The 139,055-nt window shown below is 46.6% G+C and overlaps 8 protein-coding genes and 1 long non-coding RNA gene across 15 annotated transcripts in view; 5 read left to right on the top strand and 4 right to left on the bottom strand.

Moving 5' to 3' along the window:
- Nucleotides 1-15,107: 15,107 nt before the first annotated feature.
- Nucleotides 15,108-16,009, top strand: LOC118260412 (uncharacterized). Its single transcript, XR_004782226.1, has 3 exons — nt 15,108-15,212; nt 15,295-15,355; nt 15,850-16,009. It is a non-coding gene; the product is annotated as an uncharacterized LOC118260412 (long non-coding RNA).
- A 5,023-nt stretch (nt 16,010-21,032) lies between these two features.
- On the bottom strand, nt 21,033-28,575 carry PNPLA1 (patatin like phospholipase domain containing 1). The gene is made up of 8 exons (XM_035570620.1): nt 28,374-28,575; nt 25,396-25,628; nt 24,271-24,336; nt 22,740-22,952; nt 22,288-22,348; nt 22,038-22,178; nt 21,635-21,734; nt 21,033-21,150 (listed from the first exon to the last, which is right to left on the bottom strand). The coding sequence occupies exons 1-8, from the start codon at nt 28,573-28,575 to the stop codon at nt 21,033-21,035; spliced, it is 1,134 nt and encodes a 377-aa protein (XP_035426513.1).
- Nucleotides 28,576-42,692: 14,117 nt separating this feature from the next.
- On the bottom strand, nt 42,693-50,212 carry ETV7 (ETS variant transcription factor 7). The gene is made up of 8 exons (XM_035570599.2): nt 50,110-50,212; nt 47,515-47,626; nt 47,096-47,260; nt 46,711-46,818; nt 45,845-46,036; nt 44,838-44,980; nt 44,384-44,484; nt 42,693-43,495 (listed from the first exon to the last, which is right to left on the bottom strand). Exons 3-8 carry the CDS (start codon nt 47,157-47,159, stop codon nt 43,384-43,386), a joined length of 720 nt encoding a protein of 239 aa, XP_035426492.1. The 5' UTR covers nt 47,160-47,260; nt 47,515-47,626; nt 50,110-50,212; the 3' UTR covers nt 42,693-43,383.
- A 752-nt stretch (nt 50,213-50,964) lies between these two features.
- On the top strand, nt 50,965-73,907 carry KCTD20 (potassium channel tetramerization domain containing 20). 5 transcript variants are annotated; one of them, XM_035570594.2, is made up of 8 exons: nt 50,965-51,026; nt 67,812-68,011; nt 68,437-68,716; nt 69,623-69,725; nt 70,270-70,390; nt 71,363-71,560; nt 72,060-72,170; nt 73,448-73,907. In XM_035570594.2, the coding sequence occupies exons 2-8, from the start codon at nt 67,861-67,863 to the stop codon at nt 73,738-73,740; spliced, it is 1,257 nt and encodes a 418-aa protein (XP_035426487.1). In that variant the 5' UTR covers nt 50,965-51,026; nt 67,812-67,860; the 3' UTR covers nt 73,741-73,907. The 5 variants fall into 5 exon arrangements, with proteins under 5 accessions (XP_035426487.1, XP_035426482.1, XP_035426484.1 ...); XM_035570589.2 differs by lacking the exon at nt 50,965-51,026 and adding an exon at nt 54,078-54,169; XM_035570591.2 differs by lacking the exon at nt 50,965-51,026 and adding an exon at nt 57,938-58,069.
- Nucleotides 73,908-79,240: 5,333 nt separating this feature from the next.
- Nucleotides 79,241-95,412, bottom strand: STK38 (serine/threonine kinase 38). Of its 2 annotated transcripts, none has more exons than XM_035570588.2 (14): nt 95,180-95,412; nt 93,576-93,708; nt 91,280-91,331; nt 91,020-91,142; nt 90,364-90,447; nt 88,357-88,480; nt 87,304-87,458; nt 86,099-86,201; nt 85,350-85,411; nt 84,642-84,759; nt 84,320-84,443; nt 83,499-83,594; nt 83,172-83,266; nt 79,241-82,540 (listed from the first exon to the last, which is right to left on the bottom strand). In XM_035570588.2, exons 1-14 carry the CDS (start codon nt 95,409-95,411, stop codon nt 82,410-82,412), a joined length of 1,632 nt encoding a protein of 543 aa, XP_035426481.2. In that variant the 5' UTR covers nt 95,412; the 3' UTR covers nt 79,241-82,409. The 2 variants fall into 2 exon arrangements, with proteins under 2 accessions (XP_035426481.2, XP_050571326.1); XM_050715369.1 differs by lacking the exon at nt 95,180-95,412 and adding an exon at nt 94,538-94,998.
- Nucleotides 95,413-96,521: 1,109 nt separating this feature from the next.
- LOC118260402 (parathyroid hormone 4-like) lies at nt 96,522-99,086 on the bottom strand. Its single transcript, XM_035570600.2, has 3 exons — nt 98,953-99,086; nt 97,606-97,910; nt 96,522-96,956 (listed from the first exon to the last, which is right to left on the bottom strand). The coding sequence occupies exons 1-3, from the start codon at nt 99,039-99,041 to the stop codon at nt 96,901-96,903; spliced, it is 450 nt and encodes a 149-aa protein (XP_035426493.1). The 5' UTR covers nt 99,042-99,086; the 3' UTR covers nt 96,522-96,900.
- An 8,012-nt stretch (nt 99,087-107,098) lies between these two features.
- SRSF3 (serine and arginine rich splicing factor 3) lies at nt 107,099-113,019 on the top strand. Its single transcript, XM_035570573.2, has 6 exons — nt 107,099-107,215; nt 108,008-108,215; nt 108,768-108,902; nt 111,059-111,097; nt 111,839-111,925; nt 112,180-113,019. The coding sequence occupies exons 2-6, from the start codon at nt 108,010-108,012 to the stop codon at nt 112,205-112,207; spliced, it is 495 nt and encodes a 164-aa protein (XP_035426466.1). The 5' UTR covers nt 107,099-107,215; nt 108,008-108,009; the 3' UTR covers nt 112,208-113,019.
- Nucleotides 113,020-124,342: 11,323 nt separating this feature from the next.
- CDKN1A (cyclin dependent kinase inhibitor 1A) lies at nt 124,343-128,695 on the top strand. Of its 2 annotated transcripts, none has more exons than XM_035570575.2 (3): nt 124,343-124,415; nt 126,392-126,802; nt 127,308-128,695. In XM_035570575.2, exons 2-3 carry the CDS (start codon nt 126,400-126,402, stop codon nt 127,355-127,357), a joined length of 453 nt encoding a protein of 150 aa, XP_035426468.1. In that variant the 5' UTR covers nt 124,343-124,415; nt 126,392-126,399; the 3' UTR covers nt 127,358-128,695. The 2 variants fall into 2 exon arrangements, with proteins under 2 accessions (XP_035426468.1, XP_035426467.1); XM_035570574.1 differs by having other exon boundaries at nt 124,398-124,559.
- Nucleotides 128,696-132,001: 3,306 nt separating this feature from the next.
- RAB44 (RAB44, member RAS oncogene family) overlaps nt 132,002-139,055 on the top strand; it is a 10,026-nt gene continuing 2,972 nt past the window's right edge. The window contains exons 1-11 of the mRNA XM_050715275.1: nt 132,002-132,187; nt 132,255-132,369; nt 132,610-132,778; nt 133,041-133,187; nt 133,525-133,615; nt 133,723-133,818; nt 134,164-134,351; nt 134,776-134,824; nt 135,078-135,172; nt 135,621-136,003; nt 137,879-138,832. Coding sequence (XP_050571232.1) covers nt 132,002-132,187; nt 132,255-132,369; nt 132,610-132,778; nt 133,041-133,187; nt 133,525-133,615; nt 133,723-133,818; nt 134,164-134,351; nt 134,776-134,824; nt 135,078-135,172; nt 135,621-136,003; nt 137,879-138,832 — 2,473 coding nt within the window. The remainder of the gene's footprint in view (nt 132,188-132,254; nt 132,370-132,609; nt 132,779-133,040; nt 133,188-133,524; nt 133,616-133,722; nt 133,819-134,163; nt 134,352-134,775; nt 134,825-135,077; nt 135,173-135,620; nt 136,004-137,878; nt 138,833-139,055) is intronic.

A 139,055-nucleotide genomic window follows, 5' to 3' on the forward strand; every position in this document is an offset into this window, starting at 1 on the left:
CCTATTAAAAATAAAAAAATAAAAAAAAAATTAAACTGGCCTGTAAATTATTGTAAATGCTCTGGCACTGATTTGGTAAAGTAGAACCACGTGAGGAAGTCCCGCCCCCAGGCCAGAGCCACTGATGGGAAAATTGGTGGCCCAGCTGCCACCAGCTCTAAATCTGCCTTTGCACTTCCCCAGGAGTCAGCCTGGCTACTGGAACACCCCAAGCAAATCCCATCTCACAAATGAGGGCTTCCGAGAGAAGGCTTTGGCTTGCAGGATATTTAGTTCACACCCAGCCCCAAAAGCCCTGATGAGCTTCCCCAACCTCACCCTGGCAGGCCATCTGCACAATGCAGAACCTGCTGGTTACACAAATATAACATCAATTTCAGGGAGGCTTCTGAGTGTAAATATCATATGAGGAATTATCACAGAATCACAGAATGTTAGGGATTGGAAGGGACCTTGAACAGTCATCTAGTCCAATCCCCCTTCCAAAGCAGAAACACCTAGATCAGGTCACACAGGAACACGTCCAGGTGGGTTTTGAATGTCTGCAGAGAAGGAGACCCCACAACCCCCCTGGGCAGCCCGTTCTGGTGTTCTGTCACCTTCACTGTGAAAAAGTTTTGTCTCATATTTAAGCAGAACCTCCTGTGTTCCAGCTTGCACCCATTGCCCCTTGTCCTATCATTGGGTGTCACCGAGAAGAGCCCGGCTCCGTCCTCCTGACACTCACCCTTTCCATATTTATAAACATTAATGAGGTCACCCCTCAGTTTTCTTCAAGCCAGAGAGACCCAACTCCCCCAGCCTTTCCTCGTGAGGGAGATGCTCCACTCCGTTAATCATCCTTGTGGCTCTGCACTGGACTCTCTCAAGCAGTCCCCTGTCCTTAATTATACACAGTATCCTTGTCTCTCACAGTATCATTCTGGACAAAATGACCACAATACCATTAGATAAAAGCGTAAGATGGGTGAACAATTGGCTGACAGGTTGGACCCAAAGGGTTCTTGTAAATGGGCTTACATCAGGATGGTGACCTGTCACTAGTGGGGTTCCCCAGGGCTCCAGTTTAGGACAAGTCCTCTTCAATATTTTCATAAATGATTTGGATGTAGGACTTGAAGGTTTTCTGAGCAAGTTTGTGGACAATACCAAATTGAGTGGAGCTGTTGAGTCCATCGAGGGTGGTGAGGCCTTGCAGAGAGATCTGGACAAATCGGAGAGCTGGACAATCACCAAAAATATGTAGTTTAATAAGAGCAAGTGCCGGATTCTGCACCTGGGAAGGGGCAACCCTGGTTATATGTACAGACTGAGGGACAAGATGCTGGGGAGCGGCCCTGCAGAGGGGGATCTGGGTGGGGGTTTTAGTTGATAGCAAGCTGAATATGAGACAGCTGTGTGCCCTGGCAGCCAGGAGGGCCAACCGTATCCTGGGGTGCATCAAGCACAGCTTCGCTAGTCGGGCAAGAGAAGTGATTGTCCCACACTGCTCTGCGCTGGTGTGGCCTCACCTCAAGTACTGCACGTGGTTTTGGGCACCACACTATAAGAAAGATATAAAACTGTCAGAGTGTCCAAAGGAGGGCAACAAAAATGGTGAAGAGTCTGGAGGGGAAGATGTAGGAGGAGTGGCTGAAGCCACTTGGTTTGTTCAGCCTGGAGAAGAGGAGACTGAGGGAAGACCTCATCGTGGTCTACAGCTTCCTCACGAGGGGCGAGGAGGGGCAGGTGCTGATCTCTTCTCTCTGGCGACCAGCGGTAGGACCCAAGGGAACAGCCTGAAGCTGCGACAGGGGTGGTTCAGGATGGATACCAGGAAAAGGTTCTTCACCAAGAGGGTGGTTGGGCACAGAACAGGCTCCCCAGGGCAGTGGTCAGGGCACAGAGCCTGCCAGAGTTCAAAAAGTGTTTGGACAATGCTCTCAGACACATGGTCTGATTTTTAGGCTGTTCTTTGGGGACCCAGGATTTGGATTCGATGATCCTCATGGGTTCCTTTCAACTCAGGATACGCTGTGATTCTATGAACAGCATGTGCAGGCTATCTGGGTCCCCATTTCTGTCTGTTCCTAAAAAGAACGCAGTGCTGCTCAGCCCTGGGCCACACCAAGCTGCAAAACCCCTTTTGGTACAATGCCTCCTGCTGCAGCACAGCCGCTGATGCTGTCCCCAGGTCCAGCTGATGCCGGTCTCACCAGGCTCCAGGGGGGTAAGATGAATCCTTGGTGCACTGGATCCATCCTTGCTCAGCTTCCCATTGTGCCAGCCTGTGACCTGGAGCTGATACTTTGCATTGGGCTCGTGTCTGGCCCTGCACTTCCCCATCCCCTCCCATGGTGAGTGAGAGGGTGCAACCAGGGGGTACAACAAAATGGGAAGCTCCTCGGGACACTCTGCCATGTACCCCTGCTGATCAGTGATGGTTTGAATGTCCCAGGACTGCAAGGCAGGATATAGCTCTGCTCCCTCTGTCACAGCATTTTCCAGGACAGTGCACTGGTGTAAACCACGGTCCCTGCTTGGGAGCTGCTGGAAGCAGGAGAAGCAGCACGTTCAGGACAAGAGGGGCTGCACTGCAGGCAAGCAAGGGAACAGCTAGCCACACTACTGTGCCCACCCATCCCTTCTCCACCATCCCGCAAACCTGAGCAAACACCCTCACATCTTCCGCAGCTTTGAGACAGAGAAGACAAACGATGTTGATTCCTAGGTCTTAGCTAGCACAATTGTATGTTAACGACCCGAAGATAAGGGAGTAAAAGACTGCATGCATAGATAATGGAACCAGCAAGAACTGGCTTGACTGCTGAAGTCTGTCAAAGACAGGAAAGGTCAGAAGATAAGCAGCGAAGAAGACTTCTGGCTTTCAACAAAAGACCACCAGAGTATCCCGGAGGACCACCCAAGGACTCCAGTACACATACGAATAGAGGCAGAACCTACTTTAATGATTCTTCGGAGACCTGGTGAATATGCAAGACACTTACAGGAAATGAAATGAATAGGTATTTGTCCCACTAATAGAAGCATACTGACAGTAACACTTGGTGCGCAAGTTAGGTGGAGCTATCCCCCTTGCGCCCGGCGTGTGTGCGCAGCGCTGAAAAAACATACCTGCTTTATAACTATTCCGAGGTTATAAAGTCTGATTTCTGCAAACCAGCTTCATTTCTCCTTCCCCTTCTCCCTCTGCTTGTATCTAGAACAAATCCCCTCTTGTGAGTGGGGATGGAACCTGGTGTCCTCCCCAGGAGACAGGGATGAGGGCAGCTGTTCCTCTGCTCACACAAAATGCACTTTTCATACCGGGGTGCTCACAGCGGGGCTGCTTTAGTTGTTTTTTCTTTCTGCTACATGTTTATGCCAGCTCTTCTGGTGAATCCACAATACACTTCTGCCTCAGAGCAGACCAGAAGGTCCCCAAGAATTTTCCATCAAAGTCGCTGTCAGGCTCCCAGAGCCACATGCGTTCCTCAGCCATTTTCTGCCCTCTTGTGAAGGTCTGCAGAAATCCAGGGCTACAGCAGCACTTGCAGCTCTTGCAAACCCACGCTCCCATGCTAGCTTGTTTCCAGGGCAGAGAGCTGAAGAGGCTGTGTCAGTTGCTAACTCACATCACTAGAGATTTCCTGAGCATGAATGAAGGGTTTCAAGGACCACTATCTCTCCTAAACAAAGAGCCTGGATACCAGTTCTGCAACAGCCTGCACTGTGCTCAACTCTATTTTATTCCATAATTGACCACTTTTTAAAGCCCTGAGCCAGGAGATTCATTCCCCCTTGCACAGCTGGCCTTGTCTGGCACAAAGCTCTCGCTCTCTCCATCTAGCCTAGCCCAGGGCTTCCCAGATATCCTGTGGGAGGAAAGGCTGATCCATCTATTGGCTATAAAGAGTCCAAATGTAGCCATGTGCTCTTCCTACCAACAGCTCCCTGGGCTCACTGGCCAGCACATTGCAGGGTTCATCCCTTCTACCTCTTTTCATGACCTTATTTTGTGTACTGCCTCCACAAGACTCTGGGATTTGGTGGTTTAACCCCAGGTTTAACCTGGAGATGTGGTTGGGAAAGAACAGGGGTGTAGTAAGCAACCTGGTCTCTGCATGTTCCTGCTTACTGAAGGTAAAACACTTTGTCCAGAAGGAGCAGGAAACTTTGGCTCTAATACACATTTTGTGCCAGGCTGGGCCACACCAGCATGGCCCAAGTTTCCATTTCAATCCCATATCTCTCACCTTGGCTTGTGTAGGAACAAAAGGGATGTGACCGATCCAGGAACGAGACAGACCATGGAGAGAAAGGGAGGTCTGGTGCCCTGCTGCACACACCCCCTTCCATCCACCTGAAACCTCGCTGCCCCACCATCTGATCTACAAGTGATTTTCTCGTTCAGAGAAAATGCTTTCTTGCACCAACCCTCTGTAAATCTGTATCTGCAACTCCTCCTGCACCTACAGCAGCACTGCCTCTGCTTTACAACAGAGGAAACTGAGGCACAGAGAGGGCTGTGACTGGAAAATACCAATCCCCATTAGAGACTACTGCATTAATCCACATGCGCCAGCTACAAAAGCCACCCTGAGGCAAACTCCGCACAGCAACTGGTATTCTCCTTCCCAAATGTGTCAGTGACAGATGCCAACAGCTCCCCAGGGCCCCCTTCATCTTCCCTGATACATTTAATGCTCTCATAGATTGTTACCAGTCCCATCAATTACTCAGCTTTGGCATGATGACGCAATATGAGACACAGCACAATCCATTGGCTTTTAAATGCCACAGACGTAAGGAGAACAAACTATTTGGTCTTCTCCAGTTATTTGTCACAGCCATAGCAATACTGTTGCTTCAAATGAAAGGTTTTATTCTGGACTGCATGATCGTATGCAATGACAATGACAACACCATGCAAAAGACTTTTTCCTTCCAAGATCCAATTTTATCACTTTTTTTTTTTTTAATCAGAGCCTTAGGCTCTGAACCACAGGTGCTGCCAAAGAGCTGCTTGTATCGACACCGGCACCATCCCAAAAAATGACAATCAGCATGATTCAGTGTGACCAGAGCCATGAGCCAGATGGCATGGCCACCCCACTCCACTCCCCGATGAACACTCATCACCTCACCGCCCAACCAGCTCTGACAAGCAAGGCAGGAGGAAGGTCAAACCATCTGCTTGTTCGGAGCTCAGTGCCATATTTTAGTGCGAAACATTTAGAGACTGGAAAGCGGATCTTAGACTTCCTCATTATGTAATTGCTTTAGTCTTGCTTCTACCCAAATTTCCATGAGCTTACAATCACTTTGAGTGATAAAGCTGAACAGCCAAAACAGGAACAGGAAAGCACCCAACACTCATGAGAAGCAGCAGGGCAGCTGTCCCTCCTGGGCTGACGCTTCCTCAGTAAAACATTACGCTACAAGACAAAGCCAGAACTGACTGTATGCCTGGCACAAGAAAAGTACCTGTTTTTCATTATTTAAGTTTCTGAAACCTCTATTGCTAAAATATTTTGAATTCTTCCTACTGTTGCCATCCCCTCCCAATGCAAAGCAGCTGGTGCCTTTCCTTACAAGCAGCTGTATTTCATAAGACTGCAATTACTGCCAAACGTTTGGGGGAACCCTGAGACACACGGGCCCATCTAGTCATGTTTATTAATTCCTCCTGCAAAGCAGGCTTCTTTTTGAAGCCAGCTCTCCCACAGACCTAAGGCTCAGCTTGAGCACTTGACCTGACCCCATGGCTGATACTGCTTAGAGCAGCACAAGTGGACATGACCTTCCAAGCTCTCCCTCATTCTGAGCTTTCCTGCTACCTAAGAAGATTGTCATGGCTGAACAGGGAACTAGCGATAGCACTACAGGGAATGGCCTCAAGTTGTGCCGGGGGAAGTTCAGGTGGGAAATGAGGAGACATTTCTTCTCAGAAAGAGTGGTCAGGCGTTGGGATGGGTTGTCCAGGGAGGTGGTGGAGTCACCGTCCCTAGGGGTGTTCAAGGAAAGGTTGGGCCTGGTGCTCAGGGACATGGTTTAGTGGGTGACATTGGTGGTGGTGGAGGGATGGCTGGAGCAGATGATCTTGGAGGGCTTTTCCAACCTTAACGATTCTGTGATTAGGTACAATTAATCCTGAGAATCGATCTCAGGCCTGCAAATCTGCTTGTTCCTTTGCCTTCAAGGCAAGCCACTACAAAATCCAGAAAGCAACTACGTGAGAAGGTGGCTTCATTCGCTGCCCAGGCCCTACAAGCCCCTTGGTGCAGCTGGGAGCCCCCAAGACCCCGCTAACGCCCCGGGCCTGCTGCAGGGCACGTCACTGCCTTCGTTTCCACGGCAACGCGCGCACCCGGCGCTGCCCCAGAGCGAGACCCGGCGCGCGGCGCCGAGCGCGTACAAGAGGCCCCGCCCCCAGCACAAGCCCCGCCCCCTCCCCGTGGCCCCGCAGGTCGCGTCGCTCCCTGACGTTCTTTCGGACGCGCCCGAGGGGGCGGGGCCTTTAGCGCTTCCTTTTGCCCTTTTCCAATATGGCGGGCACGGGCAAAATCCGCCGCACGCATGCGCAGCTCAGGCTCTTTTAAACGCGCGGGGGCGTCGCGTCCCGTCGCGCGCCGGGGCTCGCCACGGGCGTGCGTCCGGCGGCGGGGCCGAGGCGGGGCCTTCCCCCGCCGCCCGCTGTGGCACCGCGGCCCTGCGGGGCCCCTCTGCTTGGTTAAGCCGCGTTGTTTGAAGGTGCTCGGACCCTCCCCCAGGACCTGCAGGCTTCTGCACCTTTGCACTGGCAGTGCTCTGGAAATTTTAATCGGCGACATCTGACTTCCGGCGGGGCGTTTCTCTTTCCGAAATACGTTACGTGGCTGCGTGCTTGCTGCCCTGGTGGCAAGAGCTGTCCTTGCGGCCGTGGAGCGGGCACATGCGCCGGAGAGGCTGGCCGGCTGCCCCCTTTGTGCGACGGGGCCGGGGCTCTGCCCAGGTGTTCGCTCCTGCCTCGGGAAAGGGGATGGTGTAACTTGACCCTGGCGTTATGCCCTGTCTGGTGCTAAGCTGGCTTGGTGTTGTAGCAGGGTGGTCTGACAGCTCTGGTAAAGCTAAAGAGTCTCTGCTAGCCTGAAGTGGAGTAGTGTTTGCCCTAATTCCCCTTAGGCTGCCCGTAGCGATCTGCTACAAATATACCTGGGCGCTCTCCTTGAAGTCTTTGGTGAACAGCTGTGAGCAGGAAAGCGTCTACAGTAGGGAAGGCCCCGTATCACCCATGGCAGCGGGCTGTTTTGGCTACACGCATCATGGCCTTTGCCTGTAGCTGTAGGACATCTGTGAAGTCAGTGGTTTTCATCACAATCAGCACAGTTCATCTGTGCCAGCACCCCTGGCTGCTGTAGACAGTGACATCATATCATGTGCCTAGATGAGGTGCTTGTCACGTGAGCAAGGGAAGGGTTTCTGTAGCTGATGCTAAATATAGTATAGGCTGGAGTTTTGTATATGACGTTCCTGTTACAAGAAAAAAAAAAGTATGATGTGGCACCTTCTGGGAGCTGCCAAAGTCACAGAAATAACTGCGGTTTGCAGGTGAATGATTGATCTTTTTTCCTTATAATAAAGATCGTCAGTGAACTCTGGCAAAAATGTTGATCACGTCAACTCAAGTAAAATTATGTTTTTGGAAGGAAGATGAGCAGATGGGAGCGTAGTCTCTGGGGCTGGTGTTGGCCTTTTCTGGTGAGTAGGTGGTGTTTCCAGGTCGCCGCTGTGTGCTGATACAACACCTGAGCTGGCTGAGAGGTAGGCAAGGTGTATGGGGTGAGCACAGCACACTCCAGTGAACTGGGAGAAACAATATTTTCCTTCCATTGGCTGATCCAGACCACTGTGAGAGCCATGTCATTCTATCAAGCTCCTGTCGAGTGTGCTTAGCCAGGGAGGTGCCAAGGAAACTCCTTGATTAATCATTTTTACAGACTTTAGACAAAAAAAAAAAGAAAAAAGCCTTCCAGAAAGACTGTCAATTGACTTTTGTCCAGATTTATTTGGCTTTTACGTGGGAAGATTTCAACCCAAAATAAAGATATTATCTTGAATTTCTACAGTGATTCCACCCCTACCCCCTTTGCTTTTATCTCCCTTGTATCTGTTGGGAATGTCCAGTTTTCCTGTTCTGGATAGGGCAGCACCACAGATTGCTTCTGATCATTCACAGAAGCAGCAGGGCGATGAGGTTAGGCTTGTTGCGTGTGGGAAGGCAGAGCATAGACCACAGGCAAGACTAATGAATCCTTTGGTGTTGGGACAGTCTCGCTTATGTAAATGGGAATCCAAAGCAAGAATTTGTACCCTTTTGTTCCAGGAACCCTGACCAGAGGATACAGCCTAAACCAATCCCTGCTGACCCCGAGAGAGGAAACGTGCTCCAGAGAGCAAGGAGCAGTCTGTCTCTGCTCTGGAGATCTCAGAGTAGCTTTGCTTTTCTGGAAAGCCACGTGCCCTCTGCAGCTCAACATCTTGCAGTCTAAGTTCTTTTTTTCAAGTGCCTGTTGCATCAGCAGCTTCAGGGTTCAAAATGCTCCCAGATCCTCCACAGTGTTTGTCCCTTCCAGGGGTCTTCCAACTGTCGTGGGGGTTTTTAGATCAGTGATGGGCACTGCTGCAAGTATAGCTTGGTTAGGAAATTTTGGGGGGCGATTTGGCACAGCTTGTCTGAGCTCAGCCCTTCCTAACCTTTGCCTTTTGCCCTGAACATCCTGACCAGCTAAAAGCTTCATTGTCCAGGATGATGAATTTAAAGTAGCTGGACACTGCTGTCTAAGGAGAGTGAATATGTGTCATATATGGCCTACTGAAAAAACATTCAGGATACGGCTTTTCTGTTTTTTCTCAGTGGCAATGTTTCAGGACATCCAATGGTCTGTGTGGGAAGCAATGCACCTACAGCTCACAGCTAGTTAAATCCTGCAAGGTACAGCAGTACAGGCTCATCTGCTGTGCATTTAATGTATTTGACAAATCATGTGCTAATGCTTAAAGTCTGACAAACCTCACATCCGATTCAAGTGCTTCGCTGGCCCTCAGAAATGTACAGAAATTACTTCCTCAAAATCTCCTTCCTGAAATGACTTGCACATCAGAAACCATGTATGGGTTAGGAACACCACTGGATTCCCAGAACAGTGCAGCCACAAAGTTACAAGTTTTCGTTACAGAAGATCCGTGAAAGAAACATTTTGCTCTGGCTTCAGTTCCAAAACATGCCACCTTTGGGAGCCAAGATAACATCTTGGCACTCGTCAGCCTGTTCCCTGCTGTGTCCTGACTATAGGTAGGCTGTTGGGTGGGCTTCTAATTAGTTTTAACACCATAGGAAAAAATCCTACTTTGTGTATTGCCACTGTCATTCATGTCATGAATGCACGTTTATGTCTTCTCCATTTGTCTACCTGAAGAGGAGCTTCAAACTGGCACACCCTGGATGGCTGCTTTGCTCAATGCCAAGCTTGGCTTTGTCCCCAGAGCTGGGATGAAGAGGCAAAGGAGCAAGTTTCCTCTGCTAGGAGCTGTTTCTCACCCCGTGCTGAAGACATGGCATGTGCCAAGCAGTGTGAGGGCGTTTGGCCTGGTAAAATACAATGGGCCTAAAACTCAGGAAATCACACAGAGATGTACACAGTCTGCATCCTGTCCTGTTGCCAGGCAAAGAGTGGCCGTGAAGTACCTTCTGCAGTTCCACAGCAGGACTTCTCAATTACCATCAGTCATGTAACAGTAATTCTATCTGGGTCGCAGCTATTTATAGGTTACGTGGATTTCGCCTACGTTGACAGCCCCACTGATGAGGTCTGGGTACCTTGCACTCTGACACCCAGGGCTGCGTAAACAGTCTTGAATTTTTCTTTTTACTAATTCTTGCTCTTTCCAAAAGCCACCAATGACAGTCTGAGGTTCTGAAAGACAAGGAGAGGTGGTGGTACCTGCTATTGATGGAGTAAAAAGGTGGAGACTTGACTTTCCTCTACTTTTCCATTGTAAACACTGTTTACTTTGTTCTACAAGACTGGATAGAAGTTAAATGGATCTACAAGATTTCTCAATAATGCAGAAATGCAATTGAGTAAAATGTGGTCTGTGTGGCCCGATTTGTGCATTTAGCTTGTGATTTGAGCAATATACTTGTCTAGCTGTGTTTGTAAAGTAGTGTGGTAATCTGTCACATTTCTAGCTCCCTATCCATGCTGCTGACTTAGGGGAGGAGGGCTTGTACCCAGGTCTGGAAGCAATGGCAATGTTAGTGCTTTTGCAAGGCTGGAGCTATTCCCCCACCCTCCACCCTGTCCTAAAGTTGTATGTCACTTTTTCTTAATCTCAGAAGCTTTCTTCACATGGCTCACCAGTGGATTTCAAACTCCAAATCCCTCTTGCATGTGATAAACAGCACCGTCTGGAACTGACTCTTCTCATGGAGGTTACACTAAAGGGTAGACAGACAATTATTTCCCATACTTTTTTTTCTCTTTGACTAGGCGTAGAACATATTCCTGTCATCCTGAATTTTCCATTTTTCTTCACTCTTTCCCCTTTGCAGTTCAACACTGGGATCTGCAATGCTCATAAAGGTGTGTACAAGGAGCTTAGTGGCTTGGCTGCTGGGTGGAGCTGGGTGGTGACACACACAGCTCCCATGTGGAATTGAGGCTGGATTAACGCTGTGCCAATGGTGCTCAGACAGGAGTTAAGGGTTTAGTGGAGACAACAGCCCTGTTAGCACCAACATGACCAGCACAGCTGCTATGCTGACACGAGAGTTGCTTTGCAGTCCCCTTACATAGATCAGGTCTGCACCCAGACACAAAACTAAAAGTACTACATCAACACACAGCAAAAGGAAAACAAACCTCTCCTAGGTGGTTTTGGAAGCTTTTTCACAAAGACATTGGATAGATCTTCATGCATCTTGCGGAGAAACATGTCCAAATTTTGTTATTTGTTGGACAGCTGCCTCTGCTCTTGCCCAGCTTTCAGTGCTGCTTTTCCACACAGTAGTTTCCCAACATGTCACCAAGCTGCAAGACTAAGAAGGCCTTGGTGGATTATTCCTGGGTGGATAATCAATAGATCGCCATGTTTGTTGGACTTTTTCACCCTTTTTACTTTCTTATTGACTTACTGCTCTACTGAAACCTCAGCCATTTAGGAGGCAGATTAAGCCAGGACTTATTACATGTACTCTGAATTTTTACCATTTGTGAGCAAACTCAAACCCTAAAATTGTGGAACTAGGAAAACAACTTGAATTGTGATTTATTTCATAATCCAATCACCTTCTGCAAGTTCTCTACTCCATAGGACAGGGTTTGGTAACCTGTGACAAATGGGACGAGACAGTTTTGAGTAGCATCTTGCAAGACACTTGTATACCAGGGAATACTTGCTGCTTCCTACCTACCAATAGTCTGGAAACTTAGGCCAGGACCCCATGGTACCACTCATGCCATTCACCATTTTAGGGAGTCAGCTTTTCTCTCTGGAGGGCTCAGAAATGAGCCTCTGTTGACCCCCGGGCTGCTGCGCTGGAGACATGTGGCCCTCCATACTGCCTGGGGCTTTTACCCAGCAGCTCAGTGCACACCTTTCTTAGAAACATATTGCAACACAGTTCATTTATTTTAATGAGTGGCCTTAGGTATTAAAAGACATCATCACGTCACACGTTTCTGCCCACTTTTGTTGTTTCAATAGACATTTGTCTTTGAGATCTCTGTCATATATAGAGATAAAAAGACACCAAGAGTGTGGCCAGAAACAGCCAGAAACGGGAGCAGGCTGGGAACAGCCAAGCATCGTCTGGCTTTAGGAGAGACTTGTGAGCCTATCCTGTGCAGCTGCTCTCTTGTGACTTGAGCATTTTGTGTCAGAAGCGGTAATGAAGATAAAGAGAAATGAGAGAAGATCTTTCTCTTTACTGCTGAGAGGCTGCAGTTTCATGCAAGTGTATGAAGCTGGAGTGTTAAAGGCTTTGCAGGAATTGTCACCTGAGATACTGAAATCTGCATCCAAGGTCTATGGGGCATCTTCAGGATCGATTTTAGCTGCATCGGTATTGTGCGAGTGTGATATGGGTAAGGGCTATGCACTTCTCTTTATTCTCTGTGTAGAGAGATCAAATGTCTAGATATGCTGGAGCTGCAAAAGATCTTTTTTAATTGTTATCCTTAATCAGCAATTAATTCCTCAGACTTTTACAGTAGTTAATTCCTCAGAATTTTACTTTGTTTACATCTTTAAGATTGAAAGACATGGAAAAATTAACCAGCACAGAGAAAATATGCAAGGTATAGTTATCAAATAAGTCGTTGAGTCTTATTAATTTGAATTAATGATAAGTCTACCTAATATAAGAAATAAAAATGTCCTGCGTAATGTTTGGGGGTTTTGGTAGATTCATAAAACAGAAGGGAAAGAAAATATTGAATGTGGAGAGGATCAGTATTACTGTCCCATGAATTAAAAATAAATTTATAGTCACAGCTCAGAAATACACTAAGACGTAGAGCAAACAAGATTTTCTTCCATATCTCCAAATTTTATTTTAAGATGGAGGACATAGAGAGATGGGGTTAGAAAACAAAATACTTCTGCTTTTTGCAATGTTGAAGTTATTGGAAAATCTGGGTCCACACATAAGAGCTTCAGCCCTACTGAAGACAATGGCTCTTTATCAGTATTTAACAGCATGGTGAAATGCCCTTTTTCCAGGTGGAAATACACCTGAGAAAGTACATAACTAATAATTGCTTTGTCTTGGCTTTAGATGAGTTGCAGAAGCAGTTCATCAGTGGTGATATATACTGTTTCAAAGGGCTTTTATCCACTCGAGGGAAAATCCTTCACGTCCTAAAGGATGCCTTAAATAAATTTCTGCCTGTGAATGCCCACCAGCTGGTATCTGGGAAACTGCATGTTATCCTCACCCGCGTGCATGACTGGAGAAGCGTGACAGTTTCAGAGTTTGCCACAAAGGAGGACCTCATTCAGGTGAGAGCCTCCCAGGTCCCCCAGGGGAGAGAGGAGGCTGAGTGCGATTTATCTTTGCCCCGCGGGCATCCACGAGGGAAGCCTGGCTCTTTGCTGTGATTTGTCCTCACTGCCCTCTGAAGCTGTGGTGATTTTGCTCAACTGGGCAGCTGAGCTCCACCACAACCGCTGTCTCATTTCCCCTCCTCAAAGAGAAAGGGGGAGAAAATGCAATGAAAAGGGCTCAAGGATTGAGATAAGGACAGGGAGATGACTCAGCAATTATCATTACGGGCAAAACAGACTCATCATAGGGAGATTAATGTAATTTATTACCTATTACTAACAAGCTAGAGCAGTGAGAAATTAAAAACAAATTAAAAACACCTTCCCCCCATCCACTGTCTTTTATATGCTCCCCTTGAGCAGCTCAGGGGAAGGGGGCTGCGGTCAGTCCCTAGCACTTCGTTTCTGCCTCTCCTTCTTGGTCCCCCTGCTCCACGTGGGGTCCCTCCCACAGGATGCCATCCTTCCTGAACTGAGCCTGTGGGGGCTGCCCTCAGACAGCAGCTCTTCAAGAACTTCTCCCATATGGGTCCGTATCATGGGGTCCATCCCTCAGGAGCAAACTGCTCCAGCACAGGTCCAGCATAGGTGGCCGCTCCCTCCAGATCACCTGCTCCTGCATGGGCTCCTCTCCACGGGCTGCAGCGTGGAGATCTGCTCCATGTGGGACCCATGGTTGCAGGGGGACAGCCTGCTCCACCAGGGGCCTCTCCACAGGCTGCAGGGGAACTTGTGCTGTGTGCCTGGAGCACCTCCTGCCCTCCTGCTGCACTCACCTTGGTGTCTGCAGGGCTAGTTCTCACTCCTTGCTCTCCCAGATGCTGTGGTGCGGCAGGTCGTTTTTTTGTTTGGTTGGTTTTGTTTTTGTGTGTGCGTGTGTGTGTGGTTTTTTTCCCCTTCCTTAAATCTGCTCTCACAGAGGCACAAACAACATCGCTTATTGGCCTGGCTCTGGCCTGCGGGCAGGTCCCTTTGGAGCTGGCTGGAGCAGGCCCTTATCTAACATGAGACAACTTCTGGATTCTTCTCACAGAGGCCACCCCTGCAGCCCCCCACTACCAAAACCTTGCCACATAAACCCAATACAGAAACCAGACAGGGCGGCAAGCTGAAAAAAATCAAAAATGATCCCTTTTGATTCCTGGCTGAATTATATACAGGCCTGCGTACATGGGGAGCATAGTAAGGTGTTTCACAGGTTACCTTCCTCCTTCTCTGCCCCTGGCTGTGGATATCCTCTGTGGTCTGGTTTGCAACAGCCAGTGGTGCCCAGTGACCAAGCAATGGGTCCCATTTCAGTATCCACAGATGAGCCGCTGTCTCCAAAGGCAAGACATTTTCATGGCTCTTTGCCCACCAATGCACTTGTTTTCTCTCCCGTAGGCCCTGTTATGCAGCTGCTTCATCCCTTTGTGTTTTGGCTTTCTCCCTCCTCTGTACCACGGGGTGGTGAGTACTCCAGTGGTCCTGAGATCATGTCCTAGGTCAGGCCAAGGGCCCATCTTGCCTGTGTCCTTCCTCCATTGGTGGCATTAGGTGTGTTTGTACCCGTGTTTGCCACCAAAGTTGCTGAGTGCTGTGCAGAGGGAAGAGCTGAACCCAGGTGCCCCACTGCCTGACTACAGTACAGACCCAAGGGACCTCCTCACAAAAGCAGCTACCCTTAGTCTTTAGGGTTTGTGGTGTCTTTCTGCTACATTTTCCCACTAATCTGTTAAAGAATAAATGTTCAACAGGGAGACAGGATGTGGTGGTTGTAGACCTGGAGCACGTGAAAAAGACAGTGCTCAGGGCTGCTCCCTGGGAGACCTCCACAGCCCCCATCCCTCAGGCCTATTTGTGACTGGGTGGGGAAGAAACGCCATATGCACGTATGTGACACAGCTCTCCCCTCTTGGAGAAGGTGGCTCAGGGTTCCTTCTTTTCTCTCCTAGCGTTACGTTGATGGGGAACTCGGCATGTGGAAGGCCAACTTCACATCCCAGACCATGATCACCGTGTCTGCTTTCGCTGGCGAATATGACATCTGTCCCAAAGATTGCCCAGCTGCCTTCTTCAATTTCCAAATCTCTGATTGTATTTTACAGATATCAAAAAAAAACATCTACCGTTTCCTGTGTATTTTCCAGTGTCCCACAAAGCAAGTGAGCTACTTCTACAGGTACCCAGAGCCATGAGGCCCCTAGAGCTAGCTCATCTGTCCTGACTGCTACCTCCCTCCTGCAGGTTTGTGACCAGTTTTATGACGATGGCTACCGGGACACAGTCAACTTCTTAAAAAACCTGAGTAAGTGGTTGGGAATGAGGAGCAGGTAGGTCAGGTGATTCTCTTACAGTGCTGGTTTTCTGACAGAGGGTAAGGGATATGCTGCTGGCACATATAAAGTGACCGGAGGAAAGACTCCAGCATTTCTGACATTGACAGGATTACTTGAGTCCCATCCTTCTTGTGTCCAATGCTGAAGCTCCCTGTTTACTCCTTCCCCTCTGAAGGTGTTAGGTCACCTCTCTTCTTATGACATGCTGGGAATGGTAGAGTTTTCCAGGGAACAGACATGAGAAGCATGGGCTCTGGTGCCTTGTGTGATGTTAGACTTATCATCCACTGATGCACAAAGCTGATGCAAACAAAAATGTTTGGTGGTCCCTAACCCAGAAACCCAACTCAGATTAGCTATGCACTGTGGTCATCAGTCCTCTTGTTTTCCAGTTGCCTGTGGTCATGCCTCGCATTGCTGAAGTTGACCCATAACCTGTGAGAACTGTCTTCTCTTCCTCCAGGTTTATTTGGTATAAATTATCTTGCTGAGGACTTTACGCTTCCATTCGACAAGGAATTGTGTCAGAAAGGTGAAGGGACCCTGCACAGGAAGCCAGAAGCAAGAATACTTCACTCCAGGGCCACAGACCCTGAGGACATCACCAAAGAGAACATACTAAGCATCCAGACAGCACATGAAGTGGAGGAGGAAGACCCACACCACCCTTTGCAACCATCAGAAAGGTAGAGGACCAACCCTTTTTTTATCCCATCAATTTTCATTAGCTATGTGACACTTGCCCTGGTCTGAAAGGTTATTTGGGTTTTTACAGGCTCCATGAGCTGAAAACATCTGGAAAGGGAGAGATTCCCCTCAGTGGTTATTAGCAAAGCCTTGTGCTGAGCTTGTTTTGGGTGAAGTTTGAGGGCAGGTACATTTCCCCTGCTTCTCCCTGGCAGACTTCTGACAAATAGCACCTGAACTCCCAGCTGCTCACATTATCATTTCCCCCACAGATGAAGTACAGATCTTAGTCCGTGGCTAGCTCAGAAAGGCCCTTTGGAGGAGTAGCTCTTTCTTATCAGAAAGTGATTTACATTGTGAGGTAATAACTGGTTCTGCCCACACATCATTTAATTAAGGGTAAGGGAAGGAGCAGTATGTCTCAATAGTTAGGGCTGGCTTTGCTATGCCAGTCAAACCAAAATTTCTACTTAGTTATTCCAGCGTGCAAGAAAAGATTTTTAGAGCTGCAGATAAACCTCTGCCTGAGTTGGTTTTAAGCAAAATAAGCCAAGTTTAAACCCAGAACTTCTAGTTTTCTGAAATCCTGTGCAAAAATAATGCTCAATCCCACTTCAATTTTGACAGGGAAAACTGTTGAACTCTAAACATTTCAAATTCCAGTTTGTATTTTTGTTACTAGCAGAATACAATGAAGTACATGCTAGGGTGCATCATTGTTTTTCCCTTTATTATTTCTTTTGTTTTTCGGAGTCTTCCAGCATTTCCAAGTTTGTCAGTTTAGGGGAAATTACACAGCTTTTCCAACATGGTGGTGATTTAAAATGTTACCACATACACTGAAGAAAACAATGAAAAAAGATACAAATATAGTGGCTTCTACACCTAGGAGGACCACACCAGATGAGAAATACAGAGGGGGGAAACAGGGCCCTCACCATTCCATATCTAAAAATAAAACCTTGGAAAATGAATGCAAAACCTTAAATGAAAGCAAAAAAGACATTTCATTTGAAAACCAGTGTAAAGTACTGACAACTCAACCTGTGGAAAGAGACCTACTGTGAAAATGCATAATAGTTTGCATGCTTGCTTGTTTATCTCAATCAGTCTGATCTACATGTAGCTTTTGAAAGCAGCAGAGTAGGAAACAGGTTTATTTGGATGTTGGACAGGGTCTGGACAATCAGGGGTTCCTTTGTCTCTAGTTTTGAGGGTAGGAATTAAAATGAGCTTTCCCTAAGCCAGCAGCTGGGCTATAACAGTTTTCACTAACCTAAGATCACATGTGGTAGGAATCAAGACTTATTTGTTAGGCCAGATAACAACCAAGACATCAGTAAGGGCTCAGTCTCCTGGGGAGAAGTGCCTCAGATTTTTCATGGCTGGGAAGGAAAAGCCCTGATTTAGGTCAGAAAAAGGCTATTTCATTGTCTACGTGTACAACACTGTAAGGTCATTGGTGTAACTAAATAAGTAAGGGTATAAACCTGCACACAACTCTCAACTGTGCTCCTGAATAAGCCAGAATAGCTCCAAAAGGACTATTGTTCGTGTAAGGCTTGAACAGGAGCAAAGTTCAGGCTAGATTAGTGAGTTAATCACAAACATTTGCCTCTTTATCCATCTGCCCAGCAGGACATTTTGCAAGCCCTTAGTATCTAACATAGAAACCGAGTCAGTCCAAGATAAAACATCTGCAGCAAAAACCCTGAGACACAGGATAGGACACATTTGTTTTGTTTTCGCTCAGTTGCATGGATCAGGCCCCAAGACTCCCCTCCCACTGGATCTAGGGTGGGATCTAGCTTCAGAGAAAGTACCTACTGCTTGGATTGTGTCCAAACCTTCATCACAGCTACCTTGGGCTTCATATCTCTATGGGATTCAGTGTAGACTAGTCCAAGCAGCAGAACAGCAATATGGGGACATTATTTTAAGGATTTCAAAACATGCTTATCCTATTACATTGGAGATAACAGGAGGGAAGGAAGCAGCCCTATCAGGTATTTGAATCCAGTTTGTCACAGAAGGGTCAGAAGAGTCAGTCAAATTGACCAATGTGGTTTTACTCCCTTTAGGGCTTTGCCAGCTACAGAAGATTGTTCCTAATGCGTCTGCTACCTTTGACCCCAGTTTATGTTTTAAAGAGAAGCGTGCAACTTGCAACCCAGCCTGCTGACACACACCCAGATGCATTGAAGAGCACACTGGCAACAATGTCACCAGCACAGGCTGGGCCACAGCACTCTTCCTGTCCCCCCAGGCCTCATTACCCTACCTTAACAGAGCTGTTTGAGGAGAAATACATAATCTACTGCATGGTTTGAACGGGGTGCATCTGGCTTTCCCAGCTTGTATTGCCAGGGTCGAAACAAGCTCCTGCATGAGATGATTCAAAGAAATGTCAAACTTTGCCTTTGCCCCTTGCAAAGATTCCTTTGTGCCATTAGCCCCAAGCTTGTGCAGAGCAGACAGCACCAGATGTGCTTGCTTGAAAAGATGAAGGCTTAATAAAGCGTAAAGCAGCTGATATGTATGATGAGTCACTAAATACTTAGGTCCTAACACACCTCTGCAGGCTTGTGGTATGGGAGTTCTGTTTTAGGTGTTCCTTGTAGGCTGTTTTTTGTTAAAAGAAAATTCCTGAAGTTTTGCTAGCTTTGTTTGATCAAGCACCATACCACGTAACTGGGGCAGATGAGATGCACTTGGTAGTTCAAGCTATGCTCCTGTTCTGTGGCTGAGATTTGCAGACAAACTTAGTGGATTTGGATATCCAGTTCTTGTATGACAGTTTTCTTTGGGGGATTTTAATTCCCATTTGAGAGATACTGTAACTGTCTGAGGCTGACTGAAATGGCCCTATCCTGCTAAAGGGTGGTGGTACTTGCTAGAGAGACCAGGAGCCTGGTAGAAAAGCTGTTGCACAGTGGGGCTGTCTGCCTGCAAGGGAAGACAGAAGTGCAGTATAAGGTAAAGCAGATGACAGGCTGACCAGCCCTGCTCCTGCCTGAGAGTGGTGGGTGTCTCTGTCCCACCTCCACTTTGACCTGTGGCAGGGTAGATGGTCATAGTTCATGAGCTGGTTTTGAGCATCCCAGCTTTAGCTGAGGGGCTTGAGTTATATAAATCTGTCCAGTATGGAAGGGAGATAGGAACAGGTTTTGATGGATCCAACAAAAACAAGCACCAAGGTTTCTTTTAGCAAGCTCAAAGGTGCACATTGCAGAGAGAGTATTTCCAGGTCATTGATTTCAAGCAGAGATAGCAGAATGTAATTATATTAATCTTTGACTGAGCAGTCATAGTTAGCTTTGAATCTGTTTATACCAGTGCAGCTTTCAGCTATCCCACACTCAAGCCTGCAGTCCCCAGAGCTATTTGTATGAAACTTCCATCTATACTATTTCCCTTTGTGCAATTAAACAAGCTGTTTATTCAAATAAACAGCTTGTGCTGTTGTGCTGTTTACTGCCCATCAGGAACCAACAAATGCGGGAGACTTGGTTGGGGATACAGCCAATCCATCAGCATCTGATGAGCAAAAGGTGTTTGGAATAAGAGTGCTGCCATTTTTTTCTACTTACAGACGAGCAACAAGAGGTGTGTTTGCCTAGATTGTACACTGCTTGTATCAGCAAATGACAGAATGATGAAAAGAACTAATGTATTTGTGAAATGTCAGCTCTCCCTGTGTAATAGATACAGTCTCCACGACTGCAATGCTTTGAAGAAGGAGAAGGGTTAATCTTTAGGCTTCTCCATCCTTCCTTCTTAATTGATGCAAATTCAGTGTGGTCCAAAGGTGCCCCTACATCCACTGGCAGGAAAAGCAGGCCTCCAAGTGCATTTGGAGCTCAAGAATAGGTAGTTGGTAAAATAATTTCAGGAAGCTAGATAAAAATGAATTCATGCCCAGTGCTATGCTCCCTAATGCCTTCCCATCTGTGTTTCACTTTGAAAGTTTTTGACACGTTTAAAATGTAACGTTTCCTGGCAAATGCCTGTCCTGCAATCTGGATTAAAGAAGGGAGAGGGATGCTTCTGGTGGCCAGTGGCTAGGTAAAACAGTGGCTGGGTCATACATGCATGCAAGTAAAGATGCTGGATCCCTCCTGTGCAGCCTGTGGTTTGGCTGCAGATGCAGCACTGCAGTGCTTTTCCTTGGCCATCATGTTAAAGCTGGTCAGGCCTGGATGGGGAGACTGCAGCAATAACTCTAGAAACAAAATCAGCCCATTTCCCCAAGTGAAAAAGCCATTCCTGTAAAACTCCACAAAGACAGCAGCCACGCAGCCGTGTGAAATGATCTCTGGTGTCACCCACTGCTTCCTGGGATGGAAAACTACTTGGCGTTGGAAAACCCCAGGGCCCATCCGGGATGGTTACCTATGGGAACAAGTGGGTGGTTAATTGAGCCAGGGTCAGTTAACCAGTATGGACAAAAAACATAAAATAAAAAAATAAAAAACAGGGATGTCTGACATTGAAGGACTGTTTCTTGGATGAGGAATTGCACAGCAATAGCTGCCTGCAGGATAAAATCTTTCTGTGCCAGTCCCTTTCCAGCTGCCTGCAAAGTAACTTGAAAGCAGGCTTTAGATAGGCACAGCTAAAAAGTCTCTGGCAAGTTAACTGCCTTGAATACTTGACAGTTCAGTACCAAAATGCCACTTGGGATTTTGGTGGACATGCCTCACGTGTCCTCCTAGGACAGAGCCCAGCATATAAATGTTCTGGAATACATTGTCATAGGGAAGTGGCGCTAGGCTGTTTTGTAGCTTTTTTCAGATGTTACTGAATAAATAGTACAACATCCCAGGGTAAAAAATAGTTACTTTAAAGATGAAGTACCCCAGATTGGAATTTTTAGCCAAACTCAGCTTCAGTGACCCATAGGTGAGCTCCCCTGGGGTTTCCCTGCTCTGCACCCTGCCCTCCCTCTGCCCAGGCATCTCACCCCCTGGCCATGGCTCTCTTAGGCAAGCCAGGCACCACAGTTTGGAGGAGCTTCTGGAACTGTTTTGCCAGGGAGACGATGTCTTCCAGCAGCTTCCACAGCTGCTGCTTCAGCCTGCAAAAGCAAAATAAGCAGGTGGAGTTTAAGGTCTGGTAAGTACAGCAAAAGGGGGAGAGTCAACAGCAAATGCATGTGGTGATGCTTTTTCCATACCCAAGTAATCCTATGCTTGCTGCACCCACTCTCTCAGGGCTTGGCGTCAGAGAATACCAAATCTTCCTGCAGAGGAAGGAGCTGCTGCTAAGTTTACCTTGCAAAGGCAGTGGGTGTGCATCAGCTTGCCCTGGTTCATAGTAAAACAGGGACTTGCTGCCAGCGTGCACTGCCCCAGAGGCTGCTCTTGGTGTTTCCTGTAGAGCTGCCACCTGAAGGATACTACAGCCTGTTACACACCCCAGCACCAGGCTTGTAGGGGTGCCTGTCTGCCCAGAGCTAACCTGGCACTATGTCGCTTCAGCCTCTCTTGCCACTGCTGAAGGCACAACCAGTTGTTTCTCTATCAGTCTCAGCTTTGATGCCTTTATCAAGATGGTCTTACCCCTTCTTGACGAAAGCCGGCAGCTTGTATGGCTGCAACAGGACCTTTGACAGTGGATCCTGCAGTCTGAACATCTCCTGCTTCTTCCACCGAGCCAGGCCTGCTCCCATGGGTGACAACACCGAAGTAAATAAAGACCAGTCATTAGAAATAACCCAATAAAGGCAACAATTCCTCCCGTCCAGCCACTCTTGCTGCAGCTCAGTCCATATGTACTGAGCCCATGCCAGGATCCAGCTTGAGCCACTCTTACAAAGCCTCTTTGCAATGGCTACTGCAGCTATAGACGTATTTACCCTAATAAGAATCTCAGTAATGCCTTAAATATAATATTGAACCCCTTAAAGCGTTTAGTGGCCTCAGCTACCCCCAAAACCCAAGGTCAGCACCCTGAATCCTCTACCTGGAAGGAAGTGTGGCACCAGGTACTGTGGCACCCATTTGCCCAGGCTATTCAACATCCCGTTGGGCTGCGGAAAGTCGCTCTTCCCACACATGCTGGCAAAGCGGAAATTGCCGTCAACGTAGTTAAAGCCAAAGGCATCTGTGAGCCATGAAAAGAAAGGGCTGATGTTTGGCCAACCGCATTGGCTATGCGCTGCTGAGCAGGTCGTGCTTCTAGGCTGCTCTTCGGGTCCTGGGGTAATACTTACTGTTCCTGCACAGGAAAAGGGCAGTGTCCTGGTACCCTTGGGAAAAAATGTCGTTCAAGATCTGCAAAGAGAAACACTAGAGGTCACTAAAGAGCTCTCCATTCAGGAGAGAGAGGCAGAATGTATGCAAAGCTGTTTTGCTGTGGAGGGTTGGGAGTGACAATTTGGGACGGAATTTGGGTGGTTTCCAGCCACCAACACACTGGTCCTTTGCAGGCTGTCAAACAAGGCGGGACCCTATCCCAGGCTGGTCACCCATCAGCAGTGTCCACTAAAAATACACTGCAAAAGGAGTGGGGACTGCCCCAAGGCAGTCAGCGTCTGACTTCTTCCCATGAAATCCAATTAATTAATGATGGAGACTGATGTGAACCCTAAAGCTTGGGAAGGCAGATCCAGCACTAATTTGTTTTAACCAAATCAAAGGTAGGACGAGGGCCTGGTGTGCTTACCATGGTGCTAGGCGGAAAGAGGGCATAGCTGATCCTGCACAGGTTTTCTACCGAGATCTGAATGCTGCCATTAAAGATCTGGAAACAGTAGAAGATGGCGGGACAGTCCCGTGGACAGATATCGAGCTCTCCCGTGAATGGGGACACAGTGATCACGGCTTCCTCCAAGCTGGAGACAGGCTGCAGACCTGTGAATCCTCCATCAACGTATCGCTGAAGGGGAAGAGCAGAGGCAGGATTTGCTCCAAGGGTTGCTACAAAGCACGTGTGAGGGCAGCATCACCTCGCCTAGATGCCAGCATCTGCCAGCTCCTTCTGCTGGGTGCCCTGCCCGCAGCACCCAGATGGCTCCCCAGCCAGGTGCTGTATAATACACAGCACTTCTTAAAACGGAAAAATTATTATTTTAGTTCATAAAGCTTTATAAAGTTGTTAAGAAGTCATACAGGGTCATATAAATTTAAAGTCTTGAATCTCAGGTTTGGTCTTTTTCTGTTGTTACTGTGAGCCCAATCAGTAGGGTGCCCACATTTAGTAAGTGTCTGCAAATCCCTGGAGAATTACTCACTGGGCAAGGAAAATGTTATTCATTGTATTCCAAAAGGAACTGGAATTTAATGCTCAGCTTGATGGGATTTGAGGTTACAAGGACTGCAGCATATCAAATTAATATCAGTTCAGAGGAGTCTCATGGAATCATAGAAACACAAGGTTGGAAAGGACCTACAAGATCATCTAGTCCAACCGTCAAGTAGCAACATCACCAGGCTCTGGGCCCTGCACACACTGTACGCTTTGTGTAAAAGCTCTGCAGCCTGGGTCAGCTCTGGAGGCCTGGCCACAGGCAGCCATGGACACCCGAGGACTGAGCAGGGCCCATCAGTGCAGATCAACAAGAGCTGCGGAAAGGCCCTGGCTTAAAACCAACTGCAAACCAAGTATCATGGCTTCATGGGCTTTGACACACAAATGGGTCGTGATGCATTAACTGCTCTGTGGTCTGCTGCCACGCTGCATGGAGAACACGAGGTGCTGTGCTCCTCCTTCACTGAGGCTTAGCAGGAAGCCAGACCAAATCTGTTGACTTCACTGCAGTGTTTCATAGCAAATGAATGCGCACATGGTTGAGGGAGGATCCTCCCACAAACTTTTGATGTTTCATCCATGCAAGTCTGCACTTGAGTGAATGGAGACATCTGTGCTGCAGACAGATCCTGCCCGGGGTGACCGGATTGCGTGTCAAAGTCCCGAGTGTGGGCGTCCTCTCATCCCACTCTGGAGACCTGTGAGGCAAGAAGTAGTTATCCAGGCTCTGTCCATAGGCAAAGCATCAGGGGGCTCTCCAGATGGCCATTCACCCTAGATAATCATGGGATGGTATGAAGAGCATGCTAAAAGGCTTTATCATCTTCCATTAACAAAAGAAGGTGCCTAGACAGGTACTAGACAGCCTCCCTGCTGAGGGGAACATACGGTTTAAACCCAGGAACATACTGCTCCAAGCATATGTTTTCTTGAAAATATCACTCACCACACCTCGGTAGGATGGAGGGATGAACCCACAGTAGATAGGAAGAAAGCAGCTGCAGATGAGAGCCTGGGGGAGGAGACGAATTGCAGAAGTAAATGTTCTTATCAAAGTTGCCCTGAACAAAGGCTGCTCAGCTGGGTGCCTACAAATTCAGGCTTGACAAATCATCTGGAGCCGGGCTGTCAGCACCACCTGGGCTTTGCATGTGACTGTGCCCAGAAGAAATGTTTCAAGGCCAAAACATCTAATTTCAACAAAGCTTCTCTGGATAAGGGCATACCACTTCACTTCTGATTTTGTAGCTGCCAGCAACATTAAAGTTGTATATCCATATATCACTGTCCAAATGCTGCTACTAGCAGTGGCAAGGTGAAACTTTGGGGTCATTTTTCAGACTTGAGGTTTTTGGACAAAACCAAAACATCCTCACAATGCATTTTCATTCTGCTGGGTGTATAACCATTTTTTACCAATCTCATCAGCTGGGAATGAGTATCTCAGGCTCCTGGGTTCCTCTGGGGCACGCACCACAGGGTGAACACCAGCAGTTCTGCTGTCCTCTACTGGGACAAGCAAGTCCATGATCTCATGGTCAGCTTCATTAAGGTTTTACCCTGGGATTCTTTCCCTGGCAGCCAATTTGCTGGCTAATTAGCTATTTGTGGTTCAGCAACAGAGGCACTTTGTCCAGATATTTCCTCCCAGGAAAGTACTGAGGAAGTTAGAAAAATTACTGCCAACAGGACTTGGCCAAGAAGAGACCTGTTCAGGAAGCCGGGAGGTCTTGTTAGCATTAACAGCACTCTTTGCAAAAGGTCATTAGCACTTAAAGCTGACCAACATGCCAGCATCAGTTTTTTGAGGCTGGAAATAAACGTTCTTCTCTATAAGAGCATGATTTATTCCTGGCTGGCTTTGGACCTAACAGCATCCTTCTCCCTCTCCTCCCTCCCTCCAAGCCTGTTGGAGCTGATGGTGATGGGACCATGGCTTTGGCAGAGCTTCCTGACACTCTTCCTGTCTTGGGTAGAAAATAGTGCAGTTAACAGCATCGATGTTTAGGTACTTCCACCCTAAGAGGTGGGTAGAAGTCTTCCTATGGGCATCAGAGGAGGGTCCCGTTACCTGAATGAGCTCCTCCTTCGAGCTGAACTCAGAGACCATGACGTTTTGGCCGTCCACTACCCGCGTGAGTGAGATGTGCAGCCGCCCCGAAGCCACCTGGTAGGAGTCCTCTGGCAGCCTCCGCTGCAAAACAGCCCTGATATTTGCCAGCAAGCTGCACTTGGGAGAGAGAGGGCCCAGGATGGTTTTCCTGGCTTCCTTGGCAGTTGCAAAGAAAAATTCCTTTAGGTCATCTGATACGGGGCGGAGCGGGGGAGGAGGGAAAGACAGAGAAACAGTCAGTATTGCCGCTGCCCCTAGAGTTATATTTTCAATCCTATTTTTAACACTGCACACAGTTAAAGTATTTTATGGATCTGAGCACTATACCCTGGGATGACACTGCTGCTCTATCTGGGGACACGGTGATGAGGTGGAAAGAGGAACTTCACCCCCATGGTGTCCTCAAAGGACAACATGCTACTGAGCACAACCCCATTGGTGACATCCTCATGAGTGCTGAAGAGTGCCTGTCAAGGGTTAGGGACAGGCTCCAAAGTGCCCCAGAAAGGGGGAGGCAGCGCAGATGTGGGGTTGTCAGTGCCAGTGTGACTTGCACAACATATCCCTGCTCTGTGCAGGACTTTCCTGCAAGCTGGGCATCCTGTCTGCAGTGTGCTGGGCCTCCCCACCCATCTGGGCCCTGGCGACCTCCCAGCTGGTGTTAAAAGTCGTTGCAGACATTTGCACATCCCAGAAGCTGGATCAAAGGAGGAGAACTGCAGAGCCCCAGATGAGGGGGCAGCAGCCAGAGGTTTTGGAAGTAGTGGGAGGAAGAGAGTTTCAGTAAACCCAGTGGTCAGCACTGCTGGACTGATCCTTGGTCTGTTTGATGAAATGGAGAGGTTACCTGGGGGAATAGCCCACCTCAGGCAGCTAAGCTGTGGCCTTGTAAAGCTTTTCCAGCTCCCCAATCCTGCAAAGAATGATCCTTATGCCTGGGCAGGCCCACCAGGACTCTACACTAGCTTTTGTAGGGGCAGAGGTGCTGTCTTGGGAGATTGCTTTAAAAGCACAGACAGACAGACGGTGTCCTGAAGGCAACCGGAGCAACACAGGTATTAAGAGGTGTTATAACAGTTTGAGCGGATGTTTAGGCCATGTGGTGCGATGATTAACTCTCAGTGGGTTCATGTAGGGTCCTCAGGGACAATGAAAGAGCTGGAGACACCCCAGGCACTGCCTGGCTGCTCTGCTCCCTGGCAATGGGGAAAACCTGAACAACCAACCTGTGAGCTGCTGGGCAGGCAGTGATAGCTGGCTGCAGCTCCAGGGGCTCTGGCCAAGGGCATGAGGTTGGTTGGGCTGACCCCCACATGCAGTGCCATCACTGTCCCGCTGCATCAGCTTGCTGGTGACAACCGCGTGTCCAAGAGGTGACTGGTGGGATGGCAGGGGACAGCCTGGCTTGGGGAGCGCTGAGCTCCTCACCCAGCCCAGGCATGCAACTGCATCCACCCCGTGAGACACCTCTCCAGGGGCTGAGCACGCCCTTAACCCTCGTTCTGCCCCTCTTCTTGGCTAGAAACTTGGCTAGGTTTGGGCCTCATTGCATTTCCCTTATTAGAAACCCAACCAGATACATCACTACTCAAAAGATCTTTTCTTCTCCTGAAGAAGGTGCTTCAGATACAAGATCATCTGAGCATCTCCACTAAGGGGCCAGTGCCCAGCCAGCCCAGTGCAGCAGCCCCCTGTTCCAATGCTGATGCCACTGGTGAGAGCAGCTGGACCGACCTGCACTTGTGGGAGCCCCAGCTCCATCCCATTGCACCAGAGAGGAGAGCACTAGGGCCCTTGCTGATTTGTAGGGAAGTTCATCCCCACATGGGCAGAAAGGTTTCTGACAGAACATAGCCTGTTGTTTTGTCTAAATTTATTTGCCAAGTTCTGAATTATTTTTAGCTCCAGCTGAGTGACTCTACTGCCCATCAGAGGTTATAAGTGTTTTACATTTCCTCCTTGCTTTCTCTTTTATTATTTTGACCCTAAGAAGAGTGCCTGGACCCTGATCCTCCTGAACATCCATATCGCTTGATGCAGAGGCTGGATCAGCATTCAAAGGTACATCTTGCATACACTAGTTTACATACAGACTGCAATTAGAAACATGGTAAGATGTGATTATTAAAGTGGATTAACTGCTCTGAATTAATTCTACATGCAGATTTATTGCTAAGGGGGCCTATTTCCACATTGTCTAAAGTGGTTCAGAGTAAAAACCTCTTCTGCAGCAATAAGAGCTCCAGCCAGGAGTAAGGACCGCCGTTCCCCTGGTACATCCTGTCCCACAGATGAGCCTTGGTGCTTTTGCCAGCAGGAAAGCTTCTCTGCTATCTAGAAACAGGCATTGAGCGACATCTTCCCTTGTGCTGGATCAGTTGGTTGGGCTGACCCAAGCAGCATGCAAGTGGGACTGTTAACCCTACAGACACCCATGTGGCTGCCACTCACATCCCTAAGGATGCTAAGGGGTCTGACCCATGGGGAAAAGGGGGGATATTATGTGGGCATAAGCACGTTATATGTGCATATTATAATATGGCATAAGCTCAGCTGAACTTGCTTTGGGACACTTCTCGGCACTCCCTGGAACTGGCAGCAGAAGGGAAGGAGATCTGCTCCTTCAGCAGGAGCAGGTGGATGAGCCAATGCAATATACAGGTATGTCCAGATTTGCACATGTGGTATCTACCCAACCATCTGAGACAACATTCAGACAGCAATAACTGGCTTTTTCAGCTGACACCACCCAAAATTGCTTCAGGGTGACTGCCAAAAGTGACATCACCTGAGGATTTCTTTTATGCCTTATAAGTGATATGAGTTGCACCAGTAACACATCCCACCTCCCAACAGTGCTTAAGACATCATCACCTCCCGTTCCATTCTGAAATAAAAATTCTGTAGCAAAGAAACCTAGGCGGTCATTGCCTTACCGAGGCTGATGCCACACACAACGGCGGCAGCGATGAGTGAGCCGGCGGATGAGCCATAGACCTTGCAGGCGGATTTGAGCAGCTTGGGAGCCAGCTCCAGGAGGGACTGCACCACCCCAACCTGGTACAGGGCAAGAAAGCCACTGCCTGAAAAGGATAGCGAGAAAGGGGTGCCCGAAGCCCGCAGATCCTCCACAGTCATCTTGAGGTCAAATTTCTAGTTCAATGTCACAAGCCGTCCTTCACCATGTAAACGTCAAGCTCTTATCTCCTCTGCTTTCCTCAGGCTCCTCTCTAGCTGCAGCGGAGTTCAGAAGATGGATTTTTTGCCTTTTTTAATGATAGATCCCAAGGTGTTTACATTCACAAGCTACTTCAGTTGCCTCCTGTGCTAAAACCAGATTTCCCCTGGTCTAAACAGCTCCTGCAATCCTCAAGGATGGCCAGCTCCACTGCTCAGGGCTGAGTCAAGACTTCCCTTTTATAACGAGTGATCCTAAGTCCCGTCAGCGGCCACCTGGAGATGGTCCCCACACTGCTGTGCCACCATGCATCAGAGCAGCCACGCAAATTTTCCTCTTTGCTTCATGCTTTGTTCATCAAGGGTGTTTTTCTAAATTGGATTCACCTTCAATCCCGGCTTAGGCACAGCTCGGTACTGAGTGAGTAAAGGCTTGTATAAGACACTTAAAGCCAGAGGGTGTTACACAAGGAGTGGATGTGGGGTGTTACACAGAGTGCTGTGATAGGTTTGGAAATATCTCTTGTAATTGCTCCCTGTCAGAAACTTTTTGTCTCTGCCTGACTTCTGGATATTCTTTGGCAAGAAACCCAAGGAGCTGGATTTTCTTTTCTCTTCCCCCTGGCTCTGCGCTTTGTAAGGTCCCAGGAGGATCCCTGCAGCAGCGCTGTGCTCCCCAGATCCTGGGATACCGACCCAAAGTGCAACTGCCTTCAGGCTGCCTCCATTAAAAATTAAAAACAGGGAAAAAATGAATAGATTTCTAGTGCCTTTTTTTGCCTTAAAAACCTAATGCTGCTGTCAACATGCAGAATAAAAATTGTCATTTTAAATAGATTTATTAAATATTACTAAATAATGCGTCACTTATGTTGTCGAAACACATATGCATAATGTTTAACGAATAGTACATACGCTACCTTCAAGGTTGTGTGTCTATTATACCCATATGCATAATATGGACATGTACTTAACAGGCATGCTTCAGGAGAGACTTCTCATTCCCTGGGCTGGTGTGAAAGCCTGGCCAAGACACTGCAAGGAAATGGGACTGTCCCAGCATCCAGAGGAGACCTTTGCAATGCTGTTCCCCCCTGAATCTCAAGAACTTTCCTTGTCCTCTCCAGCCACGGCTGAGTCCCCTCTGCCCCACTGGGGGCTGTATGCTGTGTGGTGGTAGCAGAAGCTCTGACCTCAATGTGTAAAATGCTTCTGGATTGGAGTTTTGTTGGTAGCTGCCATCAGCAGATGAGCATCAATTGCAAGTACCCCTGGATCAGTGTCACTGCATGGCCAGGGATGGCCTGGGCCACAGGACAAGAAGCAGCAAGCCACCAGCTCATAAACCTATTGCAACATGATCTGGCCTGTCCCAGCAGTGAACAACTGCTTTGCAAGAGGGTGTTTGCATGTGACCACTTCCTACTGCAGATATACAGTCTTACTGGATTCAGTCTTCTACATCCATTCATTGTCTTTTCTGTGCTTGATTTTTAGCCCCTCGACAAGTGAGTGTCCCACCTGCATGCCCCATCCCATCCCTCCTGCCAGCTCATTCAGCCGTACCATGGCTTTGATCTGTGTGATTCATGCCTCCAGATCTTGGGAAAGGCAATTTGTTCACTAAAAGGCACTGGCAAATATCTGCCAATAGAAGAAAGGTAAAAAGCATCAGCTCTCACTGCAACTGATCTGAGCACACAAGTGCATCAGAAGTACATAAGTGTTTGCACACTGAAAGAAATTGTTTCCGTATGCTCTGTGAATTAAATCTGACTCTTATGTGCATCAGGCCCCCAGGGAATTAAGCAGGCATCAAACAGGAGAAGCGTGGGATGTTCCTGCTTTGCTCAGTGCTTGCAACTCTTCAGCTGCCAAGCTGTGGAAAGCTGCAAATGATCCCATGCAACATGCAGGAATGTCCAGCACATGGCACAAGGCCAATTTTCCTGTAGGAACTGGACGTGATACAAAATCTCCGGGAGCTCCTCAGGAGTTCAAACGCAGACCCAGCTGACCAGGAGATGTGCTTCCCCCAGGCTCTCCTTTGGGCACCTTGTAATGGTTTCTTCCCTTGTAGTTGCAATGAAGCAACATATTAAATGTCTACTTTTTTTCCATTCTGGATGATGAAGGATCTTGAGCCGGATGATGAAGGACCTTGCAGTAGTCACAAAAAAAGTATCTATCTCTGCAAGAAGACATTTCTCCCATATATCTCTCCATGGGGAGATATACAGTGAGTGTGAGAAGGTCCCCAGCAGAGAAAAGGAGTACAGCCCCACACCGAGCCAGGGCCAGTCCAGGAGAGGGGCAGAGGACATGCGGCAGGATGGAAAAGAGGATGAGGGTCCACGCGCAGGGAGGACAGGAGACACCTAGCCTGGCAGGGCAAAGGCAGCCCCCTGAAAGCTGATGGCTCAGACCTGCAAGGACTTCATGCCCAAATGCCCTGGGCTCCCTTTGGCTCAGGAGGAGCCAGGCTTTGGGGGCGCACCTTGGGGTCTGCAGCCAAGGGGTGCACAGCCACATCCCAGCATTTCCCACCCCCCCAAGCCTGCAATGAATTATAAGGAAGATCCTCAGGGGGATGGGGAGGGAGGCAGGGAGGCATGCAAAATCTGCCCTTACCCATTGCAAATGCTGAGGCCCCAGAAAGCATCCCGGTGGACAGAAGCCTACTTGGCTGGCTGCCATGCTCCCGTGAGATGAAGCCTTGTCATCATCCTCTTAGTGACAGCAAATTTTGTATTAATTGCCTCCTTAAGTGCTAGGCTGATTTTCTAAGCCACCCTCCCCCTCCCAGCACCTGGCAAAGCAGGATTAGCAGGGCCTAACTACTTGGGACAGCGGGGTTCGGGCGTGCTTTCAGGAGAACCCTGTGTGCATGGAGCACCAAAGCCAGCATTTGCCTGGGCAGGATCAGTGCCCAGATGGCCAATGCCCATGATCCCAGGGATTTTCAGGAAAAGCAAATGCCTTAGCTTTTTGAGACCATAGCAGGGAGTTCAGGATAGGATGAACGTAATACCCAGAATTGGAAACTGTTCAAAACTCCAGGGATAATAACTTGTCCTGCTCTAATACCTTCTTTAATATCTTCAGTGGCCACAGGCAAGCAGCGTCTGTAATTTTTAACCAAGAGATTAACCAAAGATACCGAAGTCACTTGGGAGAAGAGACCTGGGCTACACAAGCCACTCCTGTCTTCATTCTGCCTTGTCCTTGGTTGGGATTTGGTTATTTGGGACCACAAGCCCGTTGTGCTTGGGGCTGAGAAGGTTTCACTCCTTGTTTGCCTGGCACCACAGCCCCAGCAACCCCAGGAGGAGGAGATTTGGTTAATCTGACATCAGGAAAAGCACAGGAAAAGCGAACGGGAGAGGGAATTCATTTTTCTTGCTGGCATTTTGCCTGGTGGGCACATCCCACATGCAGAGGTGATGTCCTCTGGGAAGCCAGAGTGGATACGAAACCCACTCCTGCTCCACGCAAATACAAACCACGCCCGGCCGCGGGTGCAAAGCAAACAGGGGCACTGCGGCTCCTCCCGCCAGCCCCACTGCGTCCCTGATACCAGGTCACCCCAGGCACGGCCTCGGCACCGCCCCAGGCGCTGGGTGCCAGGCAGGTGACAGTCTGCAAACAGGCGAGAGCAGTTTCGGTTTCTCCCGCAGTAAATGTCACCCCAGGCTGGTTCCTGGCCAAAAGGAAACACGGCGCTGGCAACACTGGGCAGCGGGATTTGGCTGCTCTTTGAGATGTTTCCTTCAAGGCTTTGCAAGCAGGGTAATGGGACATGCAAGGCGGATGGCTGCTTCCCTCTTGCAAGGACTCTGCTTCCCCAGATAGTTCTAGCTGGGGTTTTGCAAGGACGGAGAAGAGCAGCTTCCCCAGGAGAGGAGGGTAAGTGGGGGGTGCTGGTGGGAGCCCATGCAGGACCATCCCCCAGCATGGCACTGACCCCAGCCATGGCTATCACCTTCAACCCACCAGAGTGTCCCACCCCTTGCACACTGCCAGCCCCCAAATTTTGTTCCCCTCACCCCAGGATGGGTCTGACCCTAGCATGGAGATGCTGCTGCCATTCCCACCACCCAGAGCACCAGCACTCCTGGCTCCAAGCCAAGTGCACTGCCTTAATCCAGGTTCCTGCTTAGGGGTCTGGGCAAAGATTAACTGGGAACATTCCCCCTGATTAGGGTTTAATCTCTTAGACATTTCACATCTTCTTAGCCATCATAGGTGAGACCCCAGCAGCTGTAAATCCCTTAGTCCTCAAGGGAGCTACAATGAGTGCAGTTTCTGGGCCACTTGGAACAAGCTTTACCCAGGTCCTGGTGTCAGATCAATCTGCTTTTGTAATTAAATCTCCTTTTTCTGGAAAGGGAACGGCCATAAATAAACAAAAGGGGAGGAGCACACCATGTATCTGCTGTAAAACTCAAATTATGTCACTCTGAGTGGCTTGAAAGAAGCAGCTCACAACAGCTATAGCAAAGCAAACTTTATTTCATGTATAGCACATCTCCCACAGCCTTTAGACAAGCCTGGCTGTCACATGGGGACCAATTTATTTGCATTCTATGTTTTTGTTTCCTGAACAGGACCCATGGCAGAAGCTATAGAAATTATATTGTACATTCACAGATACGTATAGAAAAGTAGGTAAATAAATACACATACACACACATGAACAAACCACAAGGTTCAACACGTGCATTTATGAGGGCCAAAATGGAAATATAGGGCAATCTCAGACATTTGGGCTTGACAGACTAGGTTGCCCTCAGATCGGCTGGTTTAATCACTTCATGCTACGGTGGCTATTGCTGTGGTTTTCCTTCACAGATTTTAATTTCATGGCTCATGAAATCATACCACATCCAGGCCACCCACAGGGACTATCCCCCGTCATTAATGTGCACCCTTCGGTTCACAGGCACAGCCGATGTCAGTCCGGGCTCTCGCAACTGTCTGTGCTGAACTTTGTTCTGTCCTGCTGAGACAGAAGGAAACGTCTGTGAGGTCCCATCCCAAACCAAGCCCATGCTACTGTTCTCCTCTATGGGTCAAGGAGGAATTTTCCCTGCACAGTCAAGGAGGAAAGTTGTGGTTATACCAGATCACAGCAATGTTGTGCGCTATAGGCACCCCCTGGCTGCAGAGATGCAGCAGGCAGAGAGCAAATCATAGCCTCATAGACCAGCCCAGGTTGGAAGGGACCTCAAAAGATCACTGGATCCAACCTTCTGTGGGGAAAGGAAGCCTCGATGAGATTATCCAGCACCCTGTCCAACAGCACCTTGAAACCCACCAATGACGAGGCCTCCACTATGTCCCTGTGGAGGCTGTGCCACTGACTGGTTGTTCTCACTGAAAAATTACTTTCATATAAAAATACAAAACATCTTCCAGTGCAACTTATACTCATCACCCCTTGTCTTCTCCATGTGACTCCTTGTCAAAAGAGAGCCATCCTACAAAGGTAGCTACATTTCAAGTATTGACATACAGTGATGAGCCCCCCTCACAAGCCTTCTCTTCTCTGGGGTGAAAAGACCCAACTCCTTCATGCTTTCCTCTCAGGGCAGGTTCTCCAGCCCTTTGATCCTCTCCATGGGCCACATTGAAGAAAGACTGTCCTGCAGGACTTCCAGCCTCCAGGAGCCTGTCCCAAAGCCCCTCCACCCCTGCATGGGGCACACGCTGTCCCCACAACCACACTAGCAGCACAGGGCAAAAACCAGCACCCTGTCACCCCCAACAAAATCCATTTTGCCTGCCACCCACTTGCTTTGTCCATCACATTCAAATCCCAGCCCTTGTCCTAACTTGTTGCTGGCAGTTCAACCCCAGCCTCACTTCTCCTCCTTACCTGGAGGATCTTGCTGTAGGACAGGGGTGCAAATGAGTCTTCCAGATAGCGGGTGCCAAAGCCCATGATCCTGTTCACTGCCTGGTTACAGATGCCGGCCACCTTGGCGGTGAGGTGTACTGCAAAGGCAAACTGGATTTCTTGGGGGTTGACGTTGGGCCTGGTGGCTGTCATCTCCTTGCGGACGTAGGCATCAGCCAGGTTCTTGAAGGAGCTGTAGGACATGTCTCTGAAGAACATCTGCAGCCGTGCATCTTCCTTTACCTGTTTAAGAAGCAAACAAATGCACACATTAAGAACAAATAACCTGGTGTGTCATTAGGCTGATGCCTTCACATCTCACTAAGACTGCAGATGGGAGAGGACAGACGGGCAGACATGATCACACCCAGTCGGGGAATTAAGAGGTGCCATTTCCTTGATTTTACTGAGCATTTCCCTGCACCAGGGAAATGTTGCACCATTTTAGAGCAGTGATCAGCCCAAATGCTCCCAGTTCTATCCAGCTGACTGCAGTTCCCCTCTCACCTTCCTGTCCAGCTCATCTCCGGCACTCTGGAGCAGGGCCACGATTTTCCTGATGGCTTCATCTGTAGAGAGAACACGATCACTCCCTTGTTACCTCCAGACCTGTGGCTGATCACCATGCCTGGATGTTCTCAGGGCAGTGCAGCTTTTTAGCCCCTCTGAAAAAACTTCCCAAGCAAAGCGTATCATCCTCCAGCCCTGGAAAACCCATTTCAGCCTATAGCTGAATGCCTTGCTTTCCTCAGTCAGGAAAAACACCCCCCTGCCTTTGAATCTTTCCCTCCCCAGATCAAACCCTGCTGCTGAAAATCCCCACAGTGGGTTCATATGACTCTTTGGGTTGTATTAACTGCTGAGGCGAGACTGAAGCAGGGCTTGGGTCCCATTCAGGATCCTCATGGGGACAAATCCCATGTTAGTGTTTTCTGTACGTGCAAGGGGCAGCACTCACCAACCCCATCGGCACCGCCCGACCTCAGCAGCTGCTCGCCCCCACGCTCCCTGCTGCTCTGGCTCTCGCTGCCTTGCACGATCAGCCCAATCTCCTCTGAGACGCGCGTGTAGTAACCATCCGGCTGCTCTGCCTCTGCTGGAAGAAGAACACCTGTTCAGAATCAGGGATTTTTCTTGGCCAAGTCACTAACTGATGGAAAGGGGAACACAGATGCTGCTGGCGTGGTGCCTATGTCCACGCCAGGTCAGCACACGCTACTGTGAACCATGCGCTGTGTTCCCTGAGCTGTAGCCGAGCTTCTGCAATGGCCCCAAACCAACCAGGCTTTCACAAAGATCCCCTGGACAGCTTTTTGGGAAGGGCTCAGCATGGTGATGAGGGTGTCACTGCCACAGCAGCTCCCACCCTTCCCTGCAGCAAAGCAAAAGCAACAGGTGATAGCCCTTAGGTGGTTTCAGATTCAATCTCTGGTTTCAAATGCAGATTTAAACTAAATCACGATACCCCTCATTTGCTACAGGGGGAAAACCTGTGCACAGATAAAAACTGTGTATGGATAAAACCTGCATACAGATAATCACTATGGAGCAGGTTGCAGTAACTGGCTGCACTCATGAGTCCCAGTAATGATGCAAGCTGGTGCACCTCACCCAGGGTCATCTTCAACATGGGCAAATTTGACCTATTCCTGGGGCAGCAAGTCAAGAGTGAAGCCCTGCAAATGCAGCCCCAATGCCCCATAAAGCAACATGTGGGCAATGCTTAGTAAGGATTAGGAACTAGCACTCCACACTCACTGTTGCTTTCCCCCCCCAAAAAAAACAGCTGAGGTCCCATTGGTGAGGGCAAGGGTGGGGGTCCCACCTGGGGGGGCTGGTCCCTGGACATGCCGCAGGGGCAGGCAGCTGGGGCGCTTGGCCCTCGCCCCTGCTTCACCCCGCTCCTCCTCTGCGTGCTTCTTAAAGGAGAAAACCCTCTTGAGGCTGGGTCTCCTCCTGGGGGCTTTGCCCAGTGGTGGGGACAGGCTTGAGTCGGCTCTGGGTCTCCTGGCTCCTTCTGTTTTACTGCTGTAAGGAGTTTTGGCATCTTTTTCCTTTGCTTTCTGTCCTGCATTTTCCTTCTGGTCCTCAGGGCTCTTCTTAAAGAGGAAATTTAAGAAGATTTTGAACCAGGTGTGCTGGGTTTTGCCCTGGGAGGAGATTTTTGTGCTTTTCTTCTTGGTCTCCAGTTCCTCCTTAGAAGCCTCCCCAGGAGCTGACGCTTCACTCTCCTCAAACAGAGCCTGTTCCAGCTCCAGCACCTTGGGTGCCTCTTCCTGGTCCTTCTTCAGGCTGAGCTTGGCACATGAATACTTGCAGAAGTCGCTCTCTGACCTTTGCAGCCTGACTGCCTTCCTCCCTCGCCCTCTGGCTCCCTCTTGAAGCCTTTCTTTTGCTGCCTGTGAGTTCTCGCAGCAGCTCAACGAGCGCCTCACATAAATCTCCAGCACCTTCTTGGCCCCCTGCCTGTCCAGTGAGAGGATGGTCCTCGACGGCTGTTGCCCTGCGTCCCATGGCTGCTGCTCTGCAGCCAGAGCCTGCATCTTGCTGTGAAGGAAAACAACATTTTCAGCCTGGTTTTGCGGTCAGGTTGAACATGATGGAAATCATCACTGTTTTGGCTAGGACTGCAATCCAAGAGTGCTTTGGGTGTCCAAGGGTTCTTCTGTTCCACATAAATGATCAACCCCTTTTATAGTTGTTATCTAAGTGCTCTGCACACTTGAGGTTTTATGATGGGCTATAGACACTGCTAATCAAGGAAGTGAAACTGCATGGAGGGAAGGATAAGCTTAGCAGGTCCCAGAGGGGCTGCCAGGTTTGCATGGGTGTAATCCAGATACCATGCTGCTGCATCTTCCCATTGCAACATATCACCATACTATAACAAAAAAATTAAACAACCTCTAAGCCCAGATCTTTGAGCATCTCCCTTTGAAGCAAGGGCTGCTAAAAAAATAAAACAGGACCAGCCACTCCCGTGTTTTGCGCTGGTTCTGCACCCTTCAGAGAACCAGACTCAAACTAGACTTTCCCCTGCTGAGTGGCACACGGAAATCCCACATGCTCAGCCGTACAAACCGCCCAGAGCTGGTCAGTGCAGATGAGCACGCATAATTCACAAGCACACCTGCCCACCGCAGGTTGGCCATTTTTTTGGATCAAGAAGACAATTTTCATTAATCCAAGGCAACACCAGAGTCAACCAACCACCCAAGCTAGCACCAGTGATAAATCATTCAAATAGATTTAATCACAGCAGAGCAACAACCCTGTTCTGCTTCGACTGATTCCAGCCCCCTGGCCACATCATTCTTTATTTGCTCTTTTGGTATTTACCTTTCCATCAGTATTTCTGTCCTTCTAGACATATGTCAAGACAAGCTCCGCAGCAGTGGGCACTAAGGGTGTTCAGGCTCCCTTGGGAGCTGCCTATTTTATAGCCAGGCTGGTGACCGGCTGACTCAACCCTATTTTTAGCAGCCACTCAGGAGTGCGGCCAGCACTTCCAGGTGCGTGAGTTTCACTGGAGAGGAAAACAATTTCCTTCTGATAACCAGCAGCAAAACAGCATAAAACATTCATGTTACCTGGCATAAGCACTGGCCTTTGAAACCAGCTATCTGAGCCAGCTGTTTGGTGGATTTCACTTGTTTATTGCTTTTATTTTTCTTGTGTGTGATGGCCTATAAGGGCTTTTCCAGGTTGTTTCTGTAAGGAGAAGCCACAGCTTTTTCAGGGAAATGGAGGCTTAATACAGCAACCAGATCTCCCCACTCACACCCCAGGGAAGCGGACATCATGGGCTCATGCATGAGTGCAGACACACTGGGGCACAATGCTAACAGGATGTCTCCAAATGCCAACCACGACCAGGCTGCAGTGTCCTTGAAACCCACCCTGGGGTTCTTCAGACAGCCTGCTTGCCTACCCTAAAAAATGAAACAGGATCTGCTTTGTGATCCAAACACTTCACACCCACCTCACTCCCTGTCAGCCTTGTCCAGGGACAGAGCATCTCCTGGGGTGAAGCTGCAAGGCACAGCTCTGCACCTCCAGTATCCACCAGCCCCCAGGACAAAAAAAAATCTTCAGTCTTGGTTGCACCAGATTCACCTGTGCCCGTTGCTCCCTCCTGCAGGCTGCTGCCTGCCATCCTCACTGCTATTTTGCCATCTGATGGCAATATTTCGCACTGCAGCTTACAGCAATGGTGCCACACGTGGATGCATTTGCTGGGAGGTGGCAGTGACCTGCGTGACTGCTAGCACTTTGACTTTGGAAAATCCCACGGTGAGATTTCCGTGTGAGCAATGCTTTGTTTTCTCCAACTTTCAGCTAGAGTAATATGCTGTCCTGGTCTGACAGTCTCAATGGTCTTTTTGATAACTGATTCAGCTTGAAATTCAATGGGTTCAGGATTATTCTCCTTAGTTTTCTTTCTACAAACTTTCTGGGCCATAATTTCTTATTGCTTGAAGAGACGCAGCCCACTTCCCTCCTTTTCTCCTTAGCCTACACTGATGATTCAGCCTGGCATTCATTAGGAAATACACGGTTCTATTTTTCAGCATCAACATCTACTGCTGATAAATAATTAATCTGCCCACCAGGAACCCCATGGCATATGACCACAATGGCTGAGAAGGACTTTCACAACCAATTTAGTTTGCTTTTTCTCTGCAACATCCCCATAACAAACAGCCACATCTACTCTGGCAATGGAGCACAGTCTGGCCATCTTCTTTTTGGAGCTGCTGGAGATCATCCAAGGCTGAATCTAAATGCTGGCCCCATTCACAGAGGACTTCTCATGACTAAATGGGGAACCATCACTGACTTACGACCTCTTACAAGCTTTTCGTCTTCGTACCTGCATTCCTGAACACATCCTGGAGATGGGCCACCCAAAGCAACTTTAGGGAAAATATGGACCTGAACTGTGATTCAGGAACCAGACCTTTATGTAAGTTCAGGCCCCTTCTGAGACTTAGGACATGCTCAAAACAAATGGGACAGAGGCATATGAAAGAGATGTTTGCAAGAAATGTGAGACAAATCAAAAGCCCATTCCCAGAATTGACAGGAAAAATCTTAACGTCTGGATCCAAATTTGTCCACTTTTCTCACCAAAACCAGGAGAGAATTATGAATGGTCACATCATGGAGTGTGCAATGCTGGGGTTGGTATGGAGATACAGCAGGAAGGAAACTGGATTATTTACTAGGATAGGATAGGATAGGATAGGATAGGATAGGAAACAGAACAGAACAGAACAGAACAGAATAGTTCAGCTGGAAGGGACCTACGAAGATCATCTGGTCCAACTGCCTGACCTCTTCAGGGCTAACCAAAAGTTAAAGCATGTTATTAAGGGCACTACCAAAATGCCTCTCAAACACTGTCTGGCATGGGGCATCAACTGCCTTGCCAAGAAGCCTGCTCCAGTGTTTGACTGCCCTCACAGTATAGAAATTTCTCCCAATGTCCAGTCTGAACCTCTCCTGGCACAGCTCTGTGCTGTTCCCCTGCATCCCGCCAGCGCCGACCAGGGAGCAGGGACCGGCGCCTCCCTCTGCGTCTCCCCTCCTCAGGGAGAGGCAGAGAGCACTGAGACTGCCTCTTGGCCTCGTTTTCTCCAGACCAGACAACCCGAATGCCCTCAGCCTCTTGTCACAGCACATGCCTTCCAGCCCTTGTACCAGCCTCATTGCTCTCCCCTGGACACTTTCAAGGACCTTAACATCCTTTTTATACTGTGCACCCCAAAACTGCACCCAATATTCAAGGTGAGGCTGAACCAACATTAAAATGAGGGAAACGTATTCCTGAGGTGAAACTGCAAGGTGCTGAGGGTTACAATGTGCTCAGGAAATAAACCCCCCAAATTTCTTGGCAACAAGACAAACAATGGCCACAGCTGGGGAGGCTGAGGCTGGACATCAGAAAGAGCCTCCTCTGCAAGAGTTGTCCCACCTTCACATGGGTACCCCTGAGGGGTGGGGGGTCACCGACCTTGGAGGTCTTCAACATTTGGATAGCCAAAAGCATGGGTGACCCAACCAGGTGTTGGTGGCAGTTGTGTTTTAAGCGTGAGGATGGCCCATAGACCACAAAGGTCCCTTTGAGCCACAACTAACCACCTGGGCACAGAGACGTCTGCAGCTTCGGACCTGAACCAAGAAGTGAGTGTTGAAGGAAGCCACCTCTCCCCACACAGGCCATAGCTGGAAAAAGGACACAGCCAGCACGTGGCACCCTTGTGGCCTCAGTGGAAGCCTCTCAGCCCAGTTGTGCAGTGCCTCTAGCCCAAGAGGTTGGTGGGCACCAAAGCTGGTGTGGGACACCCACCTGTGTGTCACCACCCCTGAACTACAGCCACAGCTGAAGTCTCCGACTCATGTGCACTCTCCCTCCCCACACGCCCACATCGAACAGCCCCAGCACAAGCAGCAGTTACAGGGCTGTTAACCAAAAGGGAGGGGTCCTGTTCCAGGAAAGCAGTGTGCTTACAGTCATCCCACCTCTGCTTATCGCAGGAAGAAGAGCAGCGGCCACATGCTCTAGGATGGACGGACACAAGCAGTTCCTGGAAGCTGAGAAGGAGCTTGTCATTGCAAAAGTGCCCTTCGCTTTTTGCTTTCCAAGATCACTCCAGCATGTTGTGTGCATTTGGCAGCTTCCCAGGTTTTAGAGGAAATCCCCGTCCAAGTCCAACAGGATCCTTAGTCATCACTGGAGGAACAGGTGAAAAGCAGCAACACGCATGCTCCCTGTGAGCACAGCACAAGCACTGGGGTCACCACCAGTTCCAACAAAGCCACCCACACGAGCTTGAGAAGCAATGGGCTGCTCGGGAGTCATCAGGTCTGTTTTCCTAGCAAGAAAGTGGGTGGGATGTCATGTTAGGAGAAATATCAGGAAAAATGCACTCAGGAGTGACACATAGCTAGGATGGGATGGTTTCCAGGGAACGAAGTCTGCTCTCCTACAAAAGCTGTCCCTCATAGGTGGGCAGACCTTACACTGACTCTCTGCTGGGTTTTACGCCAAGACCTGGTTTTAGCCTTCACTGAGACAAAACACCGCCTCTGTGCAAGGATGTGTGAGCTTCGGGTGCTTCACTACACCTTCCTGGGGTGGTGCACCCCCAGGCAGCAGCTTGGCTGGTGCTGGATGATCTCCAGCCCTTGCTCCTAGCAGAGATTTTGGCATCCCTTCCTAGCTAGCACCTCACAAAGGCAGTGAGGCTAACACTCCTTTACCCCAACAGAGCTTCTCATTTCCTTCTCTGCCATTGTTTGACTTGTGTTTTGCTGACAAGCTACTGAATTTTCTGGAAGTGAAACTTTGCAGGCAGTGTATCTGGAGATGTGTTGTGCTGGAGCAGGGATGTTTTGCCAACCAGCCGCTGCATGTCCCACCACTGTCTCCTGCTGGATGCAACCCACCAGCATCTTCAGGTTTCAGTTAATGGAGATACTTAGGAGGAGTACCACCAGTTTACAGCAAAAAGGGCTGTGGTTTCAGGATGGCAACAAATACCTTTGGTGGAAAACTCAGTCACAAAGCTGTTAGTTCCCAGACCCACTGACAAGCACTCCTGCCCCAAAAATGGTACCAATGCAGCTCTGAGATAGCAGCCTAGACTTGGCAGCCAGAGGAATGATGCAAGGCAGCAGGATTATTTCTGCACTGGTGCAAGACAGGTGTTGGAAGGAACTCACCTTTTCCTAGCATTGTGTTCTGTGGCTGATACTTCACAGTGTGTCTCTGTGCTTGTCCACACAGCTATAAAACACCATGTGTTGGTGCAGTGTTCACCCAAGAGCTGCTGCACCCCATGTTGGGGGCTGCCAAGCTCAGGGACAAACCCAGGTGTCCACAGGAGTCAGTTACTTGCAGTCTGCTCATAGAGCTGGTTTTCTGGGTAAATGGGGGAGGCCTGCATTTCTCAGTTTCAGAACTTCAACCAGAAAGATGCAGTATTTTCAACCATGCAGAGTCACAGGATTGTATCTCCTCAACTGAAAGCAATCTGAAACTATCACTGGATAATTTCAGATTTAAAAATGCATGTACATTGCTCCTTCCAGCACTCAGCAACAATACCTGGGGTTGCAGGTATTCCTGCTTCATTCTCAAAGTAAATAACATGTCTGACAATAAAAGTGATCATGTACATTACTGGCCTGTTTCTTGTCACATTATTTAGTGAGCTAATTACAAAAAGCATTATTAAATGGAGGGAAAGAGTTAAAGGGAGTTAAAACAAGACACAGTGCACAGCCTGAAGTTCCAACCAGGCCTGATCCAGACAGATACTTCAGCACATTCCCACCCTTAATCACAGGATTGGCTCCACAGGAGGCAGATTACAACGTACAGCATATCTGCAAGGTAAGTCTGATCTCAAATCAAGGGAACATCTCAGATTCAGAGCAGCACGTCCACATTCAGGGCCACCACTTGCTTCTGCAGATGTTCAACCCAGAGCGCATGCTCCGGTGCTCTCTGCTTGGCACATCTCGCTGCAACAACCAAGCAGTCTTTAGCAGCAAGTTTGGACCTTAAAGACAAGCATCAAGATTTACAGAACAAAAATATCATGGTCCCTGCTAGAGGAGGAAGAAGCAGTGAGCAGAAGACCAGCACACACATTCACCTGTGCTTTCTGGGCTTGGGGATAGTTTTTGGGTGTGTTTTGCTGGTGAAGCTCCAGAGATGTCACAGCTATGGCTCAGGGCAGGTTTTGAAATCCAGGACCACCTCTGTGGCCTTCTGTCCAGGAGAGCAGGAGATGCTGGTTCTCCCCAGCAGAGAACAAGTCCCTCTGCAAAGCACTGCAAATGCAACCTTCAAAGAATTCCTATGATGAAACCTCCAGTGGGTCTTCTTTGAGATCCTCGTGGTCCTCATTCTCCAGCTGCTCCAGTTTGCTGGATTTCTCATGGACAATCTCCCCAGGAGTCTTCAGAAATCTGAAATCCATTTTAATTGTTTTAAGCGCATGTCCAAACCAGGCTGTAAATGCTGGAGTCCTTGCCCTCACCAGCTGAGCTCTGGAGCTTACTGGAGGGTGTCTGACATCCCCAAGACAGCTCTTGCTTTGCCCTCTGGATGCATGGAGCCCACAGAGGCAAAGCACAGCACACATCAGCCCAGCACTGGCATTTTAAGCTCAGGATAGTCCCAGAGAAGCAGCCAGCACTGAAAACGGGAGGCTCCTGACTTATTTCCACCTCTTCTATTCAGAGGTGAACTTCAGACCCGATGTCAATGGGGAATGGGAGGGTCATGTCCAGCTCAGATGGGCTCAGGGACATTTCCACCAGCACTAACTGGACCCCACTGAGGACAGCAGATGGAGCTCATCCCTGGGCAGATCGCTGGCCCGCAGGGAGCAGATCAGATGGGATCCGGATCACAAGCATCCCAGCTCCCCACTTGTACAGGACACAGCCTGGATGCAAACCTGCCAGGGTGTTGCATTTGCAGGGGAGGATATAAAGAAAGAAATCAAAAAGTAACCACTGAGGTTTTACAAAATCAAAACCAGCCCAAGCTTTTTATCTCAACATGAAGGCCAGTTCCAGTTCTCAGATAGATGCACACAGCTGCTGCTGGATGCCTGCATGCACAGCAGCATGAGACTGTGCTGGGACCAGCCCTGATTTCCCCTCCAGCACCATAAACCCAGAGGACAGCCCACGTTCCCATGCTTTTCCCCAAACATGCAGCAAAGATGCTTCAACTTCAGCTCAGTTCTGGACCATCAAGAATCCAGAGAGATGAAGCAGCTGCCAACATCTGGAGCCCTGCACCTTCCTATGCCCCATTTACACTGTTTCTCTGATCTGTTTTCTCACCTGAACAGCAGCTTCTGCCCCGGCTCCTTTTTGATGATGTTAAGTTTGTAGTAATGCCTGAGTGCTCGCGACATCTTTTCATACGTCATGTTCATCCGGTTCTGGAAGGAGAAAGAACTGGGGAGGTTGAGTAAAAGCAAGCACCAACACCTGCCTTGAATCTGTCTGCAGGAGGAACAAGTGTGGGACATTCAAGGTGGTTTCTTGCGCATTGCAAGCATTAGCATGGGTCTCTAACCCAAGTTTGCTTCCAGCCCTGCAGCTACCATGATTTGCTTTTCAGAGGATGATAACATCTCCCCCTTTATTGACCAGGAGGTTGGTGTCCCTCTGTAGCCCTGTGCCTGCTCTCTGTCTCGTCCTCCCCAGTCCCTATGCCATTGGCTGTGAAGACCAGGTCAGGAAGGTGACAAGAAATTCCAGAAATGACAAGTTTGTTCTCAACTGCATTTACCTTGTGGTTCCCCCAGAGCTGGGCAAGTCCATTTGGGTTAACAATGCGGAAGACCTTGGCTTCCTTGTCTTCCCACTTGATGTAGGGCATATAGCGGCTGTCAGAGAGGAGCTGGTATACGTAATCCCACAGTAACCTGCAATCTGAGAGGTGGCACACAAGAAACAGTCACAAAGCTCACACTAAGGCACCTGTGCTCCAGTGGAGGTCGGTCAGCAACAGGACATTAGCAATAATAGTAAATTATGTATACAGTAAACATGTTAGCAATGATAGTAATTACAAGAAGAGCCCAGAGCTCATGTACAGCACTTTTATTGCTTTTCAGGTACTGAGGTACTGAGAGATGCGCGCTGTACTCAGCTTTGGTGAGGCCGCACGTCGAGTACTGTGTTCAGTTTTAGGCCCCTCACTAAAAGAAGGACATCGAGGCCTTGGAACGTGTCCAGAGAAGGGCAACAAAACTGATGAGGGGTCTGGAGCACAAGTCTTATGGGGAGTGGCTGGGAGAGCTGGGGTTGTTTAGTCTGGAGAAGAGGAGGCCCAGGGGAGACCTCATTGCACTCTACAACTTCCTGAAGGGAGGTTGTGTTGAGGAGGGGGTTGGCCTCTTCTCTCAGATAACTAATGATAGGACTCCAGGAAATGGCCACAAATTGTGCCTGGGGAGATTTAGATTAGCTATCAGGAAAAACTTTTTCTCTCAAAGAGTGGTCAGGCTCTGGAATGGCCTACCCAGGGAGGTGGTGGATTCACCATCCCTCGTGGTGTTCAAGAAGTGCCTGGACAAGGTGCTACGAGATATGATTTAATAGCTTAGTGGGTAGTATTGGTGATAGGAGGACGGTTGGACTATATGATCTTATAGGTCCTTTCCAACCTCATGTTTCTATGATTCTATGATTCACACACTGACACATGGAATAAATAGAAGGGAGACAGATGGGCAGACAGGATGAAGCACAGTCTCATTTTCCCAAGGAACGAGGCAAAAAAATCATATTCACCTGCAATTTTCCCATCCACTGGTGCTGACAGGGCTGTAGGAAATGAGCAGATAGAATCTGCCCTGCAGCTGCCCTCAGAGTTGTGATGGGAGAGGTTCAGGGGCTCCTCACAGCTGCGGGATGAGGACAGCTCTGTGTGGCCCAGGCAGGATGAAAGAGCAGCCGGGGCAGCCTCCACACCACAGTCCATCCCTTCAAGAGAAAAACCCATGCTACATTATGGTGGGTCCCAGAAAGTCTTTCAAAGCCCTGAAACAGGCAGGGAGGGCAAGCCTGGGGATGACCTGGGTCAGCTGTCAGTCCAGGCACCAGCCCAGCTGGATAAGGCAGGTGCTAATGAAAGTCCAATGCTTTTCCAAGGCAGAAGCAATAGCAGAATGAGAAGAAGCTCCAGTGAGATTAGAGGAGGTGCCAGGTGCAATGAAGGCAGGACGTACATTCCTTAAAGGAGAAGAAAAGCTAAAATAAAGGAATACACTGGAGCACAAGCATATGGCTGTCTTTGAAACTGACCCCACCCAGCTACTGACCCCACCAAACCAGACCCTAACCTGCTGACAGACTCCCTACCCTGGCCATGGCCTTATGTGGTCACCACAGACTCACCTAGTGACCACCAAACCTAGTTCTGACCTGTAAATTGATCTCAGACCTGCTTGTTCACTGTGAATTTTCTTGATGACCTGGATTTTGTTGGTGCTAGCTGCTATCATCATGTATGTCCTACTTGCCTTGCTTAGGTACAGTGGGATGGGTTCAGCTGGCTGAGCTTCAAACCCCAGATGTATGCTGATGTGACACCCAAAACGTTCCTGGTAGCTGAGGGAAGGCATTGCTTCATAGACAGCCACCATTCTCCATCATACCTTCCTCTGTGATCCTGGCATCTTGGAAAGGTGAGTTCAGCAAAGGGCTGCACACCAGAGCTCTTCTTTGAGTCTTAATGTACTGGAGTAATTCATATAACACATCACCTGCAGGGAAGGAAAGTGAGCTCAGATGATCTTATTTTATAGTAGGGACTCTCTCATGTAATATTGTTGCTTATATTTCTGCAGTACTTGCAGAGTAAGATATTATTCCCCATCCCAAAGAATTTGCAGTCTATCTAGTTAAAGGAAAGAGCTTTTTCTTTGTCTCCAGCACCCAACTGGCCACACAGAGCTAACACCAGCTCTGCCAGCAACCATTCAGCCCACCTCAGCCTGTGCTGTACTCAGTCCTCATTCACACCCTTCTTCTTCATCTAACCTGAGCTAGGAGCTCGGTATCTGAAGTCATCTTTGGTAAGGATGCACAGGGCTTTGCCATTCATTTCAAACTTGCTTTCTTCGGTTTGTCGAAGGGAATACTCTTTCTCTGCCCATCTGAGCCAGTGGATGACATCGTCCTTGCTCCACAGTGAGGGCTGGATTCCTGAAACAAGGGGCAGTCCCATCCTCAAAACTGGCGAGCGGCAGCGTGGAACACAAATCTTCTCCATCACCAAACATCCCCTCTAACATGGACCAAAATACCCCAAAGAAAATGAACCTGGAGGATTGGCCCATCTTATATCCCAGCCTAGACAGCAGGGATATAGACAGTGGGATGCCACAGCTGCGCCCTCCATGTCCCACCCTGTGGGAGCTCCCTTGCAAGCAGGGTTGACTTGCCCAAGAGCTACTCACTCAGCCTGCCTGGTAGCCTGAAGATTTCCCCTTCGCTGATGGGTGTGTGTCTGGCCTGGGGTGGTAACGAAGCTGTAACAACTGAGCTGGAAGAACCAACTGTCACCTCACCCTGGGGAAAAGAGATTAAACACATCAGTGGGTGGAAATTCCCAGCTGTCCTGCTTTTGCTTTGGAAAGACCTCCACCATAGCAAACACTGCTCAGGCAGTTTCTATCTGTTTTCCCATAGCACTGTGATGCACTATCTGCAGCTCCTCTACCAGCCCCAGGATGAATCTGGTTGCCCAAGACAGTGTTAGAAGCCAGAGACCCCCTTCCTCTTTCTCCCCTTCCTTTCTTTTTTTAGCAGAAAGACCTGTCCTCATCCAGGCTGCAAGTGTGGGCTCCCAGCCACCCTCTGCCCCGTGGCTGCAGGGAAGCAGAAGATGAAGCCAAGACTGGCAGACCTTCCTCTGATGCTCACCGGATGCCTGCAGTTTTAGGACAGTACTTCGGTTCTTTAGAGTTGCAAAAATAAAGCTTAGGTTTTTGTCTTGAAAATGCCTTATGAACAGATCTCTTATTTTTTTCCCTAGTTGTCATGTGGACATCAGTGGAAATAGCCACCTCATCGGGAGAAAACCGTTCATCTTGCTCTCCTGCTGTCAAGTTCCAGCCCTCTCAGCTGCTCATCAGGGAGCCCCCCAGCCTCTCTGAGAGCTGAGACGCTCCCGGAGCCCTCAGAAATAGTCAGCACTGAAGGGAAAGGCAGCCCCAGCACCTCTGCAGGGCTGGGGAGGTGGCATTGCCCCCACGCTGCCCTCACACTTCCATCCGGGAAACTCTGGTCCTGCTTTCAGCCCTGTCTGCATCTTGAAATATTAGTGGCAGCCAAGCAGATAATGTTTCCCCTTAAAAGTCTATTAACATGAATCCCAGCAATTGCCCAGCATCATTCGCTGGAAAATTAACAATTTTGCTTGCAAATGTTATTTTCTGAAGCGGTTGCCTACTCCGGGCGCTTCAGTACACCCTCAGGCAGATTTTCAGAGGTGCATAAAGCAGCTGCTTTGTAAAGGAGCTGAGCCCCCCGCAAAACCAGGGGTGGAGAAAATCCCAGTGCGTACTGAAAGCAGGCAGTGGTTCTTGGGCACATCTTAACTGCGAAGCTAGTGACCCCAAAGCAGGGGCATGGGGGACAGGAGCCGAGCGCCCTGTCCCCCCCAGGGCAATGGTGCCTGGGTCACACCAAGGTGCCTGGAACAGCTGGAGATTCCCCAGGTTCTTTCTACTGACAGAGTGCTTCGTATTTTGGCATTGTCAACAGATGACTATGAGGAACTATGTTAACTGCTCAGTCTTTTTATGAGAAAGATGAAAAAGAGCTGAATCACTCCAAAACTTCATCTCAGAGGGTGATGGTGTTTTCCTCACCAGGACAAGCATTAACAATTTTTCTGATAGTGGTGAAATAAATCGCCGCTAGCTGTTGTGTCTGAGCTTTTGGTCTTAGCAAAGCAATAAGTTGTATGATATTATATGAGGAAACCAGAGAAAAGCCAGTGAAGGTTCTGAAGAAGCTTTATAGCAATGCAAACTGTTTCAGATTCATTATAAGCAATAAGCTACAAAAAAAATAAAAGTGAAAGAAATTAGCCGTGCATTTTGTCTAGAGCTGCCTGAGAAAGGTATTTTAGTTTTCTCCCATTGGCATCGCTCTATTACAACGAAATTTACTGGAAAAAAATTCAGGTGTTTGATATTTCTCTTGCTCCTAAAGATTTCTAGGGCAGAAGAGACACATTCTTATATTTTATTACTTTGCACCGATTCTTTAATATTGTTGGTTTGGTGGTATTTTTTTTCCTGCTTAGCTGTTTTCAAGCGTATTTCTGAGATGGTATTTGCGCGCTTTGAGAGGAAATATCGTTCTTAGAGGTTTCAAAGCGGGAACCCAGGAGAAGAGTGGTGCAAAGCAGCCCCAGGTGTGCAGGAGCAGTACCCAGAGCGGTGCCGGCCGGCAGTCACCGAGCGGCTCCGCTGCTCCGGTCTCTGCCCGGTGCGGGGGGGAGAGGGGGGGTCTCCGCCGGGCCTTCAGGTGCCCCTCAGCCCCAGCGGCGAGTCCGGGGGGAGCGGGGGCTGCGGGCTCTTACCTGCATCCCCGCTGCCGCCGGCTCGCCGCTCCCCGCGGCGGTGCTGGGCGCTGCCCCGGTGCCCCCGCGGCTCGGCGCTGCCCCGGCCCCGACTCCCCCCCGGTGCCCGGCGCGGGCGGGTCGCGCTCCTGCGGCCGCTGCGGCTTCGGCGCGATCTTTCCGGGAAACGAAATCGAAACGAGCCGGAGCGCCGGGAGGCAGGAGAGCGGCGGGGGCAGCGCCCAGGGCCGTGTTCCCCTCCCGCCCCCCCGGGCCATGTCCCCGCCACACCCGGGGGCTCCCACTCCGCCCCGGGAGAAAGTTCGGCTCCTGCCGCTGCCCCTGGGCCAGGCCAGTCCGTGCCGGCCCGTTACCGGCACTGAACAGCGCTGCTGGCAGCAACCGAGTCCCCAGGCTCCCCGTGTCCCTGGGGGCTCCCCGTGTCCCTGTGCCCCCCCCCCCCCGCGTCCCCGCTCTCGACCCGCAGCACGGCTCCGGGGAGGTCTGGAGGAGGCTTCCGGGACGCCGGGCCAGGGGCAGCTCTCGTTCCCGCTTTTCCCTTCCTCCCCTCGGGGACCGCCCCCGACCTCGGCCGGGCCGGGGTGGGGAGGGAAGGGGAGGGGAGAGGGGCGCGCACCGCCCCGCGTGCACCGGCGGCGGCGGGGACCCGCAGGCGGCCGGGCCCCGCCCTCCAGGCGGCGGAGGGGAGGGAGCGGCCTCGGCGGGGACGCGGTGAGCGGGTCTCGGGGGTGGCGGGTCGGGGGGGCTGCGGAGGGGCCTTCCCGGGGCCCTGTGGGCGGTGGAGGGACCCTCCCGCCCCTCTCGGGGCTTTTGGGGCCTGCTCGCGGGCCCGGCGGAGCCCGGCGCACGGTGGCGGCCTGCGCGTCCCCAGCGGGGCGCTGCTCGCTGGGGGCTGGGGGAGCAGCGGGGCTCCGCTCGCTGGGGCCGCGCCTGGGGCCTGCGGCGGGGGCGGCCGCCGGGGGGCTGAGGGTGCCGGCCAGGCCCTGCCGAGCTGGAGGCCCGCGAGGCCTCCCCCGCGCAGCGCCTCACCGGGCCGGGGCCGCTCCCCGGGGGTCCCCGGGGGTAGCGCTGCGTCCCGACTCCGCCACGCGTTAGCCCGTTGCCCAGCGCTGTGTGGGGGCCTCGGGCCGTGCCCGGTGCCCGCTGGTGAAGCCGCTGCCCATGCTCCCCCTGCGCTCCGGTGCCGGCTGGGCGCGGGGCCGTCGCCCGCGGGTCCCGTGGCTGTAGGCCGGTGCGTTATTGTTCTTGAGGCGTGCTTTTAGGCTTGAGTCTGCCTTCCCTTTCCTCTCTCCTTTTTGGCCCCACAGTGCTCTGAGAGGGAACAGGAGTTTCTGAGGAATGTGGGATTTTCCCCTCGAAGAGAAGGACGAGCAGTGGGTGAGATGTCAGCCTGGCTCTGCTTGCGGGCACCTTTTCGTTGTTGTGACTCCCCCCCCTTTAATCCCACTCGCTCTCTCTGTGCTGCCTTCTCAGTGACCTTAAGCTGTTCAGGAAAGGAGTAGCAATAATAATACTGAAATGTTGGACTGGGGGTCTGAGAACACGCATCTGTAGAAAGAGCACTTTGAATTGCTTTGCTAGGGTTGCTGCAAACCCAAATCCCATTCTAGCTGTAGGTTATGCATTTAAAGAAGAAAATCCCCCTGTGTTCCACGTGTCGTTTTATCCTCACCGCAAAGTCACAATCCTTCCTGCTGGCATTGCCAGCAATCACAAACCATTAGTAGCAAGGAGGTTGTACCTGGGGAATTAACAGAAAGATATGGTTCTCCCTTTCGAGGTATGTCCGTGTTTACCCCTGTCCCTGAACTGAGAGTCACTGGGACTTTGTGGGTTATAAATACTTATATCCTCAGTTTGTAGGAATGTTTTTATTCATGTGAGCATCAAGATAGTGAGTTATTGGGCAAAAAGCTGCAGGTTAGTGTGTAAGCAAAGCTCCTTGTAGGTGTCATTAGTTATTCTTCAGACTGGATTTATTCCTGTTTAGGAAAGCAATCACAGTTCAGTGAAATAAATGGAGTGATGCTGTTTACAACTTGTGTGTATTTGCATCACTTTTACAAAGCAACCTGTGTGTCGATTACTTATACTGGTGCAAATATTTTATGTAATAATATCCACACTAGAGGGTCTTCTATGGTTCTTAGGGTTCAGATGGACCAGTTTATGTAGACTAATCATAAGTGAATCCTGTGTATAAGACTTATACTTATGTCCAGAATTATTTGAGATTATCTTCATGAAGTTAAAAGCAGGTTGAAGTAAGTTATGCTTTAATGGAAATAAGTGTGTGCCGAGTTAGGTAAATTGGTGTTTGTTTCAGGGTATATTTACCTTATTTGCAGCATGTGAAATGTTTTATGATCTTTTTCAGTGCCGTTTTTTGTGCTGCTTGTGTTGAAGGAGATGAGTTTTATGTTTTGGTCTTAAAAAGAATGTCCTTTCAGATAGGAGTTTATGGAGGAACCCTCTTACTTCAGCTCATTTAATCCTAAAGCTGATCCTCTCTTGGTCTTTTTGTGGTGTCTTCGTGTCTTGGCATGTTCAGTCTTGCCTCCTCAGAATCCAGAGGTGTCGTAACCATCTGCTTTGAGTTTTCTGTTAAGCATGTTGTAAATGTTTTTCACGTGGCTCTTCAGTCTGTCTTTACAGGTCATGAGAAGTAACAGTAATGCCTGGTTTTATTACTTGATGCTTTCAGCACGAAGTTTGGGGCACGTTAGGATGTGTTTGTTGCTTGAACTCATCTTGAACTCATACCATATGCCCATGATGGGCAGCCAAGTGTTTGGTTCACAGTATAAGAGCATAATCAAAGGAAGCAGACTATAATATTGTTTAAAAGTAATGATATTAACTCCATTTTAAAAACCTGAGAAACTCGAAGTAGAAAACTTGGGTGTTGAGAAAGGTAAATAATATTTCAACCATTGTGACGAATTTGCTATAAGACCGCAGTGCTGTATAGCAGTTAACAACATGTTAGTCCCCTTTTGGCAAAAGATGTTATCACATGGAAATATCGGTCAAGAAAGAGGTAGCCATAGTACAGTATTAATAATTACATCACAAAGTTGCAGTCCTGTTATGAAGGTCCCTGCATGATGATAGGCCAAGTCAGCAGCCAAATAGCTTGTGAAAGGAGAGTTGCAGAGCTACCTGAAATAGCATCTTCCCATGCGGTCTACTGTAGCTATGTATCATTGCTAAAAACAGTCTCAGAAACTCTTCCTTTTAGTAGAAAATAAACTACTGTTTAATGAATGCAGAGTGGACCTCCCTAAAATATTAGCTTGGGAACAGACTCAGGGACTGCTGTGTTCTTCTTACAGATCCCAGAAGAGCGTGTAGAGGGTAGACAGGTAATGAACTCTTTCCAGGAAAAGACAACTGAAAGCCATTGATTTGGATGTTGCACTAGTGGAGAAAAATGTTGGTCACACAAATTCCTTGGGCATGCATTAGCAGCAGGTGGTAGAGGAGCTTTCATATTACCACCTCCCAGAATAGTCCTCATTTCAGATCCAGTGATGGGGACTGGGAATATGTCTACCCCTGTCTCTGCAACAGCCTGTCCATTTTCAAATGTATGTGTAAGGCTGTGGTCAGACATGCTGTTCTGGCTGCTCTTGAGTGAAAAGGTTGCTCTGACTCAGCTCTGCGTCATGGCTCCCAGCCTACTGCAGATGGTAGTCCCCTCACAGGACCATACGACGTGGCTCAGTCAAAAATGCACAAATGAATGTATTGGACAGCAAGGAAATGAGTTGATGTGCAGTTTTGCTGTCATACTTGAGAAGCAGTGATAAACAGATGATTTTGAGATGGTTCGCTTTCAATGTACTGTGTAAGGTATTGAAACAAGAGCAGGCTAATTATGCCTGTTAGCTAGTACCGGATGAGCAAGGGGGAAACTGGATTTCTGTTTACTGTCAGTTATAAAGCTGTAGAGAGCTTAGTGCATTAGGGCTGTGCTATATATAAGTATATCCCGTCTGTCTGTCCCTATTACAAAATGTTCTTTGATAAGATCATGGAACGAGCTTCTCTCTCCTCTTAAAAGCTGGTTTTGAAACTCTCAGTTGTCTTCAGAAAATTGTTTAATATGCCATGGCATCTGTATCTGTCTTCGCTTTGCTCTGTTAAGTCATTCCAATATCATTTTGAAGGTGTTGTGAAGATCTATGGGAAATGCCATTTCACCAGTTGTAGAGTGGAGTTAGTGCACTTCAGAAAGATGAAACTGTTATTAATGCAGCACATAGAATCTTGAGTCTCTCACCACATTTGTTTCAGACAGCGTTATCTTCAATTAGGAGACTGTCACAACAGAATTAAAAACAATTCAAAACAAAACCTCTTGTGAACTCAGGCCAGCCAGTTTGACAGTCATGAGACTTAAAGACTTTGCTTATCCCTGGAGCAGTTGGAGCAGTGACAATGAGCGTTCCGGCACCCTCGTGCTGCCCTAGCTGTGTCCTGCGGATGGGGCTGGAAGAAGCGTTCACCTGCTGCTGGTGAGTGTGCTGAGACTTCTGCCCATAACTGGAGTTTTGCACCAGGCTTACCACCAAGAGGGCCACTTAATGATGGTGGTTTCTAGTAAGTGTCTTGCTTAGTTGACGGCCACCTTGAAAACAGGAAACTCATTTCACGTAGCCCGCATTAAGAGCTCTAAAATTTCAAGGTTTTGGTCACTTCTGATCTGGATTGAGTTGAAGTCTTTGGGTGAGAGAGATCTTTTTTGTACATTAATAGACCCTTTAATTAGCAGGCTCTGCAGTGAGTCCTATCTTCATCTTAAAGATAAAATCATACGTAAGCTCTGCTATTGGAATAAGATTTATTTTTGAGTCTTTTGGATTCAGCAGAAGAGTAGAATATTCCTCACAAGGACAAACTTTGAAGACTTTCCTTAAAACAAATAATAATAAAAAATTCCTAGCCTTTCTTTTGCTTGTTGTCTTTGAGATAAACACTCTGAAAGCCAGTTGTAAGTTTGGTTACAACATTGATGGGTGGTTTGCTTGTCAAATTAATACATTTGGAATACATTTCAATTTTAGAACTTTTCACTTTCAAGAGCAGCCTTATTCAGTGCCCAAATGGATACCTTTCCTCTGCACGAACACCTCATTATGTGTTGAAATAGGCATCGTCTCTGCTTTTTCAATTTTGTATTTTCTGTGGTTATTTTCCTTTTTAAACCTCCACAAAATACGTCTATGGTTCCTGGCTAATTTTGCTGAAACATAACACTAGCCAAATATTTTTGTGAAAGTCTTATTAGTCACATAAGAAAGAATGTAATGGAATATTCTTAGAAAGTGTTTTGACTATGCTTGGTGTGTAAGATATTTATCCAGACGTGTAAACAAAGCAAGAGGTGTCTTGCCAACATCCCATCCTAAACCTCAGTTATTTTGAAATCTTGAGCAAGATGTTTTTCAGCTCTTGGAAACAGGGTATGAAGTCCTCTGCTGACATAAATTGACCGAGTACTAATGATTGGCTTTACCCAGCTGAAATCATGGCCCCCCACTCTTGCATCCCAAAAATAACTCAGGGATGAGCTTTCCTGAAGAGCTGCAATTGTGCTAAATAAAACTCTTCTGTTTGTTTTGGTGTAGGATTGCTTTAGTGTTACTTGCAGTTTACTAATGCAGCCACTCTCTAAAACGTAGGCTTATGTAGATCTGTTTTGCTTTCTGTTGTTGTCTGTGGCTTAATGTGTATTAAACAACTGGCTTGATTCAGTGAACTCAGTTACTTCCACAGACAACACAGCTACCCTTTGTTTCGCTTGTACCTCTGCTTGCAAGGAGTGTCCTGGCTCTGCAGCTCCATGGTGCGGCAGTAGCTCCAGTGGGTTTATCTGAACTGGTTTCCAGCTGCCTGTCCTGCTGACTGTTGTGGTGAGATACGGCAGTGCCTGCTGGGGTTGCCAGATAATTACCCCAACAGGGATCCCATACCAGCCTGCCTCTTACCAAAGTTAGGTAGAGGATCTCCTGTGCTGGGTTACAGTGCTTTGAGTTTTGCCTCATTTCTCAGTGCTGCCCTTGTAGCCTGGTCCTGCTCTTCTCCGCTGGATGCAAGCTGTCCCTGGACCTCTAGTCACAGACCGCGGGCCCTGGTCTGGAGCACCAGGAGAGCACCGGGTGCTTGTGCCATGGGTAGTGGAGCTGGCTTGCTGGGCCTGCTCCCATTCACATCTCCATTGTCCAGCCTGATGTCAGGCCTGGAAACAGGCAGGGCTGTGGGTAGATCAGAGCTTATTCAGATATATCAGTAACCACCCAGTTCCTCCAGCTTCAGTACAGACTAACTACTTTTTCAAGGCAGGACGCTTTGAAATTTAATTGCATTTCATTACTCAGTATTTAGTTGTTTTTTTTTGTTGTTGTTGTTGTTTGTTGTTTTTATGCTGTGTTCTCTGTCTTTCTGAAATCTCCTTAGTTAATAGCTACTGTAATTGCATTCAACTTTCAAAAATCTGCTATCTTATTAGTTTTCTCAAGCTGCTGCCATCTAATTGGTTAAAAACAAATGGCAGTTGGAGCTGTGGCAGATGAGCTAGGGATGAGTTAGCAGTTACTTGTTGGGATCTTTTCCAGAGTAGGAAGGTGGAGTTTTAAGCTGCTCACAGCATTTCCAAAATAAGAGTCATAGCAAGTAGGTGCTTTGTGTTATGGGTGACATAGTGAGTAACTTTCTGTAGGAAACTAAAAGCTCAGGAGTGAGGAGAGGAATTTTTCTTTATTCTGAGTATTCTCTCTAGCAATAAAGCAATCCACTTACATCAAAACTGTTATGTATTTCAAAATATACTGACTGACACACAGGCCAAAAGCAGATAGGGTAATTTAAGCTTCGTGGTGCTGCAGGCTGGATGTTGGGCTGCAATATAGGGTCCTAACACCAAAACTGCAGGTGGTGGCAGCAACTCCAGGTTATGTGCTTCAGGTGCTGCCTGCAGTTCCTGACTCTGCTACAGGCACTGTGCTGGAGGAGACCAGAGGGGGTGATGGTTCAGCCCCTCAGGTATGAGCTGAAGTGTTAGTTTGTACCCTGCTGTGTATCCTCCTTGCTGAGTTTGGGGGTGAATGCTCTAGTACAAGTTGCATTGCTCTCAAGCACTGTGTGCTCTGCGTGGAGTTTCCATAGTGCTGAATTATGACCACCCATCTCACCTTGTGTGGTACAATGTGCCTTAGTGTCTCGAGGCTGCTGCTCTTTCTTTTCATGTCCCCCAACCTCCTTAACAGAGTACAGGTACTCTATTGCACTTGTATCTAGATAGACTAGATAATTTGATTATAAAGAATTAAATGCTTGCCCCCAAACTAAAAATAATACTGAGTGCATGCAATACATTGTGTGTGTATGTACTGTGTAAACATGAGTTACACGGCAAATTAGTGATAGCTTACTTTTATTGTGGTGGGTGTTTTTTTTGTGTGTAAAATAGCTCTTAAGACGTTTTTCATTAATCAGGTGCCATGTAATGTTCAGACTTGAAAGCTTGTTAGTACGTACACATTGCCTTATCACTGGCATGAGTCAGGATAGAAACAGTTTTGTACTTCATGTTCTATTTCCGTTAAAGGTGATATATTATTGATGATGTATACTACAGCTAATTCTGTTCTGTGTAATTGCATTTGGAGCAATTTCTGGGCAATCCAGATAAGTCAGTAACACATTCTGTTGCTCTTAATGTTAAGATCTAAACTGGTAGAGGGTAACATTTCTAGACCACGTAAATGTCTAATGCTTCTGCAATGCTGTGCATAGACACCAGAGCTGTGAAGGCAGAAGGCACTTGTTTATGGGCGCTCATTAGCAGTACATCTACTCAGGCATTGACATATTGAAATGACTTGTTCCCAGTTATTGCAAACTTCATCAGGCCCAGATCTAAGGTCTTCTAAACTGCGGAGTCTTTGTGCACATGGTTACGTACGTATTCAGAAGTTCAGGTAGATGATTCCTTTCTGTCTGTCTAAGAGATGTGTGGCAGATGATTGGCAAGAGAATGTTTAACCATACAGCATCAGGAGTTTAATGAAACTGTACCTTTTCTACCAAATGATTCTTGCAAAAAACAGGCAGAACTGGGAATCTGGAGAGAGAGATTCAAGGTGGGGAGGAGAGTGGGTCCTGAAAGTAGGAGGCATAAAATAAAGCTATTTGTGACCATTTGGATTTTTATATTCAAAGTTTTCATGGATCAGCTGAGGAGGACTTTTAAACTGAAATATTTACGTGAATCAGACATCTGGGCTTTGGGGGAGTGACCGTAGCAGTGCAAACTGTTTAAACTCTGAAGCTTTGCGGTGACTTGGTGCTTCCCTCTATTAAAGAAGGATTTCAGGATATTGGTGCTGGTAGCACTGAGAACATATGAGCCGCCAGTAAGTAAGGAGCTGTGTTGTTTGGGTATTGTCAGAGGGTTTGCTCCAGAATTACAGTAGGAAATGTAGGATGTTGTCTGTTCAGCAGTTCTGACTGTTGCAGGTATGTCGGACTTGGGGTTATAGACTTCAGAAATGCTGTTGTCTTTATGCTTTTTTATATAGCTTATAATTCAGAAGATTTGACTTCTGTGGTGTAGATGTAGGAATTCATGTGAATTTGGGACAAAGTTAGATTTAGCTGCTGAAGAAGAAAAATTGAGAAAGAAAATAGCATTTTAAAATCTTAATGGATAAGGGAGGTCTTGCTTATATACTTTGTTGAAACATGTTTTCTTTTCTTTTTTTGAAACCTTTCTAAGTAGCCCTGCCAAAAATTGTGGAACAGAGAATGCAGGGTAAAACTGTTGGCTGCTGTTGTTGCTCCTGTTGAAGATTTTTGTCATGTATTTGTAGCTTTATCTAACACAAGCGAAAACAAAATGTAACTCTGGCGTCATTTGGCCTAAAAACTTATTTGGCACAGTATTATATATGTTAAAAAGGAAACATTTATTTATTATCCTGCTGCTTACGACCTGTTACAAACATCTTTCACCAGGTTTTTCCCCCTACCCTGGTCAGATCTTCTGCCTAGAAAGGAAGTCTCTGTTGGCATGTCCAGCTTTATTTAAATTGCTGACGGAATTCAGTTGGACAGCACTAGCAAAGCTGTCATTACCATAGCGTTAAGATGTTCTTTATGAGGATCAGCTATCATTTTTCATATAACTATTTTTAACCGAATAGTGAAAATGGCTTTTATAGGTCACCTGGCCATGCTCTCTAATGCTTGTACCCTTGCACCTCTTGGGGAGGGAAATAGCCCTAGCAAAACATTAACCGGTTGCCTTGTTCAGAAATGTTTCCTTCTGAGACACCCAGCGGTAGGACACTATTAGATGCTCTTTGTCATTCCAGTTAAGTCTGCTATAGTATAACTTTCCTATTTTGGAAAAGTCTGTAATAGGGTACTACTGCAAGTTAATAAATCTCAGTGAGGTTTCTGCATATATGAGTCCTGCTGCTGATAGTTTGGCAAAAGATACGATGCTGTATGTGTTGGGCACTGGTGTGGCTCAGTGCCATCAGCAATGATGTGAGCTTTCAGCAAGTAAACCAGTCACTTTCAGTTATGGAAGAATATGGCAAACCATGGATCTTATATCAAGGTGTGGACGTGCAGTGTTAAGCCATTAAAACCGTACTGCAGACTGTAGCTTTGAATTGCAATTGTAGAAACAGTAGATTTTTGTGAAGACTCAAGTAAACGGGTAAGACTGTAAACTTTGCTAACAGTGAAGCACTATGCACAGAATAGGAGAAAACAATTGAGCATTTCATCAGTCTTCTTGCTGTCTCTTGCCAGAATTTGCAAGCTGGCCTGCGTTGCATCAGTCCTGCTGGACGTTATTTTCCATCTATAATTCAAAACCAGATGGAAAATAAGTCCACTATATATTGATAGAGCTATTTCATAACAAGGGAAAAGCCTTTTGTAATGTGTCTGTGCTAGTTCAACCTAGAAATCACTCATTTATTGTCTGGTTATGTTTGTACCTGTAGCAGAAAATGAAGTGAAGATCATTAGTAGGAATGAGAAAAGCACGTTAAAGGCTCCAGGTTGTTTTTCTTTCTGATTCAATTTGGTCGAATGCACTTTTATGTTGTTTTCCTATAGTACAGGCATATCTACAGGTGCAAGTGAGTGGGCAACATCAGACCTGCCAAATCTCACATTGCCTTGAGCATTCGTGTATGAGTCAGCCTCACAGGGCAGCGATGGGGGCTCAAGACGGTTGTGGCAGCAGAGTCGGTGTCTTTCCAGCTCTGTAATCCAGCGTGCCAGATGCAGCTTGCTGACAGACCTTGGCTCTGACCAGTGAAAGGTGTCAGAGGCTACAGGAGCGCTGGCATTGTGCTGTGGTGGAGAGTCCATGTGGCAGGGTGTGTTCCTCAGGTCTGTGCACTAAGGTACCCTTGCCCAGGGCAGCCAGGTGACCCTGGCTTCCTTGCTTATGTGACACCTTCCCGTGGCACTTTCTGAAAGAGAAGAACTGATCTCATTAACAAGTCTTATACTCAGAAGAGAGGTAGGAAGTGAGGAACCAGGTTTATGCTTGACAACTGAAAAAAAGCTTTTTGGGGAAGAAAAAAAAAAACAGTCACTGAGAGACCTTCAGAATCTGCAGATGTTTAAAGACTATAGATTTTGGCCAAAAGCAGGGAGGACAGATTAAAAGCAGGAGCCAAAAGGGTTGTATGTCAGGGCATAAAAGAGAATTAATTTTTGTAATTCATTGGAATTGATTACAAACCCTTATGTTAGTTGTCCAGAGTTGAAGTGAGGTGTTAGAGAAACTCTTGTCAATTTGGAACCATGCGATGTCTAGAACAAATGGGAAAAAAACAGAGTTACAATGCACGGCATGTGAGAGAAGATAAACATAGAAATAATAGGACTTTTTTCTTGAAAGAAAAAACACTGGATGCTAATTTGAAATGCTTTATTTAAATTGGAAATTGGCAAGCTAAAACACTACTAAACTGGAAAATCTGTTCCTGTGTGTGCACATGATATAGATGCTTCAATAGCAGTAGCTTCAGGTCTGTTGCAAAGTTTATTTTTGCCAAATTTTTAAGAAGTAACTGATTTTTTTTCCACTGTTTATTGTTCCACTAATTGTTAATTGTCATTGCTTTAGAAGAAATGCTTTTCTTGTCATGTAAATTGTGCAATACTGATAATGTGGGTTCATCAACCCCTTTTTTATTTTTGAGTAGGTAAAGAGTTAATAGGATTGTGTTTATTTTCAATGAACTTGTAAAAGGAAAAGCAGCTTCTTGCAATTTAAACTCTAGATAAGTGTTATACAAATTACATTAAGGATGTTTTAATAGTCAGTTTTCATAGTTACTTTGTCTATTCCAATTTGTTAAAGGTGCTGTGATTCCCTCTTACTGGGAATATAGAAGGGAACAAAGCAGAGCATGAGAATCATAGAATATCCAAGTTGGAAGGTACCCACAAGGATCATTGAGTCCAACTCCTGGGTCCCCAAAGGACCACGCAAAAAATCAGACCATGTGTCTGAGAGCATTGTCCAAATACTTTTTGAACTCTGGCAGGCTCTGTGCCATGACCACTGCCCTGGGGAGCCTGTTCTGTGCCTGACCACCCTCTCGGTGAAGAGCCTTTTCCTGATATCCATCCTGAACCACCCCTGTCGCAGCTTCAAGTCGTTCTCTCAGGTCCTGTTGCTGTCCCCAGAGAGCAGAGGTCAGCGCCTGCCCCTCCACTCCTCCTTGTAGACCGTGATGAGGCCTTCCGTCAGTCTCCTCCAGGCTGAATATACCAGGTGACTTCAGCTGCTCGTCATACGTCTTCACCATCTTTGTCGCCCTCCTTTGGACACTCTTACAGCTTTATGTCTTTCTTATACTGTGGTGTCCAAAACTGCACACAGTAGTCAAGGTGAGGCCACACCAGTGCAGAGCAGCACAGTCCCTTCCCTCGCCTGGCCGGCAGTGCTGTGCCTGGTGCACCCCAGGGTACGGCTGGCCCTCCTGGCCGCCAAGGCTCTCTGCTGGCTCCTGTGCAAGAAGGGGAGCTCAGTGAAGGCTAGAGCAGGCACAGGCTAGCAGTTTGTCTTTTTTCCTTCCTTTCCATATTTTCTCCGTTTTATTTTTTAAAACTCTTAAGAGATTCTCAAGTTAAAGGTGTGGAAATGAACAGGAGCTAGAGCCAAATTTCTTAGGGTTTGACTCTGATCATGCATGAATGATCATGCAATTTCAAGCCCACTGTTTTCAGGGATATACGAGGGATAACCCTCATATTTACAGAATGAGACCCCAGATGTGATCTCAATCTTTAAGAGAGCAGAAACTTACTTTTAGCCTTTCTTAATGACTGGATTATTCTCTCCTGCATGGTCCTCTGGAATGGTTTCTTGCGACTGGGGAATTTTTACTGCCACTGAACTGAGCTGATGAGCAGTACACCTTTTTCTTCCTCATTCTCTCAGCGGAAGTATGCATGTGGTGATCAAAGGCAAACATAACTGTTTTTATGAAAATTAGAAACTTGGACTGCTGCCTCCTTACCAATATGAGTTTTTTTCATAACAAGTGTGATTTTTGAAATTTGGCTAAGTCAAAAAATAAAAATGCATGGGGGACACAAGAGCAGATCCATCTGAGTGAAGGCAAACGTGAGTTGCGAGTACTACATGAGAGAGGCCGGGTTTACCAACTCAGCTGCGGTACAGGACTGACACAGCATCTGGCCTCCAGATGAGAGCTCTCCCCATTGTGTACAGCACGATGAGGCCTTGGCCCATGGGTCTGTCCTAACGTGAGTATCCCTGTGCTCTGCTACATCATGGTTGAGACCTACCCGATGCTGACTCGCCAATCCTTATGTACAGGAAATGCTTCTCATTATTTATCCTAATTATGCCAGTGAGGTTTCCTTTTCTTTTTCTCCAGAAGAGGAATTCAGTCATTGCTAACTTGTTTTTCTGCTTTTATGTTTTAAGAAACATTTTGCATGTTGCAAGGATATGTTTTAAGAAATTGAAGCGAGGCTAAATTTTTCTGAAAAGTATGCCATTATATTAGAAATACATCTTGTTCTAAACTAGTAGACTGTAGAATTAGGTCAGGCACACCCTGAATATGTGTGTTTCCTGCTTGCTCATATTTCTGAGAACTGTATGTGGGAATGTTTTTGTAGATTTAAAGGAGTGTTGTCACCTTAAAAATGAGTTGTTTGGAGTTTTATTTCAGTCATAGTGGTTACGCTGTGGTTTAGTAAGAGTGGAAGATTGCTAACCATCTGATTCACTTGTTCAGTATGGTGGTCATTCTTTGCCATTTTCAAACCACGTGATGAATTAAGGTTACTTGCTTCTACTATTTCTACTGTCTTCTGACTTCTTGTCATGCTAGACGATAGTGAAGCAGTGCTTAAACTGTAAGAAGTTACAGTAATGGTTTTGCTCTTGAACAGAATTTGGCAGCTCAGCTTTTCATGATTTTTTTAATTTGAAGTTTCTGTGAAGTTCCCAAACTGTTTTATAATTGCTCTTTAAAAAAAAAAAAAAAAACAAATAAAAACCAGGGGTAAGGATAAGGAACAACTCATACAATAAGAGGTTACAATCCAGCAAGTATGTACTGCTGGTTTTATCTTTTGCTTAATGAAATGGTCTGCAACTAAATCGTTGTTTTTTTTTCTTTTCTGGAAATGTTCCTGTATTTGCATTCTTCCTTTGCTCACATCACCTGCATGCCGTTTATGTTGGTCTGAACAAGTTAGTTTAGAGTATTTCACTCCTAATAGCTGGGTGAGAACTACACCTTGGGAAGTACCTTTGGATGTCTGTTTGATTCATTAGGGTGGGGAAGGATAATCTTTTGAAGATTTTCCCAGCCTTTTTACATTTTGGTATGCTTCCTTCTTTCTTAAGGATTAAGTAGAACAAGGATCAGTCTCTTTATCTCTGCAAAAGGCTTATAGCATGAGTTGTGTTTGCCACAGATGCTATATCAAATAAAACTTTGTTTCTAATGCCTTTGAAAGAAAAATAAATATCTCTGCCATATTTTTCTCTTGACAAAATTGTTAGCTTTAAACAAGCCCTAATAAAGATGACTTCACCTTGACACTCAGCATGTGGTTTGGAGAACAGAGGTGCTTCTTGGGTTGCACAGCTCATTCTTAACATGGTCTTGTTCTGGAGGGAGGAGAGACCTATGTGCTCCAAGCTAAGCAAAACCGGCACTGGGAGTCAGATGTGAATTTTGATTTTTCATTGTGATGCTGATTTGCTTTCCTAAAAATAAAAATCACAGCCTATTTAGATCTGATCTTCAGTGCTGAACGTGATGCTAGGCTTTTGATGTTTGTGAGTTCCCAGCTCCTAAATCCAGCTGTCTGTGAGTCCTCAGCTCCTCTGCAAAGTGGGCCCTACCTGGCCACTCAAGATCTGAGCATACAATTGAGTTATTGAGGAATGAGCTAAGGAAGTAAGGGTATTTGTTTACTGCTTATCATCAGTTCTGTGGTACCAGCCTATTCACACTTAACATGTGGTAGAAACGTGCGTGGAAACAGACCTCAAAAGAAGATGGCACCCTGCGAGTATCTGTCCTGCTAACTGGGAGTTAATTGCCTGGGCACAGCCAGGGAGCAAGGATAGTGTCTTAAAAGTTAGAGTAACGCCTGGTTAGCGGGCCTGATGCTCCGGTTGCTCCTGCAGATTGTCTCTTCTTTGTCCTTGTTTTCTCTCATAAAAGACTTCCCTGCAGTGCTTCCCAGGGCTGGTAGGAGGAATAAGCAGATAATATATGTAAAAAGCTTTGAAGATGAATAGTGCTAACAATTATGTATAGGTATTCATTCTCACCCTGGGTAGTTCACCTTAATCGTAGGCATGAAAGGAAACCAGGATATTTGTAAGCTGGTCAGGTTTGAGTATGGCCTTTTGAAGTCTATGTACTAGTTTCCCTTCTGGGTTATGAGCGTGACTGCAATGTATTTGTCATGCTAAACAACTAGTTTGGGTATTTATTATATCAGCCAGATCCAAGGCATTAAGGAATGCTTCCTTGTTTGCCATAATTCTTCTGACATGTAACATAGGATTTGGACATGCTGAAAGGGGACAGAAGACAGGAAAACAGCATTAGCCGGGCCCAAGTGTGATTATCACCATGGCTGAATATTCATCTCTCTGTAGATTAATGATGAAAATCAGGCTTGATGCTGATGAGAACCACCACAATTGTGAAGAGCGTTTGTTTCTGAATCTTCCCTTAGCTTGTGCATCTTTCACTGGTGCTAAAAATAGTGTAGTGGAAAAGAGTGAGGAGAAGGGTGTTAACCAGCAGAGGCTTTTTTTTTTTCCTAAAATCCTGTTAGGCAGATTAAGCAAAAAAGGGGGAAAACTAAAGTAACGTAGTGTCTACATATCTAATAATACTTGTGTTCAGGTGCCTTAAGCGGAGCTTGTTGGCCGAGCTGCATTGACAAAGTTGTCTTGACAGAAAGAGGCATAAGTACATTTTATGCTTATCAAGTTTGCTTCATAGAGTTCTCACTTTGCAGAGCAAAGTCTGTTCCCAAGCGAGCATGGTGGCATCTTAGTTGTACCAGGGAGCTTGTTTCTGTATGGAAAAGGTGGGAGAAGGGGGACCCAGGATGCTGTTTGCGTTCCTCCGTGTGAGTAGCCAATCTCAAGCACTGATCACGTGAAGGGCTTTCCCAAGAAGATCCCTTGTCTGTGCTACAAAGACTTTGCATTTCCCCCATCTCAAAACACCTTTGCTTAAGTAAATCAAACTGCAGCTTTTAGAAATGTTTAAGCTTGCAGTACCAGATTTTAAAACATTTTGGTCAAAAAATAGAGCATAATTATGATGTATGCCATTCAGTGAATGTTTCAAACCACAAAACCCACAACATTGGTTGTATAAATAGGTTAATATCTGCAGTCTGGAAAGCTCTGCTTCCTCGCAGTAATTACAATAGGCTGTATAAAATAGAGGAACGGTTTATTTTTTCTGTTGCTTTTGAAATTGTCAATTCTGAAATTGATTTAAAGTCTTTTTTTTTCCTGAGGTTTTGTACAGTTACTTGTTTGTTTTAAATTGGGGGTAGAGGGCCATTTCAAACTTTTTTCTGCATATTCTCTGTTTATTCATTTACGCAGATTGTTCCTCGGACAGTAGGTTTATCCTGTAGTTGTATGAGCGGGACAGTTTGTGCGACGTGCATGCAATTGTTATGGTAGTGTGTTCGGCTTAGATAGTGGGGACTTTATCCTTGTGGGTCCCTTCCATCTCAGGATATTACATGATTCTGTGACTCCACAAACCCATGGCCCACAAGAGGACTGCTGGCCTTTCTTACTACCTCTTTGCCGCTCTGACACATGAGAGAAGAGGGCAAAAGATTGCAGGGGCTTATTCTCAGCAGGGTTGTGGTGCCCTTTGCTCAGGCAACAGGAGATGGGTTTGTGCATGCGTGAATGCAGGCAAGGCAGCCTTGAGGTTTCTGATGAGACTGCTGAGGGGGCTCCCTGGGGTGCACACAACCACAGCTCGGAAAGTAGTGGGAGAGGTTTTTTTCGGGATGTGATGACAGCCCCGGTCAGTGCTTGGTAATTGGTGAGAGTGGGATAGCGGTGTCATGCAAGCTGTTACGTTTGTTGGAGCTAACATGAGCCTTGTAGGCTTCTCTTGTTGCTGTTCTTACCAGCCAGGGCCTTTTTTAAAAAAAAAAAAGCTTTTCATGTGGTTTTGCTGTTGCCTGAAGTCTTCCTTCTGATGAATATCACATGATGTGTAAGCAACAGATTTTCTAAAAATATACAGATAATAATGCTGACGACTTAGTATTTGCTTTAGGCAACAAGAGGAAGGAATGCTATCCCTTTTAAAATTCCTAATTAAGAATGAAATGCTTTCACAGACTGCAACTAACAGTGGGCTTGAAACTGACCACTGAACTGCTCATACAGTCTTTATCGCCAGTATGTTTTGACCATAAAGCTTGCCAACTCTTATTTATCATTTTGTTTTATTAGACCTGTTTTTTGTCTGGTTTATGTTGAGCCATGTCAGTGCTCTGCCATGCTTTTTAGCTGGCACCTGTGAGCACAGGAGTCTTCAAGCAGCCAAGAAAAAAACAACATGGGAGTTGGGGGAGTGTTACTGGGTAAATTCATTATGAAGAAAATCGGTGTTTTGTGTTTGAGAGAGTGAAAAGAAAACACTCGGAGCCAAGGAAGGAGAGCTATTTCTTGTCCAAGTCAATAGCAGGGGAAAAAAACGTGCAAGGGAGAGAATGAGGGAAAGAGACAGCAGAAGCAATCTGTTAGGAGATACAAAGTAATGGAGTGAAGTGAGAACAGAGGGGAAGAGAGTCTTAAAAACAGGAACAAGAAAGACAAATTTAACTGAAGGGACCAAAACAGTAAAAAGGAAGACGTCTAAGAGCATATTCTGGAGTGATATTTAAGATTCGAATAGCAATGGTTAAAGCGCTGTGTGTATCAGGCAAAGCCAAGGTGCGATATGTATAAGGCTGCTGCAGTTATGGCTGTTCTACTTGATGTTTTATTGTAGGTCTGTATTGGGTTCGGTAGTGGGGGTGAGCCCTATGTGACAGGAGGGGGATAAATCAAGAAAGAGGAAGACGAGATGTCTGGGAGCAGGGAACCTTCTAGCCAAACCTGAATGCCTGAGCTTTTATCTGGGCAACTGTTATAGTCCAGGCTACAGCAAAGTTACAGAGCTCTCTTTTGCTAGTCCTGGGAATTGAGAGATTCATAAATATTTTAAAGAGCTGTAGTTGGCTGGAGTTCAGGCAATGGCCAGTAAGTTACTTGCAGGAACGTATGTGATCTGAAGACATCAGCGGTTTTAGACTTAAAAGAAAATAAAAATAAAAATATCAAAGGACTATAGGTGAAATAGACCCTTGGTTACTTTAAACCCACCCCACCCTCTTTTTTCCCTCTCTAGGTTAGTGTAGAGGCATGAATAGCATCACAAGCCTCTCCAAAGCTCAGTTAAGGCAGTAGAAGTGCCTTTTGACCCTGAGGACTTTGCTCCCAGTACCAGATACAGGGATTTGAGCTTTGCTGCTTGAGAGCTCCTTCCAAAACTAACAACCTGGTGTTTTCTCTCCTAGCTCTTCTCTTAGGAAACGCAGTCAACACCTAACATCACGGAGGCCCAGCATGAACGTTAACTGTGCTGGTGGGACAGACTGGTCAAGAAATCTGGAGTCCAGCTGCTCTGTGGAAGACGTAACTGCAGCAGACCACGAGTCAGGAAAAAGTAATGTGGTGCTAGGAGGTTATAGCCCATCTGCAGGTCCTAGGACTGAGGGTGAGGATAATGTCTTTACCTTATGCTAATCTTCAAGGGAGGTGTGGTGGGTTTTTTTGTTGTTTTTGTTTTTTTTGTGGGGTGTTCAATTTTTAGCTATGTGTTAGTTGTCAGTATTAGGCATACTGTGTTCATGTATTCCTGGCCTTCTTTAATTCCTGTGCTCCTGCTCTTTAGCAATGAAATCCATCTCGATTTTATAAGTAGCATTAAGCATGGGGTAATTCTTTATCCACAATGCAACTCCTGACTCAGTTTGAAAATACAGCCTAGCCTTATGTCATATAACATCATTCTGACAGTTAGTATATTGACATCCTTTGTTATTGTATAATTCGGTTTTCTCATTGCAGTAAGAAGCGTTACTATTAAATGAAGTTCTTCAGTAAAGTATATTTTACCTCTACAGTATTTGTCTCTATCAGGTTTAGATTCTGAATGCCGACATACTGCGTGTCCAGTGAGTCCCCAGATCAGCAACATGTTGTCTGCTTCTGAAGATACACACAACTGTCATTTTCAAGATGGAAGTAAAAGACAGACTGAATATTTTAATATCCAGGAACGCCATGGATGCAGCGCTTTGTCTTCAAGCATCAACTCACAGACGGTGACTCCAGAGAAAGTGACACTTGTGGTAGATGGCACTCGATTTGCAGTGAACCCACAGATTTTCACTGCTCACCCTGATACTATGCTGGGAAGGTAGATGATTTCCACCATTTTCAAGATACCTCAAGAGGGTCAAATGTTTGCTGAAGTGTAATAAACCTGTAATGTTTGTGTTATGATCTCATCTGTATGCACAAGTGAAGCAAGTTTGACCTCATTCAGAACCTGCCTGTTAGTAAGGCCTTGAAGACATGACCAGATGTAGAGAGAGTGAGCGCCTTGGTAGTTCTGTATATAATGTTTGTGTCTTCAGTCCTCTTCCTTCAAATTCGGCACTTCTAGCTAGACACGGTTTGCTTTTGCCTTCTCCCCAAGTGTTTGCCTTGCTCATAAGTAGTACACCTGTTGACAACTGATAACTTAATCCCTTCCATAATGGGGAAAAAGATCATGCTTCATCTCCTTCTCCTGCTGTTATCTTTTAGTACTCTCCCACGGAAGAAGTCATTCGGCTCCCTGTAAGACGCATTAGAGATTGGACTCTGTTAATGTAAAAAGAAGCATTTATTTTCTGTATTGCCAGCACCTTCACCCCTGTCTCTTGACAGAGAGTCTGGTTCTGTTGGGCTGATGACTCTTGCAGGTTGTAATGTAAAGCAAGCGATCAAAAGGCATGTGACCATTATCTTGCATATCTCCAGTGAAAGGGCTTTATCCACCGGGAGTTTTCTGACCCAGGGTTGAATGGTCTGGTTCTTTGAGCTGTGACTTGTTCCATGCAATACAGTAGCTATAGCGACAGAGTCCAGCTGTAGCAGGATTTAGCTGAGACAGCTCTTTTGTTTATTTACTATGTAAGAGATTTGAGTATTGGTTTCAAGTTACTGTGTATAGGTGTCACTCCTGGTTTTGTTTAAACTCATTGCACCTATTGGTCTTTAGAACGAATGAATTTAAATTTACTTGTGCACTTATGTAAACTTATGTATATCTATTCAGAATGTTCGGACCAGGAAGAGAATATAATTTCACCAGGCCAAATGAAAAAGGAGAATATGAAATTGCAGAAGGAATTAGCTCAGCTGTGTTCCGGACTGTGCTGGTAAGATGATGTTTACAGAATAGAGGGGAGGGGGAAAAAAAAAAAAAACATGATTGATTTGTCACATGTGCAAAGCTGAGCTATCTCCCAGGCAGCTGCATACCCCCAGGGCATATTCTTTTATTACTGTTTTGCATTGTGATTATGAAAAAGAAAAAGTAGTCAGTTTTGGTGTGAGTCAACATCACAGATATTTGCTCATGTTGCCTTTTACTTTTCCCGTGTCATGCCGTTGTAGTTCCTGGGCTCTGTTCTGCCTTTGTAGTACTTATAAGTGCATATTGCATATGAGGTGTTATGAAACTCTACGTCACAGGAAGAGTTTTAACTGGAGCTCACAGTTTTCACAGATCCTCTAGGGTCTGACAGAGATGTAGGTATGTTCTCAGACAGGCAGGGCTGTTTCTACTGTTTACAGAGCTGTTTACAGTCCCTGAAACTCAACAAACAAAAAGTGTTCATCAAGAAAACAAAAAGCTAATTAAAAATGATCAGTTCACACTATGTTTAATTTCCTCACCCAAAACTGTCCTTTTATTTGCAGGATTATTACAAAACCGGAATCATTAACTGTCCTGATGGAATTTCTATCCCAGACCTTAGAGACACATGTGATTATCTCTGCATAAACTTTGACTTCAACACAATCAAATGTCAAGATTTAAGTAAGTATAAAGATAAAATCAGCTCTTATGAGATTATCTGCATGGTGTTGAGCACTATCATACTGATTCAGTGTGGTTCTTACATGCTTTAGTCTAAACATGAGGGTGTGGACTCCGCTAGTATGTGTTGCATTTAAACAGCTTCCTTTTTGTTGTTTCATCAACCAAAAGTGAACTGATTTAATCCTACAGAACACAGACATTTTGCTCAGAAAAGCAAACTGAAATTGTAAAAATTCTTCCCAGCCTCTGTTATGAGAGGAGAGTAGAAGAGCTTGCTGTTACAGCCAAGTAAAATGAAGGCTAAAAGCAGGTTTATAATCCCCATCTAAAACATATCAGAAAATTGAGAATAATTTAAGCAGAAAGATGAATGGGCAGAGTAGGTGTGAAAAACACTGAGGTAGGAAAGCAGTAGAGAGTTTCTAGTTGTGAAGGAATCTGACTGGGAGAAGCTTTTTGGAGGGTATGCTGGGGGGGGGGGAAAAAAAGTACTTCTAATGTAGGCAAATTGGTAAAAGGCCCTCTGCTGGAATGGGACATGATAACATAGCACAGGCCTTGGAATTTCCTACTGTTCTGATGAACAATCACAGACAAGGCAGAAAATGTGCTTTCAAGGTCAGAGATGGTTGCTGGAAATTCAAGTTAAGTATAAAAACTAACTTGTCTCTTATTTCACTTTATTGATTGGACCTTGGTGTTTTTTTATGGTAATGTAGTGGTTCTACGGTATAATTTGCATCCCATTCAAAATGCAGTCTCATATTTGATTTTTTTCCAGTTCTGGAGACTATTGATGCATCTGAACATATGTTGAGGAGTTTCTGTAATGAAGAATGAGGGCTATGCTCTTGAATGTATTAGGAAACTGTAGGTCTGGAACATACTTTTGTACTGTATGCATGTGTATACATGCATGTGTAAAAAAAAAAAAAAAAAGCTCATCATGTGATGTATGTCTTTTATTAGGTGCTCTGTTACATGAGCTCTCCAATGATGGTGCTCACAAGCAGTTTGACAGCTACCTGGAGGAGCTAATTCTGCCTATAATGGTGGATAGTGCCAGGAAAGGGGAACGTGAATGCCATATCGTCGTGCTGACAGATGAAGACACTGTGGACTGGGATGAAGATCATCCACCTCCAATGGGCGAGGAGTACTCACAAAGTAAGGACTCTACATTGGAGCTGCTGGCTGCTTGTTCAGTTCACACACAGACATATGGCCACTAGGACCCATTGTCTAAACAGTAGTCTTTCTCCAGGAGGAGAGGCTGGCATATGATGTCCTGTTTTGTACGTTCCTTCTGAATTGGCTGCTGCTAGAGTCAGGATACCAATCTGTCTAGTTACAGCTTTGGTTTGAGTGCCTGCAATTGTAACAGACAGCACTCACTGCATCTTTTGCATTTGTTTACTGCCTCCCCTCCAGCCTTTTGCTGGCTCCCTGGTGACTGAATACTCTTTTCTTTATACACCCATCACCACCTGTCTATCCAGAATGTAATGTGTATCGCTACACTGCCACCAAGGAATCATAGCTAAACCTAGTGATGAGAAGCAGTTACTGGAAACCAGACCTGCTTTTTTGTCACCCCCACAGCTGAGTGTGTAACAGGGTGAAGGTCCTTCCTTGAAGGTTCTAATTACCCTTTTTATTTCTCAAGTCCTTTACAGTTCCAAACTGTACAGATTCTTCAAGTACATTGAGAACCGTGATGTTGCAAAAGCTGTGTTAAAGGAACGGGGCCTCAAAAATATACGCATTGGAATTGAAGGTAAAGTATTTCCTCAGCAAGGGAAACTGTAAAACTGGTGACTGCAGTGTGTAAAGCCTATTTTCCTCCAGGTTTGTGTCAGGGGAGGGCTCCCATGGGGGTTCTCTGGTGTACTGCAGACTGTAACGCGTGGAGGGGTACCAAAAGCTCTCTTTTACTAGGCATTTATTTTTGTAAAATTACTAAAAACTGAGCGTCTTCCTTCACCTCTATCATGTTACACAGAAATTGGCCAGGAGGCTTAAAAGCTAAGGGAAATATCCTGTACCAGTAAGCCTTGTCTCTTTAGGAAGATAATAAAACTAAAACCTTGCATCCAGCATTCCTGCTGATCCCTTAGAGAGCTTTGAGAATGTTGTGCTACATCCTGGGAGACTGTTGTACTTTCATGCTGTCACCCCGCACTACAAAGGACAGGCAGGTTCTTCTAGGGATCCTTGGCAGAATGAGTACTGGCTACAGAGTTGCAGTTACAGTTAAGAGATTTAGTATTAGATAAAATGTTAGCAAGCAGTGTAGCTTATTATTAGTGTAGCGCAGAATTTCTAAAATTCGTAGTTACACAGACATTTCAGTTACCTGGACCAGATCAGGTCAAAATATTATTAACCAGTGTGCGAAACAGTAATCAAAACCTAGACCTAGATTTTACCTAAAAGAACATAAATTACTCAGTCCTCAGATGAAGGAGATGAAGCTGGAGGTGTCCCTGGTCACAGGGGGATCATAGATTGTGCTGTCCAGTAGCAGTTTAGGTCTAAGTCCCCCGTGCCTGATGCTTCATGATTTTATAGGCCCTATCTCATGAGCTTTTATGCCTTGGTTCCATGACAGGTGTCACCACGTTCTGGCAACCCAGCACCTGGGCTTTGATTACGCTAATGGCTTAATTACCCTGTTAATGGGTGTCCCCATATCCTGGCAGCAGAAAGGGAAAGAGAAAGCAGGGAGGATGATGCATGATCAGCCTGCTTACATGTTATGAATGTTTGTCTTATCATTGGTTATGCTAACTGTATTACCAGGGGTCAGAAGCAGGGGATACGGGTCACATATGCCCACAAAATGGCTAATGCTGTGCAGCCATTGATTTTATGATTAATCACAGTGCTACATCATCTTTTCAGGGGAAAAGAAAGCAGTCTTGTAAGTCACTAGTGGTAAATGTGGAATGTGAGCATTTGTCTACTCAGTTCACCCATGCCCCTGTAATCGCTCCTACGTGGCTGTTCTTATATGATCCTTTAGTGCAACTGACTGGCTGTCTGTGTTTTCAGGATATCCCACCTGTAAAGAGAAGGTGAAAAGGAGGCCTGGCGGTCGGTCGGAAGTGATATACAACTATGTTCAACGGCCGTTCATTCAGATGTCCTGGGAAAAAGAAGAGGGCAAAAGCCGTCATGTTGATTTCCAATGTGTTCGGAGCAAATCTCTAACAAACTTAGTCACTGTGGGTGATGACGTTTCAGAGGACCATGAGGTTATAATGCATCACCCCCCACAGGTAGATGAACTCGATAGGCTAAATGCACCATTCTCCCAAATGGCTGTTAATGATCTACCAGATTAGTCATGGCTCAGGGTGCATAGCGCTGCTTGATGTGGGAATATCTCAGCATAGTTTCATCCCAGGAGATGGAACACAGACTTCTTGCAAGGTGCTTTATTCTTGTTCATCCTCTTACTGTGTTGTCGTATTTCATTTAAAGCATGTTAATAAACATCCACACTCCCTAATATATTTGTGCAATCAAAAGGAACATCTCTTCAAACAAAGAGAAATTGTCATTTGCTTCCACTTAAAAAGCTTCCAGACTGGTAGGTGCTGAATATTTTGCCTAAACTTCTAAAAGAAGAGCAGAAGTATTTAGAAATGACATGAGAGAGGAAATTTTGGGCCCATCAAGACAAAGCTTTCCTTTACCAATAGGCACTTATGTTTGCTCTTGTGATAATCAGCACCAAACATCAAAGCAAAGTAGATGATACTCTTTCATCAACCAACAGAAATGTTGCATGCTTATGGCAACAAAATACTGAGTGTGGGGGAATCTGTTTACACTGACACCTGGCTTTGAATCCAGCGTATACTACTGTTTTAGGGAAGGATGGAACTAGTTTAATAGGAATATATGCCTGCTCACAGGAATTTCCTGTATATACTTCTGCATAAGATGGAATCACTGTTTTCTGGGGAATAGTGAAATTGATTAAAACAAGGAGACTATACTGAAGGAAAAAGCCAAAATGAAGACTAGTTGATTTTTAGCAACAAAGTCTGTTTAGTAGCCTAAAAGATGTAAGAAGCTTTTGAGAGGTGGCTGTGTGTATTAAAGATTTTCAGTTGTATCCCATCCTTGCTAAGACAAAAAAAAAAATCCAGTGGAGCTGAGTAAAATCCCTGACAGCATAATACTTAGTCAAAATTTCCATGGGCTCTCTAAGAAACACTCTACTCACAGGACCTGTTGCACCTTTAAAAGGCCAGCTACTTTCTTCCCAGTTTGGAACTGATCGGACCCTTTTGCAGTCAGGCAGGTAAGAAATATCAGTAGTAAATGAGACTTCAGTAGAAAAAAATGCTGGGAACAACTCTACTCTGCTTCTCCAAATGTGTTATAAGAGTCTGTATTTAAGGCTCTGTTCATTTTAGATTTGAGGCCAATGAAGCTGTGACTGTAAGTATAAACAATCCAGGATTCTCTGAATCATAGAATGGTTTGAGTTGGAAGGGACCTTAAAGATCATCTAGTTCCAGCCCTCTTGCCATGGGCACAATACCTCCCACCAGACCAGGTTGCTCAAAGCGCCATCCAGCCTGGCCTTGAACACTTCCAGGGATGGGGCATCCACAGCTTCTCTGGGCAACCTGTTCCAGTGCCTCACCAGCCTCATAGTAAAGAATTTCCTCCTTACACCCAATCTAAACCTACTCTCTTTTAGCTTTAAGCCATTAGCCCTTGTCCTATCCTTACACCCCCTGACAAAGAGTCTCTCCCCAGCTTTCTTGCAGCCCACTGTAGGCACTGGAAGACTGCTGTAAGGTCTCCCCAGAGCCTCCCCTTCTCCAAGCAGAACAAGCCAAACTCCCTCAGCCTTTGTTGGAGAGGTGCTCCAGCACCTTCATCGTCTTGGTGGCCCTCCTCTGGACTTGTTCTAATAGGTCCATGTCCTTCTTATGCTGGGGGACCCAGAGCTGAAAGCAGGACTCCAGGTGAGGTCTCATGAGAGCAGAGCAGAGGGGGACAATCCCCTCCATCACCCTACTGGCCACGCTGCTTTTGGTGCAGGGTACGGTTGGCTTTCTGGGCTGCAAGCGCACATTGCTGGCTCTTGTTGAGCTTCTTGTCAACCAACACCCCCAGGTCCTTCTCCCCAGGGCTGCTCTCAATCCATTCTCCACCCAGCCTGTCTTTGTGCTTGGGATTGCCCCGACCCAGGTGCAGGCCCTTGCACTTGGCCTTGTTGAACCTCATGAGGTTTGCCCAGGCCCACCTGTCAGTCCTGTCCAGGTCTCTCTGGATGGCAGCCCTTCCCTCCAGTGTGTTGACCACACCATGCAGCTTGGTCTCATCAGCAAACTTGCCGAGGGTGCACTCAATCCTACTGTCCATGTCACTGACAAAGATGTTAAACAGTGCCGGTCCCAATACCGACCCCCCTGTGGGACACCGCTCGTCACTGGTCTCCACCTGGACATCGAGCTGTTGACCGCAACTCTTTGAGTGCGACCACCCAGCCAGTTCCTTACCCACTGAGTGGTCCAGCCGTCAAGTCCATATTTCTCGACTTTAGAGACAATGATATTATGGGGGACAGTGTCAAGTGCTTTGCACAAGTCCGGGTAGGTGATGTCAGTTCCTCTTCCCCTATCCACCAGTGCTGTAACCCCATCGTAGAATGCCACCAGATTTGTAAGGCATGATCTGCCTGTAGTGGAGCCACGTTGGCTGTCGCCTCCTTACTTTCCATGTGCCTTAGCAGAGTTTCCAGGAGGATCTGCTCCATGATCTTGCCAGGCACAGAGGTGAGAATGAGTGGCCTGTCTTTTCCTGGGTCTTCCTTTTTTCTCTTTTTAAAAATGGGTGTTATGTTTCCCCTCTTCCAGTCAATGGGAAGTTCACTGGACTACCACAGCTTCTCAAATATGATGGACAGTGGCTTAGCAACTTCCTCCAGTTCCCTCAGGACCTGTGGTTGTATCGCATCAGGTCCCATGGATTTGTGTACTTTCAGGTTCCTTAGATGGTCTTGAACCTGATCTACACTGGGCAGTTCATCATTCTTTCAGTTCCTGCCTTTGCCTTCTGGGGCCCAGACAATGTGGCTGGAGCTCTTGTTGGTGAAGACTGAGGCAAAATAGTCTTTAGGCCTCAGCCTTCTTCATATTCCAGGTGACCAGGTATCCTGTTTCCTTCAGGAGAGAGCCCACAATTTCCCTAGTCTTCCTTTTATCAGTGATGTACCAGTAGAATCCTTTCTTGTTGCCCTTGAAGTCCCTGGCCAAATTTAATTCTAAATGGGTTTGGGCTTTCCTAACCTGATCCCTGGCTGTTTGGCAATGTTTCAGTAGGCTGGTTTAGCTCAGTTATGCTAAGGCCTAGCTGGTCCTGTTCCTGCAGTATGGAGTTATCTCTGGGCTTGTTTAACTCCCTGAAGAGTGCATGGTGTTCAGCACAACCAGAGCCAAGCTGTCAGGCAAGCAAGCACAGGCCTGTGCTATGCAGCCACCGTTTCTGGAGAGATTTTTACATACCCAAGACAGATTTGTAGCCAACTTTGACAGAGTGCTGGTGCAAAGAAAAATTGAAACCGATTCAAAAAGATCAAGAGGAAGACAGCTCCCATATGTTCAGCACAAATGACTGGTGTTGAAACCTGTGCCACTTATGCACCCAGTCATAATCTGATCATAATTAGCAAAATGGAGGTAGCTATCAGTCTGCCCCTAGAAGTTTAATTTTTTTGTTGTTGTTGTCAGGGTTACATCAAGCAAGTTTTTCATTATTTGCCACCTGTACAAACTGTAATACTTAGTATTGAAGTTTGTTGTTACTGTTCTGCTTCTACAGCTGTTTTATTTGTTTATTTTCCTCAGTGTAAGAAATGTGAATGCCTTTGTGGTTAAGAGTAACAAAATGATCTCTGCCAAGGCATGTACTTGCTGATACATTTAGTTCCCATTTGTATGGATATAGGTTCCATTATTTGCAGTGTTTCTGTTGTTAGCTTCTTTCCTAAGTGCAGCAAATAGATTTCTTATTTTCATAAGTGCCTATGGGAAGATTTCCAAAAGTGCTTCAGGCCCTCCTGGGAATCCCAGGGGTTTTGATGCCTGGGTCCGCATGACTACTTTTGAAAAGTCCTGCCCATGTGTTATTGGAGAAGTGTCCTTCAGTGTCTGCACAGAGGTGGTTTAAGTTATGTGCAATCACTTTCCATTATTGCTGTAATTTGTATTCCTGTAGTAGAGAAAGGAAGATGTGGCACACTAATCATCTAGCTAAGGGCCAGACCAAACCCACTACTTCCTTTAGTAAGTGAGACGTTCCACAAGTTGAGTAAAGGCAGTGCTGTGAGATTGTCGCTCCAACAGTGATGGAGCTTAGCTCCAGGCCCTATGGATTTTTTTTATTTATTTTTTGTGTGTTTGTTTATTTTTGCAGCAGTGTAAGTTTTAAGTAAATGTGTATTGGTATTTACTTGGAGTTTACATTTGTTCTTCTCTAAGGACCTGAATGTGCTTGTTGTCGAGCACTATCCTATACTTCCAGGACTGTGTCAAGGAATCAGAAGCTGATCATCAGACACCTTAGTGCTGTATTCTGCCAAAACAAATTTCACTGTTGTCTGTCCTTGATTCCAGTGTTAGCTAGGCCTGAAGGATTCAGTTTGTTAGAAACAGTGACCCCAGCCACTTAAGTGAAACGAGCCCTTGCCTAAGGGCTAAAGGGTCAGTGTCTTGTAGGAACTTTCTGGTACTGTGTAATCAATTGCACTTATAGTAGGGGATGGAGTGATCTGTCTTCTGTGCAGTGTTTTGCAGACAGTCCAAAAATCCCGTTCTTTACTGGCTTTTCCAAGTAATTAGAGATGCATTTTAGTTAGTTTGTTTAGTAGAGTGAAGTCCATTGGAACATTGCATCAAGTTGAGGAAATAAGCATTTGCTTTTTGTCCTTTTTTTCACAGTTACACACCATTCAGGTACAACATCATTTGGTCTTATTCTAGATATACTGAAATGTTGACCATGGCATTTATGAACTCCTACAGATGTATGGTTTCTTCTGTGTATTAAAATATAAATTATACATGGCTTTTTAGGCTCTTTTATATGTTGTTTTAAATGTGGAGAAGAATGGGTGTGGGGTAGATCACTAGGTGGTCATGTTTCCTTGCTTCATAAAGTAAATGTGGTTTGTGATCCAGTCTTTGCTGTATATTGAATCATACAGAGCATGGCTGGTTTGGCAGGGACCTCATCCAGCAGCTGCACAGAAGTGTTGCTACCCCTTGTATTGAGAGGGCCTCGAGAAAGTTTACCAACTTGATGTAGTGATGTCCTAAAAGCAGCACAGGTATGAGACGGGTACTTAACCCACAAACTATGCAGCACCTATAAAAGTGCTATTTTGGGTTAATATGCTGTGAAAGGAGCTTTCCAATTCTACCTTGTTCAGGAAAGCAGGAACAGGCCTGCCTTTTATTCCCTTCTTTAGTGTTAGATGTGTTTCAAGAGTTTTTTCAGTAGAGCTTGAGAAAGGAGGTGGAGTTTGTGAATAAGGCCATAGGAAGCCCAGGTGGCATTTCATGGAGTTACTGAGGTAGATAGTAACAAGATCAGCACTTCCCTCTTTAATAGGGTGTTCCCTTATGTCAGCTCTGCATCTTTTGGAAATGCAATCTGCAAACATGGTCTACCGTTGTAGTCTTATGCCCCAACAGTTGAGTCTAAAACCACTTTCAAGTCTGCCAGATAATCAAAAAGAAAGATTCCTTCCCTCAGGATTCCAGTTTGTAAAAAAAAAAAAAAAAAAAAAAAAAAACACAAACAAACATGCTAGCAAAATTGTGTTTACTAAGAGGCTTTTATTTACACACTACAATGTAGAGATTGTTCCATAAAAAGTTGGCTCCTCCAGCATCACACAATACATCTGCCAAGTTTTACAGTGCAATTTGGTAACAGTTTTTAAATATTTACAGAACACTTTTTCAAATGATAGGGTTAAGGCAGAATCAGGGCACAGTGATAAGAAACACTTAGTGCAGTTTTGTGTTAGGCATGATACAAAGGTGAACTGGCATCAAAACTCAAGTTCTGATTCATTGGAAATACAGATTAGAATTATTCCTAGAAGTCCAGCAAAAAAAAAAGGGGCAAAAATAAACCAAATAAACCCTGCTTGCAGCTTGAAAAAGAACTAAATACGTAAGACAATATGCATCAATACATAAGCCAGCAGCTAATAAAAATGTTTGGCTAACACACTGGTGAGGGAAGAGGTATACAAAAATCTTAATCTGTTAGCAGTGAAATAAGGATCCTGGAAACAACAGGTTGTTGGTGAATGCCTGTAATAGGAAGCAGGCTTATGATGCAACTGAGATACAACACCTACCACTGGAAAGTGATGTCCAAGGCTTTCAGAGGATTATATGCAGACATCCAACTCCTACTGAAAGACACAGGAATGAGGTACCCAACTGTTGCTTGCACTTCTGAAAAACTTCACCTTTTTACCTCAAAAAAAGTGAACAATCTGAGGTTTCAGAAGACCTTAAAACATGTAATATGTATTTTGCATTTTTAGTGTACTATAAAGGCTTTCACAGCACATTATCACAGCTTATAATTGTATAGTTTCTCTTATCTTTGGTATTTATAAATAAAAATTCCAGTCCCTTTACTAAAGGGCTATAATGCAGCTACTGTCTCAAAATCATTTACTCCTAATCCACAGCAATTTTAAAAGATTTTGCTTTGTTAAGTTTTCAGGCAGTAACTAAGCTGTTGTTTTGTTTTTTAAGCATTTCAATATTAATACCTCTCAATTTTCCAGTGGTTTATAAAGCAACATTTTCCAATGGTTAAAAGAAACTGCAGGATAAGGAGAGAGAACAGTTTGAGAAGTAGCTGTCAGCCCTCCATAAAAGATAAAGAGGGTAGAGTAGGGTATTACTGACTAGTTGATAAAAAGCCTGATCCTATAAATCATTACCTCAGTTAGCCCTTATTCATATGAGTAATTGCTACTGACTACAGTATTCCTCGTACTTCTATTAAGGCTACTCTTGCAGTTCAGGTTTTTAGGATCCATGTGGTATCTATCATCTAATTATGGCAATTCATTTAACTCCTAGGACACACAATAAGCACAAGGAGATGGTTAGGGAGATGATGCTAATGAGTTATCATCCTGTCTTAGCTATATACAGTGCTTTCTGTCCTCCCGAGTCAGTCCTTCATGATGGTACTCAATTCAAAAGACATCTAGGTGAAAATTCCCTGAAAGCACCAAAAAGAATTTCATAACAAACCCTATTTTCTTTAATTTCCTAATCTAGAAAGTTAGGACTAAACATAACTGAAAGCCTTCCTATTACTATGAAACACTGCTCCAGCTTTGTTTTGTTTCTAAACAGCTTTTCTGTCTGTGCTATGCCTTTAGTGTTCAGCACCAATAAAAGTTTTCAAGAATCTTAGTTCAGATTGATAAATGCTTTTAGAAACCTCAAAGTTTTAAAAACGTCTAATTGCAAATTACAGACTAGTACCAGGCAGGCCCAAAGGTTAATGCCATCTGCCACTGGAACTGCAGAGTTAACTACAAGATGGATGCTCATGATTAAAAATTATTATAAAAATTAATCAACATTATAAAAAGCTCAGCTGAGGCAGAATCCTCCCTCCCAAAATGCAGCGATGTTCTCAGAGATGTTTAGGCAAGGAAAGGCACCTTGGGGCTCTCCTGGAGAGCATCCTGATCATAACTGAATGTACTTTTATAAGTTACATTAGACAAAATTCAAAGAAGAACATAGTGGGTCCCACCACTCCAAAGCTGACCCCATGAGGCACTGTCTCAGAGGACTACAAGGACAGCTGGTTCAGTCATGACAGCAAGAGGAGTTGTAAAGGAAATCAAGGAGGCCTTGGTCAGCAAGACTTATGGAATAATTTAATACTGTTTTGCTCAAAACCAAGAGCAAAAAGGCCACAGAAGACAGTTTTGTCTAAAAAAGATGAAGATGCCAATCTTAAAAGTGGCCAAAAGTTGGCAGCATCAGGATCCAAAAACCTCATGGCTGACCCAGCTGTACCCAGCATGCCTACTACCAATGATCAGGTTAAATGAGTTCTCCTCCCTTTTCTCGGCCCTTATTCCAGATCCACTTGTGTTATTAGCTGTAGTCTTCATTATCTGCATTGCTTATAGATCCATCTTTTCCTACAGCAACATAAAACTGCTGGTGCTTGGTGGAGGAAGTGGCCCGTTTCTCTTATTACTGTATAGGAAAAAAAAAAAAAAAGTGTTGCGCAATTTTTTTAATCTAGAAAAATATTAAATGGCTTGAGGGTCACTTTTAGTACCAAAAGTAAAGTGCACTGCAACTTGAGGCCACTGCAACAAAATTAAGAAACGCTATTGAAGAGGATTCCACGTAGCATTATAAAAAAAACACTATTACAAACTAAAGTTAAGGCAATACATGTTGTATCTTTCCACTAGATAGTTTACCGGAGAGTTGTCTGCCTCAAGCTGTAATTATTGCTTTATTTCCATTATACTGAAGTCCACCAGGAAAACAGTGCTGGTAGAACTGGCAGACTGAATATGTTACTTAATGCAGGACTGGCAAAATCATCCATATAAACATCACATGCTTTGCAATGTCAAAGTGAAGGCCTTCTCAGATCTCCTGATGGACTGTACAGTCTGGAAAAGAATTTAACAGGAAAACTCAAAACTCTTGCTCCTGAAGCAGCAAAACATGCTTGCAGCAGAGATGACATTTTGTGGAAGTTTTCAATGGTGCAGAAAGAACAAATCCTTAGTAACAGCCAGTGTGTAACAAAAGAGGGTCTTGAAGTCTTCTCCAAGAGGTGATAGCCCTCAAGTTTTCTTTAAGAAAATGATAATAAAAAAGATAGAAAGTTCTTTTATTGGGTTAAAAAAACCCAAGGTACAGAAACAAAATTCCATGGTTCAGAAGTTGTCCTAGGTAAAGGTTAATTACTTTCCTGTTTTCATATAGGATGGTATTGCTCCTCGGGCTGTCAGGCCCTCAAAACGCTTGTATGTATAATTGATAAAAACCCAGTCTTTGTTCTTGTAGTCAGTATCTGGATGGTTACTTGTTGCCACTGAAAGACACAGGAAAAACAAATTACTATTTGGAGACTGCAGTTTATTTTCACACAAAACACTGGATGCAGAGTAGGGAAGAATGCTTCTAAAGAAAAAAAAGTATCATAGAGGTAGGCATTCAGTTTCATTCTACAACACCAATCAAAAACTGCAATAACGTGTGTTTTTTAAACACATGGGCAAATGTTTGAATATGCTTGGATATGCAATACAAGGATCCTTAAAGATTTACACCAGAACATATTGTCCCCATCTGTCCCACCCTCTTCCCACCCATATTAACTGTTAGACATACTAGCAAGAATTAGCCAGTGCCAGGAGGTACTTGCAGCACTGGGCTCAAAGGTCCTGCTGAAATCTGAATTTGCTGGGAGCTTTGTTGCTTCTTAGAGATGCCCATTCTCAAATGGCTTCCATTTCCCTCACAAGTCTGCATCCCAGCTCCCAGTACCCAAATTCATAGCTTGCACACCCCTGCATCAAAGACTACCAGCTAACAATTTAAGCATGCTTAAAAAAATAAAAACAAAACACCCTAGGATCTCACTGGTAGGATTGTGTGATTCTCAGAATAACAGGAATGTCACATTATTCTATTGGAGAAGAGGAAGAATCAAAAGCATTTACCTGTTGGTTTAAGGATATCAGATTCTGGAAATTCATCGAAGTTTGAGGTATCATCAATGCTTTTAATCTCTATCGAAATCGCAGCAGGTCTTTCCCTGCCAATAAGAGCAGATTCAGCATCAAAATTTGAAAGGCAGGAGAAAGCAGGATTCATATGCTTCCCACTTCTTAACAGACTCAAAGACAGACGGTACCTAGACCTCCAGCAAGCTTCAGATAAGGCCCAAAATATTCTCAGCCACATCTAGATATGATAAACATCAGTCAAGTTGTTCATTCCTGCTGAACAGGAGGACCAGCAGCTAGTTTTTCTGAAAAGCATCTTACCTTATATGCTCCCAGTCAACCCCTTCAAAGAATGGGTTACTCTTTATTTCCTCCACACCAGATGCACCAATTCTGTGCTCCCATTCACAGCAAAATCTGGGATGGAAGGAAGAATGAAAATGAAGGAAAAATGAAAAATGAAAGCATTCCATCCAGAAAAGGATGGAGCTTTCCAAACTGATACCACTGTGGTTTCCTAACATATACGTGGAGAAGGCTAAGAACTGCCACTTCAGAAACAACACGTGAAGTGTGCTTAGCAACATCATGCCAAATGCTGCAATTAAGATGCAGTATTCCTTCAAAACTGGATAATGTGCCCTTTCTATTTCAGGGCAAGCGTAGATTAGGAGAATACAAAGTCTGAAAAGCTAGACATTTATATTTTTGTCCTGAGAATGGATAAGTGATTGAAAATACTGGATGTAGAAATAAAAATGAAAGAGTCAGCATGCATTAGGATGTGTGTATGCTCCAGTACACACAATGCCAAAACTCTTGCTATGTTAAAAAGCTGGCTCTGGCAAAAAGAGTAAGTCACTTCCAAGAGAAGCTTGTAGACAAAATAAAAAGCAGAAACATTCACATTTTGCCAGACTAGCAGCACTTACATGGGTGCTCCTTTTTTAGCATAGTTCAGTCAAGAGTTCCACTGAGAGACAAATGTATTTGATTAGGGAGTTCAGCATTTGATTAATGTGCTTAACTAAATACGTAGCTGTCAATCATTTTTTCCCATGTGAAGAAGGCTATTGAAGCTATAGAACAGTTTGCAAGACAATATTAGTATTGTATTAACTGGCAAACCATATGAATGGCACCTTAAAATAAGATCCTTTGCTTTATCAGATATTGGAACCTCTGGAGGAAACGTGAGTGTCTCTTTCCAATTCATTACTTTCTTGTACGTTTCTTGAGGAGTCTCAGAACAGAAAGGTGGATAACCTGAAAATAAAAATGCAATCTTGTAAAAAGCAAAAATAATTCTTTTAGTTACTAAAGTCTACACTGCAACAGTCAGAACACTTCTCATAAACTATGCAAGCAGCAGATGCTTTGAGATCCTGATCCCAAACACATAAATACAACTGATATCCTGCACCACGATTCCTCCTAAGAACTTAGGCAGTGCCTGTTTCTTACCAATCAACATCTCATACATGATGACCCCAAGTGACCACCAGTCACAAAGCTTGTTGTAGCCTGTCTGCATGAAAACTTCAGGAGCAATGTAATCTGGAGTTCCCACAGTAGAAAAAGCCTGAAACAAATAACATCAGTTACATATCTTTAGAGAAAACTTACTGCTATGGAAGTGGAACTTGAGCAACAATGGTTATTTTGAGAAAGACATCAGATTGACTATCTTATAGTGATCTTACAGACATAAGGTCTTACAGATCTTATTTTATAGGGATCTTACAGACAAAGTTGATTAAAGGCTTTCTTTCAAAATATGTAAAGAAAAAAAAAAATCAACATGCTTACCTCAAGAAGTCTTAAAATAACAGCAGGGAGACAGGTAAAGGTACCTTTGTCTATATATCTACACACACCTCGAAATGGATCACTAGCTCATTGTTATCTTGCAAATGGCAAAAAACATTAGTTTCAACTAGGAGGCATCAGCTATTAATGTAACAATTACGGCAGCACTATTTCAGGCACAGCTGTTCAGCAGCTGGATGAAGGACAAACAAGAGTTACTCCTCTTTTAAAAAGAAAGAGGTGAGTTTTTACTCCAGCCTTGTTCAAAATTCTGACATGGATTAATGCCTGTTGTTTAACTGTATGTACTGTTTGAAAGCAATAGCTCAGAGATCATTTCAAAACAGGTAAATTGTCACTTACCAACTGCCGTCTGTTTCTCTTCCATGTTTCTGCTTTCCGTTTGGAATTCATGTTCTGGAAAGCTAAAGGAGATTGGAATATGGATGAATGAATCCTACCAGTCATCCAAGACACATTTTTTTACTCCAAATCCATTGCACTACTTAAGAAAATCTCCCTTCCAAGATCAAAAAGTTTGCTGGGGCCCGGACAAACAGCTCATTTTGTATTCAGCTGTGCCAGTAAGGGGTTACAGTCCCCACATGCTCATCAGCATAGACCAACATGCTAACCTGCCTCAGCCTTGCCTTGCTCAGTTTACCTGGCACAAGTTAAAGGTGCATGCAGAGGCAGACCAGAGTGGTCAGCAGCCTCTAGCAAGCAATTGCTAAACTCCAAGTTATTCCTCTTGAAAAAATGACTGAATATTCAGAGACTACATGCACATTTCTTAATTCAAGTCACACATGTGATACAACTAGCATCTACGAGTTGCACCAAATTTTTGTTTGAGGTTTACTATGCATGCTAAGAAGGGCTACCTCAGAATCCATCTGAAAAACAAACTTTTGGAAATGAAGCTGTGTGTGTACATTAAAGTAACTGAAATTATTTTTATAAAAGAAGCCTTACAGAAAATCAAAGCTATACTTCAAGATGCAATGTTACTATTACACTCAAACTGCAGTCTTCTATCTTCACATTGAAATGTGTTTTATCAGGCACCAAGAGCAAGTATGCAAATACCCTTCCAAAGCCAAATAACTTACTGAAGTCACTAGGAAGACTATGGTTCAAGTTTCTATAAAACTCTGTTCTGTGGGCTTTCTTTAGTCCAGTGCACAGACCAAAATCTGAAAGTTTCACGTGGCCCTAGAAACAAAAACGCCCAAAATACAAAAACAGTATGAGAATTATCATAGCAAGTAGTTTCATACTTCCTTCCAGTCCCTTTACTTTTCTGTAATAAATAGATGCACTCTTTTTCATTACTCGTTTTAGCATAAGACTGGATACATACACACAGAATCAAGCTATTAGTATTTTCTTCACTACTGTCCAAAGAAAGACTATTTATTAGCACCAATTTACTTCAAGAAGCCTCTGCTTGGGCAAACTGACTGCTTCAGAGTGAAAGTAAATGTCTCCAGAGGGAGCTGTAGTCCCTGGATTGTGCAATGACTGCTAGATAGAAGAAACACCTTGGATCCGTCCCAGGGCATATTGTCACCACACTGATTAGGTGTGATATTTTTTTCCTGTAACTGAAATGTACATCCTTTTTGAAGTCTTGAATTTATCTGTGCCTAGATGTAGACATACTGAATTACAGCAGTAATTCCAACAGTGCTGGCTGGTCTGCTGGCTAGCAGAATATAATTATTTACTGTTGGCACTGTTCCAAACAAGCTAGTTTTAAGCAAACTTGTAATGAGCAATAGGACAGCAAAACGATCAAGCTTTCTGTAAACTACCTCCAGTAACCATCTAGAAGCAATCAGGTAACCTGATGAAATAAGTCTTCAGAAATACATCCTGATTCAGAGGAAGATATCTCTGTGTCTCACTAATGCAGCAGTTAGATCCTTCATATTTGATACTGTCATCTACCCAGTAACTGGCAAGTGTGAGCATAACAGATGGGAGACCAAAAGGAACCATCTTTGACTAAGAGGGGAGAACTGAAACTGCATATTTCAAATTGCAGCTGAAATAACCAACAATAGTTTAAACAACTGTCACAAGAGAACTCAGAAGTGTGGTATGAATACAACAGGACGCAGAGGTGGTCTTTACTGGCTCTTCCCCACCACCCCCAGCAATATGGCAAATACGCCTTCAAAGACAAGGAGAAACAGGGCTATGAAAAAAGTACTGTTTTCTTTCACAGTTCTCAACACTAGTTTAGGTCAATATTAAAAATTACAAGACCTATTTACTACTACCAAGCCATTGGCCAATGGTTAGTGCATACCTTGCTATCCAGAAGAAGGTTGTCTGGTTTGATATCTCGATGGATAAAACCCAACTGATGAATAGAATCAATGGCTAGCACAGTCTCAGCTATATAGAACTGTGTCTCTTCTTCTGTTAGTGTGTCTTTTTTCATCAACAGCGTCATCATATCACCTAGAAGCATCAACCCCACCCCAACAGCAAAGGTAAATACAAATGACTTTGTATACAAACACACAAACTCCAATTTCACTGATTTTGAAGGCATTTACAAAGAAAAGAACTAAGCTTTGAAATCCTTGGGAAATCTAAATTGATTTAATATAAAGAAATACATCCAGTTTCCCAGCACTTCCAAGAGTTAAACTTGCATTTTCCTTCATATCATTGTATGTGAAAGGCTTGTATTGTAGTTGCATTACATTTATTGAGACAGCTAAACAGCACAGAGATGAGATAACTGCATAGAAACACCCCTTAAACAAGAGTCAGCTGTGGACAGCGACCCTTGACTACACATCTGAATCACTGATTAAAATACATACTTTCAGCTACAGAGCTGTTACAAAAAAACAGACTGTGTTTGTGCAGCGTCATTTCAAAAAGCATTCTTGTTTGTATTCACATACATGTATTACAGGCTTTCAGTACAGCTTAAGTGTTACAGTAGTGTTAGCATTCAAGGACAAACATTCATCCTCTGAAAAAGGACCTTAATTGTTTCTGCTGCAGGCCAGCTAAAAGCAAAGGGTTAGGAAATCAAAAGCTGATGATGGTTCTACAGATAGCTAGCGAAGAGTAAGAATAAGAACTAGCAGGCTATTAAGGCTGCATCTCAAACATCTGCAGCTAGTACACACAAGCAGATAAGCTAAAGCCTGACCTGAAGACCTTAGTACTCTTAACTCCTAAAAAGAGAAATTTTTAGGAATGTCTTGTATCCTCACAAATGTGCAGTACAAACAGCAGTGTACAGTAACCACACATACTCTAGTCCCAGCCCGCATCTGTAATTAAGAGATTACAAATTCAAAAACAAAAGAAAAGCAGCCTTTTCATTTCATGTGATTACCTCCAGGCAGGAACTCCATGATAAGGTAGAGGTTTAGCTTATCCTGAAAGCTATAGAACATTTTCACAACCCACAAACTGTCTGCCTCCACTAGAATGTCCCGCTCTGCACGAATATGGCCAACCTGTAGATATACATTTGATTAATTATAAGCCTGTGTTTTTATAAGATGCGTTTACTTCACAGACAATTCAAGTATTATATTAAAAAGCATCAAATATTGAAAAGACAACAGCCAAACTTCTGCATGAAGGCAGAAACACCATCTAAGGTTCAACAGTTTCACCCCTAGATATTTTCAGGTAGTAAAATAGGGTAACATTGAAGAACAAATCCAAAAAATATTCTTTTGACAGAAAAAAAAGATAAGCTTTCATTAAACTGCTGTATTTTTCTGGACTGTTTCTTCTTCCCTCCCCCGTCCAAATCTGATAAATCCCAATGAGCACCAACTCGACATTAGTCTTGATCAAGATCCAAAAGACCCTTTTACGCTCTGAAGCTTCCACTGGAAAGTTTACAGGGGCTTTTGCCTTCATTCACACTTGAATAACTTCTATATTTCTTGTTAGACTTCTGGTGCCATAACGTTAACGTATATAGAAGGGCAAGAATGCACAAACCTCATTTTCTAAAGCAAGAAATCAAGCTAGAGAAATTTAAACTACCAGCCTGAACAACAAGATTCTATACAGAAAGATAACCTACATTTACATTTTTATTCTTTCAACCCTTACAGCATCTAGGTTGTCTTCAAGTCAGAAGTGTACATGTGATACTATGAAAACATTTGTCTTAAAATTAGTTAGATAACAGACCACTCCAAACACGATTTATTACCATGGGAAGATCCAGAAAGAGAAACATATGGTTTATTATATAAGCAGCTTAATTCTATGCGAAGAAAATTAAATTTTTTATGAAAATTTCTAACAATTAGATCTCTCAAGAACTAGCTCTTTTCTAAAAAGTTAACTCATCTTTCAAGATAGAGCTTCAGCTTATTCCAACAGATTTAGACTCAAGCACTAATTTAGCGGTGCTGCATAAAGTTCCTGTGCGAGAACACTGCTGTTTGTTTTTTTGAATGAGTACTTCCCGAAATGGAAATCAGTTCCTAATTTTTTGAAACACAGAGTGCTTCCCAGATTCATCCCAGCGCTGAACAAGAAATGATTGTGTCAGACAATATTCCCACAAGTACTAGCAAAGATAAGCCTTAAAAACAGAAAATGCCATTACTTCATGTACATCGATCGAGTCGGAATTCTAGTTGCCATACCACTTTGATATTTGTATCTGATTCCATAAATCAGAAACACAGTAAACCACCTATTTGATGTCTGTACTGAATCATCTACATGTAATGGTAAAAGCATATGTAACATACTGTTACATATATATGTATCATCATATGTATCACCGTAAACTGATGAGGAGGAACATACAACCATCTTTATGTATCTGATTTCATCTGAGGACTGACCTAGTTCTTGGAAGACTCCTCTGCTTCCCCATGCTTTCAAGCAGAAACTGAGTTCAGTCCTACCTTGCTTCAGTATGAAGAGTCTCTTGGAAGAGAGTTACAATTGCAACTTCCACGAGGACTAAGCACAGCATTAGAGGTTGTTTTTAAAATGCTATTCCAACTATTCAGCAACATATAACAGTATTTATTTATAGCCTGTCACCACTACTATAATCCCATTTATTTGAAAACTATATATTCAAACTTTAGCATTGTTACATGGAAAGGTGTAATAAAATAAATAAGCAAACAGAAAAGGCTTGACCAAACCCACTAGAAGACAGTCCTTATGAGGTCATACAACAATTTGCTGTCCAATTTCCCTCCACACAATATGGGGAAAAAATCCACATAATTTTTTAGATAGTAAACCTAGACACCTAGACGCCCATTACTCCTCTCTACACATACATCACAATTACCTCCCAAAGTCACTTAAATTACAGACAGTAGCACCATTAGTTAAGGTGGCTATTCACCTGCTCTTTTTCAAGCATATCAGCTTTACGGAGTATTTTCATTGCATAAACATGCCCCGTATCTTTCTTCTGGACAAGTCGCACCTAGAAAGTATGTAAAAATTTGAGTCAAACGAAGTATTATCACCACACATCTTCACGGTTTTGGGTAGGAAGCCCTTGGCCTCTGTTTCATGAAATCTTATCAGACTATAAGAACAAAAAAGCGTTACATAGTGCATGGTAATGGCAAACAAGTTCTCTTAACTGGAAGAGATTAAATCATTGTAACAGAGATGACATTCAGCAACCACGCACCTAAATTAGATGGTCCAAAGCCACTTTCTCCAGAAAAGGCCACCAGAACAGAGCATTGCAAGTGACCCTCCAGCCCCCTCTGTTCTCAAAGACCAGCCCCAGGAGATCAGAATGAAAGTACACTGCCAAACTTGTATTTAGCTTGCCCATCAAGTTCTTTTCAACTGCATTAATGTTCCTTTAAAGCATGTAGTGTTTTTAAACCAGTATTTTGTAGGCATAAAGACATTACCACATCTTAAGCTAAAACTACTCTGCAGTTCCTACAACATTTATCTTTCACTTGTGTGAACTACATAAGATTTTGGCAAATACCAGCGTTATTTGAAAATACTTTTAGTCATCTTTTCTACACTTACCTCTCCAAATGCTCCTCTGCCTATTACTTTTAAAGATTCAAAGTCTTCCAAACCAAGCCTTGTTCTCTTAAGGCGAAGAAATTCTGTTTCTTTTTGTGCATGTGCTGACCTCCTGATTCTCTTCTAAAGTTTATGGAAAAGAAAACAAGGGTGCAGTTAGACTCCATGGAGATCAAAGCAATTCCAAGTAAAAATGCTAGGTGTATAAGCAAATCACTTGTACTACTAAACCATTAAAATAATTTTCCCATATTAATTACCTCTTCGTCTTTTAAGCCTTCTTCTTCCATCATTTGTTCTAGCTTCTTTTGTCTAAAAGAGACAGAAATTAGAAGAAAGTTGAATCTTAACATTTTCTTTTAAATCACATGCACATATCCAACACCTTTGGGCTGTGCTTGCTGTGAAAGGAGGATGTAATGCCAGCAACTAACAGTATATCTGATTCTCCTTTATATATCATTTACAAGACTAATCTTGAATAATCTAGTGTTACTGTTTTACCATTCTAGCCAATTTACCATTCTAGCAATTTAACTTTCTAATTTCAATAATCTAAATCTCCCTTGAGTTTCACGTCTTAATCAAGTATATATTCTCATTGTATAGGAACATAGATCCAGTTCCTGTCTCTCTGATAGCTGGATAAGTCACTTAAGGCCAAAGCCATAATAAATATTGAATCACCAAGGTCTCACTTATTCCAGGGACAATTAGCTATCTAAACAGCCTTGTGGATCTGTACTGAATTTCTCAGCACCTCAGACACATTACATGCAAAATGTTAGTCTCTATTTCATAATACCTGAGATATTCGAAATATTTAGGAAAAGGACACATCAATACATATTCTCCCACCTAAAAGATCAGAAATTATTTGGGAGCAAAGAAAGAAAGGAAATAAAACTTCATGGGGGGAAGAGAGGGAAATGCCTTAAAGGATCATACATTATTATTACCCTGTGGGAACTTTTTCCCAACAGTGAAGATCACATTAATAGCTCTGAAACTCCAGAACAATTGGGGTTGTGTTTTTGTTTTTTTCTTTGCTCCCCCCACTCCTCTCCTGCTCATATTGTTTTGCACAACATTGCAAGTGTACTAAAATATTCCCTGTCTATATGCAAGTCATCCATTGCAAGATCCTCTTCCGGTCTCCTGCCACTACACAGCTGCTGTGATGTGATAATATTTTGAGCTATTGCTTCAACAATCAGGCACATTTAAATTGCTCTGCCTTTATTTAAGTATCCAGTCATCCAATTTCATACTCAAAACAGTGACTCCAGCAGCAAAAAAAGACTGCTGCTGCAACACCCATAATTAAGTAGCTCAGCATGACTGAGTGATGCTGAAATTCCCCTAAACATCCTTAATAGGCCTTATCTGTGCTTCAGTGAAAATTTTATCAATAGTATTTAAACTCCAAATTGCAGAGCCACAGATACATCAATTTTTTTTTTTTTTTTTTAAGAAGTATACCTTAGTACGTTTGTTCAAATTTTTAGAAGAAAACTGTCATTGAGGTTTTTGGAGTACACACTAACACTCATAATAAAAAAGCAAGAGCTATGCAAAGACAAAGCAAGGAATTAAATCAGTAACATCTTCTGTTTTGATTAGGCCTCAAGCTCTCATTAATTTGAAATTTTGGAGAAAATATGTACACAAGATAGTATTTATTTCTAAATTGCTTCCTCATTTCTGCAGTTATTGTAGTTAGCAGGCAATCCTCTTGGAACAAGTTGGATTTTTGGCAGCAAGTCTGCAGGCAAATAAACACTGACCCTTTCTGAAAATTCTGATTATAGACTACATGGCAAGCTGGGAGCATGCCAGAAGTCCCAGTGCTACAGCTTGAGGGTATTCAGCAAATTAGAGGGTTCCAGCCAAAAGAAAACAAAAATAATATTTCTCAGATAAATTACTTGGCATATTTTGGCCAATATATTTAGAGAGATGTGATAGGTTCTGTTAACTCAGACAAGAAGTAAGCATTAGGTGACAGCTCTTACAGCAATCTTTCATTGCCTTTCAGATTACCTTCCCTTATCAGGCAACTCAGTGACAGTTTATAACCCAAGCTGAAACCGATGCTATAAAATTGATTTTAAATATTATAACCAGGTACGTAAAATGAGAACAGGCAACAGAACAGACACAGACGGGACAAACACTTGTAAATGTTGGCTTTCAGCTTCAGAATTGTATTTGAATGATGCCAAGCATATCTTAGGGTTAGTTTCTACTTAGTCAAATAATCAAACACACTTTAAATAACAAAATAAAAATTGATAACAGTCATATCACTTTTGCATTTGCAAGCACGTTTCAATTTATTTCAGAAGAAACTCCAGCCTAAATTACCATGGGATTCAGAAATCCAGCAGTTGCCTCTGGATGCTCATGCCAAGCCACAGCCAGGTAACCCATCTCAGGAGCTTAGGTACATGCTCAGCAAAGATTTTCTATTTTTGCTCCAGATCCAGACAACTAAATGCAGTTAGTACGTGTGTCTGGCTCATATCCAGGAATGGAAGCAAGAAAGATTTTTACCTCATCTCCCGTTCTTCATGCTGTGCGATGAGATTGCTATAGAAGTTTTCTAATGTCACCTTTGTCATTGTGACTCGCTCCTTGGTGTGGTTGCTCATGGATGAGCATGGTGTTGGGCCTGTCATTGCCATGGCTATTAGGAAAGAAAAACGGAGGAAACATTTGACATAGTAAATGACAAATAACCTTCAAACAAGAGATACAATCAGTTAGGAGATGCTTATTCACAGAGGCCGGAATTATGATTTTAACAAAATACTGGCAGCCCCGTTGCCCAAACAAGGGCTAAACAGGGAAAAGTCTTACAAAAAAAAAAGGTACAAGTCAAGCTTCCTGTTTTGAACATTTTTAATCTGAGAGTAAGAGGGAAGGAAGCTTAAGAAACACGATGCCTCAAAAACCACAATTTCAGGCAGCACTGAAAGTGTTTATTTCTCCCAATATTTTCTCTCTTTCAGCATTTCTCCAATAAACGCTGAAAGTTCAGAACATCACACCGATCTACGCAATCCAGAAGCTCCCTTTGACCCGTGCAGAAATAAATCCAGCAGTTGCCTGCCAACTCCTTGGCTGTGAAATTCTGATTCAAAATCCTGAAATTCTGATTCAAAACCCTGAAAGCCATCCTGATAACAGAACAACTGAGGAAGGAGAAAAAGGTATTCAGCGTATTTTAAGCACTCTCTTTTACTGAATGATTTCATACAGAAACCCAGTAAAACACAGTTGCTGCCTTTGAGCGAGCTGGCGTCAAACAACCCACACTCACCAAAGACCTAGTTTAAGTTCCCTACATTTACAAACCGGATTCTCTCAATAAATGTGTCAGTGTGCCCCTCGCAACTGGCAGCACAGCTTCAGGGCATATTTGACAACCTAACTGCTTTCTAAAACGCAACTACGGTTCAAAGATTCGAAGCATAAAACTACATCTCAGCCTAGTTTCCCTGGCGGCAGCGTACCTCCCGGGGAGGTGACCGAGCTGTGTCACCGTTACCAGACAGGTTGGACGCCTCCTGTTTTGCAGTACCGGGGTACCAGGACCGTTTCACGAGCCACCCCTTGCCGTTTACTTTCCACGGCTCCTTGTAAGGCACCGCCGCGAAGCGCCCCCCCCCGCCGAGCCCCTTCGGCCACGTTGCCCGGGGCGGCGCCGGGCCCGGCCGAGGGGGAGCCGCTGCCGCCGGCGGACAGAGCGCGGAGGCGACCTGACGGGAGGGGGCTGCGGGGGCCTCACCCGGGGACGGGGAACACAAGCGAAAGCGAGAGGCTGCAGCGCCGAGCCGAGACAGGTGCCGCGGGCTCGGCGGCACCCGCGGAGAGCGGCGGGGCCGGGCGCTCCCGTACGGCGGCTCGGCACCGGGGAGCGGACGAGGCGGCCACCGCCAGCCCGGGACGCGGAGGGCACCCGGGTCCCCGGCCCGCAGCTCGCCCACCCCCAGCCCCATCGGAGGCGGAGGCCCGGGGGGGGGAGGGGGGGCCGGCCGCCCTGCTGCCCACCCCCGGCGCGGCAGGGCCCCGGGGGGGGGCCCCGGGGGGGGGGCCCCGGGGGGACACGGAGCACCAGCATGGCAGCAGTGGGCCGACGAGGCGGCGGCGCTTACCGGAGCCCCCCGGGAAGGGGGCGGCGAGACGCTGAACGCGGCGGCAGGATGCCGTCGGCACAGCGACGGCGGGGCGGGGCGGGGCCGGCGGGCGGGGCTGGGGCCAAACGGACCGCGCGCCCCTGGGGAGCGAGCAGCGCCCCAGCTCCGCCGCCGCCGCCCCCCCACCCTGACGGCGACGCGGACGGGCCCAGCTCCGGGGACCCCTACGGCAGGGCGCATGCGCCACCATCCTCCCGGCCCCGCCCCCGGCCCCGCCCCGCCCCGCCCGCTGCCCAAGGGCGGGGGCTGCCGCCAACCCCCCACTCCCCGCCCACGACGCAGGCACGCGGCGGTCTCGGGGGGAGCGGGGAGCGGAGCTCCCCGGCGCTTGCGCGTTGCGCTGTGGGGGCGGGGAGGTGCTTTCGCCTGAGTGGGGCAGGCGGGTGCGCTGCAGGGGGCTGTCATTTGCCAGCTCCGGGCGGCGATAAAATCCGCGTATTCTGGTTCAAATCGTTCTTTGAGCCCACCTAGAGGAAAAGCTGCTTCAAGCCATAAGGTGGTAGCCTGTCTGCAGTGCTCATGCAGGCACGGGAGGCCCTGTCCTCCCGCCTCTGCCAAAGGCACCATAACCTGCAGCTTCTATGTGGTGGAGGGAAGGTTGTTTTGTCCTTCCCCCTCAGGGGTGCCATACTTTGCGTCACCATGTGGTGACCACAGGGGTGAGGCATAACTAGGTATAGGTGCTGGCATCCCAGTGCCTCAGCCTCCTGTAGCTCAGGCACAGAAAATGGCCATGCAGGCTGAGGGAAGCACATCTGTGAGGCCAAGTCGGCTGACCTGCGCAGTATGGCAGACAGGACAAGGCCTTTTCCCAGAAGTTATGAGCTTTTCAAAGTCAAGTCGTCTCGGTGTCATTGCCTGACTGAAGTCTCCAACAGTCTGGAGATTTGTTCAGGCGAAAAAGGGCTGCCACGGCCCAGCTCAACAAAACTGTTATTTGGGCAGTACAGTCTGTTTTTCTCTGAGCCTGCTTCTGCTCCCAACCCTTGCTTTATCATTAACATCTGAAATTACCCATTTTAGTAATGGTTTGATTGGCCTTGGGGAATCTAATGGGGAGAGCTGTGTGAAACAGCACAATGAAAGAAAGGTGATTCCATATTCATCCCAAATGTGTGGAGATTAACAAAAGATTATTTCATTTTATTTACATTTCTACCAAAAAAAAAAAAAAAGCAATTCAGAGGGTGAAAAGGTTTTTATTATTGACAACATCAAGGAGTTCTTGGGGTTTGAATCTATCACTGAGAAATACCCTCTGCACATGCAGTTGAAGTCCATCAGCAGCAGAGGAATTTCAAGATTTAAGATGGTGTGTATAGTCCCTGTGTAATGGAAATGCAGATATATTTGTAACGCAATTGACAGATTTCATTTCTGAAAGACTGATTTTGCGGTTAAACTGGACCTTGCTTTGCTTAGGCAGAGCTGGTCACTTTGACATTAAAGGTGAATAGCAAAATAGAATCATGTGCTATCTGTTTCTCCGTCAGGTAATGCAGGTCACATCAAAAAGTTGTTTTTCTGCCCAGAAAATGTAATACGCTGTGGGAGCTCTTAGAGGGGTTTTCACAACGACAGGGAAAAGGTAGAAAGTCTTCAAATTAAAGGCTCAAATACGGAATCTGGAAGCTGATTCTCATCTCTTTCACCAGCAGAAGAAGGTGAATGTCTAGTGCTTAGGCTGGGAATGGTGGGATCAGCTGCCTCTGTGGCCTGGCAAAAGTTTGCCCCCCTGAAGGAAAACATGAAAGAAGAGAATTCTTAGAACACTCTAAACAATGGAGAAGCAGGAAAAAAATAAACATTTAGACCTAAAGTGTAAGGAAAGTCTTACTACTGCAGAGCAGGGGCAGAACTTCAGGCAGGTGTGAAATAGAAGACAATCTTACTAGGAGATAACTGCTTTCTTAGAAGTCAGAACAGTGAACTGCAAATGAGCCTGTGAACATGCAGATTAATGAATCAGACTTCCTGCTATGCCTGGGCTGTAGCTTTGGGTCTACAAAGAGCTGCCACAGCCCTAACATACTGGTAACAGACAGACAGGACCCTGATATAGAAAGGAAGATTTCTGGCCTGTTAAAAATCACCCCATCTCACAATCACAGTACTCAAACTGCCTGCTAGGGAGGGAACCCAGTTCCTTAAAAGGCTCTCTGTTCAACACTTAGGAATAATTAATGGAACAAACGGACAACATTTTTCTTTTGCAGTTCACCTTTGCACTAGAGTTTTTCCTTACAATATCACATGTCTAAAGCGATAGACTGAGTTGGACTGAGGCTAGTGGGAAAAGTTCTGTGGCTGGATAATAGGATTTCCCTTTCTCACCACCTCTTTGATTTGAAGGAGGTCAAAAATGTCTTGTGGATTCCAATTACCCTTTGGGGTCTTCAGATACTGCAGCAAATCCAGCTTCTTCAACAGGGGGAAGCCTTGCTCATTTGCTATCAGTTCAAGCAGTTGTTTCATCAGGCTTGAAGCCTCATCTCTGCCGATGCTGTCGTAGAGATCTGAAGTATCTTGGCTCTTCTGTGAATCCCACATGGCATCTGAAAGTGAAATATCCCTGCTGCTGGCTGTGTGCACACTACCTAGAGCATTGTGGAGCCACATCAGGCGCTTCAGCCCTTGAAATGCTCTCCCTTTGTCATGCATGAGCTGATGCTCCGTCACTGCTCTTTTACTGCAAAGAAAGGAAAAGTTCAGTTAGCAAACAAGCACAGCTGGGTCTAAGCTCCTATTTCAAAGTCACAGCTTTGCATCCATCAATCTTAGATTCTTCCCTAAGCTGAGGAAGGAGCACTGGTGGTGCCTACACAGGATATGGAGGACAGCCTTGAGGCCACATTCACTGCTAGACTGGTCGCGCTGGTGCCCAGAGCCAGCCTGACCCATGCAAAGCCCGCAGAGTGAGCACACCTCCAGGGGCTGGCTCGGACAGCCTGCGAGGCAGCCAGGTAGTTCCTGAAGATGGGAAGCTGAAACGATGTGCGTACAGCCATTCCCAAAAGGTATACTTTGAATCGCCTTTAATATATATATACATACATATATCTCAAAACTGAGGAGACAGTGACAAAATGACCTTAGCAGGCTTAGAGAGCTCCTTGATCTTTCCCAGATTTGAGTTCTTTTCAGAGGTCTAAATACCAGAATAAACTTCCCTTTTCATAGCTGTAATGTTCTAGGATTGTTGAATTTGTCTCTTTCCTTTAGAGCTGTAAGTCAGGAGCAATTTAATTGAAATCAGTGGTGTCCATGAAATTAAAACAAATCCTTATTTTCTTAAGACATACCAAAATTTTTGAGCCAGGGAAGGCAGGCTAATTCTAGGGTGCAAATATTTCTGGATTTCAGACTGTTTAGATGGAGCTCACTGCAGCTATAGGCTTCCACTGCAGATTTGGATCTGAGTGGGAACCTAATTAGGAGATTTTAGTATATGCCATTTCCATGGCTTGCCTTGAACATCCTTGTATGGTTTGTTGCACTGTGTTTAAAAACATCACCAGAAATGTACTTAACATGGTATAACTGATGAATCTAAAAATGTAATTGTTATAAATCTGTACTGCACAAAAGGTAGTAAAATGTTGCAGTATCAAATGCATAGAACTGTTCTTCCACTATGCCTGGAGTAAATGACAGTAGTGAAGAATACAACCTGTTAAATCAAAGGCAAGCAGTCTGCTAACGATACTAAGTAAAAGGATGATATTGCTTACTTTTCAGTGTCTTGAGATGTCGCAAAACAGGCAAAAAAAATAATTGCCAAAAATGTAACCATCTGCAGAGATCTCTGGGGCAGGAACATTTTCTCTCTTCTTCAAATCTGATCAACAGGACAAGAAGTTGATAGTATGACCAAAAATCTTTCTTTCTCTTGTCATTCGTTCACCTGGCAACATGAATTTCAGCCTTTAAGCACTAGTAAAAGTGGAGCAATATACTATGTTACATCATCCCAGGACCTCCCAGAACATCACAGGTGGACTTGTAACATATACCAGTAAACAGCGAATAGATTTCCTGGTAAATTTCTACATTTCTTTGCTGAGAATCCTAAATATCCTTTCCCCATTTGCAGGTACAAGAGATTATTTCATTTGGAACTGGCAAGAGATCTTCATGATAAAACTTAGCAGAAATGTAACAAAAAGATCAGGATTGCTGCATAAGAAATTTGTCATAAAACAAAAAGAATTTGAGACTGGACCATGCTGATCAAGTTAAAAGCAGTCCTGGGGATTCGGACATTTAATAATGCAACCTTTTCCATGAGCAATGCAAGTATACAAGTGCTGTTACTGACATACAAATCAGCCATTGGGCATGAGGATCATGATAGACTGAAACTTGATTTTTTATTTTATTTTTTTTTTCCATAAAGAAATGGATTTCTAGCTCAGGAGACACAACTACAAAATGTAGAAAGATTATTCTCATCTAAATTAAAACTGTATTAAATTATATATCTGCCTCTGCTGTTGGTATGCCTGTATTTACCCATCTTTTCAACCCTGCTGCTCCTTTAGCATCAGGTCTATCACTAAAATTTCGACACCCTTTACACTAAGGACTGTACCGTGCTTTTAGGATTGGCTTCAGCTTGTCCCTTTAGTCATTTAATAGGATATCCTGTATTAATTTCTGTATCAAAACCTAGATGGACAACAAAACAAAAATTGCAGCATATAAATGTTATGTAAGAATAGTACAGATATGTTCCCATATAATAAGGCTACTCATTTTTTGAAGAAATATATTTTTTTTATAGAAGCAGTTTGTGTTAATAAAAAACTCCATCAGCATCTTCCCAAATGAATTTTCTTTATACAAATTTGGATATTAAAATATCAATAACTGGATAAAAAAGCCAGTTATACATTTGGTTGGAAAAATTAAGCTTGTTCTTTGTAAGTCTACTCCACTCCTTTCTGAGTAATTTCCTTGGACAATATCAACTTAAACTAGACATTAAAGAAAAATGCATACTAGGTCTAATTAAAATATGTATTAAATACAGATATATACACTTACATACACAAACAGATACATACACGCTTACATGCTGTATGATATTTTAGGCTATGTGAATGTAGAACTCCTGCTCACACACAGTGGTTAAACTATGGTAAAACATTGTGATGAACAGTAAACTATGTAATAACTAAAACACATCTTCAACTTAAAAAGGTAACATCATCTACTTACCGTTGATCTTGTAGAGATTGTGGTGAAGTCCTGATCTGCACAGATGTGTCTACTTGCCAGTCTTCTTGTGATGTTCCAGTTGCTATTACAGCAAGTGCCTTTCATCTTCTTTTATACCTGCCCAGAAACCACAGAAACAATAGAAATGATCACTACAGCACTTTGTGACTAAGACTTTTCCTCTCATGTCAGTGAAATGAGACAGCTCCTTGTTTCCAATGATAATAAATCTTGGATTCTAAAATGTTCAGCTGTAACTAAGGAAAAGATCACAAGCTTGTGGAAAATATCTTACACTTTTGCTGGCTCTCCTGATTTTGTTTGTTTGTTTGTTGTTGTTGTTGTTGTTGGTTGGTTGGTTTGTTTTGTTTCTTGAGAACTTTTCATTCTAACACATTGTTACTGTACCCCAAGGTGATGGTAAAGCAATATTCGAACTTGTTCCACTATTGATCAAGAAAAAGATCTCTGGTATGCAAAAGAGATGACCCTCCTTTGCTGTCCTCATGGACCCGTGTATAGGACACTAATATTGCACAGGAGGAATCTAAATCAACAATACTGATGAATTCTGTAATGCAAGTCATCATACAGTTAGCATGACAGGACAATTACTAGCAGAAAATCTGAGGAATTTGTAAATAACATCCCACTAGATTTTAATGCCCAGTACAAATTTCATTTAAATCAACAGATTGTACAGTAAAACATTTGTTTTAAAACTCAGAAAATGAGGAGATAGGTAGAAGACTTATCAACTCATTAAACAATAAAAATGCAAGTAGTAGCTCAGGCAAAAAGCCGAATTCTGATATGATTTGAAACCATGCAACTTAATGAAATGTAAACTTTGATACTCACTTTATGATCTCTATCCAGATAATTTTAATAGAATTTGAATGCTCAGGATGTGGATGGACCAGGCCATTAGGCTGAACCACTAGTCTGTTTAGGAGGACCAACCCCAGCCCCAGCCCCTATTTCTCAAAGTGAATGCATTTGTCATCTCTGAGGAAAGAATCCCTGGAAAGACTGAAGAGAAAAGATAATTTGCTTAGTGTTGTTGTAAGCTACCCATTCATTTCACACAGACACAACCTTACCTTCCTGTTAAACTCGGTCTCGGGTGAATGCAAATGCATTGTCTAACAGAGACAGGCCCTGTTAGCAGTGCTCTTGCTACCTCATACTTTCTTGCAGCTTCTGTGGACATTAACTTGCTTTTTGTTATATTCCTCATGACAGCATATTTTGAACCCCACTATTTCACAGCAATCAAATAACCATTCCCGATTACACGAGTCTGAATTGTTAGAGTGTCACTCATTAAAGAATACGGAGTGTATCACCAATTAAAAATGACATTTGTTAAATGTTGCTAAAGCAGAGGTCTGCTTCTTATCTACTTCTTAGTTTCCAGGGTAGCTTGCAGTTACACTGAATTATCTGTCCATGAAGCCAAAGTTTTAGTTACATCTTCAAGGAGTAATAATAAGCATTGATCAAAGCCATGTCCAAAACATCTGGTCTAATTTATCCCTGAACTTTTCAAGTCTCCATTACATAATGGGCTTTCATTGAACGCAGTTACTGACGTCTCAGCTAGAAGAACTAATATTGCATTAATCCAAGCGACTGCAGGTAGATCAGAGAAACTGACATGGGATCAGTAAATGGGCACTTGAAGCATTCTATAATGGCCAAAGTGCATTGCCGTGGCTACATGCTTCCATTGGATGTTTCTTTGCACCCAACATCTTACAAGAAGTTAAAGCAACTTTCCAAAACCTCCCTAAGAGGTGTACATGAGGACAGACTGTACTGAAGTAATGACACATCTTTGAGAATCACCTAGTGCAAGGACTTGTTGGCTGTCACAACACAGAGGGAACAGATGCTTGCAGGGATTGATTTCCATGGTTTGCAGTATTTCTAAAGAAAACATAGGATGTCTTGATTGCACAGCTTATACCACAGCCACACACATACTTAACATTTCTGACTATGATGGAAACATTGCTAATTTCACAAGGAGAAATTGTACAAAGAGCAGCATTACTAGGTGAAATATCCAGATGGTATAGATAAATCTCTCCAAGAGCCCTGAGAAGTCTAGTGCAGAAGAGTCCATTTTTACCTGGGAAGCACTCAGCAAAGCCAGCTGATTGGAATTTGTTTACTTTGGGCCTCCCTCAGAGCCATCAAAGGTTTTAGTCCTGGCTTCACAGGCCTTTGCTCCCACCTTCTAGTTTTTCCTGGGCTCAAGGCCTGCTTCACATTCACGCTCTGCTGTTTTGTCACCTTTTTCAGTAGGAGCATCTGAGTGAGGAGGGCTGTGCAAATTATGGTTTCCTCATGAGCGATTCTTTTGTTTTGCTTTCCAGTCCTTTCCCCAGGGAGCCAGGTGGGGGAGGAAGGGAATATGGCTTGCTGCTCAGCATGAAAGAAAAGGGAAAGAGAAAGCCTGGAGGCCCAGCTGAGGGGGAAGAAAGAATGGGGTGAAGGAACAGAAAGCAAAGAAAACATGCAAATAGCTTCGTTAGGGCAAGGGGGATCCTCATGCCTGGAATTTTAAAACTTAATGAAACAAAATTGTACTGCCTCAAGAGAGATCCTCTGTAGGGAGATGGACAGAGGAATCTGGTGCATCTTTTCTTTTGCTATTTTCTATTATTCACCAGCAAAAGAAGACTTGGTGCTTCTCTCATATAAAAATCCACCGTGTTTGCCACCGTCCCCCTCAACTGCTCTTAGCCTACCAGACTAAAATTCGTATGAGCTGTTCAGTGTGGTGTGTGGAAAGAAAGACACCGCCCTGTTGAGAGGAAACTGTTTGACCACACTTGGATGGTAAATATAGTTCCCCTGAGCTGCTGGTGAAACAGCTGCTAATGAATGGCTGCTCTCCCTTCCTGGCCTCTTTAATTGAGAGATGAGAGGAAATAACACCTCACAGCAAACCCGGAGGCCACAGAGATTTTTGCACTTCCACACCCTCATCACTACTGCTGTCACCATTCTTTTGCCCCCGGCAGGAAGGAGCCAGCAGCAGCGTCACCTTGGTAACCATTTAAGGGAGATGAAATCCAGTTTCTTGAAACAGCAGGCTCCATCCAAGCCTCCCTTCTTCTCTGGTGGAGGGAAAGGGGAATTTTGTGCAAGCCAGAGAGGTGTAAATAACTGCATTTGCAGGGGGGTAGGCTCCAGGGTCAGCAGGCAGACTATGTGAGCAGTTGTAAATCCCAGCCCCTAACCCACTACGTACTGCATCATCACAGAAAGAACCCCCATCTTCCAGGGGATTAAAATTAGAGTTGAGCAGCAGTGAGTCAGGCTTACAGATCTAATTTTCCATTTACTGATTTCAAGTCAGACTTACAGAAGTGCCTGAGACTCACGGCTCTATCTGAACATAATATCGAAGGTAATGATATTGTCCTGTAAAATCTGCCCTGGAGCCATGCCTGGGTCTGATTCTTTTTCCTTCTCCCAAAAAAGTTTCCAATATGGAATGTTTTCTGTGTGCAACAAATTCAGGTGAAGCTGAGGCAAAGCCTCCAGTCCCTTGTGCCACTTCTGTAAGACCCGCTGCGCTCTGTGAGCTTAGCCCTGGCTCAAAACGGTTGCAGCACACCTGGAGAAGTGCTGGGAACCTCGACAAAGCAAAAACAAAACAAGAGGAGGGGTATCTCCCGGTGCCAAGGGGCCTGCCTCCCATGGTGGGATCTGCCCCTGCCAGCCCCTACAGATGGGAATGCCGCCATCTGGTGCCCTAGTCCTGGTTCAGCTGGGCCAGGTGAGGAGCTGGGCAGGCAGGTGCTGACCCCATGTCAGTGAAGGGCTGTGGCTTAGGGGCAGCCCTAACTCCTGCCAGAGAAGCGAGGGAGCCCTGAGTTTACCTGAGAATCAGCTATCTTGTCTCAAGACCAAACAGACTGATGCTAGAGGGGGTGCCCAGTCATTAATGCCTGTAGGACCAAGAAGGTGTTTCTTAAAGGACCAAATGGGCCAAGAGCTGGTCAAGGTTTCTTATTTCTTTATAGTGGCAGCAAATGGTGTACTGGCCCTGAGGGAGTGGTGTGTCAGTTGTCACATGCAAAGGTCATAGGGCTCCCAGCAGCAGGTTCTGGGGTCATAATCAAAATCTTGCCCCCAGATGTAAAATATGCAGAAGGAGATGGGACCTCAGCAATGGCAGAAAGTTCACACCTGGGAAGACAGGGATGAAGACTGACCTAAGAGTCTCCAAATAATTGAGACATGTCAATCAAGTAAATGCAATTCTCACCAACTAATTCACAACTGCTGAGTCTAGTGGGCATGCTCTGCCTTTGCACTGGATGATGAGTATGTCTAAGTTTAGGCCTATGATGTATAAATTAAATTGTGGCCTGTTTTTTCACTTTCCCTTTAATAGAGGTCCGACACGCAACTAAAAGCTTTTACAGGAGTATTAATGTGTAAAATTTTATGTTTCAAAAGTGAGGGAATAAGGAACAGGGACGTTTACCCTGTAAACGGAAGAGCAGCTGAGGCAAGAATATGCCCGAGAATATGCAAGCTGGTTTTAATATATCTATAGACCAGGCCAGTGTAAGTCACTTATTTTTATTTTTTATTTTTTTAAGAAAATCGCCTTTATCAAAATTAATCTATTGGCAGCATATGAAAATGGGTTGAATTCCACAGGAACTTCACAACAAGCTAGCTCAGACGTGACTGTGTGTGGCTTTATGGCTGAAGTGAAGGCTTATCCCCTCAGACCAGTTCTCGTTGTGTACATGTAATGACATTTTCTAGCAAAAGACCTTTCTGTAGATACAACCAAACCAGTAAATATGTATTTTTGTTAATGTTATCTAGCTTCACATGAGGAGGAGCTGTAAGATCCTACTGCTGATAGACATATTCTGCTGTAAATACTGTTTGTCTTCCTAAATATCCCTTCCATTTATCTCACATTGGTGAAGTTTCTTCCAACCCATAAAGGCAAGAATATGTTAATTTTCTTATGTGAGATTTAAATCTCAGAAACAATGATAGTACCTCAGATGTAACACCTTACTTCATGTTGGTCTGGTCTTAGATTTTAGTCTGGCCACATTTTAAAATGGAAGACTGTTTCACAGTAATCGTGCAGGTGTTAGGTGCCTTCTTTTGGATCCTGTCTTGGCCTGACTGTTTAACGTAGAGCTGATTGTACTGATAAAGTCAATGATCTCTCCTTCCTTTTATAGAAGATCTGATGAATGTAAAAGTTAACATGTATCCTACAACTATTGCACGTGAATCGTACCTTCTTACTGCAAAAACAAGAGAATTGCAATGCAACATGATTTTTCATATACATATGATCTTGGAGTAGGGAAGAAAGTCATGGAAGACAACGTAGCTTTCACAGATGTGTGTATGTGCACTAATATAGTGACACAGAGCAGATTCAGGATTCAGCGGATTTAATCTTTTTTAGGAACAATGAAAATGCTGACTTTGTACTTTTGAATAACTAAAATGTCGTGCGGCTGTGTTCAAGCATCCTAAAACTGTCTGTGGAAATAGGTTTCTTTTTTTGGCAGAATACGATTGCCTCTGTTCTGACCTCTGTCTTTTGTCATAGATATGTCACAATCTCTTTATAAAGCCAAAAGCAAACTGAAAATGGCAAAGTTATTATGTTGGGATGACATGCTTCTTACTGTATGTGATTTTATAAAGCATAGTGGTGGGCCAAAGCCCATGTAATAAGTGCCTTGAATAGAACAGGTAGTGTGTCCAAGACAAGTGCTGAATACCATGTTTACTTTGCAGGAGGTGAACCCATTCTTGAATAAATCCTTTATTGCCTTTATTGCAGAAACAGTTCTGGTTGGGTTCCTCGTATTATCTGATAGCCCAAAATAAGAGGTGTGTTATCCAAGGAAAGCCCCTGTGGCGCAAGTTATTTTTTAACTCATGTTAAAACTCATGTGGTATGTCTTAGCTACATGCATGAATTCAATAAAGCACATCAACACCACTAACACCCTCTGTGACCAGAATTCCTTGGTTCAAATCCTCTAATTTTCTGCTGAGTGCTAAGTAAGTCACTTCTTTCTTTTGTGCTTCAGTAGACAGAATAAGGTTTACCAAAAAGTATGGCTCAACACTGGTTTGCCCAATGCATTTATTTAAAGCCTCTGCCCTTGGGGAGAAAGGGCTATTAGTGAATTGAACCTTTTCCAAGCATAAAACCCTAATGATTAGGGGAAGATGCTAAAAAACATGACTTAAACATTGAGCAAATCTCACCTGGGTCTGAGAGAGCAATCAGGAAAAAAATCTTTTTCCTTTTAGCCAACAAAATAGCCTCCCTGAGTCTGCTGCCGTTTCCTTATTCTCAGGTAAAGATAAGTCTTCCCTCGATAATCAATTTCTAAAGAGAAATTTGGGGGTGAGAGGAGAGGAAGGCCTCGACAGGAGGGGCGGCCACCGGTCTACGAGCTCCCGGAGCTGAGGAGAAGCCCGCGGGCGGCCATACGGGCCTGGGCGGCAGCGGGAATAAGTGCGCTGGACGAGGGTGGGACAAGGCGACCTGTCAATCAGCGTAACTGCGCCTTCTGATTTGCCTCTGGGCGGTGTCATGTGGAAGTGACTGCTTGTATATAAGGGCGGGCGGGGCGGCTGCCAGCCGCCATTTTGTCCAGTGAGGAAAAGCGGAGCGGGAGTGTCGTTGAGGGTCGAGTCGGCTACGAATTTAGCGCGGGCTCCGTTCGCGCGCCCTCCCTCTTAGTATCGGTGAGGACCTTCACCTCGGAGGGCGGGGTGGGAGCGGACCCGCGGTCCCGTCTCCGGCAGGGCGGATGGAAGCTGCGGGGCCCGGTGGCGGCAAACAAAGAGCCGCCGCCATTTTGTAAAGCTGGGCCGCGGGCGGTGGCTACCGCTGCGCTGAGGACGGCCGGGCGGGGAGAAGGCGGGTAGGCTACGGATCGTCTCGGAGAGCCCGCTCGCCGCCCTTTCTCCGCGGCTGTGGCCAGCGAGGCGCGGTGTGGCTAGGCGGGAAGCGCCGTGGGGGTGGTGTAGCGCCGTCCCGCCCGCTCCGGCGGAGCGCTGCTTTCCCACGCCGCACACACAGCGCCGAGGAGACGCTGTAGCGGCGTCCGGCGTGGCCTCTGCCGCGAATGGCGCTGCTTCTCGCCCCGGCATATGCAGCTTACCCCGGCTCCTGCTCGGAGAACAATGGAGCACTGCTGCAGCGCAGCGCTCCCCCTACAGGCCCTGCCCTCGGGGCTGAGGAAGGGGGCGCAGAGAAACATTTCTTTTTGCAGTAGGTGACCATAGAATTAAACTAAAATCCCCGAAATAGTAAACTGCACTCACGACGATGATATGCAGGCTACCTTCTTTACTTGCTTTTAAACATGCCTTCACCATCACGTTCACAGAGGCTAATGTTTCTATCCTATCAGATTATGTCATTGTTGAAACTTAGGAAAAGCAACTCACTGTGTTATTTCTCCTGCAGATGAATAAATGCTTCTTGGTTGTTAAGTATATGAGCTTTTTTCTGTTTTCCTTTTTTTTTCTTAGCAATGCATCGTGACTCTTGTCCGCTGGACTGCAAGGTTTATGTGGGTAACCTTGGAAACAATGGCAACAAAACTGAGCTAGAGCGAGCTTTTGGCTACTATGGACCACTGCGCAGTGTATGGGTGGCAAGAAATCCTCCTGGTTTTGCCTTTGTGGAATTTGAAGATCCACGAGATGCAGCTGATGCAGTAAGAGAACTAGATGGAAGGTAAAACGTGCTTCTTGTGTGTTTGGTTTGCCTAATGAAAATAAGAGAAATGGTGGCTTATGGTAGTTTAAAATGGGGAAGCTTCAACTGGCAACCAAGTGCTTGACGCATCTGTTATGCAGTATTTATTTGTGGAGTGCTACAAGAGTAGTTTTATGTGATAGTGCAGAAATAGCATTGGGACAGTTAATTTTACATTTTAGAAAGGAACTCTTAAGTTAGACGTGACTTGGACTGAGTGGTCTGCATTGGTTAAATTCAAGATGGTTGTCCAGTAAAGAGGCAAAACTGATCAGAGACACTTCCTAGTTCCTTCTCTGCCTGCCTTAATAGCACAGTGAGCTTTCAGAATTGGCCAGACTTTTTGTCTCTTATGCTGTAGCTACTTTTGTAGACTTTGTATCCTGCATACTTGGCTAAGGTGTATATACAGAATGCTTTTAACCCTTGTTGTCTATTTGTTTTTTCCCCTCTGACTTTCTAGGTGTTTTTTTTTTTTTTTTAGATAGAGCTGTCCCTGGAAATGTAACCAATGTCAACCTCTTTTCCCAGAACCCTCTGTGGGTGTCGTGTCAGAGTTGAGCTCTCCAATGGTGAAAAACGGAGTCGGAACCGTGGTCCACCTCCATCCTGGGGCAGACGTCCTCGAGATGACTATCGCAGAAGAAGTCCTCCTCCTCGTCGCAGGTACCCTAGGTCAAAGTACACTCATAGAGCTGTTGGCATTGTTACTGCTTAGCATCATAGAAGCAGGCATTTTAAAAGCATGTTGATGGATAACTTTCATCTATCTGATCACAATTTGGAGATGCCAAATGCTTTAAAAAAAAAAAAAAGGGGAGGGCACGAAATCAAGGTGAACATAAGTTGTGTTGAATGTTGGCTTTTGTCCTTAGGTTCACTATGCAAGTTGATAGTCAGCGCCCTCTGTCCTGGATTTGTCCTCATTCCTTCTAAAATCTGCTCATCTTCTAGTCACACTTTCCCTTTCTTCCCCATACTTCAACTTAGGTTGTTCCTTTCTTTATTCCATAATGGCAAAACATGACATACAGCAGCTAAGCATTTTCATGCAGATGTTTCTCCACTTTGTTTGCACAGTTTAAATACTTTGTAAGTAGGCAGCTGTTTAATAATAGATCAAGTAACAGTTGCTCTAAACATCTAGAATCTTTACACTTTTGCATCAGTTTGAAATTAAAGCATCATGTGACAATTCTGTCACTTGAGGTTTGCAAACTCAGCTCTAAAATATAGCAGGATTTCTGGTAACTGACCCATTCTTGGACCCAGACTAGCTTGTCTGGTGGTTAAGTCTGCAACGTGGTTTTTACAGGACTGAATTTACCTGTTGCAGGTGAGTGAAGTCCTCACAAGTCAGAGTTTCAAGCTTACCCTTTTGCTGTTGAAAAATAACACATTAGGAATATTTGTTAGCTAATAGATGGTTGTACTGATGGCTTGTTTTTCATTTTTTTATGCTTTTTGGTCCATCTATTAATAAAAATGAACCCGTTACAGAGTCACCATCATGTCTCTTCTCACCACCCTCTGAGTCTGCATTAGCCAGCCAACTAGCCCTTTCAGCGTCATGTGACCAGCGCGCCCCATTCAGCTTGGCTGGTGTCGTTTCACATGACCCAGGCATGGCCAGTCGTCAGGTTGCACCGCCCTTTGGTTCCCGAGCATGCTGTTTTCTCTCAGCCTTCTCTCCAACCTTAACCAAATCGGCAGCAGCCACCTCGACCGCCCACACATTCCCGGCCAATCAGCTCAGCTGTTTATTTACCAAATGTCTTCACAACAACTACAGCAGCAGCCTTCGGCTAACAAAAAAGCAGGAAAAATCCACAACACCCCCTTCGCCAACCAACTAAATACAACGCAACATCTGGCAAAACCTTTTCAGCAAATTCTTCTTGGCAGTCAGTCCGGCAGCCTCACCTCACCATTTCTAGCTTGTTGAAACCAAAAACTAGTAAGTTTTTCCTGCTTATACAGTTTACTGCTGGTTAAAATAAGGAGTAAGCGGCTTATAAGTAATTACTTTTCTCAATCAAAGGCTGGCTGTGCATAATTGAATGGTAACGTACATATGTTGCTTGAGAAAACTTTTAAGGGTGATATGGAAACTCTTACACCGTGAATAACGTAAAACCCAGTATATTTGCATGTGAGATGCCAAACTAAATTTTAATAAAGCTCTAACAAACTTAGCTTTTCCTTGCCAAAAAAATCCTATCACCTTTAAATGGTTTTACTAACAGTTTTCAGAACTTAAAACAATTACTTTTTGGGATGAACTGGGCCGAGCTAAGTTTTTTTTTTTTAAAAAAAAAAAGAAAATAGTCTAAACACACTATGGCATTAAAAATGACAATCACAAATATGCAGTTCTAATGTAGCACTTAATGGCGTTATCAATATTTACACTGAGCGCATTTTCACTTTTTTCCACTTGGTATCTCTTATGTCTTGTCATGGACCTTTTTGGCTTGCATGGGTTCCAAAACATTTGGTCTGTGCTATTTTTTTGGAACCACTTGTGGGACTTTGGTGTGGTGTTCTGGGCAGTGTATTTAGTTGAAATGGAAGTGTTGCATTGGACAACTCTGCTATGAAGCATTCTTAGTTAAAGTGAAATCGTGGTTGGAAATGTGCTGTTCACACTGAGCTTTGTTTTACTGCTTAATCTTTCCATGCCTTTTACTGGATGATGGATGCCAGTTATTCTTGGCACGTTCCCAGGGCCCAACAGTGAGTTTGACAAGTTGGGAAATGCCTCACCCTATTAATGCTAAAAGAATTGATAAAAAGCCTCACATTTCTTTTTACGGTTCTAGATCACCACGAAGGAGAAGCTTTTCTCGTAGCCGCAGCAGGTATGCATAGCGTCAATTACTAAGTATTGGACCACTTTGTCCAAGGGATTTAAAAAGAAACAAACAGATCAATGTTTGGATTGTATTAATTAATAGATATCAAGATAGGCATTAACTCAATATATTGGAGAAATGAATTTTGGTACTGCCATTGCTTGCCTAGTTAATATGATTACATAGTTATGTGAGATTCCAGGGTTATCAGTTAAAGTATATTAAGAATGGCAGTAGTAAGTTTTTATGTTATGCAGTTGTCCAGCATCCCTTCTGTTTTTTTATGAAGTTTCCGTGTTGATAACATTGTTCTCTGGATGCTGTGAGCCACAAGTACAGGTGATAAGCAAGAGACTGGCTAGTGACTGCGTTCTGCTGTCATGTACTGCAAAGTGTTAGGTGGTAATGACGCAGTTTGTGCAATTTTTTTTCTGTAGTGTGGGATAGTGCATTAGGGTAAAGGATGTTTAAGTACGTATTGGTACCCTGTCAGTTATGCTGTGGCGGTGTAACTTGACATCTGACTGAGCAGGTTTAAACTGCTGCAAAGGAATAACTTGTAAACAACAGCTTCATCTGTATTTTATGGCACAAGCCGATTATTCTTACCATAACCTTTGAAAGGTTTTCCCTGGATGAATAGTTGAAAACTAACTTCCTAAAGGGAATGTCTTGAGGTAGCTGTGTAACTACCTAGTTCAGCTTTGTTTTGATGCTACAATCATCTTGCGTTGTAATCTCCAACAGGTCCCTCTCCAGAGACAGAAGAAGAGAGAGATCTCTCTCACGGGAGAGGAATCACAAGCCTTCTCGTTCCTTTTCCAGGTCTCGCAGGTAGGATGAGTTGTATAGTAGGCTTTTTGAGTAGATCAGTAAAAATGGATGTTTCCCTGTCTTAGTAATACTAAGATAAGTTGTGGTGGAGTTAGTTAGCCTGAGGGTTTTTACCTTGAATTAAATGCTATGTTTTAATAAATGGAACGGTATTTTTAAAATGCTTATCTGTAATGCGCTGAATTGGGCTGGGAGGTTTGGAACAAAATATGCTGCCCTTGGCACTCAGTAACTAATGTATTTTTTTTCTTTAGTCGCTCTAGGTCAAATGAGAGGAAATAGGACTTAAAGGAGGAGCTGTGTACAGGAAGTCATTAGATCTGAGGACAGGAGTATGTACAGAACATTGTTTTGTTTTGAAACTTCATAAAGCTTGGTGCATTTTTAAAATGTTTTAGCTGTTGAGCTTTGTTCGTTGTATCTTGTAACAGGTGGCAAATGTAAAGATGTGAATCTGTATATGGTTCTAAGCAGATCATATGATTTGTATTATTAATCACTTTTTACAATGTACCCTTATACATAAGTTTTTGTTTGTGTTGAATGGTAATCGGTCCTGCATAGATAGAAGAATGTTTTGGGTCTTGACATTCTGCGGTGTATTTTGCTGGGGTTCAGCTTGTGGAAGGAAGCATGCAATGAAGATGTTTGCAGAATGATGGCTGTGATTGGTGTTTGTGTAGAACAAGGTATAGATGCTTCATAGTACAGTTCTCAGAAGTAATAATGTTGAGCCAGTGGCATGTAAAGGGAATGTCTGAGCTGCAGTTTTATCCAGAGCTTTAGTTCCAACTTCCGTTATCTGGAACTGAGCTACTTAATATGACATATAAACTTTTAGCTGTAGGGTCAGTTAATTTTGTACTTAATATGACTAGAGTACTTCTTAAATAGATGATAGCTTGACTATCTGTTCCAGAATCTCTGAATAGACCAAATGTACCACAGAACTGACACCTGGAGTGGATGTGTTGAATGTGTAATGGTACATTGTAAAAGTTATGAATTAAACATTTCTTTACTGTACAAGAATTTTCATGTCACTTGTAAACTGTCTTTTTGTGAGATCCTTGGGATTAAAGTTTTGGTTACAACTTGTTGTTCGGTATTTAACTCAAGTACCTGCTATACCTTTGCACTACAGAACATGCACTTGGTTCTTAGAGTTGGATCCTGGTTCCAGTTAAAAGCACTTTGCAGTATGGAGAAAGCCTATATTCACCACATCTCCTCGTAACACACCTATAACAGTAAGCTGTTAAAAATGCTGTTCAGGTTGTAAAGTGCAGGTCACTGTCTCCATTTAATTTGAAACTGTGACTTTGTTCCATACCGTCTCACATCTCGGATGGGCAGGGCCTATTTTCCTATCCCTTGCCTAAGTGAGCTTAGAAAATGGCAGCTTGACTTCTTGCCTAATGGTGAGTTCTGTAATGCTTACTCAGAAAACTAACTGGAGCTTGAAAAGTTCATAATGTTTTTTTTCTTGCATCCTATATGTGGATTGGTAATAACTTGAGACGCAAATATCAGTTTTGAAGCTGTTGGTCTATTAACAAGCTTTGCATGAAGAGTCTACTCTGTAAAAACCATAGCATGGCTCAAATGTAATGAGAGCTCCCAAACTGCCTAATAGCTCCTTTTTTCTGTATCCAAGAGATGAGCTACATCAGTTCTGATCATGTGCATTTAGATTAAATCCATCCTACCCAACCAACCTTGTGTTTAATTTCCTTCACTTGTATCCACCTGGGGGTAAGATTATGGCAGCAGCTTTGGATTCAAAGCTGCTAGAAGGAAGTTGTGTTGCTTTGCAGGCTGCCTAGAAAGGACATAGGTGAAAGGGGATTATATATGCAATAAGCAGTTTGTTGTCAGTGGCACCAGATGTGTTGCAAGCTTGGCTCCTGGTGTATGGTGTCTATCCTTTTTATTTTTCTGCAACTACTTAGTACTCTTGTCTAAGAGTTTAATGGAACCACTGGCCCAAACTCATATGAGCATAAGCAACCTTGTGTTCACAGAAAAGCAGGAAAGATGTGGGTTGTGCAGAAGGCATACACAGGCCTAAAATCACTTTACACGTGGAGGGCAGGAAGCTTAAAAGTTAGATGCATGAGCTCTGCTAATTTTACAGTGTGATTATTCCTATGTGGGGGAGTGCTGCTAGCAGAAAACTGCTGCTGATCTAGGTGGAAGTTTAAATGTGACCTGTAATTCTTGATGCAGCGCTTTAAGGGGCGGGTGGTATGGCCTGTTCTGTTCTCTTCCAGGTAAAGTGGAGCTTGTGCATCAGCTGGAGCTCATGGAAAGTGTCAGGCTCCAAGCTGAAGTGGAGCTTTGAGCCTCGAAGGGGCAGGCTGGAGCGGGCTGCTGCCATGCACTGTTGTGATCCCCCGGCAGAGGTCAGGGTGGCCTCGTGGCTGGGTGGCGCTCGTGCCCTGCAGACCGACAGCTACTGATTCAGAATCAAGTTCGGTAGTAAAATGTCAGACCATCTCCTCTGGGGATGTTTGTGTTAGATGAAAGACAGCCAAGGGCTGAGGTGATATCATGTCCCACACACAGCTGTGTTCCCTTTTTTAATATGTGCTTCTACCAGGGCTTCATTTGTGGAAGGGTTGCACCTCTTGTTGCCTGGGAGCCAGTCTCTGCTGGCATCGTGCTTCCTCTTGTGGTTAAGTTGGGGGAGGGAACAGCAGGGGACAAGTAGTCTTCAGTAGTTTTAGCTGATGATGAGGAAGGAGGGTAAAAAATCTGAAGCCCTGGAGATAGTGTGCGCTATGGAGAAGCAGATTGTGGTTTTCACGCGCAAGGGACTGCAGAACTGGGAATAGTTGTCAGTCTCAGGTTGATGACTTCATATTTACTCATTTGAATGAGGAAGGTGGATCAGGACTGTTTGATATCATACTACTGTTTTTATCTGATTAGGTGGGTTTTTTGACAGGGAACAAAATCAGCAGCTTTTAGAGAAAAATGGGAAACCTATAAAGGCTGTGTACAGCCCTTCTCCTAGGGTATAATTAGCACTTATTTTTAATTCAAGAGCGCGTTCTTGAATTTAAGTCTTTCAGTTTGCTTCAGTAACAGGGTAGCCAGACTGGGAACACTATTTACAGGTAGAGAGCATTGTGGCTTGTGTTTAAAAAGTCTGCTTTGAAAATAAATTCACAAGGAAATATTTCCATTCACTTTCTAGTGCCAGGAACATCCCTTGCCTCTCCACAAAGATTACTAAAACCAGGAAGAGCCACTTAAGCAATCTGCCCTGGTGTGAACAGGACAAGCATGCTGTCCAGTGATTCCTAGGTAGAATGGGGTGGCTTGTACCTAGAACCTCAGAGATGATGCCACTCCAAAGCTCCAGGATGATAAGGGAATCTGCTACTCTGACCTGTTACAGGGTTGGTTTCATGGTACTCATGCTAACGTGTAAAGCTGTGTTTCTAATTTGGGGAGAGGTTTACAACTCCTTCTTTTGCCTGTCAGAAACATCCTGAGGTTAGTATTATCTGAGTTCCTCAGATGTACATCAGTGCAATATCTAAGCACATCTGGAGGCATTTTAAACTATGTAACTACCCTGTGTTCATGTGTGGTTTGTTCTTTTCTCACGCTGTCCCTATGGAGAGTAGTGTTTACAAATGGTTTTGTTAAGAAAGGGATGTTTTTTTCTTTTTATGTACATGCTGCTTTTTGCTTATGGCAGAGAAGATAATTTTAAGAATGTGTCTTGCACTAAGGAAATGGAGAGGTTAAGCACACTTTATTTTAATGGGATCTGTTCCACCAGCCTTCAGATATGTTCTGCTAGCCAGGTTCATGCTTGGGTGAGCAACTGCAGCCTTCTAAAGTAGTAACAGGGATTCTAGTTAGCAAAACTGTTGCAGCTACGTTTGGGGAGCTGCTGCAGTTCTCCAAAATGAACATGTTTCTAGAGCTGTGCTACTCTGTACTCCAGCCCCACCAAGAACTAAAATATATTCCTGAGAGAAATCACTTGCATGTTTGTACTCTGTTCTTGTATTTCTTGTCATTTGGAGTCAAAGAAAACATCAGAAAAAATGCACAGTGCCGTTGGGTCCTCCTGCAGCAGCTCACATTGCCTTGACTGGCAGGTGAAGCATTTCATCTGTCTGCACTTCTTCGGAGACCTGTCAGCAGAATTCACCAATGGAAGTGAAGAGTACCTAGCAGTTCTGCACTGTTTCTTTTGCTATTAACATGACTTCTTTTCAGACAGATTTCCAGTATTACTCTCTTTGACTTACAGTCCCATCACCACAGGATGTCACAGTGTCCTGTCATCATGTGACATAAATTTCCACAAAGCATCTGAACATTTGACCAACTTTCTCCCATTTCTGCTGGTCTTAATCAGTGTTCCCATACCCATCTTCAAAATGTGCCCCAAAACCTGGGGTCACAGTCACCATCATGAAATGTCCTACTTTGGTGCTGATGTAGCACAGTGTCACTTAAATAGAAAAGGGAAAAAAAAAAAGGGAGCGCCAACCCCTTGTGCAAACAATGCCAAAGGGCAATTCCAGTAGCTCAGGTTTGACCTTAGATCCCATGGGGAGAGTACCTGGCATATGAGAGAGACCTGCCATAAAGGGTCTGTTTCCCTGTCACAGCAATGCAGCTAGCTCCAGTTTCACAACTCAACCTGCCAAAAATACACAAACTACAGTTTTCACTTGAAAACTATTAAAGTTATTTCATAAAACAATTGCTGAGGTTGAAGCAGAATCCCAACCTGCCGGCCTTTGCAGAAAGCATTCTGAGTTCCTAGAAATACTGTTACTGTATCAGTTTTCTGTTTCATTTCTGAAATCTCAAGCTGCTCTGGGTTGCTGAGGCACTACCATTATATATATCCCGTTCTTGTTGGTCAAACAAATGTGGGCTAAAACAGCAGATCCAGACAAATATAAAATTGACTATGCAACAAGAACGCTATGTTCCCAAGTGATTCATACATCTATTATTTAATAGTTTTAGTAGCTGACATAGCTATTAGTTCAACAAATCTTCACACTGACTCAAGAGGTGTGTTTCTACTTGGTCCTTAAAGTAGGATTGTAGGACCATAGCTGTTTTTCTTTTTTTTTTTTTTTTTTAGGGAGTAAATCCAAAAAGGGAAGTGTCCATCCTCAGCCACATTCTGCCACCACTTTCAGTGGTGTTACTCCACAGCTTCCCTGTGTTATCCTAGGATTAATCCTTGTACAATCAGATTAAGACTGTTCTCCACCTGCCTTAGGCATGCCCATGGTCAACACGCGAATGTGCTGCTGAGTTGTGAAGCAGATGCAGTGCCATACCAGTGCCCAGCGCAAGCAGCCAAGCTGCCAGCCATTGTAGCACCTCTGTCATCGTGCAGCGCCCTGTGATGTGTGCCTTTGTGGGAAAGGCCCTTGGAGAGCTGCAGCTTCTGCATCTGGAGCAGCAGTATCAGGGTGGAGCAGCAGTATCAGGGTGGGGCACCTTGTCACCCTGGGTGTCACTTTTTAGCCGGCTGTAAGATCGCTGCTGCCAGCTGTGAGAGAGGAGCATTATCTCGGCCGTTTGCACAGGCTGCTTTGCTCATGAATATTCAGGAAACTACGTGAGCATGTTGACAGCAGTGTCTGCGAGGAAGCTCTGCTGCTCCACCCAGCGTTTCCCCCACTTCTGGAGACAGATTTGGAGTTCTTGTTTGCTCTAAAATATTTGCAGTCGCTCATTTCTGACTAATACTGACATTATTTGCTGTCACATTAAGGCACAGTAGGTTGCTGCAGAACGCCGTCCAGCTGGACGCAGTGCTTCCTGGTGCTAGCAAGCGGTGAATTGATAGTCTTTTCATGCATTACTATTATAAGCTTTTTGGGAGGAGGTTTCCACAGCAAGAGATAGGGTTCAGGTGTGGTATGCTGGTGCTCCTGCCAATATTAATTCTTCTAGTTGCCTGGTTAACATGTCCTGCACAGAAACTCACAGTTGAATGTTCACCAGCTTTGGTATCAGGAGTTCCCCTGCAGCATGTCGGTTTGATAGGGACCAGTGAGGTGTTTTTTGACCAATTGCATAGATGTTGTCAGGTTTTCATGCTTCCTGTTTCGTAGCCTCTCTTTGTCTCCCTCCTGCTGTCTTTCAGGAATATTACGGTTGTCTATAGATCTTTTGGTCTTCTACAAAGCCCAGGTTTATTACAGCAGGACAGGAAGGGCTCTGGCACAGGGTCACTGCTGGCAGGTAAGTATGGAATATTTTTAACATCTCTGTTGCATTACTGACAGCAGCTCCAAGATTCAGCAAATTTCCTTTCCCTGGTTCAATGTAAATTCTCACAGACAGGGCAGAGAAACTAGTGAGGGAGGCTGAAACAAAAAGGAAAAAGGTTTATATCAGCGCCAGGAAAACCCTCGTTTGCTGGAGATGGGCAGAACTCCACCATCCCCACCACCAAGCTCAGGCACAGCTTTGTGTGCCCATGCTCAGTACCAAGGCCATCAGAGGCTCAGTCTGGGGTGTATTGCTGCTGTATATGATGGACACGTAAAAAGGAAAGTGTAACCAAGCCTTTCCCTGGCGCCAAAGTGGCAGTTGTCATGTCATTGCTGATAGCTTTATTGGAAGCTGTAAACACACAGCCGTCCCCTCCCATAACCTCTGCTCCGTACAGGACTGTGCAGCTGAGTCACTGTGCAAGACAGCAAGACAGCCATCTGTCTGCCTGTCCATGGTGGATTCCTGAAAGGTGTGACACAAGGGGAGAGATGCTGACACGTGGTGAGATACTACTGAAGAGGATGAGAAAGCTGACACACATCCTCCAGAGCTGTGGCTTGGGGTTCCCGCATGGGCAAGCTCAGGTCGGGGTGTCGAGAGCTATCGAGAGTGGAGCCACTTCTCTCACAGGCGCCGTTCTGTTTGACTGCTTTGGGTGGAGAGTGCTCCACCAAATCAGGGATTGCTTTTAAAGCACACATTGTGAGCAAGCATTAGTCAACAGCTCTCCATAGTAACATCCTTCTCATGCATGGCTATAAAGTGCCAGATTGTGCTCCTGGTGGATTTCAAGCAAATCCATGGTTTGCACAGAAACGCACCCTCCATTAGCAGCTCTGTGGTACATGTGTTGTCTGGTGGGAGGAGGTTGCATGGATCACCAGCTTCCCACATCCATGGGCCTGCAGCAGGAGATGCCGAAGGACTGGAGTGGTCCTGGTCATCCTCCCACCCACTGCCACCTTGATGGAAAGCCGTGCTTGTGTGCAAGGAGAAGCTGGCTTGAGACTGGGAATCTGTGAACATTCTGGATTGACCTTTTTCCCTGCAATGATTTTTTCAAAAAGGTAAGTGTTGAAGAGCCAAAAGCTGGGCTCTGTCTTGGTATATCTGGGTATAAGCACTCTTGGCAGAGCAAGGCTCTGCTGTTAGCTGTGGCCCCAGTCTTTGGAGTCCTCTTCATCTAATGGGAACTTCAGACTCTGGAAGCAGCAAGCAGATAACAACTCAAACAAGCCCGAGGTTTGAAGCCAGGTACTCCCTGCTGCCCTTGCAGGATGATGAACAATGAGGCCCTTTGCAGCCAGTTGAAAAAAACAAAAAAACAAAACAACAAAAAAAGAAACAACAACAACAACAACAAAAACCAACAAAAAGTTTCCAAGCTGCTCATGGAAAGTCAGTGAAGCAATTACGTTAATGACTATGAATGAGGCTAAAATCATTCTTGGATGAAAATGAGTGAGGGGCTAAATGAAATGAACAATTCATAGCCTAGCTCCCAGCATATTTCCAGTGTGCAAAAGCCTTGTTTTAGGAACTGTCTCATCCCTCATTTGTGCTTGCTGGGACTCTTATTTCCACTCTGCTGGGTCTGGTGTCTCATCAAAATGCCTTCATAAATGGAGCAAACGAGAGCTGTTTATGGCAGGAAAACACTCAATTAACATGATCCAAGTTCTTTTAGGGGCAGAGTTAATCAAGCATTCAGCATTTTGTCATTCTTGTCTTTCTTTCCTGGGAAAATCCTATTAGTATGAAATCACTTAATTTGGCACTTCAAAGAGCTGATGAGAAAACAGCCTTCACCAGGATATAAATGCCATTCAGCTGAACACTGGGTTCATTTAGACTTTTGCTGGAGCGTGAGTGTTTCATTAAGAGCCTTCATATTTCATACTTAAAAGAAAAAAGCTTGTTAGTAGAGATAATAATAATAATAATAATAATAATGATAAAATCTTCAAGATTTGAATCTTGTTGAAGCAGGTTTTTAGTGCCTGCATATTCATGGCTTTGTTTACAGCTGAGCATCTTACACCTATACTAAGTGCATATCAAACACTGCTTTTCTGAGCTGGGTGATTTCACACCTGCTTTGGGTATTCTTATGAGTAAAGGATGTTTCATACCCCATGGGAGGTGGGTGACAGCCCCAGCTGATCTTTGGGGTATTGTGCGGTGCATTTTGCAGGACCGCACACCCAAGCCCAGGAGCTTGTCCTCGCTCTCCATGTCACAACCCCTGGCAGAGGGGAGAGGGCTCTTTGGGGCATGCAGGGCTCTTCATGGGGAGATTTGATCAAGGGGCTTTCTTTTAGGTCATGGAGAAATTGTGAAAGAACAGTTGAGGTGGTCTCAGTTTCCCCATTATCAGGTTGTTTCTGTGGGCAGAAATTTAGGCTTTTGTAGAGCTGGAGTTTATCCTGCCTTGAAGAGTAGCACTGTGTGCCCTAACCTGTCATTGCAAAATTCATCCCAAAAGACCTGAAGGAGGCTCATCTGCCTGGGACTTTTCTGTTTCTTCCAGCTAATTTGGTTGTTCTAACAGGAATATTAAATTTTCTGACAAACTTTGTTTCACTTGCACCTTCAACTATCAGATTTCCAAACCAGCCTCCTGGCTGCTGCTGCTGGGGACGGCTGGGTGAAAAACTCTGGATCACTTGGTTCCTATGATCACCTCTGGCTTTTGCCTTGGTAAATGTTTCCAGGTCAATCACATGCTGATATATTAATGACATTTTGTATTCAGCCTTTATAACATTCTCCCATGTAGGTCTCTAAGTGCATTTAAAGCAGTTAAGAGTAGGGGTTGGACTTGAGCATCTCACCCACCAAGAGGTCCTTTCCTGGCACAACGTTTTGCCAGCTTCGTTCTTCAGTTTGGGGTCAGGATTACTTTAGGCAGATGCCTGTGGCTCAGCAATTCCCACCTTACCCCATTCTCAGTGTTTGAAGCCCAATTTCTTCACCCATCTCAGATTATTCCCCCCTTCCCTCTGCATCCCCCAGCACCAGGGTGCTGATCACCACATCCCTGGAGAGGACAAAACTCGGTCTCAGAGGAAATGTGCCTGGGCATGCTCCCCTGTCACTGCCTCGGCCATCCCAGCACTGAGCACAGGCTGACTCATGCACCTCTGCCTACTGTGAATAATTATTTGCATATGTCTGAAGCAGCTTCTTCTCTCCTTGACATCTGCTGGGACCTACCTGCAGAGAGCTGTGTGGAGAGGAAAAGCTCCCAAGGATTTCCCATCCCAGATGGCAACAGCCTTTCTGTATTTAAGTGCATTCAGTGGCTTGGAAGAAGGATACTTTGAAGGTTATGAAATGTGCATTAATTTAATATATCAATGTTGCCTTCAGCCCTTAGGATCTGTTTTGCAAGCAAATTGCAAGAAAGGATTCTCCCGTGATCACACCATGGGGGTTTGGGGCAAGTGGGTGAGGCTGGGACAGGAGAGGTGACAGCTCTGATACTGTGGCTGTAAAAGGACGGTGAGAAGGAAACACTCTGCCTGTCCTCACACCACTCTTGGTCCCCAGTGCTGTGCCTCTGACCTCCTCCTCCTCCTACGTGTTGTTGGGATTGAACATCATGAGTCACCTTTGGGGTTTTCTTTAGTTCCTGTACTGCCTTCTGCATTAATCACACTTTTTTTTTCCTTTTTTTCTGATGATGCCACTGCAGACTTGACCATGGACTGTCTGACCCAGACCCTGACGCCGTTTCTCTCCCCACTTCCCATTTCCAACAACCCGCTATGCGTAGGTGTCTACAGCTGCTGTTTTGCTGCCTCCCTTGGGGTGCAGGCTCCACACGGCCAGAGCTCGCGGGTGTAGCTCAGCCACTGATCCCAGCACTGGGACCTGAGGGAGTGAGCCACCCTCATCCTGGGGACCCTAAGCCCATCCCAACAAAACTTCCTGGCCATCATTACAGAGCCATTTGCTAGGTTGGTCCTGGAACATGCCCCTCCAACTGTAGCTGGGGGTATTCACATCAGCCAAGCATGTTGGTTGGTTGTCTCACATCAGTTTACTTCTCTAATCCCTCTCTGCAGCATCACTCACTCAATCTTGCATCAGCAGTTGCTGGAGTTTGCTGCAGATCACAAAAGCAAGCCCACTCCTTCATCTGCCAACCAGGTGCTGCTTTAAAAGCTGCCAGCTTTGACAGCCTCATTTTCTTTTTTTTTTCTTTTTTTTCTTCTTTGTATTTTTTTTCCTTGTATTTGAAAGTCTTTTATGAAAAAGAGCTCACTTAAACAGTGAGCATCCTCTTTTAAGTGCTTCTCCATCCAAGAGCCCCAGGTGGCAGCTGGAGACTGCACTACTGTGGGAGGATGCACACTGCGCCAGTGCTGTGGTTGGGCCGGCGCTGGGCTTCCCTTTGGTGCTGAGCACATCTTCAGCACATCCAGAGGAAGTAAACCAGTGAACTTCAGCTTGAGCAGCACCAGCAGTTGGCAAGGAAATGAGGTGCTGATGCACAGTGAAACGCAGTGTGGGGCTGGAAGCTGCTCCTGCAACCAGGAGCAAAAATCTCATGGGAAAACAACGGGAACGGCTTCCCTGCAAGGAAAGGCTGCTCCAGTTTGCCTGTTGTCTCTGTGTATTACAAACAGGAGGACAGGTTGAATTTGTTGTGCTTGTTTTCAGCCTGAGGGGGAGGCTCAAAAAACAGCACTGGAGCCTGTTAAGTTGTGTGTGTGCTGGACAGCAAGCTTCCAGTGGCTCCCACTGAGCCCCAACAACATTAACAGTGGATCAAACTCCGGTGATTTGGCAGCATTTGGGTCCAGCCCCCAGCTATGCCAGGATGGATTTTCTGCAATGTGCAATATTAATTTAGGATGCTTTCACATTCCCAAGAGGCTTGCAGGGACCTTTCCTCCCCATCCCATCCCTGTCCAGAGGGAGCCAACCTGAATACAAATGTCTTGGCCAGGCCCAGTGCTGCAGTGGGGACCAGCACTGGAAAATACTGCTGCAGTGCGTGGCTGCCTCCAGCCAAACATGCCCAAACATAATCTCTGGCTGCTTGGGCTGGGGGGAAGCTGCTGGTCCAGACAGGAAATGCATGGGGTTTTTGCATGCTGAGGGTCCTGCTGCTGGGAAGGCTCAGCCCCCAGCAGCCACCAGTCATGGGGTGCCTGGTGCCCTTGAGGAGTGCCCGCAAATGAGAGCTTGAATCTGGCCTTGTATGCCACTTGAAATCGTGCTGTCATCTTACTGTACCCCAAAGGAGAGTACTATGTTTGCACCCTTGCTGCCCAAATCATCATGTCCAAGGTGCCCGTGCAGCTTATGTCATGCTGACGGGGTGCTGCAGAGCCCGTCCCCGTGCATCACAGGCAAGCTGACCCTGAGGGCATCGGCTCTGGTGCTGTGGGGCAGAGGTGGCCCTGGCGCAGCACAGGGGTGGGTGCTCTCTGCTTTAACCCCAATGGAAGCTGCCCTGGTTTTGGACCTTTTGTGTGCGTGAACTTGGATGCATTTTCCAGATAAGCCACACATCCCTCCAGATAGTTCCCACAGTTTCCTGCAGGACATGCACAGACTTGTTCCTCCTCCTCGCCCTTGTCTGGGAAGCTGCAGGACTCAGACCACCGGATGCTTCCCCAAAACTATTCGCTGGTGCAGCCCTGTGCAGGGGCTCCGCTGGCGGAGCAGAGCCCGGCCCTCTGGGTGAAAATCCCGCAGGAGAGGCCAGGGGCAGGCCTGCAGCCCAGGACAGGGCTGGGCAGTGCCTGGGGACCAGGGGAGCATCACCCCCGAGCCGGACACCCGAGGGGCAGCGAGAGCCGCCCCGCGTTACTCCATCATTCCCCTTCCCATTTGAATTCCGCCCTCCAGCGGCCCAGGAAAGACTGGGGTGGGATGCGGAGCCCCCTCCATCCAGCAAAAACGCCGTTGCCGAAGATCCCCGCGTCTCCTGCTTGGCAAGGGGGCGGCCCCGCGGCCCCCGGTTCCTGCGTCCGCTGATGGGGGGGGTTCCCGCATCGCCCCGCGTCCCCTGTCTGGCAGTCCCCGCATCCCCCCGGACGCCCCGGGCCGGGGCCGGGGTGGGGCCGAGACGCGGGGGCGGGGGGGAAATCCCGGGAGACGCCGTGAGCGGCGGGAGGCGCCGCCCCGGCCCGCCCCGCCCCGCTATAAAGGGCGGTGAGCGGCACCGGGCAGCGACGGGAGCGGCGACGCGAGGGTGAGGGCGGCGGCGGCGCTCGGTGCGGGCCGCATCGCCCCGCGGGCACTGGTGCTCGCCGGGGTTGGGCGGCAGGAGGCGGCGGTGTCGGCAGCAGCAGTAGCTCGCTGCAGCTGCTGCTGAGAGGGCGGTGGCCCTGCGCCGGTAACGGGGGAGCGGGGGGGTGGCGGCCGGGTTTAGGGGGGCCCGACGCCGGGTGGCGCTCGCCCCCCGGTGGCAGCGGGCCGCAGAGCATCCCTCGCCCCAGCCGAGCCGGGGGCGGTGGAGCGGGAGCCCCTTCCCCACTCCGGGCCGTTGGTGCCGTGAGCGCGGCGTCCTTTGCCCCTTCCCCGGGTTTAGCGTCGCGTCCGCTGCCGGGTGCGGGATCTCCCCGCAGCGAGCGGGTGGAACCGGGAGCGGGCAGGTCCCGGTGCCGCAGGTGCCTGCGGGGCCGGGAGGGGGGCGAGGGGGTTGTCGCTCGCCGCGCCCGGGGGCGCCTTGGCCTCGCAGCCTCGCCGGGCGAGGTCCGGCCGCGCGCCCGCATCACCTGCCGGCCCGGCCCGTGGGGCTGGGGAGGCCGCGGAGCAGGGCCACCCCCGTGGGAGAGGACGGCGACCTGGCCCGGGTCTTTCCGCGTTCGGCCGCCCGCAGCCGTGACTCAGGCCGAAGCTGCGTGGTGGCACCCGGGCCCCCGCGGCGGCCGGAGGATGGGGACCTCGGGGCGTGGCGGAGGCGGGCAGGGCTGAGGGTGGCCGGGCAGGGTGTCGGAACGCGTCCCCTGCCCGGTACCTGCCGGGGCTTGCCTGGGCATGCTGGGACTTGCCTCGCGATGAGGTCACCCTGCTCGCGCTCCGGCTGCCAGCGGATAGGAAGCTACGCTTCTGTTTTTACTCGGGGATGCCCTCTGTGGTGTGGGAGCAGGGCAGGGGGTCGGGGCGGCCCCGTCTGGGGGCCCTGCAGCAGCTCCTGGGTGTGCTGAGCCGGCTGTGTGGGTGGTGATGCGTGGTGTGGAGCTGGGCTGGGACAGATCTTCCCTAGACCTTCCCAGCTGCTGGGGCTGGGGACAGGAGGCTCACCCCCTATCCTGGGGGAAGGCTGGAGGGGTGCACGTCTGGGAGTCTGTTGGGGTCCTGGCTTTGGGGATCCCAGGTTGGGTGAGAAATGGCAAAGCTGTCTTGCATGCAGGGATTTTTTTTTGTGTGTGTGTGTGAATCCTTTTTTAACCAGATTTAGTGAGCACAGCTACCAAAGTGGGATTGAGTTCCAAAAGCCATTAATCCCAGAGTGGTGTTGGTTTTGCTATGATAACAAAGCTTCTCCCACAATGGTGGGTGGTGCAGGGGATCCGTTAGCCCCACACATGTCAAGGAAGGTTGCTTGGAAAGGAAGCCTTTGCCACTTAACATGAAGGCCAAGGCTGTTGGCATTAATTTGGAAAAAACAAACGGGGTCTTGTCCCTGGTTACCCAACAGCTTCTTGCAGTTGACAAATTGGTTAAAAGTGGTCAAACTTGTGGCATGTTCTTGCAGCTGCTTAAAAGGCTTCCTTGCCACTGAGCCTGGGTTTTTGAGATGAAGAAACTAGCCAGAAAAACATCCGGTTGCTTCACTTGCACTTCACGTGCCAGCCTGAGTCTTTGTGCCTGCATGGAAATGGGAATGTGGTGGGATTTTAGACTGAGGTGCTGCGTTCTCTGCCACGGCAGGGCTTCACCTGCTGGAAGAGGTATGGGGAATGACAACACTTGCACATTTCCCCATCTCTCTGAATCACTACAGGCTGTGTTTGACTTCAGTTGTGTTTGAGCTTATGCCCAAGACACCACTAAAAGACCAAAACGAGTGTTAGCAGATAGAGGCTCCACTCTGGGCTGTTTCGCTGCCCAGCAAGTCCCACCCTGGCTGCAGGCTGCTTTGCCCTGGCAGTAGATGTGTCAGCCCTTGGGCTTGCTCATGGCTTACCCAACACCCTCTAACCTGCTCTGCTTTCCTCCCAGCTGCCACAATGCCCCTCTCACAGAGCAGGGCTGGGCAGGTGCCGTGCAGTAGCAAGGTGTGCAGGAACCTCTTTGGCCCTGTGGACCACGACCAGCTCCAGAATGACTTTGAAGACCTGTTGAGGCAACACCTGGAAGAAGCTCAGCACCGCTGGAACTTCAACTTTGAGACAGAGACACCACTGGAAGGACACTTCAAGTGGGAGAGAGTACTCCTGGCTGAGCAGCCTTCCCAGGAGGTCCTCAGCCTTGGCAAGGCCACCAGCAGCGAGAGCAGGAGCTCCTTGGCCCACAAGGTCCCATCTAAGGACCGTCTTGGTGGGTCTCATGCCGAGGCGTCTCAGCGGAGCTCAGAGATTGGCAGGGCTGGTTCTCCACAGCACTTGAAACGTGGGCAGACCACCATTAAAGGTGAGTTTTGGTGTCCCCCTGCGCACTCAGTGTCATTGCTGGTGTCGTGACCATCCTGGTAGGGACAGGTGGAGGGGATTAGGTGCAAGAGCCTTGTCTGACTCCTGGCCATGGGACCACCCTTCATGCATCTTTCCTGGGGAAGTGGAGCCTGTCTTCCAAGGGGAAAGGCTGTAGACTGGGATTCCTTTTGGCTGCTGAGGGGTGGGCAGTGAGTTCACACCAGGGTTGGAGGTCTTGTAACTAAAAATGACCCAGGACAGTTCATCGGCTTCAGTTCCCATGACCTGAGCCTGTCCTCAGGATCAGGGGTGAAAATACAGTTCAGAACAAGCACTGCTGGGAGAAGAGGTGGTGGAGGTCTATGGGCTGTTCTCTCCTGGAACTCATGGCTTTGGTAGGTGGCTCTAAGATGGAGCACCCCTGGGCTGGGTTTTTGGGTGCTGCCATGGGAAGCTTCTGATGGGCTGGAGGCACTTTTCAACCCTCTCTTCCTGCCCTCCAGACTTCTACAGCTCCAAGCGGAGGGTTGTCCGTGACAAGCCCAGGCTGTGACTGCTGCCATCTGGGACAGATGCTGATGTGCCCTGGGGGTAGCTCTGGCTCTTTCCCCCACCCTGTACTGTGTAAGTTCTGTGTATCAAGCAATGTTGAGTCTGTAGTTCCCTATTTATGAGTAGCTCTGGGGTCCTGAGGGACCTTCACTGTGTGCAATGTATAAAGAAGAGTAGGAGCCCATGTTGAAGATTGCAGCCTTGCCAAAGGGATTGAAGAGGACTGAAAGGGCGCACGTGGGACCGTCCAAGTCTATCCTCTGTCCTGTGTTGGTAGGACCAAGCACTGTCCTTGCACCATTTTTGCACTATCCTGCTGTCCAACCATGGTTCTTCCCTGCCTGATGGCCAGCTATGGAGGATGTGTCAGCTCTGTGGCACCAGAATTCATCAAGGTCACCAATATGGATTGTAGAGCGGTGGGACAGCCTGGCACAGAGTACACAGCATCACTGGCATGTGGTGCTGGCACAGCAGGATGGACATGTCTTGGTGAGCCTTCCCCCACATGGGGAAGCACAGCAATGCTGGGGGCTGCTCCTTCCCCCAGAAAGGAGGTGCTGGTACCTGGACAGCCCTTCCTCTGGGTGGCTCTGTGATGCTATCGATGGACACCAGAGGGGTGATGTGCTGGAGGTCCCCAGCACAGCCCCTGTGGGGCCAGCAGTGCCTGGAAGACTTTGGGTTGCTCTGAACTCTGACCCAAACTCCCATTTCCTCATCATGTTGTTGGCTTGAGTGGTGCTGTTTGCCCTCCTGTTGTGCCTCATTCAGTGCTGACACTAGGCTGGAGAGCTGCTGCTCTGGTACTGCGGGACTGCTTGAGGGGTGGAGTCTTGCTTGTCCACGAGGATGAAGCTGAGAGAAGTTGTAGCCTTTTCCTGGACTTTTTTCTATTAAGGAGCTGGGGGAGAGGACCCTTGCCTGGCTCTGCGGAGTGAGCAGCTTCTGTTGTCTCTGGGATGTGGGGATGTCCTGGCAGTGCCACATGGTGCTGCAGGACATGTCGCTGCTCTTGAGGGACTCAGCGCTGCCAGGTCTCAGCACTTTTACTGGGTTCATCTCCTGCCCTGCTGCATTTGGACTCTGGAAACTGGCGCAAGATGGTCCCAGGTGGAGTAGGGATGGGGTCCACCTCCCACCTTGTAACATGATGCACTTTGCTGTCAATGAAGCTGGCAAGCTCCCAGCACTAAATGTTTATTTATAAAAATGCTATTAAGGCTGCCTGGGGGAGGGGAAATACCTGTCTACACCAGGTCTACCTGGTAATACCAGTCTATAAATGTAACTGAATAAACACCTGTAACTGAATAAACACCTGTCTTGTGTAAGGGAATCAGTGGCTGTGGATTAATGGAAATAACTGTGCTGTGTGGTGAGCTGGGAGCAGGGTCTGTGGGGGGAGGTGACTAGGTGCCTGCCTGGTAGGATGGGCTGGGGACTACTTCAGGGATGCAACCCTGCGTTGAGGGCTGTGCCTGTCTTTGGTCTGTCTGGGAGCAGGGATGGAAGCTGCAGCAACCACGGAGCTGTGCTTTATGTGGAGCCAGGTGGGAAGGGGCTGTCATAGCACTGGATGATGTCTTGGCTTGAAACATCAAAGCCATGAGATGGGAGTTTTTCAAGGGTGGTGGTGGGGCAAAACATCACCACAGCCCATCCACTTAACCCTGTTCAATTGTGGAATTGGGAAATTGGAATTGAGTGTGGAATCCAGTGTCCCCAGCAGAAGCTGCTGCCACATGTGTGGGGACCTCTGCTATCTGTGCCATGCCTCTGCTTCCACATACCCAGAAACCCCCTTGAAATACTTATGGAGCACTATCATTGTGCGGTCTTTTAGGTGTTGCTGACTCAAGCCTTTTTAATTTTTCCCCTTACATCAGTCCTTCCAGCCCGCTTGGCTGTTGCCAGCTGCTCCCCTCTGCTGTCACCTCACCTTTGCCAACAGCAGTGATGGTTGAAGAAGGGAGAAGTAAATCTGCAGCTGAACATCCCCCAGCACTCTTCACGGGGCTCTGAAGACAGCCAGGACCTGGCTTCTGTGGTCCTGTGTATGATGTTTGTGCTGCCCTGGGAGACCCCAGCCCTGACTGGGGGTGGCTCAGGTACTTCCCCTCCTGTCCCTACTATGGTGTTAAATCCTCTTTGACCAGCCCCTTCCTGGTGTCTTCTCAGGGCCAAAGAGTGCTATGGCTGCTGCAGGTTTGTGCTGTCCTAGAGCTACTAAAGGCTGCTGGAAGGATTCTGCAGCTGGAGGTGATGCTAGGGTCAGCTCCACCTTCCCCTCCCTGCCCTGCAAGCTGTACCATTGTAAGTGTTGCTGGTTGGAGATATTTAGGGTTCTCCCCAAAAAAGCATCCCCAAGGAAAGCAAAGCTGAAATGCAGCCTTCTCTGTGGAGTGGCAAATGGCCCCAGGGGCTGCAAGAATTAGAGATGAATGTGAGATCGGGGTGATCTCCAAACAACCCAGCCTGGCTGTGTCTGGAGGGAGGCTGTGTTAATGCAATCTGGGGTTACAGGCACAAGCTTTGCCTTTGGAAAGCAAAACCAGAGCAGTCACAGCCTTTGCCCATGTAATGAAGCAGGCCTTTGTGAGGCCAGTAGCTGGATGTAAATTCTAGTTATAATCTAAAGATAATAATTGGCATTTCCCTTTGTTGTTCTTTAAGATTTTTCTTGGGATCTCTTCCCATTTTGCAGTTAAAGCTGAACAAAAATGAGTGCAACCCATTTATTCCCCCATCCTGCTGCAAACCAGAGTGGTTGCAGGCAGCTGAGCCGGCAAGTACTTTCTCAGTACTGGCTGTACATGGTGTCAGTAATTCCAGCAGCATCCCGTGGAAAAGACTGGTGCAAGCAGCATAGAGGTGATTTCTCCAAATCCTGGGGCCAAAGCCAAATCCTACAAGGGGATTTTGCAGGTTTGCTCCTTCTTCACTGGAATGTTATAATCCTGTAGTCTTTTACATAGACTTGTAGATTGAGTTATTTGGCCTTTTGCTGTTTCTCTGATGCATTTCCCCTGCCTTGCCCCAGACACGTTCCATCCCTGGCTAGATTCTGCAAATGAGGAGAGGACAGGGACTTCTGCTGTGCTTACCAGCGGTGCTGGAGATGCTGCTGCAGGGCTATTGTGGGTTCAGGACAGTTTTAGGGGGTCCGGCAACCCCCTCAGGCAGGCCCTTCACATACTTGCTTGCAGCACAGCAAACAGGAAATGTGTGTGCACCGGTAGTTGAGTGAAACCCAAAAACGGAAAGCTGCCTTGAGTAAGAGAAAAATGACAGCTTGGGTGCGGGGCTGGCGGGTGCGCAGCAGCAACACCCTCGGCTCAGGGCTGATATCCCCCTGACCTCGGGGAACCTCACAGCACGGCCAGACAGCGCCTTGAAGCTCAGGGTACCTTTCGGCACGCAGAAAAGGTAAGTTTTGCTCAAGAGGTGGCTCATGCATCACTTTAAATAATAGAAAAGCAAGGAAAAAATATTTTTGCTAGTGTTAGTGACTTACAGTTTAGATTTCGGCCCTCTGTTATTCCTGGCCATGCAGCTGCCAAATTTTGGCAGTGATGACCCTATGGATGCCCGTCAGCAGGAAATACCTCAGACAGGCTTCAGTGTTTAAATCCCTTAGGTATTCTTTTCATCTTTTCCTCGTTCTGTGTCCCCGTTTCATGGTGTGCAACAGGCTCAGTTGTCTGTGGCGCTGGGGCAGGTACCTAGGGATTTTTCCACCACCTTCAGCTGTCTCCCCAAAAAAATGTTGCTTCTGCTGTCTTAGAGGCTGGGACCACAAAACAAGGTACCCAGATTCTGCCCTCACCTTGCTGGGTGCCCTGTGGGACTCTGGTGACTTTGCAGGACCCTCTTATGTCTTCATGATGCTGTGGGATGGTGCTTGTGGGTGCTGCACAAGAGTTGAAGACGATGGGGACATTTTGGGGGCCTATTCCTGCATTTCCGGTGCACCTTAGGACCTAGCAAAATTGCTGTTTCACATTGCAAAAGGAAAGAAGCCAAGGGATGGAGCAGCAGGGGGTTTCCCCAGGCAGAGCACAAAGACAGGCTCCTACCCCTGGCCAGCTTTTGCTCAGAATTTGGTGATGTTGCGAGGCACCAAGGATGGGAGGGTTGAACCAGGGGAGAATGTATGGGCACAAGTGGAAACCTCCCCAAGGTTGCATGCGACTCTGCTCAGGGATGACTCACGGCTGTGAAAGCTGGGGGAGGAATTTTAAAAGATGCTGATGAGCTCCCACAAAACAGGCAAAGCCACTCAACTTTGCCCAGACTGAGCATCACCCCAGCTGGTCCTCTGCTGAGGGCTATGCCACCTCCCAGCTGGCCTTCAGCCCTGGTGGTGATGCTGCCCTGCATGTCCCCTGTAGTCTGGGCAGGGCAGAAGCTGTGTGCCTGCCGGGTGCTGGGCTCAAAATCTGGCTGGTGGGGATGGCTGTTGCTGTTGGCTGAGGCCACATTTTCTCTGTGCAACCAAAGATAAGTGCCTCTCTTCCTGTTGCCAAACCTGCCAGCCACTCAGGGCCCTTTCCACCAGTTAAAATGAATTTCTGAGGCTCAGCACTCACTGGTGAGGCTCAGCAATCACCGGTTCCCCCTCTGCAGTACCCAGCTGTGAGCCATGGCTGAACACCGGGCAGGTGCCAAGGGCCGGCGCATGGGCTCCAGCCGTCGCAGGCAGCTCTGCAAGGATCCTGGCCGCAGCGAGGAGCCACCGTGGGCATCTAAAGTCATGCAAAGGGTGCAGGACTTCATCCAGGGGCACCATAAGGACCAGACAGGGTTCATCACCCGCTCAGACATGCAGGTAAAGGATGGGACCACTGGGATCCTGCTGACTGGATGTTTTTTTTCCTAATTTCCTTTGTTCTTAGAAGTTGCAGGAGAATGATTTCCCATGCAGCACAGAGGAGCTGGAGCTCCTCTTTGATGGGCTGGATGCTGCTGGCACCGGGCGGTTGAACACTGAGGAGTTTGTTGCCGGGCTCTGTAAGTACCTACACAGTGCCTCCAAGCATCCCGGTCCCATCCCAGTGCCCCCTTTCCAAGGGGGATCTGCAACACTCCCTGTTCTGGGTGGCACACAGTGGCCCAAAAGCAGCCCTGCGGCAGGGCTCTGAGCCCATGGCTCACTGGGTCCAAGTGCACTGGAGCAGCTTGGAGAAGTGCTGGGACGGGGAATGCCAGGATTCGGGTTGGGCACTGAGGGTTCGGGCTGTGTTTCGACAGGGCAGTTCCTGAGCTCCCAAAAGGCCAGCAGGGACCATCGCCAGCGGAAAACAGCATCCTGGAGGAACTCAATCCTTGCCGGCCCATTGTTGGAGGGGGTGGACAGTGAGGAGCAGAAACACTTTGCAGCCTTCATGGACCAGCTGGGCACAGATGACATCTCTGAAGAGTGAGCAGCCTGGCTTAGCACCCATGGGTGTCCTGTAGGATGGGGCAGAGCTGCCTGAGGTTGGAACAGGGCAGGATTTTCCCCCAGTTTGGTCCCCATACAGGCTGAGTTGGAGTTGCCTTTTTCCCAGGTGCAGGAGCAGGGGATAGGATCATGGCCACTGTCAGGACCACATGTTCCCAGCAGCATGGGCTAAATGATATGAGATGCCAGAGCTGGCAGGGTATTGGGGGATGCTTGCTGCCAAATGCCTCTCTCTCAGCAGGCAGGAGATCTGGCAGCTCTGGGCCAAGCTCCGGAAGGATGAGCCCCAGCTCCTGGGCAACCTGGAGGACTTCCTGGCCAAGATGAGGCACCGCATCCAAGAAGCCAGGAGCAAGAAGGAGGCCTTGGAGGTGACCCTGAACAAGTGAGTCACCCCATGACATCAGAGAGGTACAAGGAGGGGGACAGGGACAGGAAGGATGGGGCCCCTGCTCACCCCAGCCACAGAGATGTACCCAAGGAGGCATCCAGCAGTGAATGAAGCTGAGATTTCCCTTGGTTCCAGTGTTTGGGATTGGGCTCCCTCTACAGTCACTCACAGGATGGCAAAAGTGTCAGACTCCTGGACACATCCTTGTTGGGTGAATGCCTCCGGGCAGCCATGGCTGCAGTCTGCAGGTTGCATGGGCAACACGGGGTCCCCAGACCTGCACCCTTTTTGACGAGGTCTGAACCCCCCCCAACCCTGCTGTCCCTACCAGGTGCATGGCTGAGCACAACCTGGAGGTGCAGCGGCTCTGTGCAGCCATGGAGCAACAGATCCAGCAGGAGCAGCAGCGGCTCATGCAGGAGGTGGGGTTATTAGCTGCTCATCCCCTCCAGCCATCCACCCTGGGGGGACCTAGCACCCCCAAACCTAGATGGGTGGGTGGGTGCCAGTGTTCCTGTTGCCACCCCAGAGCATGGCCCGAAGCCACTTGCATGGCATGGAGCTGCAGCGAGTGCTGGATGCCAGCGAAAGGGAGGTGCAGCGTTTGGTCGCAGCACAGGTAGAGGTGAGATGACCCCAAATCCTGGTCCCCATTGCAATGCAGAACTTTGCGCTGTGCCTTTACCTTTGGCATGGTGTTGTACACCTGATCCTGGACAGTCCCTGCCAGCACTTGATGCAAGTTATCACATAGGACCTCCATCACCTCCCCTCTGCCACCCTCAATCCTGTGCTCCCCTCCTTCCCTGGGAGCATCCAAATTGAGTTTTCCACCTGACACCCTGGGGGAAATCCAGCCCCAGGTCTAGAGGATATGGTGATCCATCATTTAGAGATGGTGATCCATCATTTTTCATGTTGGGCCAAGGGGTCCCGGTTGGGTGTGAGTGTCATGGTTGTCATCCTGCAGCTGGAGACACGGTGCCACAGCCTCCGCAGCATGCAGCAAGCTGCCAGCACTGAAAAGCAGCAGCTGGAAGAGAGCAACCGGGTGCTGGAGAAGCAGCTGCAGCACATCAACCTGCAGCTGCAGCAGACCCATGGGTGCCTGTGGACCACATGGGCCACGGTGGCTCAGGAGCACAAGGAGGAGCTGCAGTGAGTAGCTGAGGGACCAGCATCTCCTTCTGCTCGTACCTAGTTTCCTCCTAGGTGTTGAAGCAGATGGGAAATGAGTTGTGATGGGGCTCAGTCATCATTTTGCTTCAGTGGGGAGGCAGTGGTCTCCTTGGTGTGGATGAATAGCGGCTTGGTGTGAAAAGTATTGGGAAAAAAAAAACAGGACTATCAGCATCATGCACTGAATGTCCTTTGAAGGTAGCCCCAGGAGATGGAGGCAACCTTCACCCAGGAGGACCCCAACCAGCACTGGTGCAAGGGCCAGTGGTGGGTTTTGTTGACCTCCTCCTGGCTAGACCAAAGCCCGTTGCTACTTCTGGAGCTAGTGATGACCTGGGGGCAGGGATGGAGGCAGTGAAGAGGATGCATTTCCCATTGTGACCCCTGTGCTCTGTGCTTACAGGGACAGAGCAGTGGCAGAGCTGCCTGGTGAGACGCCGCCATCCCTGCAGGTACTGCAGCCATGCATGGTAGGGACATGACAGGGTGTCCCTGCTCCAGAGCCTGACTTTCACACAGGGGGTTGGCACCACGTCCCACATGGTTGGAGAGGGATGGGGCAGCAGCATATTAGGGTTGGTACCTCCAAATTTTGTGTGGGAATGCCTGTAAACCTAAGCTGGAAAGCTAAACATCATATGACATTGATACACTCCCTTGTCAAGCCTTATATTTTTCCCTTCTCTTTCTCTCCATTCACCACAGATGAGTCCAGAGCAGAGTGAGAAGTACTGCTCAGAGATGCAGATCAGGCTGGGGTCCCGAGTTGGCAAGCCACAACGCAAAAACACCCACCAAGTGTAAGGGATCCTGGGCCCAGGATCCACCCTCCCCAGGCTAAACAGCACATTTCTTCCTTTTAGTGCTCCTTTCTTACCCATCTATCTCTCATCTCAGAGGTCACATACCATGGTTCCTTGCTCTGCATTGCTCCTGTTGGAGCAGGCACTCACTGTATCTGACCGAGATTTTTCTTTTCATCTCTGATAACATGAATGCGGAGCTTGGGAAGAAGCATGCTCACTTTCTGGGCTGTGATGTGATCCTGGCTCTGTTTCTTTGCTGCTCTCTGAACTTGGCAGCTCCAGCCCAGATTGGACAATTTGAGCATGGCACCATCTGTAATACAGAGGGGTTTGGAGGGGGACAGGCAAAGTGGCAGAGGAGGCATCCTCCAAGGTGGAGGTGGATGGGACAGAGCTGCTGCCAGACCCAGCACTGTGCTCACACCATTTTCTGCTCTTCCAGGGTTTGGGAAAAGCTGCCAGCAGAAACAAGCATTTCAGGACTGCCAAGAGCACTCTCTGTAGAAGAGGACCCTTTCCCTGAATTTCTGAAAGAGGAACAGTTTTCTGACCAAGGTTCTTTGCTAAGAGAGATGAATGATGCAATAGCAGCTCTGAGCGTGCAGCTGGTGCCACAGGCACCAGCTACACCCACTGCACTGGCAGAAGCTGCCTGTTGCCTGCAAGACGATGCTGAGCCCCAAACAGGACCAGAGGCAGCAGCACTGCATGGCTCGGCCGTTGGGGCCCCACAGGATACCCACGTCGGTCACAAGCTGTTCAAAGTAGACCTGAGAGAGGGACGAACTGCAGCTGAGCTTCCTGCTCGGGACATGACACAGGCCGGTGCGTCCACTGAGGAGCTGGGGGCAGAGCAGGGAAACAGCTTGGAGGGAGCAGGGCAGGGCCTGGAGGTGCAAGGGACTTTACTTGGGAAGGGAAAGGGTGCTGATGAGAAGGAGCAGATGCTAAAGGAGGCTGAGCGTCCACAAGGTGCACCTAGAGAGAGCACAGAGACAGCTGAGCAGGCATGGGTGGAGGTGGAGGGAGCAGAATGGGTGCACAAAAAGACAGAGCAGGAAAAGGCACAGCCGCCAGGAGATGCTGAAGAAGCAGTGTTAAGCCAGGGAGAAAATTTGGAGGCAACCCCTGAGGGCTGGGAACTGGAGCTTGCACCAGGTTGGGGCTTTGCCAGAGATGTGCTTGGGGTGCCGGGAGGGTGCCTGGAGCCAGAGCTGACATGCAGGGGTGAGGTGCAAATGGCAGCAAAGCAGGAAGACGGTGTCCTCCCAGGGGTGACAACAGTTCCCAACCCCGAAAATGTAGATGGGGAAGGTGATGGTGCAGAGGTGCAGTCATGGGGACAGGACAAAGGAACGGTGCAGGTAGATGCAGACCCAGCTCAGGTGCATGGAGCAAAGCATGGCAGGAGTCATGGAGCAGCCTGCGAGCCCCCAGCTGAGGCTGCAGAGGAGGAGAGGGGTGCAGGAGAGGCAATGCAGGGAGGGCAAGGTGATGCTGGGCTACAGCACAGTGGGGAAGATTTTGGGGACATGAAGGAAGGGACTGCACATGCACACGTGCTACAGCTAGAGGCAGTGCCACAAGCTGAAACACAGGAAGGGGCAGTGGTGGCAGATGTGCAACAGCTGGAGGCCCTGAGCAGTGCTGCCTGTGTGCAGCTACCTGCAGAGATGGGGGAGCTTGAGGCAAGCCCAGGAGGTAGCCCGGCAGCAGAGCTGCAGCGCCGAAGTGTGGCTGGTGCCCCAGGTACAGTGCAGGCAGGGAGCATGGGGCCAGATGTACAACCCCTGGAGGAGGCTGGTAGAGCAGAGCCAGGGCTGGAGGTGAGAACCAGTGCTGCTGTAGTGCTTGGAGAGGGCCTTGCCCCAGCAGAAACCCCTATGGGGAGCCTAGGTCTGGCTAGGCTGGTCCTGATTAATGCTCAGACACTGGGAATGGAGGAGGCAGAAGACTCTCTGGCAGAGACTCTGCTCCATGGGGGTCCTATCCCAGAAGCCTCAAGGGATGTGAGGCACCACATGGCCATGCATCTCAGGGAGGAGGCTGAGGATGGGGGACAAGGGCCAAGCAAGCCTGGGCTGCCAAATCAGCCTCTGCTTGATCACCAGGGAGCAGAAGCTGGGCTGGCAGAGGGGGCTGCTTCAGAGGTGCCACCACAGGAGAAGGCTGGAAGCATGGAGGTGCTGGAGGCCCTGAGCAGTGCTGCCAGCATGCAGCTGCTTGCAGAGCTGGGGGAGCTTGAGGCAAGCTCAGGAGGGAGCACAGCAGCAGAGCTGCAGCACCGAAGTGTTGCTGGTGCCCCAGGTACAGAGCAGGCAGGGAGTGTGTGGCCAGATGTACAACCCCTGGAGGAGGCTCGTAGAGCAGGGCCAGGGCTGGAGGAGAGAACCAGTGCTGCTGCAGTGCTTGGTGAGGGCCTTTCCCCAGCAGAAACCCCTGTGGGGAGCCCAGTCCCTGATGGACTGGTCCAAGATAAAGCTCAGGAATTGAAATTGAAGGAGGCAGAGTCACTTGTGCAGGTGGAGGAACTCTTATCAACCCCTGGAGGGAGCACATGGGCTGACCTGCAGCCCCTGGTTGCAGCAGGGACTGGGGAAGTGGCACAGAGCCAGGCTGTGGCTTTGGAAGCAGGGCTGCGCACGGTTCACAACACAGATGCGTGGGATGGGGATGCTGATGCACTTGTGCCCCTTCCAGCTGTGGCTGCTTTGCATCAAGAGTATGCTTCTGCCACTGCACATCCTTATCCAGATGTAATACTGGTAGCACTTAATGATCCAGACGAGCAGGTCCTGGAAGAAAACCAAGCTCTGGAAATTTTCCAGGAAGAGAGTGGTGATGCAAAGGGGAGGCCTCTGGATGGAGCTCAAGGTCTGGAAGTTGTGCAGGGAGCTAGACTAGAGGCAGAGACAAGGATCTTACCTGAAGTTCAGCATTTAGAACTAAAACAGGGCCATGATACCAATGCAGCCACGCTGGCATCCCCTGTTTCTGAGGTGCCTCTACAAATTAGCACTCTAAATTGGGATACAGTGATGCAAGAGGATGTTCTCATTCCAGATGTGCAATGGCTAGGTGGTTCGGGACAGGCAGCCCAAAGTGAGCTCCTGGAGCAGGTCTCATCACAGGCAGACAAGGTGAGGCTTCATGCTGCTCCCCAGCAGCCACAGGAGAAGCCACCATGTGTGACAGAAACCGAGCGAGTAGCTGCTGGACCTGCCGAGCCTCCAAAACAAGAGGTACCACCAGTGTCAGCCTTTTGCACAAGGGTCCAAGAGGAGGAAGATACTGGGAATGATCTGCTGGGGATGAATCTCGGAGACAGCACACTGGTGGATGCAGCCAACAGCAGGGTGCAGCCTCAAAGGCATCTCTCAGGAGAGTGGAGGGAAGACCTTGATGTTGGCCAACCAGAGAAGAAAAAAGAGATTGGGCAGAAAATGAGCCAGGAAGGTGAGCCCAGCCCAGGAGAGCCAGGAGCTATGACTGTGAATGGAGCAGGAGCTTCCCCAAGGGGCTCTTCTGAAGTCTCTCTGGACCCAGACTACTTGTACAATGTGCTGTTTGTTGGTGATTCCCATGTGGGCAAAACATCCTTTCTGTACCGGTTGCATGCCAACACCTTCAACCCGCACCTCACTGCCACAGTAGGTAGGTTTCCTCTGACTGCACTCTTCAGGGCTCTGCACCCACTTGTGTGACCATCACAGTTCCCTTTCCTTTGCCCCATAAGCTGCTGGAATTCATTACGTGTGCATTACTGCTCACTCAAACCTGTCACCAAGGACTAAGTAGGACCACCAACTACACATACCTGGGTCATCACAAGCAGGCAATGGTGGTCCGCCTCGCCCACTCTGGGGCAATACTGATG

Source organism: Cygnus atratus, chromosome 24, assembly GCF_013377495.2.
Source record: "Cygnus atratus isolate AKBS03 ecotype Queensland, Australia chromosome 24, CAtr_DNAZoo_HiC_assembly, whole genome shotgun sequence".
Classification (NCBI taxonomy): domain Eukaryota; kingdom Metazoa; phylum Chordata; class Aves; order Anseriformes; family Anatidae; genus Cygnus; species Cygnus atratus.

Coding starts and splice junctions, on each gene's coding strand:
- PNPLA1 (XM_035570620.1), bottom strand. CDS start 28,575: ATGACTGTGGAGGATCTGCGGGCTTCGGGCACCCCTTTCTCGCTATCC. Junction 22,349..22,739: donor TCTTTCCGCCTAGCACCATG/GTAAGCACACCA, acceptor TTCTCTTTGCAG/ATCTTGAACGACATTTTTTC. Junction 21,735..22,037: donor GGTGCCACACTTCCTTCCAG/GTAGAGGATTCA, acceptor CCATGGGAGCAG/GCCTGGCTCGGTGGAAGAAG.
- KCTD20 (XM_035570589.2), top strand. CDS start 54,093: ATGAGCGTTCCGGCACCCTCGTGCTGCCCTAGCTGTGTCCTGCGGATG. Junction 54,170..67,811: donor GAAGCGTTCACCTGCTGCTG/GTGAGTGTGCTG, acceptor TTTCTCTCCTAG/CTCTTCTCTTAGGAAACGCA. Junction 71,561..72,059: donor GGGCGAGGAGTACTCACAAA/GTAAGGACTCTA, acceptor TTATTTCTCAAG/TCCTTTACAGTTCCAAACTG.
- ETV7 (XM_035570599.2), bottom strand. CDS start 47,159: ATGAATGGCAAAGCCCTGTGCATCCTTACCAAAGATGACTTCAGATAC. Junction 44,485..44,837: donor AGCTCTGGGGGAACCACAAG/GTAAATGCAGTT, acceptor TTCTCCTTCCAG/AACCGGATGAACATGACGTA. Junction 43,496..44,383: donor GGGCAGAAGCTGCTGTTCAG/GTGAGAAAACAG, acceptor AATGGATTTCAG/ATTTCTGAAGACTCCTGGGG.
- STK38 (XM_035570588.2), bottom strand. CDS start 95,411: ATGGTGGCGCATGCGCCCTGCCGTAGGGGTCCCCGGAGCTGGGCCCGT. Junction 91,332..93,575: donor CATGAAGAACGGGAGATGAG/GTAAAAATCTTT, acceptor TGTCTCTTTTAG/ACAAAAGAAGCTAGAACAAA. Junction 86,202..87,303: donor ACCTTCTTCTGGATAGCAAG/GTATGCACTAAC, acceptor TTTTGTTTCTAG/GGCCACGTGAAACTTTCAGA.
- LOC118260402 (XM_035570600.2), bottom strand. CDS start 99,041: ATGTTCCTGCCCCAGAGATCTCTGCAGATGGTTACATTTTTGGCAATT. Junction 97,911..98,952: donor ACATCTCAAGACACTGAAAA/GTAAGCAATATC, acceptor CTTTCTTTGCAG/TAAAAGAGCAGTGACGGAGC. Junction 96,957..97,605: donor GTATCTGAAGACCCCAAAGG/GTAATTGGAATC, acceptor GTTTTCCTTCAG/GGGGGCAAACTTTTGCCAGG.
- SRSF3 (XM_035570573.2), top strand. CDS start 108,010: ATGCATCGTGACTCTTGTCCGCTGGACTGCAAGGTTTATGTGGGTAAC. Junction 108,216..108,767: donor GTAAGAGAACTAGATGGAAG/GTAAAACGTGCT, acceptor CTCTTTTCCCAG/AACCCTCTGTGGGTGTCGTG. Junction 108,903..111,058: donor AGTCCTCCTCCTCGTCGCAG/GTACCCTAGGTC, acceptor TTACGGTTCTAG/ATCACCACGAAGGAGAAGCT.
- CDKN1A (XM_035570575.2), top strand. CDS start 126,400: ATGCCCCTCTCACAGAGCAGGGCTGGGCAGGTGCCGTGCAGTAGCAAG. Junction 126,803..127,307: donor TGGGCAGACCACCATTAAAG/GTGAGTTTTGGT, acceptor CCTGCCCTCCAG/ACTTCTACAGCTCCAAGCGG.